Consider the following 141,446-nt stretch of genomic DNA (forward strand, 5'->3'; position numbering starts at 1 on the left):
CCTCTCACATGGTAAAAAACATAATATATCTTCTGGTTAGGAACTGCATCAGACACCTGGATGCTCGAGATCAAATGATCCCAGAAGCAGCTGAGTTAGACCAAGAAGTGCTGGTTCCTCGGGGTCTCAGTGAGACTGAGACAGACACAGCCACTGTCTCAGATGTCAATCACACCTTCTTCATTGTCGCTCATGCTATCAGAGATCTCCAGAGATAATGCTCTGTCCCCGTAGATGAGGAGAACCCTCGGCAGACACTTCAGGCAGGGCTCCAGCCATACACAGCAGTCATGCAGACCCCCATCAAAGAAAAGAAAGATTGCCCCCGTTTCAGTCATTCAAGCATTTTAAGACTTTCATGCAAGAAAGTGATTCTACTCCTCACTTCGGCTGTCACACTAAAAGAAGTTTGTAGGTAGAGCTCTTGCTCACATGTGGCTTTCTCTCTAGCAGCAAGTGGGTGCTGCCTGCAGGTTCCATGGTTCCAGTGAGCTGGCTGAGTTTCTCCTGCTGACTGGGGATTTTGTAGCACAACACAGCACAGCAAAGGCCTGTGCCTTTCCACATTAATTGGACTGTAGATCACTCAGTTCTCCAAGTACAATAGTCTTCTGCTCAGAATCAATACACCAGCCCTGGCTCTGGACTTATCTTTTTATGGGGTCCTTGCAGAAGGCACAGATCCAGTCCTCTGCACTTCCTGACAGCAAAGCCTCTTCCTGGCTGCAGTTTTCACCCACCAAATGCCCACCTCCTGATGACGCAAAAGGAAGATGTCTGTTGTCTTTGTGATATCCACAGCTTTCCACTACCATTAAGAAAGAAGCCTCTCAATTCAAAACAACGACAAGAGGAAACTCAATGGCTTGTTTCCAAGTTCATCTCCATGCTACCTTCTGACAAAATCCTTTGAAGCAATTCCTGGTGCTTCCTCACTCTCCACACAAAGACAACAAACATGTTTTCACAACTCTACACTTACAGCCAATGAACAGGCAACGCCACTGTGCCAAAAGCCAGTCAAGAGGGGCAGAAGTCAATCTGGGCCCTACAGGAATCTCATGGAGCTCAAGGTGGGAAATAAATTCTATCATCTCTGGAAGCAAGATCAGGCTTTGCAGGAAGATTGCAGACCTGTGGCTTGTGTATGCAGGGAGAACACATCATAGGCCAAAGCTCAGTTAGAGGCAAAACTGGCCAGTGCTGTGTCAGACACCAAGACAGACTTTTTCAATACGTTTATAGTAGAACGCGGTCTAAGAAAAATTGAATTGATGCTTGTTGAAGATGTTCGCATAACCCTGGGCTGTCCAGTCCACTGAGGTGGAGGACCATGAGGGTGGGAACAGCGACTTTTCCTTCATGGATGCTGAAATTGTCAGAGATCAGCTGTATCAGCTGAATATTCTCAAGTGCATTTGGCCTGATGGGGGCTCTCACAGATATATTTCACAGATATATTTCCAAGGAAATCCCAATTTAATCCCTTTAAATGCTGAGAACCATGAGTAGAATTGCTCCAGGCAGGACTGCAGCCATGCACAGCAGACACATGGATCTTGGTCATAAAAAAGGAACAGTGCCCCTCACCAGTGCCATCCCCAGACAGAGCAGTCAGGACAGTTGGGAATTTCACTGCAAAAGGTCACGTCTATGCAGAGCCCTTTGCACACCCAGGGCTCCTGTTAGGGGAAGGACAAGGTTCCCCTGACCTGGATCTAATGGGACCCTGTCACAGCCACAAGCTCAGTGCCCTGAAGACCCACAGAGCCTTGCCAACAAATCATTGCTCCACACAGGTTCCCTCAAGGCTCTATTGGGCATGTCTCCAAACAGAAGAAATGGACCCAATCAACTCTACATCAGCCAAGGGACAACAGGAGAAAACACTGCTCAGCCATTGAAAGACATTCGCAGAGCTTTCCCAGAAGGAACATCTCTACAAAGACCCCAGTCTCCATACAGGCATTCGGGTGTTCCCTTTATTTCACTTTTGCACACAACAATATCCTGGTTTACAATGGTACAGTTGATAACTGCAGCACAACACAGTGGGAGGGCTTCCAAGCACTCCGTGCCAGTTAAACTATCCATTATAATAGAGGGGTGAGAGTCCTTCTTCAGAGGAATCCACAAGACAATGGTCAAACACAGTTCAGAGAGTAGAAGGAGAAAGGGTAAAACCAAAAATACAAATGCTGTAACACAAATCCAGAAAAACAGACCAGGTCTGCTTCCAGCGGACAGCAGTGAAGCCAGTGAAAGCTCTGAAAGGAAGGTCCTGTAGAAGCATATAAGGACTTCAGCTTTGCCATTCCATCGATACCAAAACCACCATGATACATAGTTCCAAGGCAATCCCAAGGAGGCAGCCCACCCATGCTTCTCTTATGGCTCAAAGGAAGATCTCGTGCACTTTACTTCTGAAGATGAGACAGCACTACTCAGAGGCTCAACATGTCACTGTTGCCTGCTGCGCTGGAATTCTGTGCACCACAATGTGTGCATGGGAGCGCCCTCCTGCTTCCCTTGGCAGCCTTTATGCAGCTATGCAGTCACACAATGGCTGGACAGAAAGACAGAGACACCAGAAGGCAAAACACACAGATTCCATGCATCTCGGAGACAGAGGCATCCAGAACCCAGAGCAGAAACAGCTCCGTGCACGCATCACCTTGTAACACAATACTCACAAATTTCTTGCTTTTCTGACCCAGGATGAGGGCTACACGCATTTCAGCAAGGACCTTGCCAGTGCGTTACAGCACAGAAAGAGATTCATGACCTAGGCCTACGGTGGTAGCAATGGAATGAAGCCCAATCTGAAAGCATCTAAGAAATGCCTGTAATAGAGCTGAAATATTTTATCATCATAATTAAGGAGACTTTAGCTCCTTTGAGTTTTTTTCTGTCTTTTGGAGGAGAGAAACTTTTCTGTTGATATCAGCAACTACAGGGTGGGAAAAATTATGCCAACTGTAAAGGCAGATTAACTCTAGGAAAACCATTGCCACAGGTTATAGCCTGGAGTGCTTCCTATCACCAAGGCCTGAAGCCTCTGCCTGTGCTGACTCCATGCTAGTTAAAGGAAAGATTATTGATCTGTTCCACAGAGAGCATCCCTGCATTCTCTGGTGCCACATCCTCAGTGGTGAGAGGGTCTTCAGGAAAATCCTGTTCACCATCAGTGTCTCTGCCCAGGGCACAGTGCTGTGGTGGCAGGCTGGGCAGGATGGGCTTCAGGAACTTGAACTCGCTGTTGCCCGAGACGGTTGTGAGGTTGGTAGCAATAGGGATGGGGCAGGGTCCCTGCAGAGGCTGCATCAGCCAGGCTCCCTGGCAAGTTGCTGGCAGCATAAAGCACATGCCCATCCTTCAGCTCCTTTCTCTTGCACGCTTTGCAAGTGATGAAGGTTGCCATGGATGCGAGGAAGACCAAGGAAATGATTAAATAGACTGTCAGAGAGTCTTCATCCTCCATGTCCGGGCTGCTGTGTGGTAGTCACACATCTGAGAAGTCATTGAGCAGAAGTGCACTCAGTGCCGCTGTGGCTGACAGCGGTGGTCGCCCGTTGTCTCGCACCAGGATGATGAGCTTCTGCTTCACAGTGTCTCTCTCCGTCACTGGCCTCCTCAGACGTACCTCCCCACTTCCGGCACCCACCACAAACAGACCGGGGTCAGTGGCCTTCAGCAGGTGGTACGAGAGCCACGAGTTCTGCCCAGAGTCGGCATCAACAGCCACCACTTTGGTGACCAGGTACCCCGCCTCAGCCGACATGGGCACCAGCTCGCTGGATGCTGGGCTGCTGTCCTGGGCTGGATGCAGCACCAGTGGTGCATTGTCATTCTCATCCACCACAATGAAGAGGACAGTGACATTGGTACTGAGGGGAGGAGACCCTGCATCAGAGGCAATCACCAACACCTCAACCTGCTTCAGCTGCTCATAGTCCAGAGGTCGCAGCACAAACACGTGCCCATTCTCAGAGTTCACAGAAATGCAGGAACAGGGAGGCTGCTCTGTGAGGCGAGCGGGTGCCAGGGAATAAGTCACCTTGGCGTTGGGGCCTATGTCAGCATCTGAGGCATACACGGTTCCAACCAGCATGGTGGGAATATTGTTCTCATGCACATACATGACGTATGATGACTGGTTGAAAACGGGTGCATTGTCGTTGACATCAGAGATGTCCACTGTGAAGGTCTGGGTGGTGGTGAGAGGAGGTGAACCCGCGTCTGCTGCTGTGACAGTGACAATGCTCCGTGCCATTTCTTCCCGGTCCAGTGTGGTCACAGTCACCAGCTCATAGTAATTCTTATAGGCTGGCCGCAGGGAGAATGACAGCTGGTCCTCAAGGGCACAGGTGACCTTCCCATTGGCTCCTGCATCATGGTCCCTGACAGAGAAGAAGGCAACCACTGTCCCAGGTGACACGTTTTCAGGGAGGGGGCTGCTGAAGGAACTCACCACCAGCTCTGGAGCATTGTCATTGACATCTACCACCTCCACCAACACTTTACAGAGAGCTGAGAGGCCCCCACCGTCTGTTGCCCGAACACTGAGCTCGTGTTTCTGTGCTGCCTCGAAGTCCAGAGGCTTTTTCAATTTAATTTCACCGGTCTTGGCATCAATCAGAAACGCTGATTCGCTTTGGTCCACCTCTTCACTGAACTGGTAGGAGATGTCCCCATTAGAACATGCATCCAGATCAGATGCCACGACACTAAGAACCACGGTGCCCTCAGGGGCATTTTCCAAAACGTGGCCAATGTAGCGTTCCTGCATGAAGACTGGAGCATTGTCATTTACATCCTGAACAACAATGCGGATCTGAGTTGTCCCGCTCCTCGGTGGAGAGCCCCCGTCCACAGCAATGAGACTGAAACTCATCTCTGCCTGCTCCTCCCTGTCTAGAGGCTTTTCCAAAACAAGTTCCACATATTTGTCCCCCCCAGCACGACTCCCAAAGGAGACACTAAAGTACTCGTTCCCGGGAGAGATGCTGTAACCCTGAATACTGTTGCTGCCAATATCCAGGTCCCGAGCCCCCGCCAGAGGAAACTGGGACTGTTAATGGTTTCGGGGATCCTAAGCGTGATCTGCTCGTCCGGGAAGCGGGGCGAGTGGTCGTTGACGTCCCGCACGGCCACCTCGATGCGGAAGAACTGCAGCGGGTCGGCCAGCAGCAGCTCCAAGGGCAGCGTGCAGGCGGGCGCCTGGGCGCACAGCTCCTCCCGGTCGAGCCTCTCGGCCACGACGAGGCGGCCGGTGGCGCGGTCCAAGCGCAAGCGCTGCCGGCCGTCCTCCGAGGCCAGGCGGGCGCGGCGAGCCGAGAGCTGCGCCGGGGCCAGCCCCGCGTCCTCGGCCACGTCGGCTACGAGCGAGCCGCTCGGCGCCTCCTCGGCTACGGAGTAGCGCAGGGGCTGGGAGCGAGCGTGCGGCAGCGAGAGGAGAGCAGAGAGACAAAGCACTTGCCTTGCGATCGCCATGGCGGGGCGGCGGGCGGGCTCCGGCGGGCGGCTCGGGCGCGCGGTCCTCGGCGGCGAGCGGCGCCCGGCAGCGGCGAGGGCGGCGGCGAGGGCGGCGGCGAGGGCGGGCGGGCTCCCTGGGGCCGAGTGCGGCTGGCGGCCCGGCAGCGGCTGGCCCGGGGCCCCGCTCGCCGTCGCTCGCCGCCGCCCGGCTGCGCTGCGCTGGGCAGGGCCGGGCCGGGCTCGGGCGCCTCCCCGCCCGCAGCCGCTCGGCGCCGCCTTGGCCGGGAGCTCCCCCCTGCGGGCCGCGGCGGGACTGCGCCTCCCGCCACCGCCACCGCCACCGCGCTTCCCTCTCGCCGAGACACACGCTCCGCGCTCCGCTCGCCGCACCCGGCGGCCTTGCAAGGGCTCCAGAGGGCTTTGTGCTCAGCGACCGGGCGGAGCTCCTGCCCCGGGGGGAGGAGGCGGCGCCGCAGGGCTGGGAGATAAAAGGCAGCGAAGCACACAGGGAGGTCACTTATTAGAGCCCCGGATACACAAACGCTAACGGTCCGGAGCTAACGGAGACAGCAGCGAAGCCCAGGGATCTAAGGACACGCAGCGATGGCACATTAAAGGCACCATTCAAGTGTCTCCAGCCAGAGCTTCAAGCACAAATTTTGTAAAGGTGAATGTTCCACGGGGGAAATTTGTTCTGGATTGATGTAAAGTAAAGGGTGTGGAGAGTGAAGGGTCCAGAGCGCAGCCAGGCAGTGCGAGATAACAGGCAGAGAAACAAGCAGGAATGTCAGCAATTAGAGCCTCAGATAGAAAATCGCCAACCAGCACGAGCTAACGGAGAAAACAGCAAAGCTCAGGGATCTACGGACGCTCACCTGCGGGCCGTTATAGGCACCATTCATTTGGCAATGAAAAGAGGTTCGAACAAAAGCTCTGTAAACTAGAAGGTGGCATAAACATTGCTTTGGCTGAACAGAAAGGTTCTCATGGGAAAGAGCAACTTTTTTTATGGAATCGACCGAGGTTGTTCCCCCCGATTCCAAACACAGAGATACCATACGAAAGCGTTTTGAGCAGCATCTCTCGGTCCTCTCCTTCCCACAGAATATCGTCCTCCACCCTTCTCTGCCTTCTGACAATGTCCTGCTTCCAAGTCGCTCTGATTTCCTCTGTATAAAATCTACTCCATATTTCAAGGACTGATTTCCGAAATCCTGCTCTTTTTGTGGCTATTTCCTCGGCGACGACAGTGACAAGTGACCTTCCACACACCACACACACACGGTGGAGTTCCAACGGGGTTTTTATTGGGTTCATTGACATCAGGCATTTGATTGTTACTTATTAATGAATGGAGAAGAAAACAGCAAGCTACTCTACGCCCTGTCTTCTACAGTGCCTCAAGCTGAGTGTAAAAGCCTGTTTCACTGTAAAAACAGAAACAACACTTTCAATTCTCTACTACCTTATACTCAACAAGCCGGAAATGTTATGTTGGGCTTTGCGTTATAAACAAAACCGGATACATTACTCTTTACATCCACGCTTTACATTTTGATGAACCATTGAACTCCTGGCCAAAAGCACGGAGAGTGAAAGTGTCAGCAGAGAATGGAGACACGATTCCAGAACGCTCTCAGAAGAAACATAAACACAGAAAAGGTGACGTAGGAAAAATCTATCTTGAAGATATGCTTCTACGTTTCAGTATTACCCTTAACATTGAGAAGTAATAATGTTCTCATTGTCGTGCACCGAGTCCCGGGGTAATCAACATGCAACACAGTCCTCGTCCTCCATCTATGTCACAATTACAGAACACTTAAATGAAGAAAACCATGCTGAAGAGGAGAATGGGTTTGCTCTCTCACAGAGAAGCCTTGTTCTTCCCTGGTCCTTTTTTTTCTGTGTTTTCCCTGGGAGGACGCTGGCCAGGGACGACAGACACGCTCGCCTTTCCCCTCGTTTACTGAGTGGGGAGCCAAGGGTTTGCATCAGAATTGCCACGGAGCTCCTTCCCCCTGTTTGCAGTGCAAGCTGCTTCCGCACGTCTGCGAGCCGTGTCTGCGGAGATGGGAGCTCTGTCCTGCAAGAACGGAGAGCGCGGGTTGTCATTTGGGCGTTGGAGGGAGGCAAAAGCGAGGGACTGAGAGGACCCGTCAGTCACTGCTGTACGGAGAACGCTACTGTTCTCTTTCCAGAGACAGAGGAGGTGGAAACAGGAGGTCGAGACGTTAGTCCCCTCTCTTCCTTAACCTCGATGGTTTTGAGAACCTGGTCGAGGTGCAGCTGCCGTCCTCCTTTGCGCTGATACACTTGATCTAAGAGAAACCCTCAGAACTGGATGCCCAAGACCCCAATAAGTCAGTACTTGGGGAGCAGCTGAGCCTTAACAGATCCTCCTGGGACGCCCCCACCAGCAGCTCTCAGACCCTCTCCGCCCTCTCCTCCCGACCCTGGGGCTCCTCCACCCACAGAGCCACAACACCGAGACTCCCCACGTGAGCGACACCCCGAGCCCCCCGCGCTGCTCCCTCCCCGCTCCCCGCCTCGCCCCGGCCCGGGCAGGTCCCTCACCTCTGCAGCCCGGTCGCCGTCGTCGCCGAGGTTGGCCGCCTCCGTGGAGCAGAGCGAGCTCCGCTGCTCGGCCGGGCCGGGGGGCAGCCCGGCGGGGAAGCAGGGCAGGAGGGGCCCGAGGAAGCGCAAGTCGCCGTCGAGGCTGCCGGCGGCGAAGCAGACGTCGTAGACGGAGCTGCGGGGCAGGGAGCCCGCGCTGCTCGGCGGGGCGGACTGCGGGAAGGCGGGCAAGCTCTCGGCCGCGCTGCGCCGGGCCCGCCGCACCTTGGCCGCCACGGCGGCCCCCGCCGTGGCCAGGAAGAGGGCGGACACGCAGGCCAGGCAGACGGTGAGGGAGAGGGTGAGCGGCCCCTCGGGCTCGGCGGCCGGCGCCTCCTCGGCGCCCCGCAGATGGGCGTCGGAGAAGCCGCCGACCAGGGCGATGCCGAGGGTGGCGGTGGCGGAGCGCGGCGGCCGCCCGCGGTCTCGCACCAGCACGACGAGCCTGTGCCGGGGCGCGTCCCGCTCCGCCACGGCCCGCGCCGTGCGCACCTCGCCGCTGTGCGGCCCCACGCGGAACAGCCCCGGCTCCGTCGCCTTCCACAGCTCGTACGACAGCCACGCGTTCTGCCCCGCGTCCGCGTCCACCGCCACCACCTTGGCCACCAGGTACCCCGCCTCGGCCGAGCGCGGCACCAGCTCGCCCGCCGCCGCGCCGCTGCTCTCGGCGGGCGGGTGCAGCACCACGGGCGCGTTGTCGTTCTCGTCGCGCACCACCACGCGCAGCACCGCCTGGGCGCTCAGCGGCGGCGAGCCGCCGTCGGCAGCGCGCACCGCCACCTCCAAGGCGCGCACCTGCTCGTAGTCCAGCGGCCGCAGCAGGAAAACGGCGCCGCTCTCGGCGTTCACCGACACCGCGGGCTGCTCCGCGCCCTCCTGCCGCACCAGCGCGTATCTCACGCGCCCGTTCGCTCCCGCGTCGGCGTCCGTGGCGCTCACGCTGCCGATGCGGACCATGGGGCCCTCGTTCTCCGACACCGACGCCGTGTAAACCGCCTGCGTGAACTCGGGCGCGTTGTCGTTCACGTCCGACACCTGCACCCGCAGGCTCGCCCGGGAGCTCAGCCGCCTCCTGCCCCGGTCCGCGGCTCTCACCGTCACGTTATACTCTGCCGCCCGCTCCCTGTCCAGCGCCGCCGTCGTCCTTAGCTCGTAGTACTCATCCCCGCCGCCCGTCAGCATGAAGGGCGAGTCCCCGTCGATGGAGCACTCCGTCCTGCCGTTGTCGCCGGAGTCGCGGTCCCGCACGCTCAACAGGGCCACCACGGTGCGGGGCGGCGCGTCCTCGGGAACGGAAGCCGACTGGGAGGTGAGCGTTATCTCCGGGGCGTTGTCGTTCACGTCCAGCACCTCCACCCGCACTTTGCAGTGCGCAGACAGGCTCCCGCCGTCGGTGGCTCTCACAACCAACTCGTGGCGTTCCGCTTCCTCGAAATCCACGGTTCCCGCCACCCGGATCTCCCCGGTGTCAGGGTTCAGCTGGAAGAGCTCCTGGGACCTCTCTGACGTTTGGATGAAGCTGTATCGCACTTTCCCGTTGGACCCTTCGTCGGCATCCGCGGCCGCGACTCTGACCACCAGCTGCCCCGGGGGGCTGTTCTCGGCCAGTTGCACCTCGTAGACCTCCCGACTGAACACAGGGGTGTTGTCATTGGCATCCAGCACCACGATCCGCACCTGAGCCGTTCCCGACCTTGGTGGGGAACCCCCATCGGCAGCAGTGAGGAGTAAATTCATTTGCGGCTGCACTTCCCGGTCCAGGTGCTGTTCTAAGACCAGCTCCAAGTATTTCACGTCATCCTTTCCTGTTCCGAAATCGAGGGAGAAATGCGAATTTGTCCCGAGACTGTAGTTCTGCAATCCATTGCTACCCACGTCCTTGTCCCTGGCGCTTTGCAGAGGGAAACGGGACCCAGGAGACGTCGTTTCCAGAATCTCTAAAACCACCTCCTTCTCCGGGAAGACGGGGGAGTTGTCGTTCACGTCAAGAACCTCCAACTCCCCTCGGATCAGCTCCAAGGGATTTTCAAAGACTATCTTAAAGAAGACGGTGCAGGTGTCTCTCCTCGGACACATCTCCTCTCGGTCCAGAGACTCCTTTGCCGTCAGCGCTCCCGTGTTTCGGTTGAGGTGGAAAAGCCGCTCGTTCCCCTCGGACACAACGCGCGCCTTGCGAGCCGCCAGCTGGCTCGGAGAAAGCCCCAGGTCCTCTGCAATATTGCCCACAAACGACTCCCTCTCCATCTCCTCCGCCAGGGAATAGCGGAGGGGTTCGGCCCCGCTCTGACACACGCAAACGCACACAAGCAACAAGATCACTCGCCTCTGCCGCTCTCCGTTCCGTCTCCCACTCGCTCGCACTCGCCACAGAAGCCATTCCCCGTCCTCCGTCGTTCCCAGCATCGTCCAGCGGCGTCCGAGGCGGATTTGGTCAGCAATCCCGGGCTGAGGGGCCTGAAAGCCCCCGAGCTCCCCGACTCCGTGTGCCGCCGCCCCTCCCGAGCGGCTCCCGCGGCTCTTTCTCTCCGCCGCTGCCTGCAAAGCCGGGGCGGGCACAGGAACCCGCCGGTTCGCGGCCAACACCCCCACCCAGCGTCGCGCGGGGGAATATTTCCTCTGCTGCTCAGCCGCGGCAGAGCCGCCAGCCCGGCCTTTGCTGCTGGAGGCTGCGCTCCCCGTGCCCACCGGAGCCAAAAGGCGCAGTGGGAACGCTCTCTCTTTGCTAGGAAGCAGCTCCCTCCCCGCAGACAGAGCACGGCTCTGGGCAGCACTGCCCGGCTCCTAAACGCCAGCTCCTCATCCGCAGCTCGGGGTTTTCCTCTGGGTCGGCAGTGCAAAATCCTCCACTTCCACGGGACACTTTGAGGTCTTTTTCCTCCTCTTCTCCGCTTGTTCATCAGCACAGGACCCTTAGCGAGTCGGGCGGGTCCGAGCCGCACCTCTATAGGATGTGAGAGCTGGTGCTAGAGGGGAAAGGTTCCCTAAAAAATGCTTCCCCACCACCTTCGCTCAGCACCACTCGAGAATGACGCTGCTGCTCTAGGAGATCAAACCCGAAGTCCTGCACTTGGGGAAGGATTCACGGACACAGTGATTAACATAAAATTCAAGGAATCAAAGAGGAGATGTCACAAATTAAACCCACAGTTACACAAGCATTAACTTTCAGAAGGGGAGGGAGAAGACATTGTCCTTGATCTGTGATGATCTGTGATGATTATAGGGAGAGTTCAAGAGTGGATCTTGGAGGAACTACCATGGGGAAACCGAGGGGAGATGGGAGAGCAAGTGGTCCATTATGTCTTTGCCAATCGTTTTCTTTTTGGGATGACCAAATTGGCCCCTGAGTATACCCTCTGCATATCACACCATAACCACAGAACAAAGACTCGGAGGTGATACTCGAAGAAGTATACAGAAGATCTGTGAATAGAAATCCTTGTATGTTGTATTTGGATGGCTAATAAATGTAGTAACTATATGATCTGTGTGTCTGAAATGGCTAGATGTATGATTGTGGAGTTCTTTGGGTCTGTACATTTTGGTGAGGGTTTTCCCAGCAGAAGGGCTGGAGCAACACACCATGTCCCTTAACAGAGGTGCCACTGGTAAAAGGTGAAGAAGATAAGGAGCTGGATCGACTGATACCCCAGGTGTTATCCCTCCAGAAGGGACTACACGAGAATGAGAGGAGTGGGTCATAATCAGAGCTCCCTCTCAGCTGGTCTGAGATTCTGCACGTATCTTGACATCATACGAACACTGCAGCATCTGCAAAAACTTCACTCACAGCAACTTTGTGGAAACATCTATAAAGACTTTATCTCTGAGATGCAGACAGTCCCTCTCAGACTCTTAGAGGATATTAGGATTGGTCTAGATTTAAGGTTATACTCTTGACTTAGAATTGCAACATCATCAGTAATGCACTAACTGTTTAAGTGCAGCCCTGAGTCCTAATATGTCTCCATCGGGATGTGACAACAAAGACTGTGGTTTCATAGTTCTCTACACTTAGACTCTATTTGCAAGCAATGTCACTGTGTCAAAAGTCAAGCAAGCAGAGAAGATGAGCTGAGCCCAATACGGAACTCCTCCTGGACTTCAAGGGGAAATAAATATTGTGTCAACCCTGGAAGCAAGGTCAAGCTTTCTAGAAAGATCGCAGAGTCAGTGCCCCACACCTGCTAGTGTTTCAGAGCAATTTGGAAAATGCCCTTCATAATATTCTTTGACATTTGATCTGCCCTGAAGTGCTCAGGCAGTTGGATTAAGATGATTCATGTAGAACCCTCCCAACTAAAGTAGTCCTTTCCATTCCATTCCATTCCATTCCATTCCATTCCATTCCATTCTACTCCACCTCAACACGGTACTGCTGGCATATTTCCAAGGAAATCCCAAGGACACAGCTCCCACACAGCCTTCTAAATGACCAAGGAAAGTCTAGTGTGCTTTACTGCTTTCACCTACAGAAGATGAGACACATGCTGGTCCAGCCGCTCTCACAGGAGAGGGGGCCCTAAGAGCAGTCTCTCAGACAAGTCCTACCCACCACATTGCTTCCTGAATGGCACCTCTGACGAGCACCTTGGGAAAGTTCAGCAGCCTGTTGAGGCCCTCCAATACAGGAGACAACATTTCCCCTCTCACATGGTAAAAAATATAATAAACCGTCTGATTAGGAACTGCATCAGACAGCCGGAGCTGTCAGAAGAGTTGGAAATTTCACTCCTCAACCTTACTGATTTGCAGGGCCATTACACACCCAACATCACTCTTTGAGGAGGGACCAGGTTCCCCTGACCTGGATCTAACTCAGCCCTGTCACAGCCAGAAACTCAGTGCTCAGAAAAGCCACAGAGGCCTGACAGCAAATCCCTGTTCCCACAACTTTCCTGAATGCTCTAACGAATGTGTCTCCAAACTGAAGAAACGCCCCTGCTCAACCTTAATTCAGCCAAGGGACAATAGAAGGAGAAAGGTTTTTGAAAAATATTCACAGAGCTTTCCCAGAATGAACATCCCCACAGACTACTGTCTCCAGACAAGGCATACACGTGTTCTCTTTATTTCACTTTTACACACAAAGCCGTCCCAGATTACAACAGTACAGTTCATAACTGCAGCCCAACACTGTGAGAGGGTTTCCAAATACTCTCTGCCAGTCAAACATTTTCTTACTATACATGGGGTTACAGTCCTTCTTAAGAGGAATTGGCAAGACAATGCTCAAACACAGTTCACAAAGTAGAAAGAGAAAGGGCCAAAGGGAGAAAGCAAATGCTCTATACACAAACCCAGAAAATCATAGTGGGACAGCTTTCCACTTACTACAAGAAGCCTCTCTACTCAGAACAACAATGACAAGAGGAAACTCAATGGCCTGTTTCCAACTTCATCTCCATGCTACCTTCAGACAAAATCCTTTGAAGCAATTCCTGGTGCTTCCTCACTCTCCACACAAAGACAACAAACATGTTTTCACAACTCTACACTTACAGCCAATGAACAGGCAACGCCACTGTGCCAAAAGCCAAGCAAGAGGGGCAGAAGTCCATCTGGGCCCTACAGGGAACTTGTGGAGCTCAAGTGGAGAAATAAATTCTATCATCTCTGGAAGCAAGATCAGGCTTTGCAGGAAAATTGCAGACCTGTGGCTTGTGTATGCAGGGAGAACACACCATAGGCCAAAGCTCAGTTATAGGCAAAACTGGCCAGTGCTGTGTCAGACACCAAGACAGACTTTTTCAATATGTTTATAGTATAGCCATCAAGAATGGCTTCAGGGCCATTGGGAGAATGATGGAGGGCTCTGGGGCACAAGTAGTATTCTGCTCCATCCCAATGCTAAATAGAGAGGAGGGGGAAGCCAGGATGAGGAATTTGATTAATACCTGGCTCCGAGCCTGGTGCGAGGAGAGGGGCTTTGGCTTTTTTGATCATGGGGGGGCTCACGCACCCCCAGGCTTTCTCGCTAAGGGCGGGGCACATGGGTCTCCTAGGGGGGCTAAAGCCCTTGCCAGAAACCTAGCCAAGCTCATAAATCGAGCTTTAAACTACATGTGAAGGGGGAGGGGGTTGAGCCCAGGCTAGACAGGAACGAGCCTGGATGTGGGGAATTGGTGATTGGGAGAGGGTGCGTGGGCGAGGACCACCAGTACCTCACCGCACAAAAAGTGGGGGAGAACACACCTCGGGGTGCTAAGGGAGATGCAGGCACGCTGGTGTTAACTACTCCAGTTACCAGGCAGTTGGGAACGAACCCTGTTCCCTCTAGGAGGGCTGAAAGCTCGGCAGCTCAGCTGAAGTGCATTTACACCAATGGGGAATAAGAAGGAAGAACTGGAAGCTGTCGTAGGGCAAGGGGCCTATGATGTCGTTGCCATCACGGAAACGTGGTGGGACGACTCATATAACTGGAGTATGGCTATGGTGGGGTATAAGCCTTTCAGGCAGGACAGGAAGGGTAGGAGAGGAGGTGGGGTAGCCCTCTTTGTAAGGGAGGACTTGGACATCACTGAGATGGATTGTGGCGATCAGGAGGTTGAGTGCCTGTGGGTCAAAATCAGAGGAGCCCACCAGAAGGTAGATTTTGTGATGGGAGTCTGTTACAGACCACCCAACCAAGGAGAAGCAGCTGATGAGCTCTTCTATGAACAGCTGCGGTCAATCTCTAGATCGATGCCTCTCGTTCTGGTGGGAGACTTCAATCTGCCTGATATCTGCTGGGTGTACAACACAGCAGAAAGGAAGCAGTCTAGGAGGTTCCTGGAGTGCGTGGGAGACAACTTCCTTGCACAGTTGGTGAATGAACCAACAAGGGAAGGTGCCCTCCTGGACCTCCTGTTGGTGAACAGAGAAGGCCTTGTAGGGGATGTGGCGGTAGGTGGACGCCTAGGACTAAGTGATCATGAGATGATGGGGTTTTCTGTTCTAGGTGAAGTGAAGAGGGTGGTTAGCAAGACGGTAACATTAAATTTCCAGAGGGCAGACTTTGATCTCTTCAGCAGGCTGGTTGGTGAAGTCTCATGGGAGACAGTACTCAAGGGCAAGGGAGCCCAGGAGGGCTGGGAGCTCTTCTAAAGGGTGGTCCTAGCAGCTCAGGAGAAAGCCATCCCCGTGGTCTGGAAAAAAAGCCGGCAGGGGAGAAAGCCAGCTTGGTTGAATAGAGAGATCTTGAGGGATATCAAGAAGAGAAATGTTTATGGGCTCTGGAAGAAGGGACAGGCCTCTTGGGTGGACTACAGGAGGGAAGTGAGATTGTGTAGGGAAAAAATCAGAAGGGCTAAGGCTCAGCTAGAAATTGGATTGGCCAAGTCAGTGAAAGATAACAAAAAATCTTTCTACAAATATATAAATAATAAAAGGCGGACTAGGGAGACCATACAGTCCCTATTGGACACAGAAGGAACAACAGTAACAGGGGATGAGGAAAAGGCTGAGGTACTTAATGCCTTCTTTGCCTCAGTCTTTAGTCGTAAGGAGGGTCGTTCCGTCTGTGTACTAACCCAGGAGCTAGAGGAGCATAATGAGGCTCCCATGATCCAAGAGGAGGTGGTCAGAGCCTTGCTAGCCCGACTGGACAGCCACAAGTCTATGGGGCCGGACGGGATTCACTCAAGGGTACTGAAGGAGCTGGCGGATGTGCTGGCCAAACCCCTTTCCATCATCTTCCAACAGTCCTGGAAGACTGGGGAAGTCCCACTGGACTGGAGGCTGGCTGATGTGGTGCCCATCTACAAGATGGGTCGCAGGGAGGATCCAGGAAACTCCAGGCCTGTCAGTCTGACCTCAGTGCCAGGTAAAGTCATGGAGCAGGTGATCTTGAATGCTATCATGAAGGACATGCAAGAGAACTGGGTGATCAGGTCCAGTCAACATGGGTTCACAAAAGGCAGGTCTTGCCAAACTAACCTGATCGCCTTCTATGACAAAATGACTTGGCTGCTGGATGAGGGAAAGGCTGTGGATGTGGTCTTCCTGGACTTCAGCAAAGCCTTTGACACAGTTTCTCACAGCGTTCTGCTTGAGAAACTGTCAGCCTCTGGCCTGGACAGGTGCACACTCTCCTGGGTGGAAAACTGGTTGGATGGAGGGCCCAGAGAGTGGTGGTAAATGTTGTGAAATCCAGCTGGAGGTCAGTGACAAGTGGGGTTCCCCAGGGCTCAGTGCTGGGTCCAGCCCTGTTCAATGTCTTCATCAATGATCTGGATGAAGGCATCGAGTGCACCCTTAGCAAGTTTGCGGACGACACTAAGCTGGGTGGAAGTGTTGATCTGCTGGAGGGTCGGGAGGCTCTGCAAAGGGATCTGAACAGGCTGGACCGCTGGGCAGAGTCCAATGGCATGAGGTTTAACAAGGCCAAATGCCGGGTCCTGCACTTGGGGCACAACAACCCTATGCAGTGCTACAGACTAGGAGAAGTCTGTCTAGAAAGCTGCCTGGAGGAGAGGGACCTGGGGGTGTTGGTTGACAACCAACTGAATATGAGCCAGCAGTGTGCCCAGGTGGCCAAGAAGGCCAATGGCATCTTGGCTTGTATCAGAAACGGCGTGACCAGCAGGTCCAGGGAGGTTATCCTCCCTCTGTACTCGGCACTGGTGAGACCGCTCCTCGAATACTGTGTTCATTTCTGGGCCCCTCACCACAAGAAGGATGTTGAGGCTCTGGAATGAGTCCAGAGAAGAGCAACAAAGCTGGTGAAGGGGCTGGAGAACAGGCCTTATGAGGAGCGGCTGAGAGAGCTGGGGTTGTTTAGCCTGGAGAAGAGGAGGCTGAGGGGTGACCTCATTGCTCTCTACAACTACCTGAAAGGATGTTGTAGAGAGGAGGGTGCTGGCCTCTTCTCCCAGGTGACAGGGGACAGGACAAGAGGGAATGGCCTCAAGCTCCACCAGCGGAGGTTTAGGCTAGACGTTAGGAAAAAATTCTTTACAGAAAGAGTCATTGGGCACTGGAACAGGCTGCCCAGGGAGGTGGTTGAGTCACCTTCCCTGGAGGGGTTTAATGCACGGGTGGACAAGGTGCTAAGGGACATGGTTCAGTGTTTGATAGGGATGGTTGGACTTGATGATCCAGTGGGTCTCTTCCAGCCTGGTTATTCTATGATTCTATGATTCAAAGCTGTGTAGTTACTTGGGCTACATCTACCTGGTGACTGCTCAGCAGTGGTGTTCTCAGGGTTCAATTCTAGGGCCAGTTTGGTTAAATATATTTCATAATGACAGACAAAAGGGCAAACCACATCCTGGGAAGCATAAACGCAGAATAACCAGCCAGTCAAGAGAGTCTCCAGCTCAATTCAGTCTTGGTGCAGCCTCACCTTGAGTCCTGTGTGCAGTTCTGGGCCCCACCATTTATGAAGGATGTTAAGTTACTGGAATGCTTCCAGAGGGCAGCTACAAGGCTGGTGATGGGTCTGCAAGGAATGTTCTGTGAGGAGCACCTAAGGACTGAGGGTCTGCCTAGTTTGGAGAAAAGGAGTCTGAGAGAAGGAGGGGGTGATCTCTTCCCTCTCACATCAAACAAGAGGACATGGGGGAATGTTTCAAAGCTGCCTCAGGGGAGGTTCAAGCAGTTGGTCTAAGAGGATATTGGCAGGTCCCTTCCAACTAAAACATTCTATTCGGTCCCATCCCACTCCACCATCATTAATGATGGCATAATTCCAAGGAAATTCCAAGGATACAACTCTCTTACGAGACCAAGGAAGACCTCGTGCCCAATACAGCTCTCCCCCAGAGAAGATGAGACTTCTGTACACAAAGGCTCTAAGTGTCTATCTTGCGAGCTGAGCTGCAATGCTGTGCACCACAATGCCTGGAAATGATCAGCCCCCTGCTTCCTGGGCAGCCTTTGTGCAGTGTATACAGTCACACAAGGGCTGTACAGACAGACAGAGTGACCAGAAGGCAAAACACACACAACCCACATATCTCAGACAGAGACATCCTGAACCCAGAGAAGAAACAGCTCTATGCATGCACCATGTTGTAACGCAGTACTCACAATTCCCTTGATTTCATAGAATCATAGAACACTTTGGGTTGGAAGGGACCTTAAAGATCATCTAGTTCCAACTTCCCTGCCACAGGCAGGGACACGTCCCACTAGATCATGATGCCCATGGCCTCATCCAACCTGGCTTTGAATACCTCCATTTGTGGGGGAGCCACAACTTCCCTGTACAACCTGTTGCAGTGAATCACCATTCTTATAGTGAGGAAATTTCCTGACCAGAATGACCGCTACGTGCATTTCAGGGAGGATTTGATTTGTCGGCCCAACCTTCCCATTGCATTACAGCACAGAATAAGAGGCCCACAGCTATGAACAACAGCAAGTGACACAAGAACTAGGCTGGGAGAACTGGAATTAAATATGTTCTCGAAGGAGTCAGAAAAGGCTATAAAAGTCCTGAAACATTATTAAGTGACTGAGGGTGTCTTTTGTTTGGATTGGGTTTTTTGGAGGAGGAGACAAACTTTCTTGTGAGTTAGAAATTGAGGAAAATCACTGATGCCAGTTTTAAATGCAGATGAACTGTGCAGGAAAAATAGCAACAGATCCCTTCCTGTCACTAGGCCTGAAGCTTCTGGCTGTGCTGATTCCATCCTAGCTAAAGGAAAGACTATTGAACTCTTCTGCAGAGAGCATCCCTGTGTTGTCTGGTGTCACATCCTCGCTGCTGAGAGGGATATGGGGGAAAACCTTCTCCTCATCGGTGCCCCCATCCACAGCACAGTGCTGTGGTGGCAGGCTGGGCAGAATGGGCTTCAGGAACTTGAACTCGCTGTTGCCCGAGCCAGTTGTGAGGTTGATCTCGTAGCAATAGGGATGGGGCAGGGTCCCTGCAGAGGCTGCAGCAGCCAGGCTCCCTGGCAAGTTGCTGGCAGCATAAAGCACATGTCCATCCTTCAGCTCCTTTCTCTTGCACACCTTGCAAGTGATGAAGGCTGCCATGGATGCAAGGAAGAGCAGTGAGACAAAGACCAAGGAAATGATTAAATAAGTTGTCAAGGAGTCACTGTCATCCTCTGTGGCCAAGCTGCTGTGTGGCAGTCGCACATCTGAGAAGTCATTGAGCAGAAGTGCATTCAGTGCTGCTGTGGCCGACAGTGGTGGCCGCCCGTTGTCTCGCACCAGGATAACGAGCTTCTGCTTCATGGTGTCTCTCTCCGTCACTGGCCTCCTCAGATGCACCTCCCCACTTTGGGCACCCACCACAAACAGACCGGGGTCAGTGGCCTTCAGCAGGTGGTACGAAAGCCACGAGTTCTGCCCTGAGTCAGCATCAACAGCCACCACTTTGGTGACCAGGTACCCCGCCTCAGCCGACATGGGCACCAGCTCACTGGATGCTGGGCTGCTGTCCTGGGCTGGATGCAGCACCAGTGGAGCATTGTCATTCTCATCCACCACAACAAGGCGAACAGTGACGTTGGCATTGAGAGGAGGAGATCCTGCATCACAGGCAATCACCAACACCTCAACCTGCTTCAGCTCCTCGTAGTCCAGAGGTCGCAGCACAAATACGTGCCCGTTCTCAGAGTTCACAGAAATGCAGGAACAGGGAGGCTGCTCTGTGAGGTGAGCGGGTGCCAGGGAATAGGTCACCTTGGCATTGGGGCCTATGTCAGCATCTGAGGCATGGACGGTTCCAACAAGAACAGTGGGGACACTGTTCTCACGCACGTACATGGTGTATGATGTCTGGTTGAAGACAGGTGCATTGTCGTTGACATCAGAGATGTCCACTGTGAAGGTCTGGGTGGTGGTGAGAGGAGGTGACCCTGCGTCTGCTGCTGTGACAGTTACAATGTAGCCTGCGGTCTCCTCCCGGTCCAGTGTGGTCACAGTCACCAGCTCATAGTAATTCTTATAGGCTGGCCGCAGGGAGAATGACAACTGGTCCTCAAGGGCACAGGTGACCTTCCCGTTGGCTCCAGCATCACGGTCCCTGACAGTGAAGAAGGCAACCACTGTCCCAGGTGACACGTTCTCAGGGAGGGGGCTGCTGAAGGAACTCACCACCAGCTCTGGTGCATTGTCATTAACATCCAGAACTTCAACCCACACCTTGCAGATAGCGGAGAGGCCTCCCCCATCCGTGGCTTGCACACTGAGCTCGTATGACTCTGCTGTCTCAAAATCAAGAGGCTTTGTGAGCTTAATTTCACCACTCTTGGCATCAATCTCAAATGCCAAGTGTCTCTGGCCAACCTCTTCAATAAACTGGTAGGAGATGTCGCTATTAAGTCCTGTATCCAGATCTGATGCCACGACACTGAGAACCACAGAGCCCTCAGGGGCATTTTCCAAAATCTGGCCAATGTAGCGGTCCTGTGTGAAGACTGGAGCGTTGTCATTTACGTCCAGAACGACAATGCAGATTTGGGTGCTCCCACTCCTCGGGGGAAAGCCCCCATCCACAGCAGTGAGACTGAAATCCACTTCAGCCTGCTCTTCCCTGTCTAAAGGCTTTTCCAAAACAAGTTCCACATATTTGTCCCCCCCAGCACGACTCCCAAAGGAGACACTAAAGTACTCGTTCTCGGGAGAGATGCTGTAACCCTGGATACTGTTGCTACCAATATCCAGGTCCCGAGCCCCCACCAGAGGAAAACGAGAGCCAGGGTCGGTCCTCTCTGGGATTTTAAGCGTGATCTGCTCGTCCGGGAAGCGGGGCGAGTGGTCGTTGACGTCCCGCACGGCCACCTCGATGCGGAAGAACTGCAGCGGGTCGGCCAGCAGCAGCTCCAAGGGCAGCGTGCAGGCGGGCGCCTGGGCGCACAGCTCCTCCCGGTCGAGCCTCTCGGCCACGACGAGGCGGCCGGTGGCGCGGTCCAAGCGCAAGCGCTGCCGGCCGTCCTCCGAGGCCAGGCGGGCGCGGCGAGCCGAGAGCTGCGCCGGGGCCAGCCCCGCGTCCTCGGCCACGTCGGCTACGAGCGAGCCGCTCGGCGCCTCCTCGGCTACGGAGTAGCGCAGGGGCTGGGAGCGAGCGTGCGGCAGCGAGAGGAGAGCAGAGAGACAAAGCACTTGCCTTGCGATCGCCATGGCGGGGCGGCGGGCGGGCTCCGGCGGGCGGCTCGGGCGCGCGGTCCTCGGCGGCGAGCGGCGCCCGGCAGCGGCGAGGGCGGCGGCGAGGGCGGCGGCGAGGGCGGGCGGGCTCCCTGGGGCCGAGTGCGGCTGGCGGCCCGGCAGCGGCTGGCCCGGGGCTCCGCTCGCCGCCGCTCGCCGCCGCCCGACTGCGCTGCGCTCGGCAGGGCCGGGCCGGGCTCGGACGCCTCCCCGCCCGCAGCCGCTCGGCGCCGCCTTGGCCGGGAGCTCCCCCCTGCGGGCCGCGGCGGGACTGCGCCTCCCGCCACCGCCACCGCCACCGCGCTTCCCTCTCGCCGAGACACACGCTCCGCGCTCCGCTCGCCGCACCCGGCGGCCTTGCAAGGGCTCCAGAGGGCTTTGTGCTCAGCGACCGGGCTGAGCTCCTGCCCCGGGGGGAGGAGGCGGCGCCGCAGGGCTGGGAGATAAAAGGCAGCGAAGCACACCGGGAGGTCACTAATTAGAGCCCCGGATACACAAACGCTAACGGTCCGGAGCTAACGGAGACAGCAGCGAAGCCCAGGGATCTAAGGACACTCAGCGATGGGACATTAAAGGCACCATTCAAGTTTCAAGTGCAATACGTTCTTCCTGAAACTCTGTAAACGCGAGTGGGCCCAAAGAGATCATCCCACATTATGAGAAAGTGACTCAGTAGAAAGATCAAGGTGATTATAAGCCCTTTGACGGGGAGTCTAGGAATAGGCAAAGCCTATTGTGGGGTGAATAAAAACAGATCATTTTCATTCAAGGGAGTGTTCAAGAGTGTACTTGGAGAAGCTGCTGATGGGAAATGGAGGTGGAAGAGGAGAGCCAGAGGCCGCTAGCGCGACGCTTCCACCCTTCTCTGCCTTCAGAGGATGTCCAAGTCGCTCTGATTTCCCCTGCATAAAGTCTACTCCACAATGCACGCATTGAGTCTCGAAATTCTGCTCTTCGGCGCCCTTCCCTCTCGCGGAGTCTCGCGCCGCTCCTCTCATTGCACCGAGAGCTGTCCTCAGATCACGCTTTTCCCCCTGCATAAAACCCCCTCCAAATGCATCGACAGATTCCTGAAATCCTGCTTGGAGACTGACTAGTGATCGCACAGACACCACACACACACGAGGGAGTTGCAAGGTGGGTTTTATTGGGTTAATTGACTTCAGGCATTTGATTGCTTAAATGTGCGAGCGACGGGAAATATCACATACACTTTATAGCTCATTACGAATTAATGAAAGAAGAAAACAGAAAGCTGCTCTACGCTCTCTCTTCTACAGCTCGTCAAGCAGAGTGTAAAAGCCTGTTTCACTGTAAAACCACAAACAGCACTTTCAATTCTCTACTACTTTATACTCAACAAGCCAGAAATGCTACCTTGCACTTCACCTTATAAAAGAAAACGAATACATTGCTCAAAGACGACGCTTTACAGTTTGAGGAACCAGCGAATGTGCAGAGAGTGCCAGTGTCAGTCGTTTCTAATTTAATCGGTTTTAACGGAGTGCAGAGACTGGAGACACGATTCCAGAACGCTCTCAGAAGAAACACAAACACAGAAAACGTGATGTAGGAAAAAGCTATCTTGAAGATATGCTTCCAGATTTCAGTATTACCCTTAACATTGAGAAGTAATAATGCTCTCATAGACATGCACGGAGTCCCGGGGTAATCAACATGCAACACAGTCCTCGTCCTCCGTCCATGTCACAATTACACAATACTTATATGAAGAAAACAATGCTGAAGAGGAGAATGGGTCTGCTCTCTCACAGAGAAACCTTGCTCTTCCCTGTCCTTTTTTCGGTGTTTTCCTTGTGAGGACGCTGGCCAGGGACGACAGACACGCTCGCCTTTCCTCTCGTTTACTGAGTGGGGAGCCAAGGGTTTGGATCAGAATTGCCATGGAGCTCCTTCCCCCTGTTTGCAGTGCAAGCTGCTTCCGCACGTCTACGAGCCGTGTCTGCGGAGATGGGAGCTCTGTCCTGCAAGAACGGAGAGCGCAGGTTCTCATCTGGGCGTTGAAGGGAGGCAAGAAAGAGGGGCTGAAAGGACCCGTGGGACACTGCTGCATGGAGGATGTTACTCTCCTCTATCAAGAGACAGGAGGTGGAACCAGGAGGTGGGGACGTTAGTCCCCTCTCTTCCTTAACCTCGATGGCTTTGAGAACCTGGTCGAGGTGCAGCTGCCCTCCTCCTTTGCGCTGATACACTTGATCTAAGGGCAACCCTCAGAGCTGGATGCCCAAGACCCCGATAAGTCAGTACTTGGGGAGCAGCTGACCCTTAACGCCCCCACCAGCGGCTCTCAGACCCTCTCCGCCCTCTCCTCCCGACCCTGGGACACCTCCACCCCCAGAACCACAACACCGAGACTCCCCACGTGAGCGACACCCCGAGCCCCCCGCGCTGCTCCCTTCCCGCTCCCCGCCTCGCCCCGCCCGGGCAGGTCCCTCACCTCTGCAGCCCGGTCGCCGTCGTCGCCGAGGTTGGCCGCCTCCGTGGAGCAGAGCGAGCTCCGCTGCTCGGCCGGGCCGGGGGACAGCCCGGCGGGGAAGCAGGGCAGGAGGGGCCCGAGGAAGCGCAAGTCGCCGTCGAGGCTGCCGGCGGCGAAGCAGACGTCGTAGACGGAGCTGCGGGGCAGGGAGCCCGCGCTGCTCGGCGGGGCGGACTGCGGGAAGGCGGGCAAGCTCTCGGCCGCGCTGCGCCGGGCCCGCCGCACCTTGGCCGCCACGGCGGCCCCCGCCGTGGCCAGGAAGAGGGCGGACACGCAGGCCAGGCAGACGGTGAGGGAGAGGGTGAGCGGCCCCTCGGGCTCGGCGGCCGGCGCCTCCTCGGCGCCCCGCAGATGGGCGTCGGAGAAGCCGCCGACCAGCGCGATGCCGAGGGTGGCGGTGGCGGAGCGCGGCGGCCGCCCGCGGTCTCGCACCAGCACGACGAGCCTGTGCCGGGGCGCGTCCCGCTCCGCCACGGCCCGCGCCGTGCGCACCTCGCCGCTGTGCGGCCCCACGCGGAACAGCCCCGGCTCCGTCGCCTTCCACAGCTCGTACGACAGCCACGCGTTCTGCCCCGCGTCCGCGTCCACCGCCACCACCTTGGCCACCAGGTACCCCGCCTCGGCCGAGCGCGGCACCAGCTCGCCCGCCGCCGCGCCGCTGCTCTCGGCGGGCGGGTGCAGCACCACGGGCGCGTTGTCGTTCTCGTCGCGCACCACCACGCGCAGCACCGCCTGGGCGCTCAGCGGCGGCGAGCCGCCGTCGGCAGCGCGCACCGCCACCTCCAAGGCGCGCACCTGCTCGTAGTCCAGCGGCCGCAGCAGGAAAACGGCGCCGCTCTCGGCGTTCACCGACACCGCGGGCTGCTCCGCGCCCTCCTGCCGCACCAGCGCGTATCTCACGCGCCCGTTCGCTCCCGCGTCGGCGTCCGTGGCGCTCACGCTGCCGATGCGGACCATGGGGCCCTCGTTCTCCGACATCGACGCCGTGTAAACCGCCTGCGTGAACTCGGGCGCGTTGTCGTTCACGTCCGACACCTGCACCCGCAGGCTCGCCCGGGAGCTCAGCCGCCTCCTGCCCCGGTCCGCGGCTCTCACCGTCACGTTATACTCTGCCGCCCGCTCCCTGTCCAGCGCCGCCGTCGTCCTCAGCTCGTAGTACTCATCCCCGCCGCCCGTCAGCATGAAGGGCGAGTCCCCGTCGATGGAGCACTCCGTCCTGCCGTTGTCGCCGGAGTCGCGGTCCCGCACGCTCAACAGGGCCACCACGGTGCGGGGCGGCGCGTCCTCGGGAATGGAGACCGACTGGGAGGTGAGCGTTATCTCCGGGGCGTTGTCGTTCACGTCCAGCACCTCCACCTGCACTTTGCAGTGCGCAGACAGACCCCCGCCGTCGGTGGCTCTCACAACTAACTCGTGCTGCTCCGCTTCCTCGAAATCCACGGTTCCTGCCACCCGGATCTCCCCGGTGTCAGGGTTCAGCTGGAAGAGATCCTGGGACCTCTCTGACGTTTGGGTGAAGCTGTATCGCACTTTCCCGTAGGACCCTTCGTCGGGATCCGCGGCCGCGACTCTGACCACCAGCTGCCCCGGGGGGCTGTTCTCGGCCAGTTGCACCTCGTAGACCTCCCGACTGAAGATCGGGGTGTTGTCATTGGCATCTACGACCACGACCCGTACTTGGACTGTGCCCGACCTTGGTGGGAAGCCGCCGTCGATGGCAGTGAGGAGTAAATTCATTTGCGGCTGCACTTCCCGGTCCAGCTGACGCTCTAGGACGAGCTGTGCATATTTTGTCCCACCTATCCCGATTCCGATATCGAGGGAGAAATGCGAATTGGACCCGAGGCTGTAGTTCTGCAAACCGTTGCTGCCCACGTCCTTGTCCCTGGCACTTTGCAGAGGGAAACGGGATCCAGGAGATGTCGTTTCCAGAATCTCTAAAACCACCTCCTTCTTCGGGAAGACGGGGGAGTTGTCGTTGACGTCAAGAACTTCTACCTCCCCTCGGATCAGCTCCAAGGGATTTTCAAAGACTATCTTAAAGAAGACGGTGCAGGTATCGCTCTGCGGACACATCTCCTCTCGGTCCAGAGACTCCTTTGCCGTCAGCACTCCCGTGTTTCGATTGAGGTGGAAAAGCCGCTCGTTCCCCTCGGACACAACGCGCGCCTTGCGAGCCGCCAGCTGGCTCGGAGAAAGCCCCAGGTCCTCTGCAATATTGCCCACAAACGACTCCCTCTCCATCTCCTCCGCCAGGGAATAGCGGAGGGGTTCGGCCCCGCTCTGACACACGCAAACGCACACAAGCAACAAGATCACTCGCCTCTGCCACTCTCCGCTCCGTCTCCCACTCGCTCGCACTCGCCACAGAAGCCATTCCCCGTCCTCCGTCGTTCCCAGCATCGTCCAGCGGCGTCCGAGGCGGATTTGGTCAGCAATCCCGGGCTGAGGGGCCTGAAAGCCCCCGAGCTCCCCGACTCCGTGTGCCGCCGCCCTTCCCGAGCGGCTCCCGCGGCTCTTTCTCTCCGCCGGTGCCTGCAAAGCCGGGGCGGGCACAGGAACCCGCCGGTTCGCGGCCAACACCCCCACCCAGCGTCGCACGGGGGAATATTTCCTCTGCTGCTCAGCCGCGGCAGAGCCGCCAGCCCGGCCTTTGCTGCTGGAGGCTGCGCTCCCCGTGCCCAGCCGGAGCCAGAAGGCGCAGTGGGAACGCTCTCTCTTTGCTAGGAAGCAGCTCCCTCCCCGCAGACAGAGCGCGGCTCTGGGCAGCACTGCCCGGCTCCTAAACGCCAGCTCCTCATCCGCAGCTCGGGGTTTTCCTCTGGGTGGGCAGTGCAAGATCTGCTACTTCCAAAGGACACATTGAGGGCTTTTTCCTCCTCTTCTAAGCTTGTTCATCAGCACGGGACCCTTAGCGAGTCGGGCGGGTTCGAGCCGCACCGCTATGGAATAGGAGACCTGGTGCCAGAGGGGAAAGGTTCCCTAAGGAAATGCTTCCCCATCACCCTCCCTCACCACCAGCCCAGAATGACACTGCTGCTCTAGGACACAACATCCTCATTCTGTTTTCTTCGCATTGTGGATCACACCTCGCCCAAAGGACACAAAACTGCTTCTATAGGAGAACAAGCTCGAACTCCATCACCTGGGTAACGATTCATGAACACAGAGACTTAGCATAAAATGCAAGGAATCAAAATGGAGAGGTCACAAATTAAACGCCCAGATACTCAAACGCTAACGATCAGGAGCTAATGGAGGAAATAGCAAAGGTTAAATATCGAAGAACACTGAGTGATGGTCCATTAAAGGCACCATTCAAGACAATCTCAAGAGGTACAACCAGCAATTTGTAAATGAGAAGGGGAAGGAGAAGAGATTATACTTGATCATCACAAAGGATCTCACAGAAAAATGCAGACGGATTACGACCTGTTTTAGGGGGATTCCAGGAATGTGTAAAGTTCACTATGTGATCATTAGAGGCAGGATCAAACTCGGTAAAAGGGAGAGTTCAAGATTGCACCTGGGAGGCACTAACATGGGGAAACCGAGGGGAGATGGGAGAGTGAGGGGTCCATTAGGTCTCACCACCCATTTGCCAATCGGGATGATCAAACTGGCTCCTTAGTATCCCCCCTGCCCCGCATATCACATATAGCAGAGTTACACCATAACCACAGAACAAAGACTGGGACGCTATACTTAATGCAGAAGTACTAAGATTTGTGAATAGAAAACAACATATGTTGTATTTTGATGGAATAGAAATGTAGAAACTGTACGATTCGTGTGTTGGAAGTGGCCTGAGCTATGATTCTGCAGTTCTTTGAGTCCATACATGAGAGAGTCCGCAGAAGCTCCACTCGCAGGAACTTTGTGGAAACATCTATAAAGACTTAATCACTGAACTCTGGACAGGTCGTAGAGCCCCTCACAAACCTCTAGAGGATATTAATATTGGTCTAGACTTAAGCTCATACTCTTGACATAGAATTGTAGCATTATAGGTAATAAGCTAACTGTTTAAGTGCAGTCCTGAGTCCTACTCTGTCTCCATTGGGATGTGACAACCATGAAAGTGGTTTCACAGTTCTCTACATTCACAGTCTATGCTGCCGGTCATAACTCAAGCAAGCAGAGAAGACCAGCTGAGCCCAACAGGGAACTCCTGATAGACTTCAAAGGGAAAAAAGTATCGTGTCATCTCTGGAAGCTAGTCAGCTCCATCAACTTCCACAGCTCATACAACAGACAAGCTTTCTGACCTGCATCCACCCTCACCACCTTGGCCACCAGCGAGCCGGGCTCCCACGATGGTGATGCTAGATCCATGCCTGACACCGCCAAGCCTGTGCCCACCGATGGCAGGTACAGCACCTGTGGCATGTTGTAATTTTCATACACAATCTCCAGCTGCACCCACACATTGGACTCCCACTCCGTCTCCAGCTCCAATCCTCACCACGCTGCAGCAACTCTCAGATGGTCTCTCCAGCTGTAATAGGAGACTATCCCACAGCTCTCATTCAGGGTAGTCTCTCACACAAGTCCTACCCACCCACACATCCTACTCTGACGAGCACCTCGGGAAGCTCAGCAGTGTGTTGTTTCCTGTATTGGAGGGCCTCAACATTCCCCCTCTCACATGGTAAAAAACATAATAAACCATCTGGTTAGGAACTGCATCAGACACCTGGACCCTCCAGATGAAATGATCCCAGAAGCAGCTGACTTAGACCAAGAAGTGCTGGTTCCTCGGGGTCTCAGTGAGACTGAGAGAGACAGATGTCATTCATTCCTCATTCATTGTTGCTCATGCTATTGGAGATCTGCATAGATACTGCTCTGTCCCTGTAGATGAGGAAAACTCTGGGCAGTTACTTCAGGCAGGGCTCCAGCCATGCACAGCAGCCATGCAGAACCCCATCAAAGAAAAGAAAGCTTGGTCCTATTTGAGTCATTCAAGCCATTTTAAGACTTTCATGCAAGAAAGTGATTCTACTCCTCACTTCGGCTGTCATGCTAAAAGAAGTTTGTAGGTAGAGCTCTTGTTCACATGTGGCTTTCTCTCTAGCAGCAAGTGGGTGCTGCCTGCAGGTTCCATGGTTCCAGTGAGCTGGCTGAGTTTCTCCTGCTGACCAGGGATTTTCTAGCACAACACAGCACAGCAAAGGTCTGTGCCTTTCCACATTAATTGGATTGTGGATCACTCAGTTCTCCATGTACAATGGTCTTCTGCTCAGAATCAATACACCAGCCCTGGCTCAGGACTTATATTTTTATGGGGGCCTGGCAGAAGGCACAGATCCAGTCCTCTGTGTTTCCGGACAGCAAAGCCTCCTCCTGACTGCAGTTCTCACCCACCAAATGCCCACCTCCTGGCGATCCCCTAGCACCTCCTGGAAGGAAAATGTCTGTTGTGTTTGTGAAATCAATGGCTGAAAATATTTAGAATCAAAACACTTCGTGCTGAAAAAACAAACAGTTGTCATCCACAGCCAGAGCTGTCAGAAGAGTTGGAAATTTCACTCCTCAACCTTACTGATTTGCAGGGCCTTTGCATACCCAAGGCCACTCTTCGAGGAGCAACCAGGTTCCTCTGACCTGGATCTAACTAGGCCCCATCAGAAGCTCAGTGCTCAGAAGAGCCACAGAGGCCTGACAGCAAATCCCTCTTCCCCAACATTTTCCTGAATTATCTACTGGCTGTGTCTCCAAACTGAAGAAATGCCCCTGCTAAACCTTAATTCAGCCAAGAGATAACAGGAGAAAAAAGGTCCCAGCCTTTTGAAAAATATTCACAGACCTTTCCAAGAATGAACACTCCACAAAGACTGCTGTCTCCACACATGGCATTCATGTGTTCTGTTTATTTCACTTTTACACACAAAGCTCTTCCAGATTACAAGAGAACAGTTCAAAACTGCAGCACAACACTGTGGGAGCGTTCCCAAATATTCTCTGCCAGTCAAACATACCCTTATTATAGATGGGGGGACAGTCCTTCTTAAGAGGAATTGGCAAGATAATGCTCAAACACAGTCCACAAATTAGAAGGAGAAACAGTAAAAAGGAGAAAGCAAATGCTGCACCAAAAGACAATGAATGTGTTTTCACAACTCTACACTTACAGTCTATCAACAGGCAATGCCACTGTGCCAAAAGTCAAGCAAGAGGGGCAGAAGTCCATCTGGACTACAGGGAACTCCTTAAAGAGCTCAAGTCGGGAAATAAATGCTATCTTCTCTGGAAGCAAGATCAGTCTTTACAGGAAGATTGCAGACCTGTGGTTTGTTTATGCAGGGAGAACACACCATAGACCAAAGCTCAGTTAGAGGCAAAATTCACCAGTGCTGTGTCAGTCACCGAAAAAGACTTTTTCAATTTGTTTATAGCAGAAGGAGTTCTAAAGAAAAGAATGGATTGATACTTGTTGAAGACAGTCACCTGACCTTGGGCTGCCCAGTCCACTGTGTTGGAGGACCATGAGGGTGGGAACAGCGACTTTTCCTTCATGGACGCTGAAATTGTCAGAGAACAGCTGTATCCGCTGAATATTCACAAGTCCATTTGGCCTGGTGGGGGCCCTCACAGAGTACTGAAGGAGCTTGCGGATGTTACAGTAGGACCCCTCTAGATCATCTACTGAAGATTTTAAGGGATTTGATAGGTCCCTGCTGACTGGAAGCTGGCCAGAGCTATTCCACCTGTCCAACAAGGATTGAGTACTATTGAAAGTCATTTAACGAATAATGCACTTGTCAGGCACAATCAACATGTTCACCAGGGCAAAGTCTCTTTAAATCAATTCAATGTCCTTCTACATCACCTGGCTCGTGCATCTGGGATGGTCAGTGGATTTTGTATTTTTGGATTGTATTAACATTTGTTATACTGTTCCAGCAATCTTCTTGACATTGTGTCCAACTATGACATGAACTGCCTGAATTGCAGGGCTCCGCTTACGAGGAGCGGCTGAGAGAGCTGGAGTTGTTTAGCCTGGAGAAGAGGAGGCTGAGGGGAGACCTCATTGCGTTCTATAACTACCTGAAAGGAGGTGGTAGAGAGGAGGGTGCTGGCCTCTTCTCCCAAGTGACAGGGGACAGGACAAGAGGGAATGGCCTCAAGCTCCACCAGCGGAGGTTTAGGCTGGACATTAGGAAAAAATTCTTCACAGAAAGGGTCATTGGGCACTGGAACAGGCTGCCCAGGGAGGTGGTTGAGTCACCTTCCCTGGAGGGGTTTAATGCACGGGTGGACGAGGTGCTAATGGGAATGGTTTAGTGTTTGATAGGGATGGTTGGACTTGATGATCCAGTGGGTCTCTTCCAACCTGGTTATTCTATGATTCTATGATTCTATGATTCAAAGCTGTGTAGTTACTTGGGCTACATCTACCTGGTGACTGCTCAGCAGTGGTGTTCTCAGGGTTCAATTCTAGGGCCAGTTTGGTTAAATATATTTCAGAATGACAGACAAAAGGGCAAACCACATCCTGGGAAGCATAAACACAGAATAACCAGCCAGTCAAGAGAGTCTCCAGCTCAATTCAGTCTTGGTGCAGCCTCACCTTGAGTCCTGTGTGCAGATCTGGGCCTCACCATTTATGAAGGATGTTAAGTTACTGGAATGCTTCCAGAGGGCAGCTACAAGGCTGGTGGTGGGTCTGCAAGGAATGTTCTGTGAGGAGCACCTAAGGACTGAGGGTCTGCCTAGTTTGGAGAAAAGGAGTCTGAGAGAAGGAGGGGGTGATCTCTTCCCTCTCACATCAAACAAGAGGACATGGGGGAATGTTTCAAAGCTGCCTCAGGGGAGGTTCAAGCAGTTGGTCTAAGAGGATATTGGCAGGTCCCTTCCAGCTAAAACATTCTATTCAGTCCCATCCCATTCCACCATCATTAATGACGGCATAATTCCAAGGAAATTCCAAGGATACAACTCTCTTATGAGATAAAGGAAGACCTCGTGCCCAATACAGCTCTCCCCCAGAGAAGATGAGACTTCTGTACACAAAGGCTCTAAGTGTCTATCTTGCGAGCTGAGCTGCAATGCTGTGCACCACAATGCCTGGAAATGATCAGCCCCCTGCTTCCTGGGCAGCCTTTGTGCAGTGTATACAGTCACACAAGGGCTGTACAGACAGACAGAGTGACCAGAATGCAAAACACACACAACCTACATATCTCAGACAGAGACATCCTGAACCCAGAGAAGAAACAGCTCTATGCATGCACCATGTTGTAACGCAGTACTCACAATTCCCTTGATTTCATAGAATCATAGAATACTTTGGGTTGGAAGGGACCTTAAAGATCATCTAGTTCCAACTTCCCTGCCACAGGCAGGGACACGTCCCAGTAGATCACGCTGCCCAAGGCCCCATCCAACCTGGCTTTGAACACCTCCATTTGTGGGGAGCCACAACTTCCCTGTACAACCTGTTGCAGTGCCTCCCCACTCTCATAGTGAAGAAATTTCCTGACCAGAACGACCGCTACGTGCATTTCAGGGAGGATTTGATTTGTCGGCCCAACCTTCCAATTGCATTACAGCACAGAATAAGAGGCCCACAGCTTTGAACAACAGCAAGTGACACAAGAACTTGGCTGGGAGAACTGGAATTAAATATGTTCTCAAAGGAGTCAGAAAAGGCTATAAAAGTCCTGAAACATTATTAAGTGACTGAGAGTGTCTTTTGTTTGGACTGGGTTTTTTTGGAGGAGGAGACAAACTTTCTTGTGAGTTAGAAATTGAGGAAAATCACTGATGCCAGTTTTAAATGCAGATGAACTGTGCAGGAAAAATAGCCACAGATCCCTTCCTGTCAATAGGCCTGAAGCATCTGGCTGTGCTGATTCCATCCTAGCTAAAGGAAAGACTATTGAACTCTTCTGCAGAGAGCATCCCTGTGTTGTCTGGTGTCACATCCTCGCCGCTGAGAGGGATATGGGGGAAAACCTTCTCCTCATCGGTGTCCCCATCCACAGCACCGTGCTGTGGTGGCAGGCTGGGCAGGATGGGTTTCAGGAACTTGAACTCGCTGTTGCCCGAGCCAGTTGTGAGGTTGATCTCGTAGCAATAGGGATGGGGCAGGGTCACTACAGAGGCTGCATCAGCCAGGCTGCTTGGAAAGTTGCTGGCAGAGTAAATGACATGCTCATCCTTCAGCTCCTTTCTCTTGCACACCTTGCAAGTGATGAAGGCTGCCATAGATGTAAGGAAGAGCAGTGAGACGAAGACCAAGGAAATGATTAAATAGGTTGTCAAGGAGTCACTGTCATCCTCTGTGGCCAGGCTGCTGTGTGGTAGTCGCACATCTGAGAAGTCATTGAGCAGAAGTGCACTCAGTGCTGCTGTGGCCGACAGCGGTGGTCGCCCGTTGTCTCGCACCAGGATGATGAGCTTCTGCTTCACAGTGTCTCTCTCTGTCACTGGCCTCCTCAGACGCACTTCCCCACTTTGGGCACCCACCACAAACAGACCGGGGTCAGTGGCCTTCAGCAGGTGGTACGAGAGCCATGAGTTCTGCCCTGAGTCAGCATCAACAGCCACCACTTTGGTGACCAGGTACCCCGCTTCAGCTGACATGGGCACCAGCTCGCTGGATGCGGGGCTGCTGTCTTGGGCTGGATGCAGCACCAGTGGCGCATTGTCATTCTCATCCACCACAACAAGGCGGACAGTGACGTTAGCACTGAGGGGAGGAGACCCTGCATCAGAGGCAATCACCAACACCTCAACCTGCTTCAGCTGCTCATAGTCCAGAGGTTGCAGCACAAACACGTGCCCATTCTCAGAGTTCACAGAAATGCAGGAATAGGGAGGCCGTTCTGTTCGTTGAGATGGTATCAGGGAATAGGTCACCTTGGCATTGGGCCCTATGTCAGCATCTGAGGCATGGACAGCTCCGACAAGAACAGTGGGGACATTGTTCTCACGCACGTACATGGTGTATGATGTCTGGTTGAAAACAGGTGCATTGTCGTTGACATCAGAGATGTCCACTGTGAAGGTCTGGGTGGTGGTGAGAGGAGGTGACCCCGCATCTGCTGCTGTGACAGTCAGGATATACCATGCTGTCTCCTCCCGGTCCAGTGTGGTCACAGTCACCAGCTCATAGTAATTCTTATAGGCTGACCGAAGGGAGAATGACAACTGGTCATCAAGGGCACAGGTGACCTTCCCGTTGGCTCCAGCATCATGGTCCCTGACAGTGAAGAAGGCAACCACTGTCCCAGGTAACGCACTTTCAGGGAGGGGGCTGCTGAAGGAGCTCACCACCAGCTCTGGTGCATTATCATTCACATCCAGCACCTCCACCAACACCTTGCAGATTGCTGAAAGGCCCCCACCGTCTGTCACCCGAACTCTGAGCTCGTGTTTCTGTGCTGTCTCAAAGTCCAGAGACTTTCTGAGTTTAATTTCACCGCTCTTGGCATCAATCTCAAATGCTGATTCACTCTTGCCAGCCTCTTGGCTGAACCTGTAGAAAATTTCACCATTAGAACCTGCATCCTGATCAGTTGCCACGACACTCAGAACTACGGTGCCCTCCGGGGCATTTTCCAAAACCTGACCAACATACAGCTCCTGTGTGAAGATCGGTGCATTGTCATTTACATCTAGAATGATAATGTGAATTTGGGTGGTCCCACTCCTCGGGGGAGAGCCCCCGTCCACAGCAATGAGACTGAAACTCATCTCCGCCTGCTCCTCCCTGTCTAGAGGCTTTTCCAAAACTAGTTCAACATATTGATCGTCGTCATTCCGACTCCCAAAGGAGACACTAAAGTACTCGTTCTCGGGAGAGATGCTGTAACCTTGGACGCTGTTGCTACCAATATCCAGGTCCACAGCGCCCTCCACCGGGAAACGCGAGCCGGGGTTGCTGGTCTCAGGGATCCTAAGCGTGATCTGCTCGTCCGGGAAGCGGGGCGAGTGGTCGTTGACGTCCCGCACGGCCACCTCGATGCGGAAGAACTGCAGCGGGTCGGCCAGCAGCAGCTCCAAGGGCAGCGTGCAGGCGGGCGCCTGGGCGCACAGCTCCTCCCGGTCGAGCCTCTCGGCCACGACGAGGCGGCCGGTGGCGCGGTCCAAGCGCAAGCGCTGCCGGCCGTCCTCCGAGGCCAGGCGGGCGCGGCGAGCCGAGAGCTGCGCCGGGGCCAGCCCCGCGTCCTCGGCCACGTCGGCTACGAGCGAGCCGCTCGGCGCCTCCTCGGCTACGGAGTAGCGCAGGGGCTGGGAGCGAGCGTGCGGCAGCGAGAGGAGAGCAGAGAGACAAAGCACTTGCCTTGCGATCGCCATGGCGGGGCGGCGGGCGGGCTCCGGCGGGCGGCTCGGGCGCGCGGTCCTCGGCGGCGAGCGGCGCCCGGCAGCGGCGAGGGCGGCGGCGAGGGCGGCGGCGAGGGCGGGCGGGCTCCCTGGGGCCGAGTGCGGCTGGCGGCCCGGCAGCGGCTGGCCCGGGGCCCCGCTCGCCGCCGCTCGCCGCCGCCCGGCTGCGCTGCGCTCGGCAGGGCCGGGCCGGGCTCGGGCGCCTCCCCGCCCGCAGCCGCTCGGCGCCGCCTTGGCCGGGAGCTCCCCCCTGCGGGCCGCGGCGGGACTGCGCCTCCCGCCACCGCCACCGCCACCGCGCTTCCCTCTCGCCGAGACACACGCTCCGCTCGCCGCACCCGGCGGCCTTGCAAGGGCTCCAGAGGGCTTTGTGCTCAGCGACCGGGCTGAGCTCCTGCCCCGGGGGGAGGAGGCGGCGCCGCAGGGCTGGGAGATAAAAGGCAGCGAAGCACACCGGGAGGTCACCAATTAGAGCCCCGGATACACAAACGCTAACGGTCCGGTGCTAACGGAGACAGCAGCAAAGCCCAGGGATCTAAGGACACTCAGCGATGAGACATTAAAGGGACCATTCTAATAGACAATGGGAATAGGTTCAGACAAAATCTTTTTAAACTAGAAGGCGGCATAAACATTGCCTTGGATGAACAGAAAGGGTCTCATGGGAAAGGGGATTTTTTTTCTGAAATGCACCGGAATTGTTCTCCCCGATTCCAAACAGAGGGACCGCTTGAAGGCTCCTTAAGCAGCATCTCTCGGACCTCAGCTTCCCGCAGAAAATCGCCCTCCACCCTTCTCTGCCTTCTGAGAATGTCCTGCTTCCAAGTCGCACTGATTTCCCCTGCTTAAAAACTACTCCACAATGCACGGATTGGTTTCCGAAATTCTGCTCTTTGCACTCTTCCCTCTCGCGGAGCCTCGCTCTTCTCTCGGGGCACCGAGACCTGTCCTCAGATCGCGCTTTTTCCCCTGCATAAAATCCACTCCGAATGCTCCGTTTGATATCTGAAATCCTGCTTGGATTCTGACTAGTGATCTTCCACACACCACACACACCCAAAGGACTTCCAAGAGGGTTTTTATTGCGTTAATTGACATCAGGAATTTGATTGTTTAAATGTGCTAGTATAGGAAATATCACATACACTTCACAGCTCATTATCGATTAATGAAGGCAAAAGAAAACAGAAAGATACTCAACGCCCCGTCTTCTACAGTGCCTCAAGCCGAGTGTAAAAGCTTGTTTCACTGTAAAACTATAAACAGCACTTTTAGTTCCCTACGACTTTATACTCAACAATCCGCAAATGTTACCTTGCACTTTACATTATAAAAGAAAACGAATACAATTCTTAAAACCAAAGCTTTATCGTTTGAGGAACCTGTGAACTACCGGTTAAAAGTGCGAAGACTGCCAGTGTCACTCGTTTCTAATGAAATCGGTTTTAACAGAGTGCAGAAAATGGAGACTTGAATAGAGTACGGTCTCCAAAGAAAAATAAACACAAAAAAGATTATGTAATAAAAAAACTATCTTGAAGATGAGCTTCCAAGTTTCAGTATTTCCCTTCGTATTGAGAAGCAGTAACGCTCTCATAGTCATGCACGGAGTCTCAGAGCTATCAACATGCAACACAGTCCTCGTCCTCCGTCCATGTCACAATTACACAACACTTATATAAATAAAACAATGCGGAAGAGGAGAATGGGTTTGCTCTCTCACAGAGAAAACTTGTTCTTCCCTGGTCCTTTTTTCGGTGTTTTCCCTGGGAGGACGCTGGCCAGGGACGACAGACACGCTCGCCTTTCCCCTCGTTTACGGAGTGGGGAGCTAAGGATTTGGATCAGAATTGCCATGGAGCTCCTTCCCCCTGTTTGCAGTGCAAGCTGCTTCCGCACGTCTGCGAGCCGTGTCTGCGGAGATGGGAGCTCTGTCCTGCAAGAACGGACAGCGCAGGCTGTCATTTGGGCGTTGGAGGGAGGCAAGAAAGAGGGGCTGAAAGGACCCGTGGGACACTGCTGCATGGAGGATGTTACTCTCCTCTATCAAGAGACAGAGGAGGTGGAACCAGGAAGTGGGGACGTTAGTTCCCTCTCGTCCTTAACTTCGATGGTTTTGAGAACCTGGTCGAGGTGCAGCTGCCCTCCTCCTTTGCGCTGATACACTTGATCTAAGGGCAACACTGAGAACTGGGTGCCCAAGACCCCCATAAGTCAGTACTTGGGGAGCAGCTGAGCATTAACAGATCCTCCTGGGACGCCCCCACCAGCGGCTCTCAGACCGTCTCCGCCCTCTCCTCCCGACCCTGGGGCTCCTCCACCCACAGAACCACAACACCGAGACTCCCCACGTGAGCGACACCCCGAGCCCCCCGCGCTGCTCCCTCCCCGCTCCCCGCCTCGCCCCGGCCCGGGCAGGTCCCTCACCTCTGCAGCCCGGTCGCCGTCGTCGCCGAGGTTGGCCGCCTCCGTGGAGCAGAGCGAGCTCCGCTGCTCGGCCGGGCCGGGGGGCAGCCCGGCGGGGAAGCAGGGCAGGAGGGGCCCGAGGAAGCGCAAGTCGCCGTCGAGGCTGCCGGCGGCGAAGCAGACGTCGTAGACGGAGCTGCGGGGCAGGGAGCCCGCGCTGCTCGGCGGGGCGGACTGCGGGAAGGCGGGCAAGCTCTCGGCCGCGCTGCGCCGGGCCCGCCGCACCTTGGCCGCCACGGCGGCCCCCGCCGTGGCCAGGAAGAGGGCGGACACGCAGGCCAGGCAGACGGTGAGGGAGAGGGTGAGCGGCCCCTCGGGCTCGGCGGCCGGCGCCTCCTCGGCGCCCCGCAGATGGGCGTCGGAGAAGCCGCCGACCAGGGCGATGCCGAGGGTGGCGGTGGCGGAGCGCGGCGGCCGCCCGCGGTCTCGCACCAGCACGACGAGCCTGTGCCGGGGCGCGTCCCGCTCCGCCACGGCCCGCGCCGTGCGCACCTCGCCGCTGTGCGGCCCCACGCGGAACAGCCCCGGCTCCGTCGCCTTCCACAGCTCGTACGACAGCCACGCGTTCTGCCCCGCGTCCGCGTCCACCGCCACCACCTTGGCCACCAGGTACCCGGCCTCGGCCGAGCGCGGCACCAGCTCGCCCGCCGCCGCGCCGCTGCTCTCGGCGGGCGGGTGCAGCACCACGGGCGCGTTGTCGTTCTCGTCGCGCACCACCACGCGCAGCACCGCCTGGGCGCTCAGCGGCGGCGAGCCGCCGTCGGCAGCGCGCACCGCCACCTCCAAGGCGCGCACCTGCTCGTAGTCCAGCGGCCGCAGCAGGAAAACGGCGCCGCTCTCGGCGTTCACCGACACCGCGGGCTGCTCCGCGCCCTCCTGCCGCACCAGCGCGTATCTCACGCGCCCGTTCGCTCCCGCGTCGGCGTCCGTGGCGCTCACGCTGCCGATGCGGACCATGGGGCCCTCGTTCTCCGACACCGACGCCGTGTAAACCGCCTGCGTGAACTCGGGCGCGTTGTCGTTCACGTCCGACACCTGCACCCGCAGGCTCGCCCGGGAGCTCAGCCGCCTCCTGCCCCGGTCCGCGGCTCTCACCGTCACGTTATACTCTGCCGCCCGCTCCCTGTCCAGCGCCGCCGTCGTCCTCAGCTCGTAGTACTCATCCCCGCCGCCCGTCAGCATGAAGGGCGAGTCCCCGTCGATGGAGCACTCAGTCCTGCCGTTGTCGCTGGAGTCGCGGTCCCGCACGCTCAACAGGGCCACCACGGTGCGGGGCGGCGCGTCCTCGGGAATGGAGACCGACTGGGAGGTGAGCGTTATCTCCGGGGCGTTGTCGTTCACGTCCAGCACCTCCACCTGCACTTTGCAGTGCGCAGACAGACCCCCGCCGTCGGTGGCTCTCACCACCAAGTCGTGGTGCTTCCCTTCCTCGAAGTCGACGTTGCCCGCCACTCGGATCTCCCCGGTGTCAGGGTTCAGCTGGAAGAGCTGCCGGGACCTCTCCGATATCTGGGTGAATCTGTATCGCACTTTCCCGTTGGACCCTTCGTCGGGATCCGCGGCCGCGACTCTGACCACCAGCTGCCCCGGGGGGCTGTTCTCGGCCAGTTGCACCTCGTAGACCTCCCGACTGAAGACCGGGGTGTTGTCATTGGCATCCAGCACCACGATCCGCACCTGTGTGGTTCCCGACCTGGGCGGGGAGCCCCCATCGCTAGCGGTGAGGAGAAGATTCAGTTGAGGCTGTTCTTCCCGGTCCAGCTGACGCTCTAGGACGAGCTCTGCGTATTTTGTTCCACCTTTACCGATTCCGATATCGAGGGAGAAATGCGAATTGGACTCGAGGCTGTAGTTCTGCAAACCGTTCTGGCCCACGTCCTTGTCCCTGGCACTTTGCAGAGGGAAACGGGACCCAGGAGATGTCGTTTCCAGAATCTCTAAAACCACCTCCTTCTCCGGGAAGACGGGGGAGTTGTCGTTCACGTCAAGAACCTCCAACTCCCCTCGGATCAGCTCCAACGGATTTTCAAAGACTATCTTAAAGAAGACGGTGCAGGTATCGCTCTGCGGACACATCTGCTCTCGGTCCAGAGACTCCTTTGCCGTCAGCACTCCCGTGTTTCGATTGAGGTGGAAAAGCCGCTCGTTCCCCTCGGACACAACGCGCGCCTTGCGAGCCGCCAGCTGGCTCGGAGAAAGCCCCAGGTCCTCTGCAATATTGCCCACAAACGACTCCCTCTCCATCTCCTCCGCCAGGGAATAGCGGAGGGGTTCGGCCCTGCTCTGACACACGCAAACGCACACAAGCAACAAGATCACTCGCCTCTGCCGCTCTCCGCTCCGTCTCCCGCTCGCTCGCACTCGCCACAGAAGCCATTCCCCGTCCTCCGTCGTTCCCAGCATCGTCCAGCGGCGCCCGAGGCGGATTTGGTCAACAATCCCGGGCTGAGGGGCCTGAAAGCCCCCGAGCTCCCCGACTCCGTGTGCCGCCGCCCTTCCCGAGCGGCTCCCGCGGCTCTTTCTCTCCGCCGGTGCCTGCAAAGCCGGGGCGGGCACAGGAACCCGCCGGTTCGCGGCCAACACCCCCACCCAGCGTCGCACGGGGGAATATTTCCTCTGCTGCTCAGCCGCGGCAGAGCCGCCAGCCCGGCCTTTGCTGCTGGAGGCTGCGCTCCCCGTGCCCACCGGAGCCAAAAGGCGCAGTGGGAACGCTCTCTCTTTGCTAGGAAGCAGCTCCCTCCCCGCAGACAGAGCGCCGCTCTGGGCAGCACTGCCCGGCTCCTAAACGCCAGCTCCTCATCCGCAGCTCGAGCACTTTGAGGGCTTGTTCGTCCTCTTCTCCGCTTGTTCATCAGCACAGGACCCTTAGCGGGTGGGGCGGGTCCAAGCAGCACCTCTATAGGATGTGAGAGCTGGTGCCAGAGGAGAAAGGTTCCCTGAAAAATGCTTCCCCATCACTCTCGCTCAACACCACTCGAGAATGACGCTGCTGCTCTAGGAGATCAAACCCGAAGTCCTGCACTTGGGGAAGGATTCACGGACACAGCGATTATACATAAAATGCAAGGAATCAAAGAGGAAAGGTCACAAATTAAACCCCCAGGTACACTAACGATCAGGAGCTAGTGGTGAGAAGGGCAAAGCGCAGTGATATAAAGAACACTGAGCTGAGGGGACATCAAATGCGCCATTCCATCTCAAGAGGTTCAACCAGAAACTTTGTAAGAGAGAAGGCAAGGGGGGAAAATATTATCCTGGTTTATCAGAAAGGCTTTCACAGAAAAGTGCAAATGGATTGCGAGGTGTTCGAGCGCTATTATAGGAATAAGCAAAGCTTATTATGGGATGATTAAAGGTAGGATCAAATTCGGTAAAAGGGAAAGGTTAAGAGTGGACCTGGGATGAAATACCGTGGGGAAACCGAGGGGAGATGGCAGAGCGAGGCGTCCCGAGCCGGCCGGGAAGTGTGAGCCAAGATCCGTGCTGAGACTGGAGAAAAACCCCAAGGTCAGGCACCAACCGCCAGTCCTGCCGATCGACTTCGCCCGCGGCTTCTCTCGCCGACCCCGAGGCGAGATCCGGCAAGTGCACACGCAACGCACGGAGATGCACACAGCTGCCCCCACGAGCACTCTGCAGAACTCAAAGCCTCTTTAAAGGAACACCTGGAGTTTCCACGCAGACAATTAATCCCCCTCCTCCTGAAGCTGCTGAAGAAGGGCTACTGCTTTGCTGAGTCGCGGGGTGGAGGTGATCGAGACGAGGTCTGGTGGCCACTCCATATCAGCGGCCACATCAAAGACCATGTGTGCAGCGAGTATGAGTAGGGGAGAATGATCTAATCATTATGTCTTTGCCACCCGTTTGCCTGACGGGATGACCAAGCTGGCCCTGGGTCACTGCCTTCCACACATCACATATAGCAGAGTTACTCCATAGACACAGAACAAAGACTCGGAGGTGATCCTCAAAGCATATGTATTAAGAAGATTTGTGAATAAAAAAATCAATGTATTGTACTTGAATGGCTTATAAATGTAGAAACTATATGCTTTGTGTCTTGGAAATGGTCTGGTGTATGATTCTAGATTTTTTCAGGTCCCTACACGATGGTGGGGATTGCTCCGGCAGCGGGACTGGAGCAACCCACTGTGTCCCTTACTGGTGGTGCGACTGATGGAAAGTAAAGAAGATACGGAACAAGACCGAGTTATACCCCAGAAGTTCTCACTCCAGAACAGACTATAGTATAATGAGAGGAATGGGTCATAATAGGAGCTCCCTCTCAGCTGGTCTGAAACCCCCACAGACGTTGACGTCCTAGGAACACCGGAGCACCTGCAACTCGCAGCAACTTAGTGGAAACTGAACTCTTGACAAGCCATAAAGTCCCTCACAAACCCTTAGAGGATATTAATATTGGTCAAGAATTAAGCTTATAGTCATGATTTAGAATTGTAACATTACAGGTAATAAGCTAACTGTTTAAGTGCAGTTCTGAGTCCTACTCTGTCTCCGTCGGGATGTGACAACAATGAATGTGCTTTCACAGCTCTCTACACTTAAAGTCTACAAGCATGCAATGTCACTGTGTCAAAAGTCAAGCAAGCAGAGAAGACCAGGTGAGCCCAAAAGGGAACTCCTCATGGACTTCAAGGGGAGAAATGAATTGTGTCACCTCTGGAAACAAGGTCAGGCTTTGTAGGAAGATCACAGAGTTGATGCCCCACACCTGCAGGTATTTCAGAGCCATTTCATAGAATCATAGGATCACTAGGTTGGAAAAGACCCACTGGGTCATCGAGTCCAACCATTCCTATCAAACACTAAATCATGCCCCTCAGCACCTCATCCATCCATGCATTAAACACCTCCAGGGAAGGTGACTCAACCACCTCCCTGGGCAGCCTGTTCCAGCGCCCAATGACCCTTTCTGGGACAAATTTTTTCCTAACATCCAGCGTAAACCTCCCCTGACAGAACTTGAGGCCATTCACTCTTGTCCTGGCCCCTGTCACTTGGGAGAAGAGCCCAGCTCCCTCCTTTCTACAACCTCCCTTTAGGTAGTTGTAGAGAGCAATGAGGTCTCCCCTTAGCCTCCTCTTCTCCAGGCTAAACAACCCCAGCTCTCTCAGCCGCTCCTCATAAGGCCTGTTCTCCAGCCCCTTCACCAGCTTTGTGGCTCTTCTCTGGACTCACTCCAGAGCCTCAACATGCTTCTTCTGGTGAGGGGCCCAGAACTGAACACAGGATTCGAGGAGCGGTCTCACCAGTGCTGAGTACAGAGGGAGAAGAACCTCCCTGGACCTGCTCGTGTTGCTGTTTCTGATCCAAGCCAAGATGCCATTGGCCTTCTTGGCCACCTGGGCCACTGCTGGCTCATGTCCAGTCGCTGTCAACCAAGACCCCCAGGTCCTTCTCCTCCAGGCAGTTTCCAGCCAGATTTTTCCTTGTCTGGAGCTGCACAGGGTTGTTGTGCCCCAAGTGCAGGACCCGGCATTTGGCCTTGTTAAACCTCATGCCATTCGACTCTGCCCAGCGGTCCAGCCTGTTCAGATCCCTTTGGAGCCTCCCTACCCTCCAGCAGATCAACACTTCCACCCAGCTTAGTGGCATCCGCAAACTTGCTAAAGGAGCACTCAATGCCTTCATCCAGGTCATTGATAAAGACATTGAACAGGGCTGGACCCAGCACCGAGCCCTGGGGACACCACTTGTAACTGGCCTCCAGCTGGAGTTAACTCCATTTCCCACCACTCTCTGGGCCCGGACCTCCAACCAGTTTTCCAGGAGACTTTTTGCCTGTCCAGGCCAGAGGTGACAGTTTCCAAAGCAGAATGCTGTGAGAAACTGTGTCAAAGGCTTTACTGAAGTCCAGGAAGATACATCCACAGCCTTTCTTGTCCAGTAGTCGAGTCACTTTATCATAGAAGGCGATCAGGTTAGTTTGGCAAGACCTGCCTTTTGTGAACCCATGTTGACTGGGCCTCATCACCCGGTTCTCTTGCATGTGCTTCATGATAGCACTCAAGATCACCTGTTCCATGACTTTCCATGGCACTGAGGTCAGACTGACAGGCCTGTAGTTCCCTGGATCCTCCCTGTGACCCTTCTTGTAGATGGGCACAACATCAGCCAGCCTCCAGTCCAGTGGAACTTCCCCAGTCTTCCAGGACTGCTGGAAGATGATGGAAAGGGTTTCGGCCAGCACATCTGCCAGCTCCTTCAATACCCTTGGGTGGATCCCATCTGACCCCATAGACTTGTGCGTGTCTAGCTGGGCAAGCAAGGCTCTAACCACCTCCTCTTGGATCATGGGAGCTTTGTTCTGATCCTCTAACTCCTGGGTTTGTACACAGAGGGAACAACTTCCCTTACTATTAAAGACTGAGGCAAAGAAGTACCTCAGCCTTGTCCTCATCCACTGTCATTGTTATTCCTTCTGCATCCAATAGAGATTGTATATTCTCTCTAGTCTTCCTTTTATTGTTAATATATTTATAGAAAGATTTTTTATTATCTTTCACAGACTTGTCCAATCTGATTTCTAGGTGGGCCTTAGCCCTCTTGATTTTTTTCCTGCGTGATCTCACTTCCTTCCTGTAGTCCACCCAAGATGCCTGTCCCTTCTTCCAAAGCTCAGAGACATTTCTGTTCTTTTTGGTATCTCTCAAGATCTCCCTACTCAACCAAGCTGTTTCTTTCCCCCGGCTGACTCTTTTTCTGGAACACGGAGGTGGCTTTCTCCTGAGTTTCTAGGATTTCCTTTTGGAAGAGCGCCCAGCCTTCATGGGCTCCCTTGCCCTTAAGGACTGTCTCCCATGGGACTTTGCCAACCAGCCTTCTGAACAGTCTGAAGTCTACCCTTTGGAAGTTTAATGAGACTGTCCTGCTAATCCCCCTCCTCATCTCACCTAGAACTGAAAACCCTACCATCTCGTGATCGCTTTGACCCAGGCACATCCCCCACAAGGCCTTCTCTGTTTATGAACAGCAGGTCCAGGAGGGCACCTTCCCTTGTCGGTTCACTCACCAGTTGTGTGAGGAAGTTACCTTCCACACACTCCAGAAACCTCCTAGACTGCTTCCTTTCTGCTGTATTGTACTTCCAGCAGATATCTGGAAGACTGAAGTCTCCCACGAGGACAAGAGGCAGCGATCTAGAGATTAACCCCAGTTGTTTATAGAAGAGCTCATCAGCTGCTTCTTCTTGGCTGGGTGGTCTGTAACAGACTCCCAACACAATATCTACCTTCTTGTGGGCTTCTCTGATTTTAACACACAGGCACTAGATCTTGTCATCACCATACTCGACCTCGAGCGTATCAAAGCACTCTCTAACATAGAGGGCTACCCCACCTCCTCTCCTACCCTTCCTGTCCCACATGAAGAGTTTATACCCCAGCACAGCTGCACTCCAGTTATACGAGTCATACCACCACGCTTCCATGATGGCAACAACACCGTAGTCTCCTTGCCCTACGACAGCTTCCAACTCTTCCTTCTTATTACCCATGCTGCATGAATTGGTGAAAATGCACCTCAGCTGGGCTGGCAAACCTTCAGCCCTCATAAAGGGAATAGAGTTCATTCCCAATTGACTGGTCCTTGGAATAGTTAACGCCAGAGTGCCAGTTTCATCTTTTGAACAACGCCATTCGTAATATTTTTTAACATTTGGTCAGCCCTGAAGTGTTCAGGAAGTTGGACTAAGATGATCCTTGTAGATCCCTTACAACTAAAGTATTCCACTCTATTCTATTCCATTCCAACCTCTTCCATCTCAACACCGTTACTGCTGATGTATTTCCAAGGAAATCCCTATTTAATCCCTTTAAATACCAAGAATGATGAGTAGAATTGCTCCAGGCAGGACTACAGCCATACAGATCATGGTCATAGAAAAGAAACAGTGTCCCCACTTCAGTCATTCAAGCCCTTTTAGGACCTTCCTGCAAATAAACATTTTCTAGTGTCACAGTAAACGACATTCACATGCAGATTTCTTGCTCTTAGGTGACTTTCTCACCAGCAGCAGCAAGTCGGTGCTGCCTGCAGGCTCCACGGTTACAGTGAGTTGAGTTAACCCTTCTGCAAAGGATTTTGCAACACCAAAAGGGCTGTCAAGCATTGGCACAGGCTGCCCAGGGAAGTGGCTGAGGCACCGTCCCTGGACATGGCCCTGGGTGGACGTAAGGACATATGTAGTGGTGGAATTGGTCATGTTAGGTTAACGATTGGAATCTTTGCTTTCTAGGATCTTTTCCAACCTAAATGATTCTATGAATATACACAGGTTAAATGGACAATAAACTATTTACTATTCACTGTACAATGGTCTTCACTACAGCAGCCTGCCCTCAGGACTAAACGGTTTTCTCAGACCCTTGGCAGAAGGGATGGCTGTAGTCCTCTCATTTCCCTCTTCCTGGTAGCAGTTTTTCATCACCAAATACCCACATCCTGACACTCTCCCAAATACTGCCCCAAAGGAACAACTATGCTCCTTTTGTGCCATCCATCTTCTGAAACTCCTACGCCTTAAGCACCACAAACAATTTGTGCTCCAAAACCTCACCAGTGCCAATACAAAACAGAGCAGTCAGGAAAGTTGGGAATGTCACTCCAAAAGGTCATGGCTATGCAGAGCCCTTTGCACACCCAGGGCTTCTGTTGGGGAGGGACATGGTTCCCCTGACCTGGATCTAATGGGACCCTGTCACAGCCAGAAGCTCAGTGCCCTGAAGACCCAAAGAGGCTTGACAACAAATCATTGCTCCACACAGGTTCCCTCAATGCTCTCTCAGGCATGTCTCCAAATAGAAGAAATGGACCCAATCAACCTTACATCAGCCAAGGGACAACAGGAGAAAACGCTGCTCAGCCTTTGAAAAACATTCACAGAGCTTTCCCAGAAGGAACACCTCTACCAAGACCCCAGTCTCCATACAGGCATTCAGGTGTTCTCTTTATTTCACTTTTGCACACAACAATAACCTGGTTTACAATGGTGAAAATTATAACTGCAGCACAAAACAGTGGGAGGGCTTCTAAGCATTTCATGTCAGCTAAACTATCCATTATTAGAGAGGGGTGACAGTCCTTCTTCAAAGGAATCAGCAATACAGCGGTCAAACACAGTTCACAAATTAGAAGGAGAAAGGGCAAAACAAAAATGCAAATGCTATAACACAAATCCAGGAAAACAGATCAGATCTGCTTTCAGAGGACAGCAGTGAAGCTGGTGAAAGGTCTGAAAGGAATGTCCTGTAGAAGCATATAAGGACTTTAGCTTTACCATTCTGTTCCATACCTACAATGCCATGCTAGGTATTTCCAGGGCAATCCCAAGGAAGCAGCCCACGCACACCCCTCTTATGGGTCAAAGGAAGATCTCATGCACTTTACTGCTCTTCACTACATGAGATGAGACAGCATTACTTAGAGGCTTGACATCTCACTCTTGCCTGCAGAGCTGGAATCCTGTGCATGGCAATGTGTCCATGGGAGCACCCTCCTGCCTCCCTCAGCAGCCTTTGTGAGGCGTGTGCAGTCACACTATGGCTGGACAGAAAGACAGAGACACCAGAAGGCAAAATACACAGAGTCCATGCATCTCAGACAGAGGCATTGAGAACCCAGAGCAGAAACAGCTCCATGCATGCATCACCTTGTAACACAACACCTTGCCATTACATTACGGCACAGAAAGAGATCCATGAACTTGGCCAACAGCAAGTGATAGAAGAACTACGGTGGTAGCAAAGGAATGAAACCCACTCTGAAAGCATCTAAGATGCCTTTAATAGAGTTGAACAATTATATCATCATAATAAAGGAGACTTAAGTTTATTTTGGGGCTTTTTCTGGTGTTTTGGAGGAAGAGACAACTTTTCTTCTGGTTTCGGCAACTTCAGGGCAGGAAAAATGATGCTAAATGTAAAGGCAGATTAACTCTAGGGAAGCCATTGCCACAAGTTATAGCCTGGACCATTTCCTATCACAAGGCTCGAAGCCTCTGGCTGTGCTGACTCCATCCTAGTTAAAGGAAAGACTATTGAACTCTTCCCCAGAGAACATCCCTATGTTCTCTGGTAGCACATCCTCAGTGGTGAGAGGACCATGGGGAAAATCCTGTTCACCATCAGTGTCCCCGCCCAGGGCACAGTGCTGTGGTGGCAGACTGGGCAGGATGGGCTTCAGGAACTTGAACTCGCTGTTGCCCGAACCCGTTGTGAGGTTGATCTCATAGCAATAGGGATGGGGCAGGGTCCCTGCAGAGGCTGCATCAGCCAGGCTGCTCGGAAAGTTGCTGGCAGCATAAAGAACATGCCCATCCTTCAGCTCCTTTCTCTTGCACACTTTGCAAGCGATGAAGGTTACCATGGACACGAGGAAGAGCAATGAGACAAAGACCAGGGAAATGATTAAATAGAATGTCAGAGAGTCTTCTTCATCCTCCATGTCCAGGCTGCTGTGTGGTAGTTGGACATCTGAGAAGTCATTGAGTAGGAGTGCACTCAGTGCTGCTGTGGCCGACAGTGGTGGTCGCCCGTTGTCCCGCACCAGGATGATGAGCTTCTGCTTCACGGTGTCTCTCTCCGTCACTGGCCTCCTCAGATGCACCTCCCCACTATGGGCACCCACCACAAACAGACCGGGGTCAGTGGCCTTCAGCAGGTGGTATGAGAGCCATGAGTTCTGCCCAGAGTCGGCATCAACAGCCACCACTTTGGTGACCAGGTACCCCGCCTCAGCTGACATGGGCACCAGCTCGCTGGATGCTGGGCTGCTGTCCTGGGCTGGATGCAGCACCAGTGGGGCATTGTCATTCTCATCCACCACAACAACGCGGACAGTGACGTTGGCCCTGAGGGGAGGAGATCCTGCATCAGAGGCAATCACCAAGACCTCAATCTGCTTCAGCTGCTCATAGTCCAGAGGCCGCAGCACAAATACGTGCCCATTCTCAGAGTTCACAGAAATGCAGGAACAGGGTGGCTGCTCTGTGCGTTGAGCTGGTGCCAGGGAATAGGTCACCTTGGCGTTGGGTCCTACGTCAGCATCTGCGGCATGGATGGTTCCAACCAGCATGGTGGGAATATTATTCTCACGCACATACATGGTATATGATGTCTGGTTGAAGACAGGTGCATTGTCGTTGACATCAGAGATGTCCACCGTGAAGGTCTGGGTGGTGGTGAGAGAAGGTGAACCCGCGTCTGCTGCTGTGACAGTTACAATGTACCGTGCCATTTCCTCCCGGTCCAGTGAGCTCACAGTCACCAGCTCATAGTAATTCTTATAGGCTGGCCGCAGGGAGAATGACAGCTGGCCCTCGAGGGCACAGATGATCTTTCCGTTGGCTCCAGCATCACGGTCCCTGACAGTGAAGAAGGCAACCACTGTCCCAGGTAATGCGTTCTCAGGGAGGGGGCTGCTGAAGGAACTCACCACCAGCTCTGGTGCATTGTCATTCACATCCAGCACCTCCACCAATACCTTGCAGATTGCTGAGAGGCCCCCACCATCTGTAGCCTGCACTCTGAGCTCGTGTTTCTGTGCTGTCTCAAAGTCCAGAGGCTTTCTGAGTTTAATTTCACCGCTCTTGGCATCAATAACAAACAGTGTTTCACTCTGGCCAACCTCTTGGCGGAACTGGTAGAAAATTTCACCATTAGAACTTGCATCCAGATCAGTTGCCACCACGCTCAGAACCACCGTGCCCTCAGGGGCATTTTCCAAAACCTGACCGACATACAGCTCCTGTGTGAAGACGGGAGCGTTGTCATTTGCATCTAGTATGACAATGCGGATTTCGGTGGTCCCACTCCTCGGGGGAGAGCCCCCGTCCATAGCAATGAGACTGAAACTCATCTCTGCCTGCTCCTCCCTGTCTAGAGGCTTTTCCAAAACCAATTCCACATATTGATCGTCGTCATTCCGACTCCCAAAGGAGACACTAAAGTACTCGTTCTCGGGAGAGATGCTGTAACCCTGAATACTGTTGCTGCCAATATCCAGGTCTCGTGCCCCCATTAGAGGGAAACGCGAGCCGGGGTTGCTGGTCTCAGGGATCCTAAGCGTGATCTGCTCGTCCGGGAAGCGGGGCGAGTGGTCGTTGACGTCCCGCACGGCCACCTCGATGCGGAAGAACTGCAGCGGGTCGGCCAGCAGCAGCTCCAAGGGCAGCGTGCAGGCGGGCGCCTGGGCGCACAGCTCCTCCCGGTCGAGCCTCTCGGCCACGACGAGGCGGCCGGTGGCGCGGTCCAAGCGCAAGCGCTGCCGGCCGTCCTCCGAGGCCAGGCGGGCGCGGCGAGCCGAGAGCTGCGCCGGGGCCAGCCCCGCGTCCTCGGCCACGTCGGCTACGAGCGAGCCGCTCGGCGCCTCCTCGGCTACGGAGTAGCGCAGGGGCTGGGAGCGAGCGTGCGGCAGCGAGAGGAGAGCAGAGAGACAAAGCACTTGCCTTGCGATCGCCATGGCGGGGCGGCGGGCGGGCTCCGGCGGGCGGCTCGGGCGCGCGGTCCTCGGCGGCGAGCGGCGCCCGGCAGCGGCGAGGGCGGCGGCGAGGGCGGCGGCGAGGGCGGGCGGGCTCCCTGGGGCCGAGTGCGGCTGGCGGCCCGGCAGCGGCTGGCCCGGGGCCCCGCTCGCCGCCGCTCGCCGCCGCCCGGCTGCGCTGCGCTGGGCAGGGCCGGGCCGGGCTCGGGCGCCTCCCCGCCCGCAGCCGCTCGGCGCCGCCTTGGCCGGGAGCTCCCCCCTGCGGGCCGCGGCGGGACTGCGCCTCCCGCCACCGCCACCGCGCTTCCCTCTCGCCGAGACACACGCTCCGCGCTCCGCTCGCCGCACCCGGCGGCCTTGCAAGGGCTCCAGAGGGCTTTGTGCTCAGCGACCGGGCTGAGCTCCTGCCCCGGGGGGAGGAGGCGGCGCCGCAGGGCTGGGAGATAAAAGGCAGCGAAGCACACAGGGAGGTCACTAATTAGAGCCCCGGATACGCAAACGCTAACGGTCCGGAGCTAACGGAGACAGCAGCAAAGCCCAGGGATCTAAGGACACGCAGCGATGGGACATTAAAGGCACCATTCAAATGTCACCTGCAAGAGGTTCAAGCCCCAAATTTGTAAAGCAGTTCCGTGGGGGAAGTTTATCCTATATTGATGGAGAGGTGGAGGGTGTGGGGAGCGCGGCCAGGCAGTGAGAGATGATAGGCAGGAAAACACACAGCGAAGTTACTAATTAGAGCCCCAGATACACAAACACCGACCAGCAGGAGCTAACGGAGTCAGCAGCAAAGCCCAGGGATCTAAGGACATGCAGCGATGGGACATTAAAGTCACCATTCAAGTTTCAACTGCAAGATGTTCTTCCTGAAACTTTGTAAACGCGAATGGGCCCAAAGAGATCATCCCACATTATCAGAAAGTGACTCAGTAGAAAGATTAAATTGTTTACGAGCCCTTTGACAGGGAGTCTAGGAATAGGCAAAGCCTGTTGTGGGGTGAATAAAAACAGATCATTTTCATTCAAGGGAGGACACAAGAGAGTACTTGGAGATGCAGTTGTGGGGAAATGGAGGTAGAAGAGGAGAGCGAGAGGTCTAAGGACATTCAGCGATGGGACATTAAAGGCACCACCTTGAAGAGGTTCAAACAAAATCTTTGTAAACTAGAAGGTGGTACAATCATTGCATTGGATGAACAAAAAGGGTCTCATAGGAATAAGTAACTTTCTACAGGAATCGATTGAAATTGTTTCCTCCGATTCCAGCGAGACCGGTCGAAGGCGCTTTGAGCAGCATCTCTCGGTCCTCTACTTCCCACAGAAAATCGCCATTCACCTTGCTCCGCCTTCTAAGAATGTCCTGCTTCTAAGTCGCTCTGATTTTCCCTGCATCATATCAACTCCAAAATGCACGGGTTGATTCTCGAAATTCTGCTTGGACTAGTGATCTTCCACAAACCCGAGGGAATTGCAAGGATTTTTTTATTGCGTTCTTTTATATCAGGCATTTGATTGTTTAAATGTGCGAGCGACAGGAAATATCACATACACTTCACAGCTCATTATCGATTAAGTAAGGGAGAAGAAAACAGAAAGCTACGCTACACCCTGTCCTCTACAGTGCCTCAAGCTGAGTGTAAAAGCCTGTTTCACTGTAAAACCACAAACAGCACTTTCAATTCTCTACTACTTCATACTCAACAAGGCCGAAATGCTACCTTGCACTTTTCCTTATAAGAGAAAACGAATACATTGCTCAGAACCAGCGAACTCTTGGTCAAATGTGCGCAGAGTGCCAGTGTCAGTCCTTTCTAATTAAATCGGTTTTAACGGAGTGCAGAGACTGGAGACACGATTACAGAACGCTCTCAGAAGAAACATAAATACAGAAAAGGTGATGTAGGAAAAAGCTATCTTGAAGATATGCTTCCAGGTTTCAGGATTTCCCTTAATATTTCGAACGCTCTCACAGTCATGCACGGAGTCTCGAATTTATCAACATGCAACACAGTCCTCGCCCTCCGTCCATGTCACAATTACACAACACTTATATAAATAAAACAATGCGGAAGAGGAGAATGGGTTTGCTCTCTCACAGAGAAACCTTGTTCTTCCCTGGTCCTTTTTTCGGTGTTTTCCCTGGGAGGACGCTGGCCAGGGACGACAGACACTCTCGCCTTTCCTCTCGTTTACTGAGTGGGGAGCCAAGGGTTTGGATCAGAATTGCCATGGAGCTCTTTCCCCCTCTTTGCAGTGCAAGCTGCTTCCGCACGTCTGCGAGCAGTGTCTGCGGAGATGGGAGCTCTGTCCTGCAAGAACGGAGAGCGCGGGTTGTCATTTGGCCGTGAAGTTAATCAGGCATCAGCGAGGGACTGAAAGGACCCGTCGGACACCGCTGTACGGAGAATGTTACTGTTCTCTTTCCAGAGACAGAGGAGGGTGAACCAGGAGGTGGGGACGTTAGTCCCCTCTCTTCCTTAACCTCGATGGTTTTGAGAACCTGGTCGAGGTGCAGCTGCCCTCCTCCTTTGCGCTGATACACTTGATCTAAGGGAAACCCTCAGAGCTGGATGCCCAAGACCCCCATAAGTCAGTACTTGGGGAGCAGCTGAGCCTTAACAGATCCTCCTGGGACGCCCACACCAGCAGCTCTCAGACCCTCTCCGCCCTCTCCTCCCGACCCTGGGGCTCCTCCACCCACAGAGCCACAACAACGAGACTCCCCACGTGAGCGACACCCCGAGCCCCCCGCGCTGCTCCCTCCCCGCTCCCCGCCTCGCCCCGGCCCGGGCAGGTCCCTCACCTCTGCAGCCCGGTCGCCGTCGTCGCCGAGGTTGGCCGCCTCCGTGGAGCAGAGCGAGCTCCGCTGCTCGGCCGGGCCGGGGGGCAGCCCGGCGGGGAAGCAGGGCAGGAGGGGCCCGAGGAAGCGCAAGTCGCCGTCGAGGCTGCCGGCGGCGAAGCAGACGTCGTAGACGGAGCTGCGGGGCAGGGAGCCCGCGCTGCTCGGCGGGGCGGACTGCGGGAAGGCGGGCAAGCTCTCGGCCGCGCTGCGCCGGGCCCGCCGCACCTTGGCCGCCACGGCGGCCCCCGCCGTGGCCAGGAAGAGGGCGGACACGCAGGCCAGGCAGACGGTGAGGGAGAGGGTGAGCGGCCCCTCGGGCTCGGCGGCCGGCGCCTCCTCGGCGCCCCGCAGATGGGCGTCGGAGAAGCCGCCGACCAGGGCGATGCCGAGGGTGGCGGTGGCGGAGCGCGGCGGCCGCCCGCGGTCTCGCACCAGCACGACGAGCCTGTGCCGGGGCGCGTCCCGCTCCGCCACGGCCCGCGCCGTGCGCACCTCGCCGCTGTGCGGCCCCACGCGGAACAGCCCCGGCTCCGTCGCCTTCCACAGCTCGTACGACAGCCACGCGTTCTGCCCCGCGTCCGCGTCCACCGCCACCACCTTGGCCACCAGGTACCCCGCCTCGGCCGAGCGCGGCACCAGCTCGCCCGCCGCCGCGCCGCTGCTCTCGGCGGGCGGGTGCAGCACCACGGGCGCGTTGTCGTTCTCGTCGCGCACCACCACGCGCAGCACCGCCTGGGCGCTCAGCGGCGGCGAGCCGCCGTCGGCAGCGCGCACCGCCACCTCCAAGGCGCGCACCTGCTCGTAGTCCAGCGGCCGCAGCAGGAAAACGGCGCCGCTCTCGGCGTTCACCGACACCGCGGGCTGCTCCGCGCCCTCCTGCCGCACCAGCGCGTATCTCACGCGCCCGTTCGCTCCCGCGTCGGCGTCCGTGGCGCTCACGCTGCCGATGCGGACCATGGGGCCCTCGTTCTCCGACACCGACGCCGTGTAAACCGCCTGCGTGAACTCGGGCGCGTTGTCGTTCACGTCCGACACCTGCACCCGCAGGCTCGCCCGGGAGCTCAGCCGCCTCCTGCCCCGGTCCGCGGCTCTCACCGTCACGTTATACTCTGCCGCCCGCTCCCTGTCCAGCGCCGCCGTCGTCCTCAGCTCGTAATACTCATCCCCGCCGCCCGTCAGCATGAAGGGCGAGTCCCCGTCGATGAAGCACTCCGTCCTGCCGTTGTCGCCGGAGTCGCGGTCCCGCACGCTCAACAGGGCCACCACGGTGCGGGGCGGCGCGTCCTCGGGAATGGAGACCGACTGGGAGGTGAGCGTTATCTCCGGGGCGTTGTCGTTCACGTCCAGCACCTCCACCTGCACTTTGCAGTGCGCAGACAGACCCCCGCCGTCGGTGGCTCTCACCGCCAACTCGTGATGCTTCCCTTCCTCGAAGTCGACGTTTCCCGCCACCCGGATCTCGCCGGTGTCAGGGTTCAGCTGGAAGAGCTGCCGGGACCTCTCCGATATCTGGGTGAATCTGTATCGCACTTTCCCGTAGGACCCTTCGTCGGAATCCGCGGCCGCGACTCTGACCACCAGCTGCCCCGGGGGGCTGTTCTCGGCCAGTTGCACCTCGTAGACCTCCCGACTGAAAACCGGGATGTTGTCATTGGCGTCTAGGACCACGATCCGCACCTGGACTGTGCCCGACCTTGGTGGTGAGCCCCCATCGCTAGCAGAGAGGAGTAAATTCAGTTGCGGCTTGTCTTCACGATCCAGTTGCTGTTCTAGGACAAGCTCCGCGTAATTTGCTCCACCTATCCTTTTTCCGATATCGAGGGAAAAATGCGAATTAGACTCGAGGCTGTAGTTCTGCAAACCGTTCTGGCCCACGTCCTTGTCCCTGGCGCTTTGCAAAGGGAAACGGGACCCAGGAGGTGTTGTTTCCACAATCTCTATAACCACCTCCTTCTCCGGGAAGACGGGGGAGTTGTCGTTCACGTCAAGAACCTCCAACTCCCCTCGGATGAGCTCCAAGGGATTTTCAAAGAATATCTTAAAGAAGACGGTGCAGGTATCGCTCTGCGGACACATCTCCTCTCGGTCCAGAGACTCCTTTGCCGTCAGCGCTCCCGTGTTTCGATTGAGGTGGAAAAGCCGCTCGTTCCCCTCGGACACAACGCGCGCCTTGCGAGCCGCCAGCTGGCTCGGAGAAAGCCCCAGGTCCTCTGCAATATTGCCCACAAACGACTCCCTCTCCATCTCCTCCGCCAGGGAATAGCGGAGGGGTTCGGCCCCGCTCTGACACACGCAAACGCACACAAGCAACAAGATCACTCGCCTCTGCCGCTCTCCGCTCCGTCTCCCACTCGCTCGCACTCGCCACAAAAGCCATTCCCCGTCCTCCGTCGTTCCCAGCATCGTCCAGCGGCGTCCGAGGCGGATTTGGTCAGCAATCCCGGGCTGAGGGGCCTGAAAGCCCCCGAGCTCCCCGACTCCGTGTGCCGCCGCCCTTCCCGAGCGGCTCCCGCGGCTCTTTCTCTCCGCCGGTGCCTGCAAAGCCGGGGCGGGCACAGGAACCCGCCAGTTCGCGGCCAACACCCCCACCCAGCGTCGCACGGGGGAATATTTCCTCTGCTGCTCAGCCGCGGCAGAGCCGCCAGCCCGGCCTTTGCTGCTGGAGGCTGCGCTCCCCGTGCCCACCGGAGCCAAAAGGCGCAGTGGGAACGCTCTCTCTTTGCTAGGAAGCAGCTCCCTCCCCGCAGACAGAGCGCCGCTCTGGGCAGCACTGCCCGGCTCCTAAACGCCAGCTCCTCATCCGCAGCTCGGGGTTTTCCTCTGAGTGGGCAGTGCAAGATCTGCCAGTTCCACGGGACACTTTGAGGGCTTGTTCCTCCTTTTCTCCGCTTGTTCATCAGCCCAGGACCCTTAGCGAGTCGGGCGGGTCCGAGAAGACCCTCTATGGGATATGAGACCTGATGCTAGAGGGGAAAGGTTCCCTAAAAAATGCTTCCCCATCACCTTCGCTCAACACCACTCGAGAATGACACTGCTGCTCTAGGAGATCAAACCCGAAGTCCTGCACTTGGGGAAGGATTCACGGACACAGCGATTAACATAAAATGCAAGGAATCAAAGAGGAGAGGTCACAAATTAAACCCCCAGTTACACAAACAATAACGGTCAGAAGGCGAGGTAGAAGACATTGTCCTTGATCTGTGATGATTATAGTGGATAATAGTGGTTCAGGAGTGGATCTGGGAGGCACCACCATGGGGAAACCGAGGGGAGGTGGGAGAGCAAGGGGTCCATTATGGTTTTGCTACTCAGAGGTGATCCTCAAAGAAGTATTAAGAAGATGTGTGAATAGAAATCATTGTATGTTGTATTTGGATGGCTTTTAAATGTAGTAACTATATGTTTTGTATGTTGGAAATGGCCAGATGTGTGATTTTGGAGTTCTTTGGGTCCGTACATTTTGGTGAGGGTTGCCCCTCACCACTGGTCCAGCTGCTCTCAAACAGACCACCCTCTCACACAAGTCCTACCCACCACATTGCTTCCTGGACGGCACCTCTGATGAGCACGTCAGGAAAGTCCGGCAGTGTGTTGAGGTCCTCCAATACAGGAGACAACATTTCCCCTCTCACATGGTAAAAACCATAATAAATCGTCTGGTTAGGAACTGCATCAGACACCTGGATGATCGAGATCAAATGATCCCAGAACAGCTGAGTTAGACCAAGAGGTGCTGGTTCCTCGGGGTCTCAGTGAGACTGAGAGAGACACAGACACTGTTTCAGATGTCAATCACACCTTCTTCATTGTCGCTCATGCTATCAGAGATCTCCAGAGATAATGCTCTGTCCCTGTAGATGAGGAGAACCCTGGGCAGACACTTCAGGCAGGGCTCCAGCCATGCACAGCAGCCATGCAGACCCCCGTCAAAGAAAAGAAAGATTGACCCCGTTTCAGTCATTCAAGCCATTTTAAGACTTCCATGCAAGAAAGTGATTCTACTCCTCACTTTGGCTGTCACATTAAAAGAAGTTTGTAGGTAGAGCTCTTGTTCACATGTGGCTTTCTCTCTAGCAGCAAGTGGGTGCTGCCTGCAGGTTCCATGGTTCCAGTGAGCTGCTGGCTGAGTTTCTCCTGCTGACCAGGGATTTTGGAGCACAACACAGCACAGCAAAGGCCTGTGCCTTTCCACATTAATTGGATAGTAGATCACTCAGTTCTCCATGTACAGTGGTCTTCTGCTCAGAATCACTTCATCAGACCAGGCTCAGGACTTATCTTCTTACGGGGGCCTTGCAGAAGGCACAGCTCCAGTCCTCTGCATTTCCTGACAGCAAAGCCTCCTCCTGGCTACAGTTTTCACCCACCAAATGCCCACCACCTGATGACGCAAAAGGAAGATGTCTGTTGTCTTTGTGATATCCACACCTCAAAACATTTAGCATCAAAACATTTGGTGTTGAAAAAAACAAACAGTTAACATCCACAACCAGAGGGGTCAGAAAAGTTGGAAATTTCACTCCTCAACCTTACTGATTTCCAGGGCCTTTGCACACCCAACACCACTGTTCGAGGAGGGACCAGGTCCCCCTGACCTGGATCTAACTTAGCCCTGTTACAGCCAGAAGCTCAGTGCTCGGATGAGCCACAGAGGCCTGACAACAAATCCCTGTTCCCACAACTTTCCTGAATGCTCTACCAAATGTGTCTCCAAACTGAAGAAATGCCCAGGCTCAACCTTAATTCAGCCAAGGGACAATAGAAGGAAAAAGGTTTTTGAAAAATATTGACAGAGCTTTCCCAGAATGAACATCCCCACAGACTACTGTCTCCACACAAGGCATTCACGTGTTCTCTTTATTTCACTTTTACACACAAAGCCGTCCCAGATTACAACAGTACAGTTCATAACTGCAGCACAACACTGTGAGAGGGTTTCCAAATACTCTCTGCCAGTCAAACATTTTCTTACTATACATGGGGTTACAGTCCTTCTTAAGAGGAATTGGCAAGACAATGCTCAAACACAGTTCACAAAGTAGAAAGAGAAAGGGCCAAAGGGAGAAAGCAAATGCTGTAACACAAACCCAGAAAATCATAGTGGGACAGCTTTCCACTACCATTAAGAAAGAAGCCTCTCTATTCAAAACAACAACGACAAGAGGAAACTCAATGGCCTGTTTCCAAGTTCATCTCCATGCTACTTTCATACAAAATCCTTTGAAGCAATTCCTGGTGCTTCCTCACTCTCCACACAAAGACAACTAACATGTTTTCACAACTCTACACTTACAGCCAACGAACAGGCAACGCCACTGTGGCAAAATCCAGTCAAGAGGGGCAGAAGTCCATCTGGGCCCTACAGGAATCTCATGGAGCTCAAGGTGGGAAATAAATTCTATCATCTCTGGAAGCAAGATCAGGCTTTGCAGGAAGATTGCAGACCTGTGGCTTGTGTATGCAGGGAGAACACATCATAGGCCAAAATTCAGTTAGAGGCAAAACAGGCCAGTGCTGTGTCGGACACCAAGATAAACTTTTTCAATATGTTTATAGTAGAACGCGGTCTAAGAAAAATTGGATTGATGCTTGTTGAAGATGTTCGCATAACCCTGGGCTGTCCAGTCCACTGAGGTGGAGGACCATGAGGGTGGGAACAGTGACTTTTCCTTCATGGATGCTGAAATTGTCAGAGATCAGCTGTATCAGCTGAATATTCTCAGGTGCATTTGCCCTGATGGGGGCCCTCACAGATATATTTCACAGATATATTTCCAAGGAAATCCCAATTTAATCCCTTTAAATGCTGAGAACGATGAGTAGAATTGCTCCAGGCAAGACTGCAGCCATACACAGCCTTCACACGGATCTTGGTCATAGAAAAGGAAGAGTGCCCCTGCTTCAGCCATTCAAGCGCTTCTAGGACCTTCCTGCAAATAAACAATTCTATTCCTCATTTCTGGTGCCATAGTAAAAGATGTTCACACACAGACTTCTTGCTATTAGGTGACATTCTCACCACCAGCAGCAAGCTGGTGTTGCCCCCAGGCACTGCGGTTACAGTGAGTTAAGTTAACCCTTCTGCAAAGGATTTTGCAACACTGAAAGGGCTGTCAAGCATTGGCACAGGCTGCCCAGGGAAGTGGCTGAGGCAACGTCCCTGGACATGGCCCTGGGTGGACATAAGGACATATGTAGTGGTGGAATTGGTTGTGTTAGGTTAATGGCCGGAATCTTTGCTCTCTAGGATCTTTTCCAACCTAAATGATTCTATGAATCTACACAGGTTAAATGGACAAGAAATCATTTACTATTCACTGTACAATGGTCTTCACTACAGCAGCCGGCCCTCAGGGCTAAACAGTTTTCTCAGACCATTGGCAGAAGGGATGGCTGTAGTCCTCTCATTTCCCTCTTCCTGGTAGCAGTTTTTCACCACAAAATGCCCATATCCTGACACTCTCCCAAATACTGCCCCAAGGGAACAACTATGCTCTTTTTGTGCCATCCATCTTCTGAAACCCCTACACCTTTAGTGCCACAGACAAACTGTGCTCCAACACCTCACCAGTGCCATCCCCAGACAGAGCAGACAGGACAGTTGGGAATTTCACTCACAAAGGTCACGGCTATGCAGAGTCCTTTGCACACCCAGGGCTTCTGTTAGGGGAGGGACAAGGTTCCCCTGACCTGGATATAATAGGGCCCTGTCACAGACAGAAACTCAGTGCCTTGAAGTCCCACAGAGGCTTTCCAACAAATCATTGCTCCACACAGGTTCCCTCAAGGCTCTATCGGGCATGTCTCCAAACAGAAGAAATGGACCCAATCAACCTTACATCAGCCAAGGGACAACAGGAGAAAACACTGCTCAGCCTTTGAAAAACATTCACAGAGCTTTCCCAGAAGGAACATCTCTACAAAGACCCCAGTCCCCATACAGGCATTCAGGTGTTCTCTCTTTTTCACTTTTGCACACAACAATATCCTGGTTTACAATGGTACAGTTGATAACTGCAGCACAACACAGTGGGAGGGCTTCCAAGCATTCCGTACCACTTAAACTATCCATTACAATAGAGGGGTAAGAGTCCTTCTTGGAGGAATCCATAAGACAATGGTCAAACACAGTTCAGAGAGTAGAAGGAGAAAGGGTAAAACCAAAAATACAAATGCTGTAACACAAATCCAGAAAAACAGACCAGGTCTGCTTCCAGCAGACAGCAGTGAAACTGGTGAAAGCTCTGAAAGGAATGTCCTGTAGAAGCATATAAGGACTTCAGCTTTGCCATTCCATCGATACCAAAACCACTATGATACATAGTTCCAAGGCAATCCCAAGGAGGCAGCCCACCCACACTTTGACTATGGGTCAAAGGAAGATCTTGTACACTTTACTACTGAAGATGAGACAGCAGTACTCAGACGCTCAACATGTCACTCTTGCCTGCTGAGCTGGAATTCTGTGCACCACAATGTGTGCATGGGAGCGCCCTCCTGCTTCCCTTGGCAGCCTTTATGCAGCTATGCAGTCACACGATGTCTGGACAGAAAGACAGAGACACCAGAAGGCAAAACACAGATTTCATGCATCTCAGAGGCAGAGGCATCCAGAACCCAGAGCAGAAACAGCTCCGTGCACGCATCACCTTGTGACACAATACTCACAAATTCCTTGCTTTTCTGACCCAGAATGAGGGCTACACGCATTTCAGTAAGGACCTTGCCAGTGCGTTACAGCACAGAAAGAGATTGATGACCTTGGCCTACAGTGGTAGCAATGGAATGAAGCCCACTCTGAAAGCATCTGAGAAACGCCTGTAATAGAGCTGAAATATTTTACCACCATAATTAAGGAGACTTTAGCTCCTTTGAGTTTTTTCTGTCTTTTGGAGGAGGGACACCTTTTCTGCTGATATCAGTAACTACAGGGTGGGAAAAATGATGCCAACTGTAAAGGCAGATTAACTCTAGGAAAACCATTGCCACAGGTTATAGCCTGGAGCGCGTCCTATCACCAAGGCCTGAAGCCTCTGCCTGTCCTGACTCCATGCTAGTTAAGGGAAAGACTATTGAACTGTCCTGCAGAGAGCATCCCTGCGTTCTCTGGTGCCACATCCGCAGTGGTGAGAGGACCATGTGGAAAATCCTGTTCACCATCAGTGTCTCTGCCCAGGGCACAGTGCTGTGGTGGCAGGCTGGGCAGGATGGGCTTCAGGAACTTGAACTCGCTGTTGTCCGAGCCGGTTGTGAGGTTGATCTCGTAGCGATAGGGATGGGGCAGGGTCCCTGCAGAGGCTGCATCAGCCAGGCTGCTCGGAAAGTTGCTGGCAGCATAAAGCACATGTCCATCCTTCAGCTCCTTTCTCTTGCACACTTTGCAAGCAATGAAGGTTGCCATGGATGCGAGGAAGAGCAGTGAGACGAAGACCAAGGAAATGATTAAACAGATTGTCAGAGAGTCTTCTTCATCCTCCATGTCCAGGCTGCTGTGTGGTAGTCGCACATCTGAGAAGTCATTGAGCAGAAGTGCATTCAGTGCTGCTGTGGCCGACAGCGGTTGTCGCCCATTGTCCCGCACCAGGATGATGAGCTTCTGCTTCACGGTGTCTCTCTCCATCACTTGTCTCCTCAGACACACCTCCCCATTTTGGGCACCCACCACAAACAGACTGGGGTCGGTGGCCTTCAGCAGGTGGTACGAGAGCCACGAGTTCTGCCCAGAGTCAGCATCAACAGCCACCACTTTGGTGACCAGGTACCCCGCCTCAGCTGACATGGGAACCAGCTCGCTGGATGCTGGGCTGCTGTCCTGGGCTGGATGCAGCACCAGTGGCGCATTGTCATTCTCATCCACCACAACAAGGTGGACAGTGACGTTGGCCCTGAGGGGAGGAGATCCTGCATCACAGGCAATCACCAAGACCTCGATCTGTTTCAGCTGCTCATAGTCCAGAGGTCGCAGCACAAATACATGCCCATTCTCAGAGTTCACAGAAATGCAGGAACAGGGAGACTGCTCTGTGGTGAGAGGTGGTGCCAGGGAATAAGTCACCTTGGCATATGTCACCATCTGAGGCATACACGGTTCCAACCAGCATCATCGGAATATTGTTCTCATGGACATACATAGTGTATGATGTCTGGTTGAAGACAGGTGCATTGTCGTTAACATCAGAGATGTCCACCGTGAAGGTCTGGGTGGTGGTGAGAGGAGGTGACCCCGCATCTGCTGCTGTGACAGTCAGGATGTAACGTGCCATCTCCTCCCGGTCCAGTGTGGTCACAGTCACCAGCTCATAGTAATTCTTATAGGCTGGCCGCAGGGAGAATGACAACTGGTCCTCAAGGGCACAGGTGACCTTCCCGTTGGCTCCAGCATCACGGTCCCTGACAGTGAAGAAGGCAACCACTGTCCCAGGTGACACGTTCTCAGGGAGGGGCTGCTGAAGGAGCTCACCACCAGCTCTGGAGCATTGTCATTCACATCCAGAACCTCCACCAACACCTTGCATATTGCTGAGAGGCCCCCACCATCTGTCGCTTGCACTCTCAGCTCATGTTTCTCAGCTTCTTCGAAGTCCAGAGGCTTTGTCAGTTTAATTTCACCACTCATGGGGTCTATTGCAAATGCTGATTCACGCTGTCCCACCTCTTGGCTGAACTGGTAGAAGATGTCCCCATTAGTACCCACATCGAGATCAGTTGCCATTACCCTCAGAACCACGGTGCCCTCGGGGGCATCTTCCAAAATCTGACCGACATAGAGCTTCTGTGTGAAGACGGGAGCATTGTCATTTACATCTAGAATGACAATGTGGATTTGGGTTGTCCCACTCCTTGGTGGAGAGCCCCCGTCCACAGCAATGAGACTGAAACTCATCTCTGCCTGCTCCTCTCTGTCTAGAGGCTTTTCCAAAACAAGTTCAACATATTGATCGTCGTCATTCCGACTCCCAAAGGAGACACTAAAGTACTCGTTCTCGGGAGAGATGCTGTAACCTTGGACGCTGTTGCTACCAATATCCAGGTCCACAGCCCCCACCACTGGGAAACGCGAGCCGGGGTCGCTCCTTTCTAAGATCCTAAGCGTGATCTGCTCGTCCGGGAAGCGGGGCGAGTGGTCGTTGACGTCCCGCACGGCCACCTCGATGCGGAAGAACTGCAGCGGGTCGGCCAGCAGCAGCTCCAAGGGCAGCGTGCAGGCGGGCGCCTGGGCGCACAGCTCCTCCCGGTCGAGCCTCTCGGCCACGACGAGGCGGCCGGTGGCGCGGTCCAAGCGCAAGCGCTGCCGGCCGTCCTCCGAGGCCAGGCGGGCGCGGCGAGCCGAGAGCTGCGCCGGGGCCAGCCCCGCGTCCTCGGCCACGTCGGCTACGAGCGAGCCGCTCGGCGCCTCCTCGGCTACGGAGTAGCGCAGGGGCTGGGAGCGAGCGTGCGGCAGCGAGAGGAGAGCAGAGAGACAAAGCACTTGCCTTGCGATCGCCATGGCGGGGCGGCGGGCGGGCTCCGGCGGGCGGCTCGGGCGCGCGGTCCTCGGCGGCGAGCGGCGCCCGGCAGCGGCGAGGGCGGCGGCGAGGGCGGCGGCGAGGGCGGGCGGGCTCCCTGGGGCCGAGTGCGGCTGGCGGCCCGGCAGCGGCTGGCCCGGGGCCCCGCTCGCCGCCGCTCGCCGCCGCCCGGCTGCGCTGCGCTGGGCAGGGCCGGGCCGGGCTCGGGCGCCTCCCCGCCCGCAGCCGCTCGGCGCCGCCTTGGCCGGGAGCTCCCCCCTGCGGGCCGCGGCGGGACTGCGCCTCCCGCCACCGCCACCGCCACCGCGCTTCCCTCTCGCCGAGAGACACGCTCCGCGCTCCGCTCGCCACACCCGGCGGCCTTGCAAGGGCTCCAGAGGGCTTTGTGCTCAGCGACCGGGCTGAGCTCCTGCCCCGAGGGGAGGAGGCGGTGCCGCAGGGCTGGGAGATAAAAGGCAGGGAAGCACACCGGGAGGTCACTAATTAGAGCCCCGGATACACAAACGCTAACGGTCCGGAGCTAACGGAGACAGCAGCAAAGCCCAGGGATCGAAGCACACGCAGCGTTGGGACCTTGAAGGCACCATTTAAGAAAAATAAACACAGAAAAGGTGATGTAGGAAAAAGCTATCTTAAAGATGAGCATCCAGGTTTCAGTATTTCCCTTAATATTTAGAAGTAATTGAGGGGATTGATACCACGGACTTCGAACTGATGGATCGAAGACATTTTATTGACTTAGCTGTTTCTTTATATACTCTTTTTGGTTACATAACCGGGTGCCCACGAGGGTATCTACAGTGTATTATTAGCCAAAGGTAACTGGCCACAAACCTATATTATTGGCTAAACTACCGCGCATGCTAAAAAAACAAGTTACACAAAAATTGACTAAGTTGATAGTTCTCATACGTCGTTTTTCTGTCAGTTGTTACTCGATCCAGCCGAACTAGCTCTTGTGTTCCTTTCAGCTGGCTTTTCTTTATCAGAAGTCTGTCTCTATTTCAGGGACTTCTCAGGGTTGCTCGGTATCAACTAGGCGCATAGCAGCAAGGCCTTCTTCTCTGTAAAATGTCTCCACAAGTAATAACGCTCTCACAGTCGTGCACGGAATTTCTGAGTTATCAACATGCAACACAGCCCTCGCCCTCCGTCCATGCCACAATTACAGAACGCTTATATGAAGAAGACCAGGCGGTGGGGCCGTTACTCCCCTCTGTTCCTTAGCCTCTACAGTTTTGAGAACCAGGTCGAGGTCCAGCTGCCCTCCTCCTTTACATTGATAGGCTTGATCTAAGGGCAACGCTCAGAGCTGGATGCAGAGGAGCGCGAGAAGTGAGGACTTGGAGGGCAGCTGAGACGAGCCTGATCCTCCTAGGAGGCCCGCAGCAGCAGCTCTCAGACACTCTCTAAACTAGAAGCTGGCATATACATTGCCTTGGATGGACAGAAAGTGTCCCATGGCAAAGGGCAATTTTTTTCTGAAATGCACCGGGATTGTTCCTCCCGATTCCAAAGACAGAGACTGCTCGAAGGCGCTTTAAGCAGCATCTCTCGGACCTCTGCTTCCCACAGAAAATCGCCCTCCACCCTTCTCTGCCTTCAGAGGATGTCCAAGTCGCTCTGATTTCCCCTGCATAAAGTCTACTCCACAATGCACGCATTGAGTCTCGAAATTCTGCTCTTCGGCACCCTTCCCTCTCGCGAAGCGTCGCGCTGCTCCTCTCTTTGCACCGAGAGCTGACCTCAGATCACGCTTTTTCCCTTGCATAAAACCCCCTCCAAATGCATCGACAGATTCCTGAAATCCTGCTTGGAGACTGACTAGTGATCGCACAGACACCACACACACACGAGGGAGTTGCAAGGTGGGTTTTATTGGGTTAATTGACTTCAGGCATTTGATTGCTTAAATGTGCGAGCGACGGGAAATATCACATGCACTTTATAGCTCATTACCGATTAATGAAAGGAGAAGAAAACAGAAAGCTGCTCTACGCTCTGCCTTCTACAGTTCGTCAAGCATTGTGTAAAAGCCTGTTTCACTGTAAAATCACAAACAGCACTTTTAATTCTCTACTACTTTATACTCAACAATCCGGAAACGTTACCTTGCACTTTACCTTATAAGAGAAAACGAATACATTGCTCAAAGACCACGCTTTACAGTTTGAGGAACCAGTGAACTCCTGGTCAAATGTGCAGAGAGTGCCAGTGTCAGTCGTTTCTAATTTAATCGGTTTTAACGGAGTGCAGAGACTGGAGACACGATTCCAGAACGCTCTCAGAAGAAACATAAACACAGAAAAGGTGATGTAGGAAAAAGCTATCTTGAAGATAGGCTTCTAGATTTCAGTATTACCCTTAACATTGAGAAGTAATAATGCTCTCATAGTCATGCACGGAGTCCTTGGATAATCAACATGCAACACAGTCCTCGTCCTCCGTCCATGTCACAATTACACAACACTTATATGAAGAAAACAATGCTGAAGAGGAGAATGGGTTTGCTCTCTCACAGAGAAACCTTGTTCTTCCCTGGTCCTTTTTTCGGTGTTTTCCCTGGGAGGACGCTGGCCAGGGATGACAGACACTCTCGCCTTTCCCCTCGTTTACTGAGTGGGGAGCCAAGGGTTTGGATCAGAATTGCCATGGAGCTCCTTCCCCCTGTTTGCAGTGCAAGCTGCTTCCGCACGTCTGCGAGCCGTGTCTGCGGAGATGGGAGCTCTGTCCTGCAAGAACGGAGAGCGCGGGTTGTCATTCGGACTTTGAAGGGAGGCAAGAGCGAGGGGCTGAAAGGACCCGTCGGACACTGCTGTACGGAGAACGCTACTGTTCTCTTTCCAGAGACAGAGGAGGTGGAACCAGGAGATGTCTCATGTCCCCTCTCTTCCTTAACCTCGATGGTTTTGAGAACCTGGTCGAGGTGCAGCTGCCCTCCTCCTTTGCGCTGATACACTTGATCTAAGGGCAACACTCAGAGCTGGATGCCCAAGACCCCGGTAAGTCAGTACTTGGGGAGCAGCTGAGCCTTAACAGATCCTCCTGGGACGCCGCCACCAGCGGCTCTCAGACCCTCTCCGCCCTCTCCTCCCGACCCTGGGGCTCCTCCACCCACAGAGCCACAACAACGAGACTCCCCACGTGAGCGACACCCCGAGCCCCCCGCGCTGCTCCCTCCCCGCTCCCCGCCTCGCCCCGGCCCGGGCAGGTCCCTCACCTCTGCAGCCCGGTCGCCGTCGTCGCCGAGGTTGGCCGCCTCCGTGGAGCAGAGCGAGCTCCGCTGCTCGGCCGGGCCGGGGGGCAGCCCGGCGGGGAAGCAGGGCAGGAGGGGCCCGAGGAAGCGCAAGTCGCCGTCGAGGCTGCCGGCGGCGAAGCAGACGTCGTAGACGGAGCTGCGGGGCAGGGAGCCCGCGCTGCTCGGCGGGGCGGACTGCGGGAAGGCGGGCAAGCTCTCGGCCGCGCTGCGCCGGGCCCGCCGCACCTTGGCCGCCACGGCGGCCCCCGCCGTGGCCAGGAAGAGGGCGGACACGCAGGCCAGGCAGACGGTGAGGGAGAGGGTGAGCGGCCCCTCGGGCTCGGCGGCCGGCGCCTCCTCGGCGCCCCGCAGATGGGCGTCGGAGAAGCCGCCGACCAGGGCGATGCCGAGGGTGGCGGTGGCGGAGCGCGGCGGCCGCCCGCGGTCTCGCACCAGCACGACGAGCCTGTGCCGGGGCGCGTCCCGCTCCGCCACGGCCCGCGCCGTGCGCACCTCGCCGCTGTGCGGCCCCACGCGGAACAGCCCCGGCTCCGTCGCCTTCCACAGCTCGTACGACAGCCACGCGTTCTGCCCCGCGTCCGCGTCCACCGCCACCACCTTGGCCACCAGGTACCCGGCCTCGGCCGAGCGCGGCACCAGCTCGCCCGCCGCCGCGCCGCTGCTCTCGGCGGGCGGGTGCAGCACCACGGGCGCGTTGTCGTTCTCGTCGCGCACCACCACGCGCAGCACCGCCTGGGCGCGCAGCGGCGGCGAGCCGCCGTCGGCAGCGCGCACCGCCACCTCCAAGGCGCGCACCTGCTCGTAGTCCAGCGGCCGCAGCAGGAAAACGGCGCCGCTCTCGGCGTTCACCGACACCGCGGGCTGCTCCGCGCCCTCCTGCCGCACCAGCGCGTATCTCACGCGCCCGTTCGCTCCCGCGTCGGCGTCCGTGGCGCTCACGCTGCCGATGCGGACCATGGGGCCCTCGTTCTCCGACACCGACGCCGTGTAAACCGCCTGCGTGAACTCGGGCGCGTTGTCGTTCACGTCCGACACCTGCACCCGCAGGCTCGCCCGGGAGCTCAGCCGCCTCCTGCCCCGGTCCGCGGCTCTCACCGTCACGTTATACTCTGTCGCCCGCTCCCTGTCCAGCGCCGCCGTCGTCCTCAGCTCGTAGTACTCATCCCCGCCGCCCGTCAGCATGAAGGGCGAGTCCCCGTCGATGGAGCACTCCGTCCTGCCGTTGTCGCCGGAGTCGCGGTCCCGCACGCTCAACAGGGCCACCACGGTGCGGGGCGGTGCGTCCTCGGAAATGGAAGCCGACTGAGAGGTGAGCGTTATCTCCGGGGCGTTGTCGTTCACGTCCAGCACCTCCACCCGCACTTTGCAATGCGCAGACAGACCCCCGCCGTCGGTGGCTGTCACCACCATCTTGTGATGCTTCTCTTCCTCGAAATCTACGTTTCCGGCCACCCGGATCTCCCCGGTGTCAGGGTTCAGCTCGAAAAGCTGCTGGGACGGCTCCGATATGTGGCTGAAACTGTATCGCACCTTCCCGTTGGACCCTTCGTCGGGATCCGCGGCCGCGACTCTGACCACCAGCTGCCCCGGGGGGCTGTTCTCGGCCAATTGCACCTCGTAGACCTCCCGACTGAACACCGGGGTGTTGTCATTAGCATCCACCACGATAATCCGCACCTGAGCAGTTCCCGACCTGGGTGGGGAGCCCCCATCTGTGGCGATAAGGAGTAAATTCAGTCGTGGCTGTTCTTCCCGATCCAGTTGCCGTTCTAGGACAAGGTCCACATAAGCTACTTCACCTTTCTCTGTTCCCGCATCGAGGGAGAAATGTGAATTAGACTCGAGGCTGTAGGTCTGCAATCCGTTCTGGCCCACGTCCTTGTCCCGGGCGCTTTGCAGAGGGAAACGGGATCCAGGAGCTGTCGTTTCCAGAACTTCTAAAACCACCTCCTTCTTCGGGAAGACGGGGGAGTTGTCGTTCACGTCAAGAACCTCCAACTCCCCTCGGATCAGCTCCAAGGGATTTTCAAAGAATATCTTAAAGAAGACAGTGCAGGTATCGCTCTGCGGACACATCTCCTCTCGGTCCAGAGACTCCTTTGCCGTCAGCGCTCCCGTGTTTCGATTGAGGTGGAAAAGCCGCTCGTTCCCCTCGGACACAACGCGCGCCTTGCGAGCCGCCAGCTGGCTCGGAGAAAGCCCCAGGTCCTCTGCAATATTGCCCACAAACGACTCCCTCTCCATCTCCTCCGCCAGGGAATAGCGGAGGGGTTCGGCCCCGCTCTGACACACGCAAACGCACACAAGCAACAAGATCACTCGCCTCTGCCGCTCTCCGCTCCGTCTCCCACTCGCTCGCACTCGCCACAAAAGCCATTCCCCGTCCTCCGTCGTTCCCAGCATCGTCCAGCGGCGTCCGAGGCGGATTTGGTCAGCAATCCCGGGTTGAGGGGCCTGAAAGCCCCCGAGCTCCCCGACTCCGTGTGCCGCCGCCCTTCCCGAGCGGCTCCCGCGGCTCTTTCTCTCCGCCGCTGCCTGCAAAGCCGGGGCGGGCACAGGAACCCGCCGGTTCGCGGCCAACACCCCCACCCAGCGTCGCACGGGGGAATATTTCCTCTGCTGCTCAGCCGCGGCAGAGCCGCCAGCCCGGCCTTTGCTGCTGGAGGCTGCGCTCCCCGTGCCCACCGGAGCCAGAAGGCGCAGTGGGAACGCTCTCTCTTTGCTAGGAAGCAGCTCCCTCCCCGCAGACAGAGCGCGGCTCTGGGCAGCACTGCCCGGCTCCTAAACGCCAGCTCTTCATCCGCAGCTCGGGGTTTTCCTCTGGGTGGGCATTGCAAGATCCTCCACTTCCACAGGACGCTTTGAGGGCTTTTACCAACTCTTCTCCGCTTGTTCATCAGCACGGGACCCTTAGCGAGTGGGGCGGGTCCGAGAAGAACTTCTAGGGAATAGGGGAGGAAATCAAATAGGAGGAGGTCACAAATTCGACCCCCAGATACACAAACAGTAACGGTCAGAAGGGGCGGGAGAACAGATTGTCCTTAATCTGTTTGAGGGGATTCCAGGAATGTGAGAAGTTAATTATGTGATGATTAGAGGGAGAGTTCAAGAGTGGATCTGGGAGGAACTACCACGGGGAAAGCGAGGGGAGATGGGAGAGCAAGGGGTCCGTTATATCTTTGCCACTCGCTTGCCTATCGGGATGACTAAATTGGCCCCTGAGTATCCCCTCCACATATCACACCATAACCACAGAACAAAGACTCGGAGGTGATCCTCAAAGCAGAAGTATTAGGAAGATCTGTGAATAGAAATCATTGTATGTTGTATTTGGATGGCTTATAAATGTAGTAACTATATGATTTGTGTGTTGGAAATGGCCAGATGTATGATTTTGGAGTTCTTTGGGTCTGTACATTTTGGTGAGGGTTTTCCCAGCAGCAGGGCTGGAGTAACACACCATGTCCCTTACTAGAGGCACCACTGATAAAAGGCGAAGAATTGAAGGAGCTGGATCGAGTGATACCCCAGATGGTATCCCTCCGGAATGGACTACATGAGAATGAGAGGAGTGGGTCATAATTGGAGCTTCCTCTCAGCTGGTCTGAGATTCTGCACTGATGTTGACATCATACGAATACCGCAAAAACTTCTGCAAACAGAACTTCTGCAAAAACATCTGCAAAAACTTAATTCACAGCAACTTTGTGGAAACATCTATAAAGACTTTATCACTGAGCTGCGGACAGGGCATAGAGTCTCTCCCAAACCCTTAGAGGATATTAATATTGGTCTAGACTTAAGGTTATACTCCTGATTTAGAACTGTAACATTATAGGCACTACATTAACTGTTTAAGTACAGTCCTAAGTCCTACTATGTCTCCATCGGGGTGTGGTTTCACAGTTCTCTACACTCACAGTCTATGAGCAGGCAATGCCACTGTGTCAAAAATCAAGCAAGCAGAGAAGATCAGTTAAGCCAAACAGGGGACTCCTCGTGGACTTCAAGGGGAAGAATGTATTGTGTCAACCCTGGAAGCAAGGTCAAGCTTTCTAGAAAGACTGCAAAATCAGTGCCCTACTGTAGGACAGGACGTGCTGGAACTTGTCAGTCGGAGACCCTGGGAGGAGTGAGGTAAGGCTTTTGTTTAGAAAGAAATAGAGACTACTGGCTCCTTGCAGATGAGCATGGGTGTCTGTGGTTGCGAAACAGTGGCTTTGATGAGAGGAGCTGCTGCTGTTGCTAAAAGCAAGTAGATGCTTAAAAAAGGCTCATTTGTATTAACCAATCTGTGATTGCCTAGTTTAGTGTAAAAACCAATCAGTTTGAAATGTGCCTCTTGTAACTACTATAAGAATGTCCTTTAAACGCAATAAATCGGACACTTTGCTTGTATCAGGCTATGTCCCGTCTCTTAATCATGGCAAATTGGTGACCCCGACGTGATACGGATGAGATTACCAAAGGGTCGGAGAACCACCTGGCTGAGTGGCATGCTGAGAGTCCCACGGAATATTGAATAAATTGCTGAAACGAAGCAGGAACCGACCGGTCAAAAATCCCTCTGGAACATAGAGGTGAGTTGTGGGAAAAATGGGGAATCAGTTTTCTTCCCCTGAAAGAGATGTATATGAACTTATGAAAGCCCTTCTTCAAAAGCATGGGAAAAATATTTCTGGACATGATCTTAAAGTAATACTTAAATGGGTACAGGGAAAAATACCCACTGTAACTGCATCCACTATCTTTACGCGGAAATTCTGGGATGAAGTGGAGGTGAAACTGTGGGATGCTACGACAGAGAAAAAAAAAGAGCGAAAAAGCTGGGGGCTCCCAGCTTTCCAGGATCCCAGGATCGTCAACAACTATACTAACCCCTCACCTCCCTAAACTGGCTGTGCTTGTCTCTGCACACCCCGATGGGGGGGGCTGACGATCCCTTTGATCCAGGACCGGTGGATCCTGAAAAGGAACCAGACCTCTACCCCCCCGATCCACATGATGTGTGGATTAACGTAAGGTGCCAAGCCTTAAAAGAAGGGGAATTAGAAATTGCAAAAACCATAGTGGCCCCTGTTATCTATCAAGGTCGGGAGGCTCAGTGGGAGGTTCTTTCTTTCCCAGTTGTTAAGGAATTGTGCCGTACGGTAACCGAACATGGACTTTCTTCTCCGTATTTTGCGAGTTTATTATCTTCTGTTTTTGATACCCATGTCATGACTCCACATGATTTAAAATCTCTGGCACAATTGTTACTGACGCCTACACAATATTCTTTATGGGAAGCTCACGGGAGGAGGGGACTACAGGCACTTCTTTTGACTTATGAGGGTCACAGTAATGCTGATATAGCCGCGCTAACCATAGAACATCTCACAGGCACAGGCCAACATATTAACCCCGTGGATCAGGTTCGAATCCCACGGGAGGCCCTTGAGGCGACCCATGAAAAGGCTTAAAAGGCTTTTTTGAAAGTCACTGACTTTCAAAACCCGCAAAAAGCATTTACTACTATTACCTAGGAACCCCAAGAGCCTTATATGCAATTTATAGACAGATTAAAACAGGCTTTGGAACGACAAGTAGATAACGTACAGGCCCAGGAAATTTTATTGTTGAAATTAGCCATTGAAAATGCTAATGCGGATTGTAAGAAACTGTTAAAATCTCTCCCGAACCCGAATCCTACATTAATTGAAATGGTAGAGGCTTGTAATAGAATTGGCACTATAGATCATAAATTTGAAACTATGGCTGCGGCTTTCGCAGCTGCTGCTTTCGCAGCCATGCGTGCCCCAACGAATCAAACAGGACTGGGGAATTGTTATGGTTGTGGTAAACCTGGTCATTTGAAAAGAAATTGTCTAAGTACTAACACTGGAACTCAATTCCAAACACCTGGAATTTGTCCCAAATGTCGGAGAGGGCGTCATTACGCTAATCAATGTCGCTCCAAGTATGATTTTCAGGAACAACCGATACAGGGAAACTGACCATGGAGCGCGGGGCAGCGACGCGTGCGGACACAAATACCGCAGCCAACTTTTCAAAACCTCCGGAGGGAAACAGCACCACCTCAAGTCTTTGCCCAGCAACAGCAGGTAGTGCCAGATTGGACCTGGCAACCTCACACACAGTAACATTATTAGATTCCTCGGTTCACTTATTATCGACAAATGTTTCGGGACCTTTACCCCCCAGGACACAGGCGCTATTGCTAGGAAGGTCATCTACTACCTTGTCGGGACTTTTTGTATTGCCGGGGGTCATTGACTCTGACAGCGTTAATGAAATTAAAATCATGGCATGGACCCCACTTCCTCCCTGTACGGTACCGAAAGGTAGCTGTATAGCGCAATTGGTGTTGATTCCCATGGGAACAGATCCCCCTGACTCTCGCCAACCCTATCAAAGGAAGGGAGGGTTTGGGTCTACAGGAGACCCACAAATTTTGTGGGTGCAGTCTATCTCTCAAAAATGACCCCTATGTCAATGTACCCTCATTCGTGGGAAACAACAAATAGTACTCAGTGGGATTATTGACACGGGAGCTAATGCTACTGTAATATCACAGGCCAAATGGCCACCACAATGGCCTTTAGCCAATGTTTCCCAAACATTAGCTGGAATTGGTGGGACTGGTAGCAGCCACCAGAGTCTAGAATTAATCCAAATTCAAGGTCCAGAGGGACACATAGCCTCCATTAAGACTTTTGTATTGCCAGTTCCCATGATTTTGTGGGGGCGTGATGTGTTGTCCCAGTGGGGAATGTCTATTCGGACCCATTTTTAGATGGGGCCATTGAAGTGTGTGACACCCTGAAAATGACTTGGAGAACTGATACCCCTGTTTGGGTTGATCAATGGCCCCTTCCACTGGAAAAGCCTTGCGCCCTTCAAGAATTAGTTGATGAACAATTGCTGAAAGGACATATTGTGCCTTCTACCAGTCCTTGGAATTCACCTATTTTTGTCATCAAAAAACAGTCTGGCAAATGGCGCTTGCTCCATGATCTTAGAAAAATTAATGACGCTATGGAAGACATGGGAGCCCTACAACCCGGCCTTCCGTTCCCTACTATGATACCTCGGGATTGGCATTTGACTGTTATCAATCTCAAAGATTGTTTTTTCAATGTCCCCCTGCATCCAAATGATGCTCCTAAATTCGCTTTTTCCGTTCCTAGCGTTAACATGCAAGCTCCGTTGCAAAGATATCAGTGGGTTGTGCTACCACAAGGTATGAAAAGTAGTCCTACAATCTGTCAGTGGTATGTGGCTAAAGTGCTTAGCCCTGTCAGGGCCGCTGTGCCCAATGCTTTACTATATCATTATATGGATGATATTCTAGTGGCTGCACAATGCCACGAAGTCATGGAGGAAGCCGTAGCCCTTGTCATGACCGCCGTCGATTCGGCAGGCCTTTGTATTGCGCCGGAAAAAATTCAAAAAACACCACCATGGAAATACTTGGGCTGGCGTATAAGGGCTCAATCCGTAATTCTGCAACCTTTACAGATATGAACAGATGTAAAAAATTTACATGATGTACAGAAACTATTAGGCACAATCAATTGGGTCTGGCCGCTGTTGAGAATTTCTAACACGGATTTAGGCCCCTTGTTCAAACTGCTCAAGGGTGATACTGACTTGTGTTCCCACCACAGTCTTGGCCCTGAGGCCATTAACTCCTTACAGAAGGTTGCTACGGCAATCAGCTTTAAACAAGCACATCGGTGGGCTCCTGAGTTACCTTTTTACCTGATCATTTTAAATCCCGCTCGACAGCCTCATGCCCTGATATTTCAATGGGATTTTGAAAAATCAGACCCACTGTTAATTATTGAATGGATTTTTTTGCCAAATCAATCATCAAAAACTATTTTGACTCAGCATGAAATGTTTGCCTGTATGATAATTAAGGCCAGGCAAAGTTTGCTAGCATTATCAGGAGTAGATTTTACTTGTATTTGCTTACCTGTAACAAATATGTATTTACAGCGGCTCTATCAACAATCAGATGCCTTTGTTATGGCACTAGCTGACTATGCATGTCAACTTACATCCCATCCACCTTCACCTAAGTTACTTAATGCAGACTTTCATTTAATGCCTAAGCCGAAAAGGAGTGATCAGCCATTACAGGCCCTTACCGTATTTACAGATGGGTCTGGAAAAATGCATAAGTCAGTTATTCTACGGTGGGATGACCAACATGAACGATGGAACTCGGACATAGACACCGTTCTTGGATCCCCCCAAATAGTGGAACTGACTGCAGTAGTTCGAGTTTTCTGGAAGTGGACCACACCACTTAATCTTGTTACTGATTCTGCTTATGTTGCAGGGATTGTAGAGAGAGCCAAAGCATCTTTATTGCGTGACCTCTCACATCCTAACTTATTTGCCTTGTTACAGGAGCTTATTTTTCTTTTGGACTCTCGCCCTCACCCCTATTTTGTTATGCATGTTAGGTCACACACTTCTCTACCTGGCTTTATTGCAGAAGTGAATCGATGGGCCGATTTATTGACATTACCAGTACAGGTATTGCCCGATCGCATAGCACAGGCTAGACTTAGCCATTCCTTTTTTCACCAGAATGCTGGAGGTCTCAAACGACAGTTTGGCCTCACCTCTCAGCAAGCATCTAATATCGTTGCTGTATGCCCTGACTGCCAAAGACATTCTTTTCCGTCGATAGCAGGAGGAGTTAATCCCAGAGGACTACAAAATTTACAGCTATGGCAAACGGATGTAACTCACTTTCTGGAATTTGGCAAACTGAAATATATTCACTCTTCTATAGACACCTTTTCCGGCGCCTTATTTGCTTCTTGTCACACAGGAGAAAAAGCACGTGACGTCCGTAAATATTTGATGCGTGCCTTTGCCACTTTGGGTATACCCTCTCAAATAAAAACGGATAATGGACTTACTGCACTGTTAATTGCATCATCATCTGTTACAAAGATTGCTTGTTTTACCAGAATTGACCAATGCCAACTTTACGAGAGCGATGCAAGGAATAGTTTGGATGCCTATGCCTTCTGACTTTATATCAAAGGGCACTAGGATCACTGATCTGATTTGTTTTTCAGCAATTGTACCCCATGAAGAGACAGAGGCTGTGGTTCAACTGACCAGTCCGTGATTCTATCAATGCAGAAACTACAAAAGTCTACCATAAGTGAAATATTTGTTAGACAATTGATATAAGCCTTACTAGATAAAGCATGTACATATCTTAAGTGTTGTATGTTCCCAGTACCGTATGTAGTTTAAATATCCCTAACATGGAAAAATTGTGGATCCAATAGTGATAACCAACATTGTATGAATGTATTCGGCTAGCTGAGAAATGAGTGGTCGTGTGCATATGTGTGTGTGTGTTTGAAGCGCTTCAGACGTTTGTAAGACTTAAAAATTGGTTTTGATTAACCTTGAAAATATATTTCTGGGACCTTTCAATCTCAAATGTCCACTAAGCCGGCAAACAGGTAGATTTACCTGGGGATCTTTGGAATGAAAGGCTTCAGAAGGAAAAGTTTTAAAACACCTAGCAAAACATGCAGCTGTATGTGTGTGAGTGCCCCCCGCCCCCCTTCTCCTTCCTTTCTAAGTTTTTTCTTTTCTCTCAGCCTTGAAGAAGTCCAAAGGAGTTAACGGTGTTATCTCTCCAGGAAAATGTTGTGAGAACACTCTGCATTCCAATGTTACTGTCAGAAACTGCTGGGTCTTAGTGCAGACAACCTTTAGGGATAATTGAGGCAATGATAGAGGAAAATTCAAAAGATACATTACAAATTATTGAGTGGATATTTTACCACACTAACCTCCAAAACCATACTCACTAAATTTGAAATGATTACAACGATAATCACCGAGGGAAGAAAAAGAAGTGTTCAGTTATTAGGCCAAGGCTTGACAATCATTTATATCCCAATGACAAAAGAATGTGCTAAGTGGTGCATGGTAAATATTTTGAAGTTATAAGTAGATCTAATAGATTATTCAGAAAGTATTGATATCCATTTACCGAGTCATGTCATTATTGAACGTACCCATCAAGTAATAAAAACATTGTTAGCAAAACAGAAAAAGGGGGGAATCAGGAGAAACGCCAAGGAGCAATGGAGCAATATGTAATGATTTTTTTGCGATTAGCAGGAGATAATCAAATTGTGCCAAAGTTGAAGCATGTACAAACCATGTCATCAAAATTAGAGCAAACATAAGACAATGTGAAAGTGCTATTGAAAAACAGTTATTATGGGCAATGGACAGGTCTGTATAAGCTGCTAACATGGAGACGAGGTTAAGCTTGTATTTTAACAGATACAGGACCACTTTGGGCACCTGTGAGGTGGATCAAGCCCGCATTGCTGTGTGACAACTGTTGAGCCCCAGCCACGAAAGCAGTTGACAAGAATGAGGAGGACGTTAACATTACGGATGCTCTTAATCTTATGGGTGGTAGTTAAAGGATGTCCCTGGGTGATCGATTCTCCAAAGAATGGGTGGATAAGATTCTTGTTGTGCAACAGGAAGGGGGAGATATAGGACAGGACGTGCTGGAACTTGTCAGTCAGAGACCCTGGGAGGAGTGAGGTAAGGCTTTTGTTTAGAAAGAAATAGAGACTACTGGCTCCGTGCGGATGAGCACAGGTGTCTGTGGTTGCGAAACAGTGGCCTTGATGAGAGGAGCTGCTGCTGTTGCTAAAAGCAAGTAGATGCTTAAAAAAGGCTCATTTGTATTAACCAATCTGTGATTGCCTAGTTTAGTGTAAAAACCAATCAGTTTGAAACACGCCTCTTGTAACTACTATAAGAATGTCCTTTAAACGCAATAAATCGGACACTTTGATTGTATCAGGCTATGTCCCGTCTCTTAATCGTGGCACCGTACACCTGCTGGTGTTGCAGAGCCATTTGGACAATGCCCTTCGTAATATTCTTTGATGTCTGACCTGTCCTGAAGTGCCCAGGCAGTTGGACTAAGAAGATTCAGGTAGAGTCCTGCCAACTAAAATATTCCATTCCATTCCACCTCAACACGGTACTGCTGGCATATTTCCAAGGAAATCCCAAGGACACAGCTTCCACACAGCCATCTAAATGCCCAAGGAAAGTCTAGTGTGCTTTACTGTTTTCCCCTACAGAAGATGAGACATATGCTGGTCCAGCCGCTCTCACAGGGGAGGGGCCCACAGACCTCACACAAGTCCTACCCACCACATTGCTTCCTGAACAGCACCTCTGATGAGCACCTCAGGAAAGTCCGGCACTATGTTGAGGCCCTCCAATACAGGAGGCAACATTTCCCCTCTCACATGGTAAAAACCATAATAAATCGTCTGGTTAGGAACTGCATCAGACACCTGGATGCTCGAGATCAAATGATCCCAGAAGCAGCTGAGTTAGACCAAGAGGTGCTGGTTCCTCGGGGTCTCAGTGAGACTGAGAGAGACACAGCCACTGTCTCAGATGTCAAGCACACCTTCTTCATTGTCGCTCATGCTATCAGAGATCTCCAGAGATAATGCTCTGTCCCTGTAGATAAGGAGAACCCTGGGCAGACACTTCAGACAGGGCTCCAGCCATGCACAGCAGTCATGCAGACCCCCATCAAAGAAAAGATAGATTGCCCCCGTTTCAGTCATTCAAGCCATTTTAAGACTTTCATGCAAGAAAGTGATTCTACTCCTCACTTCGGCTGTCACACTAAAAGAAGTTTGGAGGTAGACCTCTTGTTCAAATGTGGCTTTCTCTCTAGCAGCAAGTGGGTGCTGCCTGCAGGTTCCATGGTTCCAGTGAGCTGGCTGAGTTTCTCCTGCTGACCAGGGATTTTGTAGCACAACACAGCACAGCAAAGGCCTGTGCCTTTCCACATTAATTGGATGGTAGATCACTCAGTTCTACATGTACAATGGTTTTCTGCTCAGAATCACTTCATCAGACCAGGCTCAGGACTTATCTTTTTATGGGGGCCTTGCAGAAGGCACAGCTCCAGTCCTCTGCATTTCCTGACAGCAAAGCCTCTTCCTGGCTACAGTTTTCACCCACCAAATGCCCACCTCCTGATGACGCAAAAGGAAGATGTCTGTTGTCTTTGTGATATCCACACCTCAAAACATTTAGCATCAAAACATTTGGTGTTGAAAAAACAAACAGTTGATATCCACAAACCAGAGCTGTCAGAAGAGTTGGAAATTTCACTCCTCAACCTTACTGATTTGCAGGGCCTTTGCACACCCAACACCACTGTTCGAGGAGGGACCAGGTCCCCTGACCTGGATCTAACTTAGCCCTGTTACAGCCAGAAGCTCAGTGCTCAGAAGAGCCACAGAGGCCTGACAACAAATCCCTGTTCCCACAACTTTCCTGAATGCTCTACCAAATGTGTCTCCAAACTGAAGAAATGCCCAGGCTCAACCTTAATTCAGCCAAGGGAGAAATAGAAGGAAAAATGTTATTGAAAAATATTCTCAGAGCTTTCCCAGAACATCTCCACAAAGACTGCTGTCTCCACACAAGGCATTCACGTGTTCTCTTTATTTCACTTTTACACACAAAGCCGTCCCAGATTACAACAGTACAGTTCATAACTTCGGCACAACGCTGTGGGAGGGTTTCCAAATACTCTCTGCCAGTCAAACATTTTCTTACTATACATGAGGTTACAGTCCTTCTTAAGAAGAATTGGCAAGACAATGCTCAAACACAGTTCACAAAGTAGAAAGGGCCAAATGGACAAAGCAAATGCTCTAACATGAACATAGAAAATCATAGTGGGACAGCTTTCCACTACCATCAAGAAGCCTCTCTACTCAGAACAACAATGACAAGACGAAACCCAATGGCCTGTTTCCAACTTCATCTCCATGCTACCTTCAGACAAAGTCCTTTGAAGCAATTCCTGGTGCTTCCTCATTCTCCACACAAAGACAACAAACATGTTTTCACAAATCTACACTTACAGCCAATGAACATGCAACGCCACTGTGCCAAAAGCCAAGCAAGAGGGGCAGAAGTCCATCTGGGCCCTACAGGGAACTTGTGGAGTTCAAGTGAAGAAATAAATTCTATCATCTCTGGAAGCAAGATCAGGCTTTGCAGGAAGATTGCAGACCTGTGGCTTGTGTATACAGGGAGAACACATCATAGGTCAAAGCTCAGTTAGAGGCAAAATTCACCAGTGCTGTGTCAGACACCAAGACAGACTTTTTCAATATGTTTATAGTAGAACGCGGTCTAAGAAAATTTGGACTGATGCTTGTTGAAGATGGTCACCTAACCCTGGGCTGCCCAGTCCACTGAGGTGGAGGACCATGAGGGTGGGAACAGTGACTTTTCCTTCATGGATGTTGAAATTGTCAGAGATCAGCTGTATCAGCTGAATATTCTCAGGTGCATTTAGCCTGATGGGGGCCCTCAAAGTGTAATGAAGGAGCTTGCAAATGTTACAGCAGGGCCCTTCTAGATCATCTACTGAAGCTGTCCAGAGGTATTCCAGCTGTCCAACAAGGACAATATTGTTTAACATTTTGTCAGCCCTGAAGTGCTCAGGCAGTTGGACTTAGATGATCCTTGTAGATCCCTTCCAACTAAAGTATTCTACTCCATTCTATTCCATTCCATCCTCTTCCATCTCAACACCATTACTGCCGATATATTTCCAAGGAAATCCCTATTTAATCCCTTTAAATGCTGAGAACGATGAGTAGAATCACTCCAGGAAGGACTGCAGCCATGCAGATCTTGGTCATAGAAAAGAAAGAGTCCCACCTGCTTCAGTCATTCAAGCCCTTTTAGGACCTTCCTGCAAATAAACAATTCTATTCCTCATTTCTGTTGCCATAGTAAACGATGTTCACACACAGCCTTCTTGCTCTTAGGTGACTTTCTCAACAGCAGCAGCAAGCTGGTGCTGCCAGCAGGCTCTGCAGTTACAGTGAGTTGAGTTAATCCTTCTGCAAAGGATTTTGCAACACCGAAAGGGCTGTCAAGCATTGGCACAGGCTGCCCAGGGAAGTGGCCGAGGCAACGTCCCTGGACATGGCCCTGGGTGGATATAGGGACATACATAGTGGCTAGGTGTTAGGTTCACAGTTAGGCTCGTGGTGCTCAAGGATCTTTTCCAACCTAAATGATTCTATGAATTTACACAGGTTAAATGGACAATAAATCACTTACTATTCACTGCACAATGGTCTTCACTACAGCAGCCGGCCCTCAGGACTAAACGGTTTTCTCAGACCCTTGGCAGAAGGGATGCCTGTAGTCCTCCAATTTCCCTCTTCCTGGTAGCAGTTTTCATCACCAAATACCCACATCCTGACACTTCCCCAAATTCTGCCCCAAAGGAACAACTATGCTCTTTTTGTGCCACCCATCTTCGGAAACTTCTACACCTTTAGTGCCACAGACAATTTGTCCTCCAACACCTCACCAGTGCCATCCCCAGAAAGAGCAGTCAGGACAGTTGGGAATTTCACTCACAAAGGTCATGGCTACGTGGAGGCCTTTGCACACTCAGGGATCCTGTTAGGGGAGGGACATGGCTCCTCTGGCTTGGATATAATGGGGCCCTGTCACAGCCAGAAGCTCAGTGCCCTGAAGACCCAAAGAGGCTTGACAACAAATCATTGTTCCACACAGGTTCCCTCAATGCTCTCTCAGGCATGTCTCCAAACAGGAGAAATGGACCCAATTAACCTTACATCAGCCAAGGGGCAACAGGAGAAATCACTGCTCAGCCTTTGAAAAACATTCACAGAGCTTTCCCAGAAGGAACATCTCTACAAAGACCCCAGTCTCCATATAGGCATTCAGGTGTTCTCTTTATTTCACTTTTGCACACAACAATATCCTGGTTTACAATGGTACAGTTTATAACTGCAGCACAACACAGTGGGAGGGTTTCCAGTCATTCCGTGCCAGTTCAACTACCCATTATTATAAAGGAGTGACAGTCCTTCCTCAGAGGAATTGGAAAGACAGTGGTTAAACACAGTTCAGAGAGTAGAAGGAGAAAGGGCAAAACCAAAAATACAAATGCTATAACAGGAACCCACAAAATCAGATCAGGTCTACTTTAAAGGACAGCAAAGAACCTGGTGAAAGCTCTGAAAGGAAGGTCCTGTAGAAGCATATAAGGACTTTAGCTTTGCCATTCCGTTCCATACCAACAAGGCCATGCTACATATTTCCAAGGCAATCCCAAGGAGGCAGCCCACCCACATCCCCCATATGGGTCAAAGGAATATCTTGTACCCCTTACTGTTCTTCACTACACAAGATGAGACAGCATTACTCAGAGGCTCAACAGGTCAGTCTTGCCTGCTGAGCTGGAATGGTGGGCACCACAATGCGTACATGGAGCATCCTCCTGCTTCCCTGGGCAGCCTTTGTGCAGCATGTGCAGTCACACAATGGCTGGACAGAAAGACAGAGACACCAGAAGGCAAAACACATGGAGTACATGCATCTCAGAGACAGAGGCATTACCTTCTAACACAATACTCACAAATTTCTTGCATTTCTGACCCAGAATAAGGGCTACACACATTTCAGCAAGGACCTTGCTACTGAATTACAGCACAAAATAAGAGATCCATTCCCCTGGCCAATAGCAAGTGATATAAGAATTATGGTGGTAGGAATGGAATGGAGCCCACGCTGAAAGCATTTGAGAAATGCCTGTAATAGAGCTGAAATATATTATCATCATACTTAAGGAGACTCTAGTTTCTTTTGGTCTTTTCTTCTGGTGTTTTGGAGGAAGAGACAACTTTTCTTCTAATATCGGTAACTTTAGAGGGGGAAAATGATGCCAAATGTAAAGTCAGATGAACTCTAGGGAAACCATTGCCACAGGTTATACCCTGGAGCATTTCCTGTCACAAGGCCCAAAGGGTCTGGCTGTGCTGACTCCATCCTAGTTAAAAGATAGACTATTGAACTCTTCCCCAGAAAGCATCCCTGTGTTCTCTGGTGCCACATCCTCAGCAGTGAGAGGGCCTTGGGGAAAAACTTGTACATCACCAGCGTCCCCGCCCAGGGCACAGTGCTGTGGTGGCAGGCTGGGCAGGATGGGCTTCAGGAACTTGAACTCGCTGTTGCCCGAGGCGGTTGTGAGGTTAATCTCATAGCAATAGGGATGGGGCAGGGTCCCTGCAGAGGCTGCATCAGCCAGGCTGCTCGGAAAGTTGCTGGCACCATAAAGCACAAGCCCATCCTTCAGCTCCTTTCTCTTGCATATCTTGCAAGTGATGAATGCTGCCATGGATGCGAGGAAGAGCAGTGAGACAAAGACCAGGGAAATGATTAGATAGGTTGTCAAGGAGTCATTGTCGTCCACTATGTCCGGGATGCTGTGTGGTAGACGCACATCTGAGAAGTCATTGAGCAGAAGTGCACTCAGTGCTGCTGTGGCCGACAGCGGTGGTCGCCCATTGTCTCGCACCAGGATGATGAGCTTCTGCTTCACGGTGTCTCTCTCAGTCACCGGCCTCCTCAGACACACCTCCCCACTTTGGGCACCCACCACAAACAGACCGGGGTCAGTGGCCTTCAGCAGGTGGTACGAGAGCCATGAGTTCTGCCCAGAGTCGGCATCAACAGCCACCACTTTGGTGACCAGGTACCCCGCCTCAGCCGACATGGGCACCAGCTCGCTGGATGCTGGGCTGCTGTCCTGGGCTGGATGCAGCACCAGTGGGGCATTGTCATTCTCATCCACCACAACAAGACGGACAGTGACGTTGGCACTGAGGGAAGGAGATCCTGCATCAGAGGCAATCACCAACACCTCAACCTGCTTCAGCTGCTCATAGTCCAGAGGTCGCAGCACAAACACGTGTCCATTCTCAGAGTTCACAGAGATGCAGGAACAGGGAGGCTGCTCTGTGCGTTGAGCTGGTGCCAGGGAATAAGTCACCTTGGCATTGGGGCCTATGTCAGCATCTGAGGCATACACGGTTCCAACCAGCATTGTCGGAATATTGTTCTCACGGACATACATTGTGTATGATGTCTGGTTGAAGACAGGTGCATTGTCGTTGACATCAGAGATGTCCACCGTGAAGGTCTGGGTGGTGGTGAGAGGAGGTGACCCCGCATCTGCTGCTGTGACAGTTACAATGTAGCCTGCGGTCTCCTCCCGGTCCAGTGTGGTCACAGTCACCAGCTCATAGTAATTCTTATAGGCTGGCCGCAGCGAGAATGACAGCTGGTCCTCAAGGGCACAGGTGATCTTCCCACTAGCACCAGAATCACGATCTTTAACATTAAAGAAGGCAACAACTGTCCCAGGTAATGCGTTTTCAGGGAGGGGGCTGCTGAAGGAACTCACCACCAGCTCTGGTGCGTTATCATTCACATCGAGCACCTCCACCAATACCTTGCAGATTGCTGAAAGGCCTCCCCCATCTGTGGCTTGCACATTGAGCTCGTGTTTCTGTGCTGCCTCAAAGTCCAGAGGCTTTGAGAGTTTGATTTCACCGCTCTTGGCATCAATCACAAACGCTGATTCTCCCTGGTCCACCTCTTGCCTGAACTGGTAGGAGATGTCCCCATTAGAACCTGCATCCAGATCAGTTGCCACCACACTCAGAACCACGGTGCCCTCGGGGGCATTTTCCAAAACCTGACCGACATACATCTTCTGTGTGAAGATGGGAGCGTTGTCATTTGCATCTAAAACAACAACGTCGATTAGAGCTGTTCCACTTCTCGGTGGAGAGCCCCCGTCCACAGCAATGAGGCTGAAACTCATCTCCGCCTGCTCCTCCCTGTCTAGAGGCTTTTCCAATACCAGTTCCACATATTTCTCTTCCTCACTCTGACTCCTAAAGGACACGCTAAAGTATTCATTCTCGGGAGAGATGCTGTAAGACTGGACACTGTTGCTACCAATATCCAGGTCTCGTGCCCCCATCAGCGGGAAACGCGAGCCGGGGTTGCTGGTTTCGGGGATCCTAAGCGTGATCTGCTCGTCCGGGAAGCGGGGCGAGTGGTCGTTGACGTCCCGCACGGCCACCTCGATGCGGAAGAACTGCAGCGGGTCGGCCAGCAGCAGCTCCAAGGGCAGCGTGCAGGCGGGCGCCTGGGCGCACAGCTCCTCCCGGTCGAGCCTCTCGGCCACGACGAGGCGGCCGGTGGCGCGGTCCAAGCGCAAGCGCTGCCGGCCGTCCTCCGAGGCCAGGCGGGCGCGGCGAGCCGAGAGCTGCGCCGGGGCCAGCCCCGCGTCCTCGGCCACGTCGGCTACGAGCGAGCCGCTCGGCGCCTCCTCGGCTACGGAGTAGCGCAGGGGCTGGGAGCGAGCGTGCGGCAGCGAGAGGAGAGCAGAGAGACAAAGCACTTGCCTTGCGATCGCCATGGCGGGGCGGCGGGCGGGCTCCGGCGGGCGGCTCGGGCGCGCGGTCCTCGGCGGCGAGCGGCGCCCGGCAGCGGCGAGGGCGGCGGCGAGGGCGGCGGCGAGGGCGGGCGGGCTCCCTGGGGCCGAGTGCGGCTGGCGGCCCGGCAGCGGCTGGCCCGGGGCCCCGCTCGCCGCCGCTCGCCGCCGCCCGGCTGCGCTGCGCTGGGCAGGGCCGGGCCGGGCTCGGGCGCCTCCCCGCCCGCAGCCGCTCGGCGCCGCCTTGGCCGGGAGCTCCCCCCTGCGGGCCGCGGCGGGACTGCGCCTCCCGCCACCGCCACCGCCACCGCGCTTCCCTCTCGCCGAGAGACACGCTCCGCGCTCCGCTCGCCACACCCGGCGGCCTTGCAAGGGCTCCAGAGGGCTTTGTGCTCAGCGACCGGGCTGAGCTCCTGCCCCGAGGGGAGGAGGCGGTGCCGCAGGGCTGGGAGATAAAAGGCAGGGAAGCACACCGGGAGGTCACTAATTAGAGCCCCGGATACACAAACGCTAACGGTCCGGAGCTAACGGAGACAGCAGCAAAGCCCAGGGATCGAAGCACACGCAGCGTTGGGACCTTGAAGGCACCATTTAAGAAAAATAAACACAGAAAAGGTGATGTAGGAAAAAGCTATCTTAAAGATGAGCATCCAGGTTTCAGTATTTCCCTTAATATTTAGAAGTAATTGAGGGGATTGATACCACGGACTTCGAACTGATGGATCGAAGACATTTTATTGACTTAGCTGTTTCTTTATATACTCTTTTTGGTTACATAACCGGGTGCCCACGAGGGTATCTACAGTGTATTATTAGCCAAAGGTAACTGGCCACAAACCTATATTATTGGCTAAACTACCGCGCATGCTAAAAAAACAAGTTACACAAAAATTGACTAAGTTGATAGTTCTCATACGTCGTTTTTCTGTCAGTTGTTACTCGATCCAGCCGAACTAGCTCTTGTGTTCCTTTCAGCTGGCTTTTCTTTATCAGAAGTCTGTCTCTATTTCAGGGACTTCTCAGGGTTGCTCGGTATCAACTAGGCGCATAGCAGCAAGGCCTTCTTCTCTGTAAAATGTCTCCACAAGTAATAACGCTCTCACAGTCGTGCACGGAATTTCTGAGTTATCAACATGCAACACAGCCCTCGCCCTCCGTCCATGCCACAATTACAGAACGCTTATATGAAGAAGACCAGGCGGTGGGGCCGTTACTCCCCTCTGTTCCTTAGCCTCTACAGTTTTGAGAACCAGGTCGAGGTCCAGCTGCCCTCCTCCTTTACATTGATAGGCTTGATCTAAGGGCAACGCTCAGAGCTGGATGCAGAGGAGCGCGAGAAGTGAGGACTTGGAGGGCAGCTGAGACGAGCCTGATCCTCCTAGGAGGCCCGCAGCAGCAGCTCTCAGACACTCTCTAAACTAGAAGCTGGCATATACATTGCCTTGGATGGACAGAAAGTGTCCCATGGCAAAGGGCAATTTTTTTCTGAAATGCACCGGGATTGTTCCTCCCGATTCCAAAGACAGAGACTGCTCGAAGGCGCTTTAAGCAGCATCTCTCGGACCTCTGCTTCCCACAGAAAATCGCCCTCCACCCTTCTCTGCCTTCAGAGGATGTCCAAGTCGCTCTGATTTCCCCTGCATAAAGTCTACTCCACAATGCACGCATTGAGTCTCGAAATTCTGCTCTTCGGCACCCTTCCCTCTCGCGAAGCGTCGCGCTGCTCCTCTCTTTGCACCGAGAGCTGACCTCAGATCACGCTTTTTCCCTTGCATAAAACCCCCTCCAAATGCATCGACAGATTCCTGAAATCCTGCTTGGAGACTGACTAGTGATCGCACAGACACCACACACACACGAGGGAGTTGCAAGGTGGGTTTTATTGGGTTAATTGACTTCAGGCATTTGATTGCTTAAATGTGCGAGCGACGGGAAATATCACATGCACTTTATAGCTCATTACCGATTAATGAAAGGAGAAGAAAACAGAAAGCTGCTCTACGCTCTGCCTTCTACAGTTCGTCAAGCATTGTGTAAAAGCCTGTTTCACTGTAAAATCACAAACAGCACTTTTAATTCTCTACTACTTTATACTCAACAATCCGGAAACGTTACCTTGCACTTTACCTTATAAGAGAAAACGAATACATTGCTCAAAGACCACGCTTTACAGTTTGAGGAACCAGTGAACTCCTGGTCAAATGTGCAGAGAGTGCCAGTGTCAGTCGTTTCTAATTTAATCGGTTTTAACGGAGTGCAGAGACTGGAGACACGATTCCAGAACGCTCTCAGAAGAAACATAAACACAGAAAAGGTGATGTAGGAAAAAGCTATCTTGAAGATAGGCTTCTAGATTTCAGTATTACCCTTAACATTGAGAAGTAATAATGCTCTCATAGTCATGCACGGAGTCCTTGGATAATCAACATGCAACACAGTCCTCGTCCTCCGTCCATGTCACAATTACACAACACTTATATGAAGAAAACAATGCTGAAGAGGAGAATGGGTTTGCTCTCTCACAGAGAAACCTTGTTCTTCCCTGGTCCTTTTTTCGGTGTTTTCCCTGGGAGGACGCTGGCCAGGGATGACAGACACTCTCGCCTTTCCCCTCGTTTACTGAGTGGGGAGCCAAGGGTTTGGATCAGAATTGCCATGGAGCTCCTTCCCCCTGTTTGCAGTGCAAGCTGCTTCCGCACGTCTGCGAGCCGTGTCTGCGGAGATGGGAGCTCTGTCCTGCAAGAACGGAGAGCGCGGGTTGTCATTCGGACTTTGAAGGGAGGCAAGAGCGAGGGGCTGAAAGGACCCGTCGGACACTGCTGTACGGAGAACGCTACTGTTCTCTTTCCAGAGACAGAGGAGGTGGAACCAGGAGATGTCTCATGTCCCCTCTCTTCCTTAACCTCGATGGTTTTGAGAACCTGGTCGAGGTGCAGCTGCCCTCCTCCTTTGCGCTGATACACTTGATCTAAGGGCAACACTCAGAGCTGGATGCCCAAGACCCCGGTAAGTCAGTACTTGGGGAGCAGCTGAGCCTTAACAGATCCTCCTGGGACGCCCCCACCAGCGGCTCTCAGACCCTCTCCGCCCTCTCCTCCCGACCCTGGGGCTCCTCCACCCACAGAGCCACAACAACGAGACTCCCCACGTGAGCGACACCCCGAGCCCCCCGCGCTGCTCCCTCCCCGCTCCCCGCCTCGCCCCGGCCCGGGCAGGTCCCTCACCTCTGCAGCCCGGTCGCCGTCGTCGCCGAGGTTGGCCGCCTCCGTGGAGCAGAGCGAGCTCCGCTGCTCGGCCGGGCCGGGGGGCAGCCCGGCGGGGAAGCAGGGCAGGAGGGGCCCGAGGAAGCGCAAGTCGCCGTCGAGGCTGCCGGCGGCGAAGCAGACGTCGTAGACGGAGCTGCGGGGCAGGGAGCCCGCGCTGCTCGGCGGGGCGGACTGCGGGAAGGCGGGCAAGCTCTCGGCCGCGCTGCGCCGGGCCCGCCGCACCTTGGCCGCCACGGCGGCCCCCGCCGTGGCCAGGAAGAGGGCGGACACGCAGGCCAGGCAGACGGTGAGGGAGAGGGTGAGCGGCCCCTCGGGCTCGGCGGCCGGCGCCTCCTCGGCGCCCCGCAGATGGGCGTCGGAGAAGCCGCCGACCAGGGCGATGCCGAGGGTGGCGGTGGCGGAGCGCGGCGGCCGCCCGCGGTCTCGCACCAGCACGACGAGCCTGTGCCGGGGCGCGTCCCGCTCCGCCACGGCCCGCGCCGTGCGCACCTCGCCGCTGTGCGGCCCCACGCGGAACAGCCCCGGCTCCGTCGCCTTCCACAGCTCGTACGACAGCCACGCGTTCTGCCCCGCGTCCGCGTCCACCGCCACCACCTTGGCCACCAGGTACCCGGCCTCGGCCGAGCGCGGCACCAGCTCGCCCGCCGCCGCGCCGCTGCTCTCGGCGGGCGGGTGCAGCACCACGGGCGCGTTGTCGTTCTCGTCGCGCACCACCACGCGCAGCACCGCCTGGGCGCGCAGCGGCGGCGAGCCGCCGTCGGCAGCGCGCACCGCCACCTCCAAGGCGCGCACCTGCTCGTAGTCCAGCGGCCGCAGCAGGAAAACGGCGCCGCTCTCGGCGTTCACCGACACCGCGGGCTGCTCCGCGCCCTCCTGCCGCACCAGCGCGTATCTCACGCGCCCGTTCGCTCCCGCGTCGGCGTCCGTGGCGCTCACGCTGCCGATGCGGACCATGGGGCCCTCGTTCTCCGACACCGACGCCGTGTAAACCGCCTGCGTGAACTCGGGCGCGTTGTCGTTCACGTCCGACACCTGCACCCGCAGGCTCGCCCGGGAGCTCAGCCGCCTCCTGCCCCGGTCCGCGGCTCTCACCGTCACGTTATACTCTGCCGCCCGCTCCCTGTCCAGCGCCGCCGTCGTCCTCAGCTCGTAGTACTCATCCCCGCCGCCCGTCAGCATGAAGGGCGAGTCCCCGTCGATGGAGCACTCCGTCCTGCCGTTGTCGCCGGAGTCGCGGTCCCGCACGCTCAACAGGGCCACCACGGTGCGGGGCGGCGCGTCCTCGGGAATGGAAGCCGACTGGGAGGTGAGCGTTATCTCCGGGGCGTTGTCGTTCACGTCCAGCACCTCCACCTGCACTTTGCAGTGCGCAGACAGACCCCCGCCGTCGGTGGCTCTCACCACCAAGTCGTGGTGCTTCCCTTCCTCGAAGTCGACGTTGCCCGCCACTCGGATCTCCCCGGTGTCAGGGTTCAGCTGGAAGAGCTGCCGGGACCTCTCCGATATCTGGGTGAATCTGTATCGCACTTTCCCGTTGGACCCTTCGTCGGGATCCGCGGCCGCGACTCTGACCACCAGCTGCCCCGGGGGGCTGTTCTCGGCCAGTTGCACCTCGTAGACCTCCCGGCGGAACACCGGGGTGTTGTCATTGGCATCCACCACCACGACCCGCACTTGGACTGTGCCCGACCTGGGTGGTGAGCCCCCATCGCTAGCGGTGAGGAGAAGATTCAGTTGAGGCTGTTCTTCCCGGTCCAGCTGACGCTCTAGGACGAGCTCTGCGTATTTTGTTCCACCTTTACCGATTCCGATATCGAGGGAGAAATGCGAATTGGACTCGAGGCTGTAGTTCTGCAAACCGTTGCTGCCCACGTCCTTGTCCCTGGCACTTTGCAGAGGGAAACGGGACCCAGGAGATGTCGTTTCCAGAATCTCTAAAACCACCTCCTTCTCCGGGAAGACGGGGGAGTTGTCGTTCACGTCAAGAACCTCCAACTCCCCTCGGATCAGCTCCAAGGGATTTTCAAAGACTATCTTAAAGAAGACGGTGCAGGTATCGCTCTGCGGACACATCTGCTCTCGGTCCAGAGACTCCTTTGCCGTCAGCACTCCCGTGTTTCGATTGAGGTGGAAAAGCCGCTCGTTCCCCTCGGACACAACGCGCGCCTTGCGAGCCGCCAGCTGGCTCGGAGAAAGCCCCAGGTCCTCTGCAATATTGCCCACAAACGACTCCCTCTCCATCTCCTCCGCCAGGGAATAGCGGAGGGGTTCGGCCCCGCTCTGACACACGCAAACGCACACAAGCAACAAGATCACTCGCCTTTGCCGCTCTCCGCTCCGTCTCCCGCTCGCTCGCACTCGCCACAGAAGCCATTCCCCGTCCTCCGTCGTTCCCAGCATCGTCCAGCGGCGCCCGAGGCGGATTTGGTCAGCAATCCCGGGCTGAGGGGCCTGAAAGCCCCCGAGCTCCCCGACTCCGTGTGCCGCCGCCCTTCCCGAGCGGCTCCCGCGGCTCTTTCTCTCCGCCGGTGCCTGCAAAGCCGGGGCGGGCACAGGAACCCGCCGGTTCGCGGCCAACACCCCCACCCAGCGTCGCACGGGGGAATATTTCCTCTGCTGCTCAGCCGCGGCAGAGCCGCCAGCCCGGCCTTTGCTGCTGGAGGCTGCGCTCCCCGTGCCCACCGGAGCCAAAAGGCGCAGTGGAAACGCTCTCTCTTTGCTAGGAAGCAGCGCCCTCCCCGCAGACAGAGCGCGGCTCTGGGCAGCACTGCCCGGCTCCTAAACGCCAGCTCCTCATCCGCAGCTCGAGCACTTTGAGGGCTTGTTCGTCCTCTTCTCCGCTTGTTCATCAGCACAGGACCCTTAGCGGGTGGGGCGGGTCCAAGCAGCACCTCTATAGGATGTGAGAGCTGGTGCCAGAGGAGAAAGGTTCCCTAAAAAATGCTTCCCCACCACCCTCGCTCAACACCACTCGAGAATGACGCTGCTGCTCTAGGAGATCAAACCCGAAGTCCTGCACTTGGGGAAGGATTCACGGACACAGCGATTATACATAAAATGCCAGGAATCAAAGAGGAAAGGTCACAAATTAAACCCCAAGTACACTAACGATCAGGAGCTAGTGGTGAGAAGGGCAAAGCGCAGTGATATAAAGAACACTGAGCTGAGGGGACATCAAATGCGCCATTCCATCTCAAGAGGTTCAACCAGAAACTTTGTAAGAGAGAAGGCAAGGGGGGAAAATATTATCCTGGTTTATCAGAAAGGCTTTCACAGAAAAGTGCAAATGGATTGCGAGGTGTTCGAGCGCTATTATAGGAATAAGCAAAGCTTATTATGGGATGATTAAAGGTAGGATCAAATTCGGTAAAAGGGAAAGGTTAAGAGTGGACCTGGGATGAAATACCGTGGGGAAACCGAGGGGAGATGGCAGAGCGAGGCGTCCCGAGCCGGCCGGGAAGTGTGAGCCAAGATCCGTGCTGAGACTGGAGAAAAACCCCAAGGTCAGGCACCAACCGCCAGTCCTGCCGATCGACTTCACCCGCGGCTTCTCTCGCCGACCCCGAGGCGAGATCCGGCAAGTGCACACGCAACGCACGGAGATGCACACAGCTGCCCCCACGAGCACTCTGCAGAACTCAAAGCCTCTTTAAAGGAACACCTGGAGTTTCCACGCAGACAATTAATCCCCCTCCTCCTGAAGCTGCTGAAGAAGGGCTACTGCTTTGCTGAGTCGCGGGGTGGAGGTGATCGAGACGGAGGTCTGGTGGCCACTCCATATCAGCGGCCACATCAAAGACCATGTGTGCAGCGAGTATGAGTAGGGGAGAATGATCTAATCATTATGTCTTTGCCACCCGTTTGCCTGACGGGATGACCAAGCTGGCCCTGGGTCACTGCCTTCCACACATCACATATAGCAGAGTTACTCCATAGACACAGAACAAAGACTCGGAGGTGATCCTCAAAGCATATGTATTAAGAAGATTTGTGAATAAAAAAATCAATGTATTGTACTTGAATGGCTTATAAATGTAGAAACTATATGCTTTGTGTCTTGGAAATGGTCTGGTGTATGATTCTAGATTTTTTCAGGTCCCTACACGATGGTGGGGATTGCTCCGGCAGCGGGACTGGAGCAACCCACTGTGTCCCTTACTGGTGGTGCGACTGATGGAAAGTAAAGAAGATACGGAACAAGACCGAGTTATACCCCAGAAGTTCTCACTCCAGAACAGACTATAGTATAATGAGAGGAATGGGTCATAATAGGAGCTCCCTCTCAGCTGGTCTGAAACCCCCACAGACGTTGACGTCCTAGGAACACCGGAGCACCTGCAACTCGCAGCAACTTAGTGGAAACTGAACTCTTGACAAGCCATAAAGTCCCTCACAAACCCTTAGAGGATATTAATATTGGTCAAGAATTAAGCTTATAGTCATGATTTAGAATTGTAACATTACAGGTAATAAGCTAACTGTTTAAGTGCAGTTCTGAGTCCTACTCTGTCTCCGTCGGGATGTGACAACAATGAATGTGCTTTCACAGCTCTCTACACTTAAAGTCTACAAGCATGCAATGTCACTGTGTCAAAAGTCAAGCAAGCAGAGAAGACCAGGTGAGCCCAAAAGGGAACTCCTCATGGACTTCAAGGGGAGAAATGAATTGTGTCACCTCTGGAAACAAGGTCAGGCTTTGTAGGAAGATCACAGAGTTGATGCCCCACACCTGCAGGTATTTCAGAGCCATTTCATAGAATCATAGGATCACTAGGTTGGAAAAGACCCACTGGGTCATCGAGTCCAACCATTCCTATCAAACACTAAATCATGCCCCTCAGCACCTCATCCATCCATGCATTAAACACCTCCAGGGAAGGTGACTCAACCACCTCCCTGGGCAGCCTGTTCCAGCGCCCAATGACCCTTTCTGGGACAAATTTTTTCCTAACATCCAGCGTAAACCTCCCCTGACAGAACTTGAGGCCATTCACTCTTGTCCTGGCCCCTGTCACTTGGGAGAAGAGCCCAGCTCCCTCCTTTCTACAACCTCCCTTTAGGTAGTTGTAGAGAGCAATGAGGTCTCCCCTTAGCCTCCTCTTCTCCAGGCTAAACAACCCCAGCTCTCTCAGCCGCTCCTCATAAGGCCTGTTCTCCAGCCCCTTCACCAGCTTTGTGGCTCTTCTCTGGACTCACTCCAGAGCCTCAACATGCTTCTTCTGGTGAGGGGCCCAGAACTGAACACAGGATTCGAGGAGCGGTCTCACCAGTGCTGAGTACAGAGGGAGAAGAACCTCCCTGGACCTGCTCGTGTTGCTGTTTCTGATACAAGCCAAGATGCCATTGGCCTTCTTGGCCACCTGGGCCACTGCTGGCTCATGTCCAGTCGCTGTCAACCAAGACCCCCAGGTCCTTCTCCTCCAGGCAGTTTCCAGCCAGATTTTTCCTAGTCTGGAGCTGCACAGGGTTGTTGTGCCCCAAGTGCAGGACCCGGCATTTGGCCTTGTTAAACCTCATGCCATTCGACTCTGCCCAGCAGTCCAGCCTGTTCAGATCCCTTTGGAGCCTCCCTACCCTCCAGCAGATCAACACTTCCACCCAGCTTAGTGGCATCCGCAAACTTGCTAACGGAGCACTCAATGCCTTCATCCAGGTCATTGATAAAGACATTGAACAGGGCTGGACCCAGCACCGAGCCCTGGGGACACCACTTGTAACTGGCCTCCAGCTGGAGTTAACTCCATTTCCCACCACTCTCTGGGCCCGGACATCCAACCAGTTTTCCAGGAGACTTTTTGCCTGTCCAGGCCAGAGGTGACAGTTTCCAAAGCAGAATGCTGTGAGAAACTGTGTCAAAGGCTTTACTGAAGTCCAGGAAGATACATCCACAGCCTTTCTTGTCCAGTAGTCGAGTCACTTTATCATAGAAGGCGATCAGGTTAGTTTGGCAAGACCTGCCTTTTGTGAACCCATGTTGACTGGGCCTCATCACCCGGTTCTCTTGCATGTGCTTCATGATAGCACTCAAGATCACCTGTTCCATGACTTTCCATGGCACTGAGGTCAGACTGACAGGCCTGTAGTTCCCTGGATCCTCCCTGTGACCCTTCTTGTAGATGGGCACAACATCAGCCAGCCTCCAGTCCAGTGGAACTTCCCCAGTCTTCCAGGACTGCTGGAAGATGATGGAAAGGGTTTCGGCCAGCACATCTGCCAGCTCCTTCAATACCCTTGGGTGGATCCCATCTGACCCCATAGACTTGTGCGTGTCTAGCTGGGCAAGCAAGGCTCTAACCACCTCCTCTTGGATCATGGGAGCTTTGTTCTGATCCTCTAACTCCTGGGTTTGTACACAGAGGGAACAACTTCCCTTACTATTAAAGACTGAGGCAAAGAAGTACCTCAGCCTTGTCCTCATCCACTGTCATTGTTATTCCTTCTGCATCCAATAGAGATTGTATATTCTCTCTAGTCTTCCTTTTATTGTTAATATATTTATAGAAAGATTTTTTATTATCTTTCACAGACTTGTCCAATCTGATTTCTAGGTGGGCCTTAGCCCTCTTGATTTTTTTCCTGCGTGATCTCACTTCCTTCCTGTAGTCCACCCAAGATGCCTGTCCCTTCTTCCAAAGCTCAGAGACATTTCTGTTCTTTTTGGTATCTCTCAAGATCTCCCTACTCAACCAAGCTGTTTCTTTCCCCCGGCTGACTCTTTTTCTGGAACACAGGGGTGGCTTTCTCCTGAGTTTCTAGGATTTCCTTTTGGAAGAGCGCCCAGCCTTCATGGGCTCCCTTGCCCTTAAGGACTGTCTCCCATGGGACTTTGCCAACCAGCCTTCTGAACAGTCTGAAGTCTACCCTTTGGAAGTTTAATGAGACTGTCCTGCTAACCCCCCTCCTCATCTCACCTAGAACTGAAAACCCTACCATCTCGTGATCGCTTTGACCCAGGCACATCCCCCACAAGGCCTTCTCTGTTTATGAACAGCAGGTCCAGGAGGGCACCTTCCCTTGTCGGTTCACTCACCAGTTGTGTGAGGAAGTTACCTTCCACACACTCCAGAAACCTCCTAGACTGCTTCCTTTCTGCTGTATTGTACTTCCAGCAGATATCTGGAAGACTGAAGTCTCCCACGAGGACAAGAGGCAGCGATCTAGAGATTAACCCCAGTTGTTTATAGAAGAGCTCATCAGCTGCTTCTTCTTGGCTGGGTGGTCTGTAACAGACTCCCAACACAATATCTACCTTCTTGTGGGCTTCTCTGATTTTAACACACAGGCACTAGATCTTGTCATCACCATACTCGACCTCGAGCGTATCAAAGCACTCTCTAACATAGAGGGCTACCCCACCTCCTCTCCTACTCTTCCTGTCCCACATGAAGAGTTTATACCCCAGCATAGCTGCACTCCAGTTATACGAGTCATACCACCACGCTTCCATGATGGCAACAACACCGTAGTCTCCTTGCCCTACGACAGCTTCCAACTCTTCCTTCTTATTACCCATGCTGCGTGCATTGGTGAAAATGCACCTCAGCTGGGCTGGCAAACCTTCAGCCCTCATAAAGGGAATAGAGTTCATTCCCAATTGACTGGTCCTTGGAATAGTTAACGCCAGAGTGCCAGTTTCATCTTTTGAACAACGCCATTCGTAATATTTTTTAACATTTGGTCAGCCCTGAAGTGTTCAGGAAGTTGGACTAAGATGATCCTTGTAGATCCCTTACAACTAAAGTATTCTACTCTATTCTATTCCATTCCAACACCGTTACTGCTGATGTATTTCCAAGGAAATCCCTATTTAATCCCTTTAAATACCAAGAATGATGAGTAGAATTGCTCCAGGCAGGACTACAGCCATACAGATCATGGTCATAGAAAAGAAACAGTGTCCCCACTTCAGTCATTCAAGCCCTTTTAGGACCTTCCTGCAAATAAACATTTTCTAGTGTCACAGTAAAAGACATTCACATGCAGATTTCTTGCTCTTAGGTGACTTTCTCACCAGCAGCAGCAAGTTGGTGCTGCCTGCAGGCTCCACGGTTACAGTGAGTTGAGTTAACCCTTCTGCAAAGGATTTTGCAACACCAAAAGGGCTGTCAAGCATTGGCACAGGCTGCCCAGGGAAGTGGCTGAGGCACCGTCCCTGGACATGGCCCTGGGTGGACGTAAGGACATATGTAGTGGTGGAATTGGTCATGTTAGGTTAACGATTGGAATCTTTGCTCTCTAGGATCTTTTCCAACCTAAATGATTCTATGAATATACACAGGTTAAATGGACAATAAACTATTTACTATTCACTGTACAATGGTCTTCACTACAGCAGCCTGTCCTCAGGACTAAACGGTTTTCTCAGACCCTTGGCAGAAGGGATGGCTGTAGTCCTCTCATTTCCCTCTTCCTGGTAGCAGTTTTTCATCACCAAATACCCACATCCTGACACTCTCCCAAATACTGCCCCAAAGGAACAAGTATGCTCCTTTTGTGCCATCCATCTTCTGAAACTCCTACGCCTTAAGCACCACAAACAATTTGTGCTCCAAAACCTCACCAGTGCCAATACAAAACAGAGCAGTCAGGAAAGTTGGGAATGTCACTCCAAAAGGTCATGGCTATGCAGAGCCCTTTGCACACCCAGGGCTTCTGTTGGGGAGGGACATGGTTCCCCTGACCTGGATCTAATGGGACCCTGTCACAGCCAGAAGCTCAGTGCCCTGATGACCCAAAGAGCCTTGCCAACAAATCATTGCTCCACACAGGTTCCCTCAATGCTCTATCAGGCATGTCTCCAAATAGAAGAAATGGACCCAATCAACCTTACATCAGCCAAGGGACAACAGGAGAAAACGCTGCTCAGCCTTTGAAAAACATTCACAGAGCTTTCCCAGAAGGAACACCTCTACCAAGACCCCAGTCTCCATACAGGCATTCAGGTGTTCTCTTTATTTCACTTTTGCACACAACAATAACCTGGTTTACAATGGTGAAAATTATAACTGCAGCACAAAACAGTGGGAGGGCTTCTAAGCATTTCATGTCAGTTAAACTATCCATTATTAGAGAGGGGTGACAGTCCTTCTTCAAAGGAATCAGCAATACAGCAGTCAAACACAGTTCACAAATTAGAAGGAGAAAGGGCAAAACAAAAATGCAAATGCTATAACACAAATCCAGGAAAACAGATCAGATCTGCTTTCAGAGGACAGCAGTGAAGCTGGTGAAAGGTCTGAAAGGAATGTCCTGTAGAAGCATATAAGGACTTTAGCTTTACCATTCTGTTCCATACCTACAATGCCATGCTAGGTATTTCCAGGGCAATCCCAAGGAAGCAGCCCACGCACACCCCTCTTATGGGTCAAAGGAAGATCTCATGCACTTTACTGCTCTTCACTACATGAGATGAGACAGCATTACTTAGAGGCTTGACATCTCACTCTTGCCTGCAGAGCTGGAATCCTGTGCATGGCAATGTGTCCATGGGAGCACCCTCCTGCCTCCCTCAGCAGCCTTTGTGAGGCGTGTGCAGTCACACTATGGCTGGACAGAAAGACAGAGACACCAGAAGGCAAAATACACAGAGTCCATGCATCTCAGACAGAGGCATTGAGAACCCAGAGCAGAAACAGCTCCATGCATGCATCACCTTGTAACACAATACCTTGCCATTGCATTACGGCACAGAAAGAGATCCATGAACTTGGCCAACAGCAAGTGATAGAAGAACTACGGTGGTAGCAACGGAATGAAACCCACTCTGAAAGCATCTAAGATGCCTTTAATAGAGTTGAACAATTATATCATCATAATTAAGGAGACTTAAGTTTATTTTGGGGCTTTTTCTGGTGTTTTGGAGGAAGAGACAACTTTTCTTCTGGTTTCGGCAACTTCAGGGCAGGAAAAATGATGCTAAATGTAAAGGCAGATTAACTCTAGGGAAGCCATTGCCACAAGTTATAGCCTGGACCATTTCCTATCACAAGGCTCGAAGCCTCTGGCTGTGCTGACTCCATCCTAGTTAAAGGAAAGACTATTGAACTCTTCCCCAGAGAACATCCCTATGTTCTCTGGTAGCACATCCTCAGTGGTGAGAGGACCATGGGGAAAATCCTGTTCACCATCAGTGTCCCCGCCCAGGGCACAGTGCTGTGGTGGCAGGCTGGGCAGGATGGGCTTCAGGAACTTGAACTCGCTGTTGCCCGAACCCGTTGTGAGGTTGATCTCATAGCAATAGGGATGGGGCAGGGTCCCTGCAGAGGCTGCATCAGCCAGGCTGCTTGGCAAGTTGCTGGCAGCATAAACCACATGCCCATCCTTCAGCTCCTTTCTCTTGCACACTTTGCAAGCGATGAAGGTTGCCATGGACACGAGGAAGAGCAATGAGACAAAGACCAGGGAAATGATTAAATAGAATGTCAGAGAGTCTTCTTCATCCTCCATGTCCAGGCTGCTGCGTGGTAGTTGGACATCTGAGAAGTCATTGAGTAGGAGTGCACTCAGTGCTGCTGTGGCCGACAGTGGTGGTCGCCCGTTGTCCCGCACCAGGATGATGAGCTTCTGCTTCACGGTGTCTCTCTCCGTCACTGGCCTCCTCAGATGCACCTCCCCACTTTGGGCACCCACCACAAACAGACCGGGGTCAGTGGCCTTCAGCAGGTGGTATGAGAGCCATGAGTTCTGCCCAGAGTCAGCATCAACAGCCACCACTTTGGTGACCAGGTACCCCACCTCAGCCGACATGGGCACCAGCTCGCTGGATGCTGGGCTGCTGTCCTGGGCTGGATGCAGCACCAGTGGGGCATTGTCATTCTCATCCACCACAACAACGCGGACAGTGACGTTGGCACTGAGGGGAGGAGATCCTGCATCAGAGGCAATCACCAAGACCTCAATCTGCTTCAGCTGCTCATAGTCCAGAGGCCGCAGCACAAACACGTGCCCATTCTCAGAGTTCACAGAAATGCAGGAACAGGGAGGCTGCCCTGTGGGGTGAGCTGGTGCCAGGGAATAGGTCACCTTGGCATTGGGTCCTACGTCAGCATCTGCCCCATACACGGTTCCAACCAGCATGGTGGGAATATTATTCTCACGCACATACATGGTATATGATGTCTGGTTGAAGACAGGTGCATTGTCGTTGACATCAGAGATGTCCACCGTGAAGGTCTGGGTGGTGGTGAGAGAAGGTGAACCCGCGTCTGCTGCTGTGACAGTTACAATGTACCGTGCCATTTCCTCCCGGTCCAGTGAGCTCACAGTCACCAGCTCATAGTAATTCTTATAGGCTGGCCGCAGGGAGAATGACAGCTGGCCCTCGAGGGCACAGATGATCTTTCCGTTGGCTCCAGCATCACGGTCCCTGACAGTGAAGAAGGCAACCACTGTCCCAGGTAATGCGTTCTCAGGGAGGGGGCTGCTGAAGGAACTCACCACCAGCTCTGGTGCATTGTCATTCACATCCAGCACCTCCACCAATACCTTGCAGATCGCTGAGAGGCCCCCACCATCTGTAGCCTGCACTCTGAGCTCGTGTTTCTGTGCTGTCTCAAAGTCCAGAGGCTTTCTGAGTTTAATTTCACCGCTCCTGGCATCAATAACAAACATTGTTTCACTCTGGCCAACCTCTTGGCGGAACTGGTAGAAAATTTCACCATTAGAACCTGCATCCAGATCAGTTGCCACCACGCTCAGAACCACCGTGCCCTCAGGGGCATTTTCCAAAACCTGACCGACATACAGCTCCTGTGTGAAGACGGGAGCGTTGTCATTTGCATCTAGTATGACAATGCGGATTTCGGTGGTCCCACTCCTCGGGGGAGAGCCCCCGTCCACAGCAATGAGACTGAAACTCATCTCTGCCTGCTCCTCCCTGTCTAGAGGCTTTTCCAAAACCAATTCCACATATTGATCGTCGTCATTCCGACTCCCAAAGGAGACACTAAAGTACTCGTTCTCGGGAGAGATGCTGTAACCCTGAATACTGTTGCTGCCAATATCCAGGTCTCGTGCCCCCATTAGCGGGAAACGCGAGCCGGGGTTGCTGGTCTCAGGGATCCTAAGCGTGATCTGCTCGTCCGGGAAGCGGGGCGAGTGGTCGTTGACGTCCCGCACGGCCACCTCGATGCGGAAGAACTGCAGCGGGTCGGCCAGCAGCAGCTCCAAGGGCAGCGTGCAGGCGGGCGCCTGGGCGCACAGCTCCTCCCGGTCGAGCCTCTCGGCCACGACGAGGCGGCCGGTGGCGCGGTCCAAGCGCAAGCGCTGCCGGCCGTCCTCCGAGGCCAGGCGGGCGCGGCGAGCCGAGAGCTGCGCCGGGGCCAGCCCCGCGTCCTCGGCCACGTCGGCTACGAGCGAGCCGCTCGGCGCCTCCTCGGCTACGGAGTAGCGCAGGGGCTGGGAGCGAGCGTGCGGCAGCGAGAGGAGAGCAGAGAGACAAAGCACTTGCCTTGCGATCGCCATGGCGGGGCGGCGGGCGGGCTCCGGCGGGCGGCTCGGGCGCGCGGTCCTCGGCGGCGAGCGGCGCCCGGCAGCGGCGAGGGCGGCGGCGAGGGCGGCGGCGAGGGCGGGCGGGCTCCCTGGGGCCGAGTGCGGCTGGCGGCCCGGCAGCGGCTGGCCCGGGGCCCCGCTCGCCGCCGCTCGCCGCCGCCCGGCTGCGCTGCGCTCGGCAGGGCCGGGCCGGGCTCGGGCGCCTCCCCGCCCGCAGCCGCTCGGCGCCGCCTTGGCCGGGAGCTCCCCCCTGCGGGCCGCGGCGGGACTGCGCCTCCCGCCACCGCCACCGCCACCGCGCTTCCCTCTCGCCGAGACACACGCTCCGCGCTCCGCTCGCCGCACCCGGCGGCCTTGCAAGGGCTCCAGAGGGCTTTGTGCTCAGCGACCGGGCTGAGCTCCTGCCCCGGGGGGAGGAGGCGGCGCCGCAGGGCTGGGAGATAAAAGGCAGCGAAGCACACCGGGAGGTCACTAATTAGAGTCCCGGATACACAAACGCTAACGGTCCGGAGCTAACGGAGAGAGCAGCAAAGCCCAGGGATCTAAGGACACGCAGCGATGGGACATTAAAGGCACCATTCAAATGTCACCTGCAAGAGGTCCAAGCCCCAAATTTGTAAAGCAGTTCCGTGGGGGAAGTTTATCCTATATTGACGGAGAGGTGGAGGGTGTGGGGAGCGCGGCCAGGCAGTGAGAGATGATAGGCAGGAAAACACACAGCGAAGTCACTAATTAGAGCCCCAGATACACAAACACCGACCAGCAGGAGCTAACGGAGACAACAGCAAAGCCCAGCAGGAGCTATCGGAGAAAGCAACAATGCCCAGGGATCTAAGGACATGCAGCGATGGGACATTAAAGTCACCATTCAAGTTTCAACTGCAAGATGTTCTTCCTGAAACTTTGTAACGCGAATGGGCCAAAAGAGATCATCCCACATTATCAGAAAGTGACTCAGTAGAAAGATCAAAGTGTTTACGAGCCCTTTGACAGGGAGTCTAGGAATAGGCAAAGCCTGTTGTGGGGTGAACAAAAAGGGTCTCATAGGAAAGAGCAACCTGCTACAAGAATCGATCGAGTTTGTTCCCTCCGATTCCAAACAGGGAGACCGCTCGACGGCGCTTTGAGCAGCATCTCTCGGTCCTCTGCTTCCCACAGAAAATCGCCCTCCATCTTGCTCCGCCTTCTGAGAATGTCCTGCTTCTAAGTCGCTTTGATTTTCCCTGCATCATATCTACTGCAAAATGCACGGGTTGATTCTCGAAATTCTGCTTGGACTAGTGATCTTCCACAAACCCGAGGGAGTTGCAAGGGTTTTTTTATTGCGTTCATTTACATCAGGCATTTGATTGTTTAAATGTGCGACAGATAGGAAATATGACATACACTTCATAGCTCATTATCGATTAAGTAAGGGAGAAGAAAACAGAAAGCTACTCTATGTCCTGTCCTCTACAGTGCCTCAAGCTGAGTGTAAAAGCCTGTTTCACTGTAAAAAAACAAACAGCACTTTCAATTCTCTATTACTTTATACTCAACAATCCGGAAATGTTATCTTGCACTTTACCTTATAAAAGAAAACGAATACATTGCTCAAAGCCCACGCTTTACAGTTTGAGGAATCAGTGAACTCCTGCTCAAATGTGCGGAGTGCCGCTGGCAGTCGTTTCTAATTAAATCGGTTTTAACGGAGTAAAGAGAATGGAGACATGATTACAGAACGCTCTCAAAACAAAAATAAACTCAGAAAAGGTGATGTAGGAAAAAGCTATCTTGAAGATACGCTTCCAGGTTTCAAGATTTCCCTTAACATTTAGAAGGAAGAAGGCTCTCACAGTCATGCACGGAGTCTCGGATTTATCAACATGCAACACAGTCCTCGTCCTCCGTCCATGTCACAATTACACAACACTTATATGAAGAAAACAATGCTGAAGAGGAGAATGGGTTTGCTCTCTCACAGAGAAACCTTGCTCTTCCCTGGTCCTTTTTTCGGTGTTTTCCTTGTGAGGACGCTGGCCAGGGACGACAGACACGCTCTCCTTTCCCCTCGTTTACTGAGTGGGGAGCCAAGGGTTTGCATCAGAATTGCCATGGAGCTCCTTCCCCCTCTTTGCAGTGCAAGCTGCTTCCGCACGTCTGCGAGCCGTGTCTGCGGAGATGGGAGCTCTGTCCTGCAAGAACGGAGAGCGCCGGTTGTCATTTGGGCGTTGGAGGGAGACAAAAGCGAGGGGCTGAAAGGACCCGTCGGACACTGCTGTACGGAGAACGCTACTGTTCTCTTTCCAGAGACAGAGGAGGTGGAACCAGGAGGTGGGGACACTCTCTTCCTCAACCTCGATGGTTTTGAGAACCTGGTCGAGGTGCAGCTGCCCTCTTCCTTTGCGCTGATACACTTGATCTAAGGGCAACCCTCAGAGCTGGATGCCCAAGACCCCCATAAGTCAGTACTTGGGGAGCAGCTGAGCATTAACAGATCCTCCTGGGACCTCCACCAGCGGCTCTCAGACCCTCTCCGCCCTCTCCTCCCGACCCTGGGGCTCCTCCACCCACAGAGCCACAACACCGAGACTCCCCAGGTGAGCGACACCCCGAGCCCCCCGCGCTGCTCCCTCCCCGCTCCCTTTACAGTTTGAGGAACCAGCGAACTCCTGGCCAAAAGCGTGGAGAGTGAAAGTGTCAGTAGAGAATGGAGACACGATTCCAGAACGCTCTCAGAAGAAACATAAATACAGAAAAGGTGATGTAGGAAAAAGCTGTCTTGAAGATATGCTTCCAGGTTTCAGTATTACCCTTAATATTTAGAAGTAATAGCGCTCTCATTGTCGTGCACGGGGTCCCGGGGTAATCAACATGCAACACAGTCCTCGTCTGCCGTCCGTGTCACAGTTACAGAACACTTAGATGAAGAAAAAAATACTGAAGAGGAGAACGGGTTTACTCTCTCACAGAGAAACCTTGTTCTTCCCTGGTCCTTTTTTCCGTGTTTTCCCTGGGAGGACGCTGGCCAGGGACGACAGACACGCTCGCCTTTCCCCTCGTTTACTGAGTGGGGAGCCAAGGGTTTGCATCAGAATTGCCATGGAGCTCCTTCCCCATCTTTGCAGTGCAAGCTGCTTCCACACGTCTGCGAGCCGTGTCTGCGGAGATGGGAGCTCTGTCCTGCAAGAACGGAGAGCGCAGGTTGTCATTTGGGCGTTGAAGGGAGGCAAGAGCGAGGGGCTGAGAGGACCCGTCGGACAATGCTGCATGGAGGATGTTACTCTCCTCTGTCCAGAGACAGAGAAGTTGGGACAAAGCAGTGGGGCTCTGACCTCAGCTGGGACAACCTAAAGCTGAATCGAAGGACAAAGTTCAGAGATGGATGCAGAGGAGCCCGATAAGTCAGCGCTTGAAGAGCATCTAAGCCTCGACGGATCCTCCTGGGACGCCCCCACCAGCGGCTCTCAGACCCTCTCCGCCCTCTCCTCCCGACCCTGGGGCTCCTCCACCCACAGAGCCACAACACCGAGACTCCCCACGTGAGCGACACCCCGAGCCCCCCGCGCTGCTCCCTCCCCGCTCCCCGCCTCGCCCCGGCCCGGGCAGGTCCCTCACCTCTGCAGCCCGGTCGCCGTCGTCGCCGAGGTTGGCCGCCTCCGTGGAGCAGAGCGAGCTCCGCTGCTCGGCCGGGCCGGGGGGCAGCCCGGCGGGGAAGCAGGGCAGGAGGGGCCCGAGGAAGCGCAAGTCGCCGTCGAGGCTGCCGGCGGCGAAGCAGACGTCGTAGACGGAGCTGCGGGGCAGGGAGCCCGCGCTGCTCGGCGGGGCGGACTGCGGGAAGGCGGGCAAGCTCTCGGCCGCGCTGCGCCGGGCCCGCCGCACCTTGGCCGCCACGGCGGCCCCCGCCGTGGCCAGGAAGAGGGCGGACACGCAGGCCAGGCAGACGGTGAGGGAGAGGGTGAGCGGCCCCTCGGGCTCGGCGGCCGGCGCCTCCTCGGCGCCCCGCAGATGGGCGTCGGAGAAGCCGCCGACCAGGGCGATGCCGAGGGTGGCGGTGGCGGAGCGCGGCGGCCGCCCGCGGTCTCGCACCAGCACGACGAGCCTGTGCCGGGGCGCGTCCCGCTCCGCCACGGCCCGCGCCGTGCGCACCTCGCCGCTGTGCGGCCCCACGCGGAACAGCCCCGGCTCCGTCGCCTTCCACAGCTCGTACGACAGCCACGCGTTCTGCCCCGCGTCCGCGTCCACCGCCACCACCTTGGCCACCAGGTACCCGGCCTCGGCCGAGCGCGGCACCAGCTCGCCCGCCGCCGCGCCGCTGCTCTCGGCGGGCGGGTGCAGCACCACGGGCGCGTTGTCGTTCTCGTCGCGCACCACCACGCGCAGCACCGCCTGGGCGCTCAGCGGCGGCGAGCCGCCGTCGGCAGCGCGCACCGCCACCTCCAAGGCGCGCACCTGCTCGTAGTCCAGCGGCCGCAGCAGGAAAACGGCGCCGCTCTCGGCGTTCACCGACACCGCGGGCTGCTCCGCGCCCTCCTGCCGCACCAGCGCGTATCTCACGCGCCCGTTCGCTCCCGCGTCGGCGTCCGTGGCGCTCACGCTGCCGATGCGGACCATGGGGCCCTCGTTCTCCGACACCGACGCCGTGTAAACCGCCTGCGTGAACTCGGGCGCGTTGTCGTTCACGTCCGACACCTGCACCCGCAGGCTCGCCCGGGAGCTCAGCCGCCTCCTGCCCCGGTCCGCGGCTCTCACCGTCACGTTATACTCTGCCGCCCGCTCCCTGTCCAGCGCCGCCGTCGTCCTCAGCTCGTAGTACTCATCCCCGCCGCCCGTCAGCATGAAGGGCGAGTCCCCGTCGATGGAGCACTCCGTCCTGCCGTTGTCGCCGGAGTCGCGGTCCCGCACGCTCAACAGGGCCACCACGGTGCGGGGCGGCGCGTCCTCGGGAACGGAGACCGACTGGGAGGTGAGCGTTATCTCCGGGGCGTTGTCGTTCACATCCAGCACCTCCACCCGCACTTTGCAGTGCGCAGACAGACCCCCGCCGTCGGTGGCTCTCACTGCCATCTCATGGTGCTTCTCTTCCTCGAAATCCACAGTTCCCGCCACCCGGATCTCCCCGGTGTCAGGGTTCAGCTCGAAGAGCTGCTGGGACCGCTCCGATATCTGGGTGAATCTGTATCGCACTTTCCCGTTGGACCCTTCGTCGGGATCCGCGGCCGAGACTCTGACCACCAGCTGCCCCGGGGGGCTGTTCTCGGCCAGTTGCACCTCGTAGACCTCCCGACTGAACACCGGGGTGTTGTCATTGGAATCCAGCACCACGATCTGCACGTGAGCTGTTCCCGACCTTGGTGGGGAGCCCCCATCGCTAGCAGTGAGGATTAAATTCAGCTGCGGCTGTTCTTCCCGGTCCAGTTGACGCTCCAGGACGAGCTCCACACCTTTCTCTGTTCCAACATTGAGGGAGAAATGCGAATTGGACCCGAGGCTGTAATTCTGCAAGCCATTGATACCCACGTCCTTATCCCGGGCGCTTTGCAGGAGGAAACGGGACCCAGGAGATGTCGTTTCCAGAATCTCTAAAACCACCTCCTTCTCCGGGAAGACGGGGGAGTTGTCGTTGACGTCAAGAACCTCCAACTCCCCTCGGATCAGCTCCAAGGGATTTTCAAAGACTATCTTAAAGAAGACGGTGCAGGTATCGCTCTGCGGACACATCTCCTCTCGGTCCAGAGACTCCTTTGCCGTCAGCACTCCCGTGTTTCGATTGAGGTGGAAAAGCCGCTCGTTCCCCTCGGACACAACGCGCGCCTTGCGAGCCGCCAGCTGGCTCGGAGAAAGCCCCAGGTCCTCTGCAATATTGCCCACAAACGACTCCCTCTCCATCTCCTCCGCCAGGGAATAGCGGAGGGGTTCGGCCCCGCTCTGACACACGCAAACGCACACAAGCAACAAGATCACTCGCCTCTGCCGCTCTCCGCTCCGTCTCCCACTCGCTCGCACTCGCCACAGAAGCCATTCCCCGTCCTCCGTCGTTCCCAGCATCGTCCAGCCGCGTCCGAGGCGGATTTGGTCAGCAATCCCGGGCTGAGGGGCCTGAAAGCCCCCGAGCTCCCCGACTCCGTGTGCCGCCGCCCTTCCCGAGCGGCTCCCGCGGCTCTTTCTCTCCGCCGGTGCCTGCAAAGCCGGGGCGGGCACAGGAACCCGCCGGTTCGCGGCCAACACCCCCACCCAGCGTCGCACGGGGGAATATTTCCTCTGCTGCTCAGCCGCGGCAGAGCCGCCAGCCCGGCCTTTGCTGCTGGAGGCTGCGCTCCCCGTGCCCACCGGAGCCAAAAGGCGCAGTGGGAACGCTCTCTCTTTGCTAGGAAGCAGCTCCCTCCCCGCAGACAGAGCGCGGCTCTGGGCAGCACTGCCCGGCTCCTAAACGCCAGCTCCTCATCCGCAGCTCGAGCACTTTGAGGACTTGTTCCTCCTCTTCTCCGCTTGCTCATCAGCACAGGACCCTTAGGGAGTCGGGTGGGTCCGAGAAGAACCTCTATAGGATGTGAGAGCTGGTGCCAGAGGGGAAAGGTTCCCTAGAAAATGCTTCCCCACCACCTTCGCTCAACACCACTCGAGAATGACGCTGCTGCTCTAGGAGATCAAACCCGAAGTCCTGCACTTGGGGAAGGATTCACGGACACAGCGATTAACATAAAATGCAAGGAATCAAAGAGGAGAGGTCACAAATTAAACCCACAGTTACACAAACAATAACGATCAGAAGGGGAGGGAGAAGACATTTTCCTTGATCTGTGGTGATTATAGGGAGAGTTCTAGAGTGGATCTGGGAGGCACCACCATGGGGAAACCGAAGGGAGATGGTAGAGCAAGGGGTCCATTATGTCTTTGCCACTCGTTTGCCTATCGGGATGACCAAATTGGCCCCTGAGTATCCCCTCCGCATATCACAACATAACCACAGAACAAAGACTCAGAGGTGATCCTCAAAGAAGTATTAAGAAGATCTGTGAATAGAAATCCTTCTATGCTGTATTTGGATGGTTTATAAATTTAGTAACTATAAGTTTTGTGTGTCAGAAATGGCCAGATGTATGATTCTGGAGTTCTTTGGTTCTGTACATTTTGGTGAGGGTTTTTCCCACAGCAGGGCTGGAGCAACACACCATGTCCCTTACTAGAGGCGCCACTGATAAAAGGTGAAGAAGATAAGGAGCCGGATCGAGTGATACCCCAGATGGTATCCCTCCAGAACGGACTACATGAGAATGAGAGGAGTGGGTCATAATCAGAACTCCCTCTCAGCTGGTCAGAGATTCCGCACCGATGTTGTTATCATACGAACACTGAAACATCTGCAAAATTTCACTCACAGCAACTTTGTGGAAACATCTATAAAGACTCTATCACTGAGATGCAGACAGGTCATAGAGTCCATCCCAAACCCTTAGAGGGTATTAATATTGGTCTAGACTTTAGCTTATACTCTTGACTTGGAATTGCAACATCACAGGTAATACACTAACTGTTTAAGTGCAGCCCGGAGTCCTACTATGTCTCCATTGGGATGTGACAACAATGACTGTGGTTTCATAGTTCTCTACACTTACTCTCTATTTGCAAGCAAAGTCACTGTGTCAAAAGTCAAGCAAGCAGAGAAGATGAGCTGAGCCCAACAGGGAACTCCCTGTGGATTTCAAGGGGAAAAATGTATTGTGTCAACCCTGGAAGCAAGGTCAAACTTTCTAGAAAGATCGCAGAGTCAGTGCCCTACACCTGCTAGTGTTTCAGAGCAATTTGGAAAATGCCCTTCATAATATTCTTTGATATTTGACCTGCCCTTAATTGCTCAGGCCGTTGGATCAAGAAGATTCATGTAGAACCCTCCCAACTAAAGTAGTCCATTCCATTCCATTCCATTCCACCTCAACACAGTACTGCTGACATATTTCCAAGGAAATCCCAAGGACACAGCTCCCACACAGACTTCTAAGTGGCCAAGGAAAGTCTAGTGTGCTTTACTGCGTTCCCCTACAGAAGATGAGACACACGCTGGTCCAGCTGCTCAACACAGGGGAAGGGGCCCTAAAAGCAGTCTCTCAGACAAGTCCTACCCACCACGTTGCTTCCTGAATGGCACCTCTGACGAGCACCTTGGGAAAGTTCAGCAGCCTGTTGAGGCCCTCCAATACAGGAGACAACATTTCCCCTCTCACATGGTAAACAATATAATAAACCGTCTGATTAGGAACTGCACCAGACAACCGGAACTGTCAGAAGAGTTGGAAATTTCACTCCCCAACCTTACTGATTTGCAGGGCCTTTGCACACCCAAGGCCACTCTTCGAGGAGGGACCAGGTTCCCCTGACCTGGATCTAACTTAGCCCTGTCACAGCCAGAAGCTCAGTGCTCAGAAGAGCCACAGAGGCCTGACAGCAAATGCCTGTTCCCACAACTTTCCTGAATGCTCTACCGAATGTGACTCCAAACTGAAGAAATGCCCCTGCTCAACCTTAATTCAGCCAAGGGAGAAATAGAAGGAAAAAGGTTTTTGAAAAATATTCACAGAGCTTTCCCAGAATGAACATCCCCACAGACTACTGTCTCCAGACAAGGCATACACGTGTTCTCTTTATTTCACTTTTACACACAAAGCCGTCCCAGATTACAACAGTACAGTTCATAACTGCGGCACAACGCTGTGAGAGGGTTTCCAAATACTCTCTGCCAGTCAAACATTTTCTTACTATACATGAGGTTACAGTCCTTCTTAAGAGGAATTGGCAAGACAATGCTCAAACACAGTTCACAAAGTAGAAAGAGAAAGGGCCAAAGGGAGAAAGCAAATGCTCTAACACAAACCCGGAATATCATAGTGGGACAGCTTTCCACTTACTACAAGAAGCCTCTCAATTCAAAACAACAATGACAAGACGAAACCCAATGGCCTGTTTCCAAGTTCATCTCCATGCTACCTGCAGACAAAACCCTTTGAAACAATTCCTGGTGCTTCCTCACTCTCCACACAAAGACAACAAACATGTTTTCACAACTCTACACTTTCAGCCAATGAACAGGCAACGCCACTGTGCCAAAAGCCAAGCAAGAGGGGCAGAAGTCCATCTGGGCCCTACAGGAATCTTGTGGAGCTCAAGTGGAGAACTAAATTCTATCATCTCTGGAAACAAGATCAGGCTTTGCAGGAAGATTGCAGACCTGTGGCTTGTGTATGCAGGGAGAACACATCATAGGCCAAAGCTCATTTAGAGGCAAAACTGGCCAGTGCTGTGTCAGACACCAAGACAGACTTTTTCAATATGTTTATAGTAGAACACTGTCTAAGAAAATTTGGATTGATGCTTGTTGAAGATGGTCACCTAAGCCTGGGCTGCCCAGTCCACTGAGGTGGAGGACCATGAGAGTGCGAACAGTGACTTTTCCTTCATGGATGCTGACATTGTCAGAGATCAGCTGTATCAGCTGAATATTCTCAGGTGCATTTGGCCTGATGGGGGCCCTCACAGAGTACTGAAGGAGCCTGCAAATGTTAAAGCAGGACCCCTCTAGATCACCTACTGAAGCTGGCCAGAGTTATTCCAGCTGTCCAACAAGGGAAATATTGTTTAACATTTTGTCAGCCCTGAAGTGCTCAGGCAGTTGGATTTGGCAGATGATCCTTGTAGATCCCTTCCAACTAAAGTATTCTACTCTATTCTATTCCATTCCATCCTCTTCCATCTCAACACCATTACTGCTGATATATTTCCAAGGAAATCCCTATTTAATCCCTTCAAATGCTGAGAGCGATGAGTAGAATCGCTCCAGGCAGGACTGCAGCCATGCACAGCAGCCACACGGATCTTGGTCATAGAAAAGGAAGAGTGCCCCTGCTTCAGCCATTCAAGCCTATTTAGGACATTCCTGCAAATAAACAATTCTATTCCTCATTTCTGGTGCCATAGTAAACGATGTTCACACACAGCCTTCTTGCTATTAGGTGACTTTCTCACCACCAGCAGCAAGCTGGTGTTGCCTACAGGCTCTGCGGTTACAGTGAGTTAAGTTAACCCTTCTGCAAAGGATTTTGCGACACCGAAAGGGCTGTCAAGTATTGGCACAGGCTTCCCAGGGAAGTGGCTGTGGCACCGTCCCTGGACATGGCCCTGAGTGGACATAAGGACATATGTAGTGGTGGAATTGGTCGTGTTAGGTTAACGGTTGGAATCTTTGCTCTCTAGGATCTTTTCCAACCTTAATGATTCTATGAATCTACACAGGTTAAATGGACAAGAAATCATTTACTATTCACTGTACAATGGTCTTCACTACAGCAGCCTGCCCTCAGGACTTAGGTTTTCTCAGAACCTTGGCAGAAGGGATGGCTGTAGTCCTCTCATTTCCCTCTTCCTGGGAGCAGTTTTTCATCACCAAATGCCCACATCCTGACACTCTCCCAAATACTGCCCCAAAGGAACAAGTATGCTCCTTTTGTGCCATCCATCTTCTGAAACTCCTACGCCTTAAGCGCCACAAACAATTTGTGCTCCAACATCTCACCAGTGCCATCACCAGACACAGCAGTCAGGACAGTTGGGAATTTCATTCATAAAGGTCACAGCTATGAAGAGGCCTTTGCACACCCCGGGCTCCTGTTAGGGGAGGGTCAAGGTTCCCCTGACCTGGATATAATGGGGCCCTGTCACAGCCAGAAGCTCAGTGCCCTGAAGACCCACAGAGCCTTTCCAACAAATCATTGCTCCACACAGGTTCCCTCAAGGCTCTATCAGGCACATCTCCAAACAGAAGAAATGGACCGAATCAACTCTATATCAGCCAAGGGACAACAGGAGAAAACAGTGCTCAGCCTTTGAAAAACATTCACAGAGCTTTCCCAGAAGGAACATCTCTACAAAGACCCCAGTCTCCATACAGGCATTCGGGTGTTCCCTTTATTTCACTTTTGCACACAACAATATCCTGGTTTACAATGGTACAGTTGATAACTGCAGTACAAGCAGTTCTTCCAAGCATTCCGTGCCAGCTAAACTATCCATTATAATAGAGGGGTGAGAGTCCTTCTTCAGAGGAATCCACAAGACAATGGTCAAACACAGTTCAGAGAGTAGAAGGAGAAAGGGTAAAACCAAAAATACAAATGCTGTAACACAAATCCAGAAAAACAGACCAGGTCTGCTTCCAGCGGACAGCAGTGAAACTGGTGAAAGCTCTGAAAGGAATGTCCTGTAGAAGCATATAAGGACTTCAGCTTTGCCATTCCATCAATACCAAAACCACTATGATACATATTTCTAAGGCAATCCCAAGGAGGCAGCCCACCCACACTTTGACTATGGGTCAAAGGAAGATCTCGTGCACTTTACTACTGAAGATGAGACAGCACTACTCAGAGGCTCAACATGTCACTCTTGCCTGCTGCGCTGGAATTCTGTGCACCACAATGTGTGCATGGGAGCACCCTCCTGCTTCCCTTGGCAGCCTTTATGCAGCTATGCAGTCACACAATGGCTGGACAGAAAGACAGAGACACCAGAAGGCAAAACACAGATTCCATGCATCTCAGAGGCAGAGGCATCCAGAACCCAGAGCAGAAACAGCTCCATGCACGCATCACCTTGTAACACAATACTCACAAATTTCTTGCTTTCCTGACTCAGAATGAGGGCTACACGCATTTCAGCAAGGACCTTGCCAGTACGTTACAGCACAGAAAGAGATTGATGACCTTGACCTACAGTGGTAGCAATGGAATGAAGCCCAATCTGAAAGCATCTAGGAAACGCCTGTAATAGAGCTGAAATATTTTATCATCATAATTAAGGAGATTTTAGCTTTTTGAGGTTTTTTTGAGTTTTGGAGGAGAGGCAATTTTTCTGCTAATATCAGTAACTACAGGGTGGGAAAAATGATGCCAACTGTAAAGGCAGATTAACTCTAGGGAAACCATTGCCACAGGTTATAGCCTGGAGTGCTTCCTATCACCAGGGCCTGAAGCCTCTGCCTGTGCTGACTCCATGCTAGTTAAGGGAAAGACTATTGAACTGTTCCCCAGAGAGCATCCCTGCATTCTCTGGTGCCACATCCGCAGTGGTGAGAGGACCATGTGGAAAATCCTGTTCACCATCAGTGTCTCCGCCCAGGGCACAGTGCTGTGGTGGCAGGCTGGGCAGGATGGGCTTCAGGAACTTGAACTCACTGTTGCCCGAACCCGTTGTGAGGTTGACCTCGTAGCAATAGGGATGGGGCAAGGTCCCTGTAGAGGCTGCATCAGCCAGGCTGCTTGGAAAGTTGCTGGCAGCATAAAGCACACGTCTATCCTTCAGCTCCTTTCTCTTGCACACTTTGCAAGCGATGAAGGTTACCATGGATGCGAGGAAGAGCAACGAGACAAAGACCAAGGAAATGATTAAATAGACTGTCAGAGAGTCTTCTTCATCCTCCATGTCCGGGCTGCCATGTGGTAGACGCACATCTGAGAAGTCATTGAGCAGAAGTGCACTCAGTGTTGCTGTGGCCGACAGCGGTGGTCGCCCATTGTCTCGCACCAGGATGATGAGCTTCTGCTTCACAGTGTCTCTCTCCGTCACTGGCCTCCTCAGACGCACTTCCCCATTTTGGGCACCCACCACAAACAGACCGGGGTCAGTGGCCTTCAGCAGGTGGTACGAGAGCCATGAGTTCTGCCCAGAGTCGGCATCAACAGCCACCACTTTGGTGAGCAGGTACCCCGCCTCAGCCGACATGGGCACCAGCTCGCTGGATGCTGGGCTGCTGTCCTGGGCTGGATGCAGCACCAGTGGAGCATTGTCATTCTCATCCACCACAAGGAGGTGGACAGTGACGTTGGCACTGAGGGGAGGAGATCCTGCATCAGAGGCAATCACCAAGACCTCAACCTGCTTCAGCTGCTCGTAGTCCAGAGGTCGCAGCACAAACACGTGCCCATTCTCAGAATTCACAGAAATGCAGGAACAGGGAGGCTGCCCTGTGGGGTGAGCTGGTGCCATGGAATAGGTCACCTTGGCATTGGGTCCTATGTCAGCATCTGAGGCATACACGGTTCCAACAAGAACAGTGGGGACATTGTTTTCATGCACGTACATGGTGTATGATGTCTGGTTGAAGACAGGTGCATTGTCGTTGACATCAGAGATGTCCACGGTGAAGGTCTGGGTGGTGGTGAGAGGAGGTGACCCCGCATCTGCTGCTGTGACAGTCAGGATGTACCGTGAGGTCTCCTCCCTGTCCACTGTGGTCACAGTCACCAGCTCATAGTAATTCTTATAGGCTGGCCGCAGGGAGAATGACAGCTGGTCCTCAAGGGCACAGGTGACCTTCCCGTTGGCTCCAGAATCACGGTCCCTGACAGAGAAGAAGGCAACCACTGTCCCAGGTAACGCATTCTCAGGGAGGGGGCTGCTGAAGGAACTCACCACCAGCTCTGGTGCATTGTCATTCACATCCAGAACCTCCACCAATACCTTGCAGATTGCTGAGAGGCCCCCACCATCTGTTGCCCGAACACTGAGCTCATATCTCTGAGCCACCTCAAAGTCCAGAGGCTTTGCGAGTTTAATTTCACCACTCACGGGGTCAATCTCTAAAACTGATTCGCTCTGGTCCACCTCTTGCCTAAACTGGTAGGAGATGTCCGCATTAGAACCTGCATCCTGATCAGTTGCCAGCACACTCAGAACCACGGTGCCCTCGGGGGCATTTTCCAAAACCTGACCGACATAGAGCTTCTGTGTGAAGATGGGAGCATTATCATTTACATCTAAAACAACGACGTGGATCTGAGATGTTCCACTCCTCGGGGGAGAGCCCCCGTCCACAGCAATGAGACTGAAACTCATCTCTGCCTGCTCCTCTCTGTCTAGAGGCTTTTCCAAAACCAAATCCACATGTTTCTCTTCCTCACTCTGACTCCCAAAGGAGACAGAAAAGTACTCGTTCTCGGGAGAGATGCTGTAAGACTGGACACTGTTGCTACCAATATCCAGGTCCCGAGCCCCCATTAAAGGGAAACGCGAGCCGGGGTCGGTCCTCTCTGGGATTCTAAGCGTGATCTGCTCGTCCGGGAAGCGGGGCGAGTGGTCGTTGACGTCCCGCACGGCCACCTCGATGCGGAAGAACTGCAGCGGGTCGGCCAGCAGCAGCTCCAAGGGCAGCGTGCAGGCGGGCGCCTGGGCGCACAGCTCCTCCCGGTCGAGCCTCTCGGCCACGACGAGGCGGCCGGTGGCGCGGTCCAAGCGCAAGCGCTGCCGGCCGTCCTCCGAGGCCAGGCGGGCGCGGCGAGCCGAGAGCTGCGCCGGGGCCAGCCCCGCGTCCTCGGCCACGTCGGCTACGAGCGAGCCGCTCGGCGCCTCCTCGGCTACGGAGTAGCGCAGGGGCTGGGAGCGAGCGTGCGGCAGCGAGAGGAGAGCAGAGAGACAAAGCACTTGCCTTGCGATCGCCATGGCGGGGCGGCGGGCGGGCTCCGGCGGGCGGCTCGGGCGCGCGGTCCTCGGCGGCGAGCGGCGCCCGGCAGCGGCGAGGGCGGCGGCGAGGGCGGCGGCGAGGGCGGGCGGGCTCCCTGGGGCCGAGTGCGGCTGGCGGCCCGGCAGCGGCTGGCCCGGGGCCCCGCTCGCCGCCGCTCGCCGCCGCCCGGCTGCGCTGCGCTGGGCAGGGCCGGGCCGGGCTCGGGCGCCTCCCCGCCCGCAGCCGCTCGGCGCCGCCTTGGCCGGGAGCTCCCCCCTGCGGGCCGCGGCGGGACTGCGCCTCCCGCCACCGCCACCGCCACCGCGCTTCCCTCTCGCCGAGACACACGCTCCGCGCTCCGCTCGCCGCACCCGGCGGCCTTGCAAGGGCTCCAGAGGGCTTTGTGCTCAGCGACCGGGCGGAGCTCCTGCCCCGGGGGGAGGAGGCGGCGCCGCAGGGCTGGGAGATAAAAGGCAGCGAAGCACACAGGGAGGTCACTTATTAGAGCCCCGGATACACAAACGCTAACGGTCCGGAGCTAACGGAGACAGCAGCAAAGCCCAGGGATCTAAGGACACGCAGCGATGGCACATTAAAGGCACCATTCAAGTGTCTCCAGCCAGAGCTTCAAGCACAAATTTTGTAAAGGTGAATGTTCCACGGGGGAAATTTGTTCTGGATTGATGTAAAGTAAAGGGTGTGGAGAGTGAAGGGTCCAGAGCGCAGCCAGGCAGTGCGAGATAACAGGCAGAGAAACAAGCAGGAATGTCAGCAATTAGAGCCTCAGATAGAAAATCGCCAACCAGCACGAGCTAACGGAGAAAACAGCAAAGCCCAGGGATCTACGGACGCTCACCTGCGGGCCGTTATAGGCACCATTCATTTGGCAATGAAAAGAGGTTCGAACAAAAGCTCTGTAAACTAGAAGGTGGCATAAACATTGCTTTGGCTGAACAGAAAGGTTCTCATGGGAAAGAGCAACTTTTTTTATGGAATCGACCGAGGTTGTTCCCCCCGATTCCAAACACAGAGATACCATACGAAGGCGTTTTGAGCAGCATCTCTCGGTCCTCTCCTTCCCACAGAATATCGCCCTCCACCCTTCTCTGCCTTCTGACAATGTCCTGCTTCCAAGTCGCTCTGATTTCCTCTGTATAAAATCTACTCCATATTTCAAGGACTGATTTCCGAAATCCTGCTCTTTTTGTGGCTATTTCCTCGGCGACGACAGTGACAAGTGACCTTCCACACACCACACACACACGGTGGAGTTCCAACGGGGTTTTTATTGGGTTCATTGACATCAGGCATTTGATTGTTACTTATTAATGAAGGGAGAAGAAAACAGCAAGCTACTCTACGCCCTGTCTTCTACAGTGCCTCAAGCTGAGTGTAAAAGCCTGTTTCACTGTAAAACCAGAAACAACACTTTCAATTCTCTACTACCTTATACTCAACAAGCCGGAAATGTTATGTTGGGCTTTGCGTTATAAACAAAACCGGATACATTACTCTTTACATCCACGCTTTACATTTTGATGAACCATTGAACTCCTGGCCAAAAGCGCGGAGAGTGAAAGTGTCAGCAGAGAATGGAGACACGATTCCAGAACGCTCTCAGAAGAAACATAAACACAGAAAAGGTGACGTAGGAAAAATCTATCTTGAAGATATGCTTCTACGTTTCAGTATTACCCTTAACATTGAGAAGTAATAATGTTCTCATTGTCGTGCACCGAGTCCCGGGGTAATCAACATGCAACACAGTCCTCGTCCTCCATCTATGTCACAATTACAGAACACTTAAATGAAGAAAACCATGCTGAAGAGGAGAATGGGTTTGCTCTCTCACAGAGAAGCCTTGTTCTTCCCTGGTCCTTTTTTTTCGGTGTTTTCCCTGGGAGGACGCTGGCCAGGGACGACAGACACGCTCGCCTTTCCCCTCGTTTACTGAGTGGGGAGCCAAGGGTTTGCATCAGAATTGCCATGGATCTCCTTCCCCATCTTTGCAGCGCAAGCTGCTTCCGCACGTCTGCGAGCCGTGTCTGCGGAGATGGGAGCTCTGTCCTGCAAGAACGGAGAGCGCGGGTTGTCATTTGGGCGTTGGAGGGAGGCAAAAGCGAGGGACTGAGAGGACCCGTCAGTCACTGCTGTACGGAGAACGCTACTGTTCTCTTTCCAGAGACAGAGGAGGTGGAAACAGGAGGTCGAGACGTTAGTCCCCTCTCTTCCTTAACCTCGATGGTTTTGAGAACCTGGTCGAGGTGCAGCTGCCCTCCTCCTTTGCGCTGATACACTTGATCTAAGAGAAACCCTCAGAACTGGATGCCCAAGACCCCAATAAGTCAGTACTTGGGGAGCAGCTGAGCCTTAACAGATCCTCCTGGGACGCCCCCACCAGCAGCTCTCAGACCCTCTCCGCCCTCTCCTCCCGACCCTGGGGCTCCTCCACCCACAGAGCCACAACACCGAGACTCCCCAGGTGAGCGACACCCCGAGCCCCCCGCGCTGCTCCCTCCCCGCTCCCCGCCTCGCCCCGGCCCGGGCAGGTCCCTCACCTCTGCAGCCCGGTCGCCGTCGTCGCCGAGGTTGGCCGCCTCCGTGGAGCAGAGCGAGCTCCGCTGCTCGGCCGGGCCGGGGGGCAGCCCGGCGGGGAAGCAGGGCAGGAGGGGCCCGAGGAAGCGCAAGTCGCCGTCGAGGCTGCCGGCGGCGAAGCAGACGTCGTAGACGGAGCTGCGGGGCAGGGAGCCCGCGCTGCTCGGCGGGGCGGACTGCGGGAAGGCGGGCAAGCTCTCGGCCGCGCTGCGCCGGGCCCGCCGCACCTTGGCCGCCACGGCGGCCCCCGCCGTGGCCAGGAAGAGGGCGGACACGCAGGCCAGGCAGACGGTGAGGGAGAGGGTGAGCGGCCCCTCGGGCTCGGCGGCCGGCGCCTCCTCGGCGCCCCGCAGATGGGCGTCGGAGAAGCCGCCGACCAGGGCGATGCCGAGGGTGGCGGTGGCGGAGCGCGGCGGCCGCCCGCGGTCTCGCACCAGCACGACGAGCCTGTGCCGGGGCGCGTCCCGCTCCGCCACGGCCCGCGCCGTGCGCACCTCGCCGCTGTGCGGCCCCACGCGGAACAGCCCCGGCTCCGTCGCCTTCCACAGCTCGTACGACAGCCACGCGTTCTGCCCCGCGTCCGCGTCCACCGCCACCACCTTGGCCACCAGGTACCCGGCCTCGGCCGAGCGCGGCACCAGCTCGCCCGCCGCCGCGCCGCTGCTCTCGGCGGGCGGGTGCAGCACCACGGGCGCGTTGTCGTTCTCGTCGCGCACCACCACGCGCAGCACCGCCTGGGCGCTCAGCGGCGGCGAGCCGCCGTCGGCAGCGCGCACCGCCACCTCCAAGGCGCGCACCTGCTCGTAGTCCAGCGGCCGCAGCAGGAAAACGGCGCCGCTCTCGGCGTTCACCGACACCGCGGGCTGCTCCGCGCCCTCCTGCCGCACCAGCGCGTATCTCACGCGCCCGTTCGCTCCCGCGTCGGCGTCCGTGGCGCTCACGCTGCCGATGCGGACCATGGGGCCCTCGTTCTCCGACACCGACGCCGTGTAAACCGCCTGCGTGAACTCGGGCGCGTTGTCGTTCACGTCCGACACCTGCACCCGCAGGCTCGCCCGGGAGCTCAGCCGCCTCCTGCCCCGGTCCGCGGCTCTCACCGTCACGTTATACTCTGCCGTCCGCTCCCTGTCCAGCGCCGCCGTCGTCCTCAGCTCGTAGTACTCATCCCCGCCGCCCGTCAGCATGAAGGGCGAGTCCCCGTCGATGAAGCACTCCGTCCTGCCGTTGTCGCCGGAGTCGCGGTCCCGCACGCTCAACAGGGCCACCACGGTGCGGGGCGGCGCGTCCTCGGGAATGGAGGCCGACTGGGAGGTGAGCGTTATCTCCGGGGCGTTGTCGTTCACGTCCAGCACCTCCACCCGCACTTTGCAGTGCGCAGACAGACCCCCGCCGTCGGTGGCTCTCACCGCCAACTCGTGGTGCTCCGCTTCCTCGAAGTCGACGTTTCCCGCCACCCGGATCTCGCCGGTGTCAGGGTTCAGCTGGAAGAGCTGCCGGGACCTCTCTGACGTTTGGATGAAGCTGTATCGCACTTTCCCGTAGGACCCTTCGTCGGGATCCGCGGCCGCGACTCTGACCACCAACTGCCCCGGGAGGCTGTTCTCGGCCACTTGCACCTCGTAGACCTCCCGACTGAAGACCGGGATGTTGTCATTGGCATCCAGCACCAAGATCCGCACCTGAGCCGTTCCTGACCTGGGCGGGGAGCCCCCATCGGTGGCGGTGAGGACTAAATTGTGTTGCGGCTGCTCTTCCCGGTCCAGGTGCCGTTCTAAGACCAGTTCCAAGTATTTAATTTCATCTTTCTCTTTTTGGAGAGCGAGGGAGAAATATGAAGTTGTCCCGAGACTGTAGTTCTGCAAACCGTTGCTGCCCACGTCCCTGTCCCTGGCGCTTTGCAGGAGGAAACGGAACCCAGGTGGTGTCGTTTCCAGAATCTCTAAAACCACCTCCTTCTCCGGGAAAACGGGAGAGTTGTCGTTCACGTCAAGAACCTCCAACTCCCCTCGGATCAGCTCCAAGGGATTTTCAAAGACTGTCTTAAAGAAGACGGTGCAGGTATCGCTCTGCGGACACATCTCCTCTCGGTCCAGAGACTCCTTTGCCGTCAGCACTCCCGTGTTTCGATTGAGGTGGAAAAGCCGCTCGTTCCCCTCGGACACAACGCGCGCCTTGCGAGCCGCCAGCTGGCTCGGAGAAAGCCCCAGGTCCTCTGCAATATTGCCCACAAACGACTCCCTCTCCATCTCCTCCGCCAGGGAATAGCGGAGGGGTTCGGCCCCGCTCTGACACACGCAAACGCACACAAGCAACAAGATCACTCGCCTCTGCCGCTCTCCGCTCCGTCTCCCACTCGCTCGCACTCGCCACAAAAGCAATTCCCCGTCCTCCATCGTTCCCAGCATCGTCCAGCCGCGTCCGAGGCGGATTTGGTCAGCAATCCCGGGCTGAGGGGCCTGAAAGCCCCCGAGCTCCCCGACTCCGTGTGCCGCCGCCCTTCCCGAGCGGCTCCCGCGGCTCTTTCTCTCCGCCGGTGCCTGCAAAGCCGGGGCGGGCACAGGAACCCGCCGGTTCGCGGCCAACACCCCCACCCAGCGTCGCACGGGGGAATATTTCCTCTGCTGCTCAGCCGCGGCAGAGCCGCCAGCCCGGCCTTTGCTGCTGGAGGCTGCGCTCCCCGTGCCCAGCCGGAGCCAGAAGGCGCAGTGGGAACGCTCTCTCTTTGCTAGGAAGCAGCTCCCTCCCCGCAGACAGAGCGCGGCTCTGGGCAGCACTGCCCGGCTCCTAAACGCCAGCTCCTCATCCGCAGCTCGGACACTTTGAGGACTTGTTCCTCCTCTTCTCCGCTTGCTCATCAGCACAGGACCCTTAGGGAGTCGGGTGGGTCCGAGAAGAACCTCTATAGGATGTGAGAGCTGGTGCCAGAGGGGAAAGGTTCCCTAGAAAATGCTTCCCCACCACCTTCGCTCAACACCACTCGAGAATGACGCTGCTGCTCTAGGAGATCAAACCCGAAGTCCTGCACTTGGGGAAGGATTCACGGACACAGCGATTAACATAAAATGCAAGGAATCAAAGAGGAGAGGTCACAAATTAAACCCACAGTTACACAAACAATAACGATCAGAAGGGGAGGGAGAAGACATTTTCCTTGATCTGTGGTGATTATAGGGAGAGTTCTAGAGTGGATCTGGGAGGCACCACCATGGGGAAACCGAAGGGAGATGGTAGAGCAAGGGGTCCATTATGTCTTTGCCACTCGTTTGCCTATCGGGATGACCAAATTGGCCCCTGAGTATCCCCTCCGCATATCACAACATAACCACAGAACAAAGACTCAGAGGTGATCCTCAAAGAAGTATTAAGAAGATCTGTGAATAGAAATCCTTCTATGCTGTATTTGGATGGTTTATAAATTTAGTAACTATAAGTTTTGTGTGTCAGAAATGGCCAGATGTATGATTCTGGAGTTCTTTGGTTCTGTACATTTTGGTGAGGGTTTTTCCCACAGCAGGGCTGGAGCAACACACCATGTCCCTTACTAGAGGCGCCACTGATAAAAGGTGAAGAAGATAAGGAGCCGGATCGAGTGATACCCCAGATGGTATCCCTCCAGAACGGACTACATGAGAATGAGAGGAGTGGGTCATAATCAGAACTCCCTCTCAGCTGGTCAGAGATTCCGCACCGATGTTGTTATCATACGAACACTGAAACATCTGCAAAATTTCACTCACAGCAACTTTGTGGAAACATCTATAAAGACTCTATCACTGAGATGCAGACAGGTCATAGAGTCCATCCCAAACCCTTAGAGGGTATTAATATTGGTCTAGACTTTAGCTTATACTCTTGACTTGGAATTGCAACATCACAGGTAATACACTAACTGTTTAAGTGCAGCCCGGAGTCCTACTATGTCTCCATTGGGATGTGACAACAATGACTGTGGTTTCATAGTTCTCTACACTTACTCTCTATTTGCAAGCAAAGTCACTGTGTCAAAAGTCAAGCAAGCAGAGAAGATGAGCTGAGCCCAACAGGGAACTCCCTGTGGATTTCAAGGGGAAAAATGTATTGTGTCAACCCTGGAAGCAAGGTCAAACTTTCTAGAAAGATCGCAGAGTCAGTGCCCCACACCTGCTAGTGTTTCAGAGCAATTTGGAAAATGCCCTTCATAATATTCTTTGATATTTGACCTGCCCTTAATTGCTCAGGCCGTTGGATCAAGAAGATTCATGTAGAACCCTCCCAACTAAAGTAGTCCATTCCATTCCATTCCATTCCATTCCATTCCATTCCATTCCATTCCATTCCATTCCATTCCATTCCACCTCAACACAGTACTGCTGACATATTTCCAAGGAAATCCCAAGGACACAGCTCCCACACAGACTTCTAAGTGGCCAAGGAAAGTCTAGTGTGCTTTACTGCGTTCCCCTACAGAAGATGAGACACACGCTGGTCCAGCTGCTCAACACAGGGGAAGGGGCCCTAAAAGCAGTCTCTCAGACAAGTCCTACCCACCACATTGCTTCCTGAATGGCACCTCTGACGAGCACCTTGGGAAAGTTCAGCAGCCTGTTGAGGCCCTCCAATACAGGAGACAACATTTCCCCTCTCACATGGTAAACAATATAATAAACCGTCTGATTAGGAACTGCACCAGACAACCGGAACTGTCAGAAGAGTTGGAAATTTCACTCCCCAACCTTACTGATTTGCAGGGCCTTTGCACACCCAAGGCCACTCTTCGAGGAGGGACCAGGTTCCCCTGACCTGGATCTAACTTAGCCCTGTCACAGCCAGAAGCTCAGTGCTCAGAAGAGCCACAGAGGCCTGACAACAAATCCCTGTTCCCACAACTTTCCTGAATGCTCTACCGAATGTGACTCCAAACTGAAGAAATGCCCCTGCTCAACCTTAATTCAGCCAAGGGAGAAATAGAAGGAAAAAGGTTTTTGAAAAATATTCACAGAGCTTTCCCAGAATGAACATCCCCACAGACTACTGTCTCCACACAAGGCATACATGTGTTCTCTTTATTTCACTTTTACACACAAAGCCGTCCCAGATTACAACAGTACAGTTCATAACTGCGGCACAACGCTGTGAGAGGGTTTCCAAATACTCTCTGCCAGTCAAACATTTTCTTACTATACATGAGGTTACAGTCCTTCTTAAGAGGAATTGGCAAGACAATGCTCAAACACAGTTCACAAAGTAGAAAGAGAAAGGGCCAAAGGGAGAAAGCAAATGCTCTAACACAAACCCGGAATATCATAGTGGGACAGCTTTCCACTTACTACAAGAAGCCTCTCAATTCAAAACAACAATGACAAGACGAAACCCAATGGCCTGTTTCCAAGTTCATCTCCATGCTACCTGCAGACAAAACCCTTTGAAACAATTCCTGGTGCTTCCTCACTCTCCACACAAAGACAACAAACATGTTTTCACAACTCTACACTTTCAGCCAATGAACAGGCAACGCCACTGTGCCAAAAGCCAAGCAAGAGGGGCAGAAGTCCATCTGGGCCCTACAGGAATCTTGTGGAGCTCAAGTGGAGAAATAAATTCTATCATCTCTGGAAACAGGATCAGGCTTTGCAGGAAGATTGCAGACCTGTGGCTTGTGTATGCAGGGAGAACACATCATAGGCCAAAGCTCATTTAGAGGCAAAACTGGCCAGTGCTGTGTCAGACACCAAGACAGACTTTTTCAATATGTTTATAGTAGAACGCTGTCTAAGAAAATTTGGATTGATGCTTGTTGAAGATGGTCACCTAAGCCTGGGCTGCCCAGTCCACTGAGGTAGAGGACCATGAGAGTGGGAACAGTGACTTTTCCTTCATGGATGCTGACATTGTCAGAGATCAGCTGTATCAGCTGAATATTCTCAGGTGCATTTGGCCTGATGGGGGCCCTCACAGAGTACTGAAGGAGCCTGCAAATGTTAAAGCAGGACCCCTCTAGATCACCTACTGAAGCTGGCCAGAGTTATTCCAGCTGTCCAACAAGGGAAATATTGTTTAACATTTTGTCAGCCCTGAAGTGCTCAGGCAGTTGGATTTGGCAGATGATCCTTGTAGATCCCTTCCAACTAAAGTATTCTACTCTATTCTATTCCATTCCATCCTCTTCCATCTCAACACCATTACTGCTGATATATTTCCAAGGAAATCCCTATTTAATCCCTTTAAATGCTGAGAGCGATGAGTAGAATCGCTCCAGGCAGGACTGCAGCCATGCACAGCAGCCACACGGATCTTGGTCATAGAAAAGGAAGAGTGCCCCTGCTTCAGCCATTCAAGCCTTTTTAGGACATTCCTGCAAATAAACAATTCTATTCCTCATTTCTGGTGCCATAGTAAACGATGTTCACACACAGCCTTCTTGCTATTAGGTGACTTTCTCACCACCAGCAGCAAGTTGGTGTTGCCTACAGGCTCTGCGGTTACAGTGAGTTGAGTTAACCCTTCTGCAAAGGATTTTGCGACACCGAAAGGGCTGTCAAGTATTGGCACAGGCTTCCCAGGGAAGTGGCTGTGGCACCGTCCCTGGACATGGCCCTGAGTGGACATAAGGACATATGTAGTGGTGGAATTGGTCGTGTTAGGTTAACGGTTGGAATCTTTGCTCTCTAGGATCTTTTCCAACCTTAATGATTCTATGAATCTACACAGGTTAAATGGACAAGAAATCATTTACTATTCACTGTACAATGGTCTTCACTACAGCAGCCTGCCCTCAGGACTTAGGTTTTCTCAGAACCTTGGCAGAAGGGATGGCTGTAGTCCTCTCATTTCCCTCTTCCTGGTAGCAGTTTTTCATCACCAAATGCCCACATCCTGACACTCTCCCAAATACTGCCCCAAAGGAACAAGTATGCTCCTTTTGTGCCATCCATCTTCTGAAACTCCTACGCCTTAAGCGCCACAAACAATTTGTGCTCCAACATCTCACCAGTGCCATCACCAGACACAGCAGTCAGGACAGTTGGGAATTTCATTCATAAAGGTCACAGCTATGAAGAGGCCTTTGCACACCCCGGGCTCCTGTTAGGGGAGGGTCAAGGTTCCCCTGACCTGGATATAATGGGGCCCTGTCACAGCCAGAAGCTCAGTGCCCTGAAGACCCACAGAGCCTTGCCAACAAATCATTGCTCCACACAGGTTCCCTCAAGGCTCTATCAGGCACATCTCCAAACAGAAGAAATGGACCGAATCAACTCTATATCAGCCAAGGGACAACAGGAGAAAACAGTGCTCAGCCTTTGAAAAACATTCACAGACCTTTCCCAGAAGGAACATCTCTACAAAGACCCCAGTCTCCATACAGGCATTCGGGTGTTCCCTTTATTTCACTTTTGCACACAACAATATCCTGGTTTACAATGGTACAGTTGATAACTGCAGTACAAGCAGTTCTTCCAAGCATTCCATGCCAGCTAAACTATCCATTATAATAGAGGGGTGAGAGTCCTTCTTCAGAGGAATCCACAAGACAATGGTCAAACACAGTTCAGAGAGTAGAAGGAGAAAGGGTAAAACCAAAAATACAAATGCTGTAACACAAATCCAGAAAAACAGACCAGGTCTGCTTCCAGCGGACAGCAGTGAAACTGGTGAAAGCTCTGAAAGGAATGTCCTGTAGAAGCATATAAGGACTTCAGCTTTGCCATTCCATCAATACCAAAACCACTATGATACATATTTCTAAGGCAATCCCAAGGAGGCAGCCCACCCACACTTTGACTATGGGTCAAAGGAAGATCTCGTGCACTTTACTACTGAAGATGAGACAGCACTACTCAACATGTAGTTGAGCTCAACATGTCACTCTTGCCTGCTGCGCTGGAATTCTGTGCACCACAATGTGTGCATGGGAGCACCCTCCTGCTTCCCTTGGCAGCCTTTATGCAGCTATGCAGTCACACAATGGCTGGACAGAAAGACAGAGACACCAGAAGGCAAAACACAGATTTCATGCATCTCAGAGGCAGAGGCATCCAGAACCCAGAGCAGAAACAGCTCCATGCACGCATCACCTTGTAACACAATACTCACAAATTTCTTGCTTTCCTGACTCAGAATGAGGGCTACACGCATTTCAGCAAGGACCTTGCCAGTACGTTACAGCACAGAAAGAGATTGATGACCTTGACCTACAGTGGTAGCAATGGAATGAAGCCCAATCTGAAAGCATCTAGGAAACGCCTGTAATAGAGCTGAAATATTTTATCATCATAATTAAGGAGATTTTAGCTTTTTGAGGTTTTTTTGAGTTTTGGAGGAGAGGCAATTTTTCTGCTAATATCAGTAACTACAGGGTGGGAAAAATGATGCCAACTGTAAAGGCAGATTAACTCTAGGGAAACCATTGCCACAGGTTATAGCCTGGAGTGCTTCCTATCACCAGGGCCTGAAGCCTCTGCCTGTGCTGACTCCGTGCTAGTTAAGGGAAAGACTATTGAACTGTTCCCCAGAGAGCATCCCTGCATTCTCTGGTGCCACATCCGCAGTGGTGAGAGGACCATGTGGAAAATCCTGTTCACCATCAGTGTCTCTGCCCAGGGCACAGTGCTGTGGTGGCAGGCTGGGCAGGATGGGCTTCAGGAACTTGAACTCACTGTTGCCCGAGCCGGTTGTGAGGTTGATCTCGTAGCAATAGGGATGGGGCAGGGTCCCTGTAGAGGCTGCATCAGCCAGGCTGCTTGGAAAGTTGCTGGCAGCATAAAGCACACGTCTATCCTTCAGCTCCTTTCTCTTGCACACTTTGCAAGCGATGAAGGTTACCATGGATGCGAGAAAGAGCAACGAGACAAAGACCAAGGAAATGATTAAATAGACTGTCAGAGAGTCTTCTTCATCCTCCATGTCCGGGCTGCCATGTGGTAGACGCACATCTGAGAAGTCATTGAGCAGAAGTGCACTCAGTGTTGCTGTGGCCGACAGCGGTGGTCGCCCATTGTCTCGCACCAGGATGATGAGCTTCTGCTTCACAGTGTCTCTCTCCGTCACTGGCCTCCTCAGACGCACTTCCCCACTTTGGGCACCCACCACAAACAGACCGGGGTCACTGGCCTTCAGCAGGTGGTACGAGAGCCATGAGTTCTGCCCAGAGTCGGCATCAACAGCCACCACTTTGGTGAGCAGGTACCCCGCCTCAGCCGACATGGGCACCAGCTCGCTGGATGCTGGGCTGCTGTCCTGGGCTGGATGCAGCACCAGTGGAGCATTGTCATTCTCATCCACCACAAGGAGGTGGACAGTGACGTTGGCACTGAGGGGAGGAGATCCTGCATCAGAGGCAATCACCAAGACCTCAACCTGCTTCAGCTGCTCGTAGTCCAGAGGTCGCAGCACAAACACGTGCCCATTCTCAGAATTCACAGAAATGCAGGAACAGGGAGGCTGCCCTGTGGGGTGAGCTGGTGCCATGGAATAGGTCACCTTGGCATTGGGTCCTATGTCAGCATCTGAGGCATACACGGTTCCAACAAGAACAGTGGGGACATTGTTTTCATGCACGTACATGGTGTATGATGTCTGGTTGAAGACAGGTGCATTGTCGTTGACATCAGAGATGTCCACGGTGAAGGTCTGGGTGGTGGTGAGAGGAGGTGACCCCGCATCTGCTGCTGTGACAGTCAGGATGTACCGTGAGGTCTCCTCCCTGTCCACTGTGGTCACAGTCACCAGCTCATAGTAATTCTTATAGGCTGGCCGCAGGGAGAATGACAGCTGGTCCTCAAGGGCACAGGTGACCTTCCCGTTGGCTCCAGAATCACGGTCCCTGACAGAGAAGAAGGCAACCACTGTCCCAGGTAACGCATTCTCAGGGAGGGGGCTGCTGAAGGAACTCACCACCAGCTCTGGTGCATTGTCATTCACATCCAGAACCTCCACCAATACCTTGCAGATTGCTGAGAGGCCCCCACCATCTGTTGCCCGAACACTGAGCTCATATCTCTGAGCCACCTCAAAGTCCAGAGGCTTTGCGAGTTTAATTTCACCACTCACGGGGTCAATCTCTAAAACTGATTCGCTCTGGTCCACCTCTTGCCTAAACTGGTAGGAGATGTCCGCATTAGAACCTGCATCCTGATCAGTTGCCAGCACACTCAGAACCACGGTGCCCTCGGGGGCATTTTCCAAAACCTGACCGACATAGAGCTTCTGTGTGAAGATGGGAGCATTATCATTTACATCTAAAACAACGACGTGGATCTGAGATGTTCCACTCCTCGGGGGAGAGCCCCCGTCCACAGCAATGAGACTGAAACTCATCTCTGCCTGCTCCTCTCTGTCTAGAGGCTTTTCCAAAACCAAATCCACATGTTTCTCTTCCTCACTCTGACTCCCAAAGGAGACAGAAAAGTACTCGTTCTCGGGAGAGATGCTGTAAGACTGGACACTGTTGCTACCAATATCCAGGTCCCGAGCCCCCATTAAAGGGAAACGCGAGCCGGGGTTGCTGGTCTCAGGGATCCTAAGCGTGATCTGCTCGTCCGGGAAGCGGGGCGAGTGGTCGTTGACGTCCCGCACGGCCACCTCGATGCGGAAGAACTGCAGCGGGTCGGCCAGCAGCAGCTCCAAGGGCAGCGTGCAGGCGGGCGCCTGGGCGCACAGCTCCTCCCGGTCGAGCCTCTCGGCCACGACGAGGCGGCCGGTGGCGCGGTCCAAGCGCAAGCGCTGCCGGCCGTCCTCCGAGGCCAGGCGGGCGCGGCGAGCCGAGAGCTGCGCCGGGGCCAGCCCCGCGTCCTCGGCCACGTCGGCTACGAGCGAGCCGCTCGGCGCCTCCTCGGCTACGGAGTAGCGCAGGGGCTGGGAGCGAGCGTGCGGCAGCGAGAGGAGAGCAGAGAGACAAAGCACTTGCCTTGCGATCGCCATGGCGGGGCGGCGGGCGGGCTCCGGCGGGCGGCTCGGGCGCGCGGTCCTCGGCGGCGAGCGGCGCCCGGCAGCGGCGAGGGCGGCGGCGAGGGCGGCGGCGAGGGCGGGCGGGCTCCCTGGGGCCGAGTGCGGCTGGCGGCCCGGCAGCGGCTGGCCCGGGGCCCCGCTCGCCGCCGCTCGCCGCCGCCCGGCTGCGCTGCGCTGGGCAGGGCCGGGCCGGGCTCGGGCGCCTCCCCGCCCGCAGCCGCTCGGCGCCGCCTTGGCCGGGAGCTCCCCCCTGCGGGCCGCGGCGGGACTGCGCCTCCCGCCACCGCCACCGCGCTTCCCTCTCGCCGAGACACACGCTCCGCGCTCCGCTCGCCGCACCCGGCGGCCTTGCAAGGGCTCCAGAGGGCTTTGTGCTCAGCGACCGGGCTGAGCTCCTGCCCCGGGGGGAGGAGGCGGCGCCGCAGGGCTGGGAGATAAAAGGCAGCGAAGCGCACAGGGAGGTCACTAATTAGAGCCCCGGATACACAAACGCTAACGGTCCGGAGCTAACGGAGACAGCAGCAAAGCCCAGGGATCTAAGGACACTCAGCGATGTGTATTCAAGGTATCATTCAAGAAAAGGTACCATTCAAGGTACCACTGAAGAAAAATAAACACAGAAAAGGTGATGTAGGAAAAAGCTATCTTAAAGATGAGCATCCAGGTTTCAGTATTTCCCTTAATATTTAGAAGTAATTGAGGGGATTGAAGCCACGGACTTCAACCAGATGTATTGAAGACATTTTATTGACTTAGATGTTTCTTTATAGCCCTTTTTGGTTACATAACCGGGTGCCCACGGGGGTATCCACAGTGTATTATTAGCTAAAGGTAAGTGGCCACAAACCTATATTATTGGCTAAACTACCGCGCATGCTAAAAAAAACAAGTTAGACAAAAACTGACTAAGTTGATAGTTCTCATACGTTGTTTTTCTGTCAGTTCGTACCTGATTCCACCGAACTAGCTCTTGTATTCCTTTCAGCTGGCTTTTCTTTATCAGAAGACTGTCTCTGTTTCAGGGACTTCTCGGGGTTGCTCGGTATCAACTAGGCCCACAGCAGCAAGGCCTTCTTCTCTGTAAAATGTCTCCACAAGTAATAACGCTCTCACAGTCATGCACGGAATCTATGAGGTATCAACATGCAACACAGTCCTCGCCCTCCATCCATGTCACAATTATAGAACACCTATATGAAGAAAACCAGGCGGTGGGGCCGTTACTCCCCACTGTTCCTTAACCTCTACGGTTTTGAGAACCAGGTCGAGGTCCAGCTGCCCTCCTCCTTTACATTGATAGGCTTGATCTAAGGGAAACGCTCAGAGCTGGATGCAGAGGAGCGCGAGAAGTGAGGACTTGGAGGGCAGCTGAGACGAGCCTGATCCTCCTAGGAGGCCCGCAGCAGCAGCTCTCAGACACTCTCTAAACTAGAAGCTGGCATAAACATTGCCAGAAATGTGTCCCATGGCAAAGGGCAATTTTTTTCTGAAATGCACCGGGATTGTTCCTCCCGATTCCAAAGAGAGAGACTGCTCGGAGGCGCTTTAAGCAGCATGTCTCGGACCTCTGCTTCCCACAGAAAATCGCCCTCCACCCTTCTCTGCCTTCAGAGGATGTCCAAGTCGCTCTGATTTCCCCTGCATAAAGTCTACTCCACAATGCACGCCCTGAGTCTCGAAATTCTGCTCTTCGGTGCCCTTCCCTCTCGCGGAGACTCGCGCTGCTCCTCTCATTGCACCGAGAGCTGACCTCAGATCACGCTTTTTCCCCTGCATAAAATCCCCTCCAAATGCATCGACAGATTCCTGAAATCCTGCTTGGAGACTGACTAGTGATCACACACACAACACACACACACGAGGGAGTTGCAAGGTGGGTTTTATTGGGTTAATTGACTTCAGGCATTTGATTGCTTAAATGTGCGAGCGACAGGAAATATCACATACACTTTATAGCCCATTACCGATTAATGAAAGAAGAAAACAGAAAGCTGCTCTACGCTCTGTCTTCTAGAGTTCGTCAAGCAGAGTGTAAAAGCCTGTTTCACTGTAAAATGACAAACAGCACTTTCAATTCTCTACTACTTTATACTCAACAAGCCGGAAATGTTATCTTGCACTTTACCTAATAAAAGAAAACAAATACATTGCTCAAAGCCCACGCTTTACAGTTTGAGGAACCAGCGAACTCCTGGTCAAATGTGCGGAGAGTGCCGGTGTCAGTAGTTTCTAATTAAATCGGTTATAACGGAGTGCAGTGACTGGAGACACGATTCCAGAATGCTCTCAGAAGAAAAATAAACTCAGAAAAGGTGATGTAGGAAAAAGCTATCTTGAAGATATGCTTCCAGGTTTCAGTATTACACTTAACATTGAGAAGTAATAATGCTCTCATAGTCATGCACTGAGTCTCGGGGTAGTCAACATGCAACACAGTCCTCGTCCTCCGTCCATGTCACAATTACACAACATTTATATGAAGAAAACAATACTGAAGAGGAGAATGGGTTTGCTCTCTCACAGAGAAACCTTGCTCTTCCCTGTCCTTTTTTCGGTGTTTTCCCTGGGAGGACGCTGTCCAGGGACGACAGACACGCTCGCCTTTCCCCTCGTTTACTGAGTGGGGAGCCAAGGGTTTGCATCAGAATTGCCATGGAGCTCCTTCCCCCTGTTTGCAGTGCAAGCTGCTTCCGCACGTCTGCGAGCCGTGTCTGCGGAGATGGGAGCTCTGTCCTGCAAGAACGGAGAGCGCAGGCTGTCATTTGGGCGTTGAAGGGAGGCAAGAAGAGCGAGGGGCTGAGAGGACCCGTGGGACACTGCTGCATGGAGGATGTTACTCTCCTCTGTCCAGAGACAGAGAATTTGGGACAAATCGGTGGGGCTCTGACCTCAGCTGGGACAAACTAAAGCTGACTCTAAGGACAACTCTACAACACCGAGAGGAGCCACAACACCGAGAATCCCCACGTGAGCGACACCCCGCGCCCCCCGCGCTGCTCCCTCCCCGCTCCCCGCCTCGCCCCGGCCCGGGCAGGTCCCTCACCTCTGCAGCCCGGTCGCCGTCGTCGCCGAGGTTGGCCGCCTCCGTGGAGCAGAGCGAGCTCCGCTGCTCGGCCGGGCCGGGGGGCAGCCCGGCGGGGAAGCAGGGCAGGAGGGGCCCGAGGAAGCGCAAGTCGCCGTCGAGGCTGCCGGCGGCGAAGCAGACGTCGTAGACGGAGCTGCGGGGCAGGGAGCCCGCGCTGCTCGGCGGGGCGGACTGCGGGAAGGCGGGCAAGCTCTCGGCCGCGCTGCGCCGGGCCCGCCGCACCTTGGCCGCCACGGCGGCCCCCGCCGTGGCCAGGAAGAGGGCGGACACGCAGGCCAGGCAGACGGTGAGGGAGAGGGTGAGCGGCCCCTCGGGCTCGGCGGCCGGCGCCTCCTCGGCGCCCCGCAGATGGGCGTCGGAGAAGCCGCCGACCAGGGCGATGCCGAGGGTGGCGGTGGCGGAGCGCGGCGGCCGCCCGCGGTCTCGCACCAGCACGACGAGCCTGTGCCGGGGCGCGTCCCGCTCCGCCACGGCCCGCGCCGTGCGCACCTCGCCGCTGTGCGGCCCCACGCGGAACAGCCCCGGCTCCGTCGCCTTCCACAGCTCGTACGACAGCCACGCGTTCTGCCCCGCGTCCACCGCCACCACCTTGGCCACCAGGTACCCCGCCTCGGCCGAGCGCGGCACCAGCTCGCCCGCCGCCGCGCCGCTGCTCTCGGCGGGCGGGTGCAGCACCACGGGCGCGTTGTCGTTCTCGTCGCGCACCACCACGCGCAGCACCGCCTGGGCGCTCAGCGGCGGCGAGCCGCCGTCGGCAGCGCGCACCGCCACCTCCAAGGCGCGCACCTGCTCGTAGTCCAGCGGCCGCAGCAGGAAAACGGCGCCGCTCTCGGCGTTCACCGACACCGCGGGCTGCTCCGCGCCCTCCTGCCGCACCAGCGCGTATCTCACGCGCCCGTTCGCTCCCGCGTCGGCGTCCGTGGCGCTCACGCTGCCGATGCGGACCATGGGGCCCTCGTTCTCCGACACCGACGCCGTGTAAACCGCCTGCGTGAACTCGGGCGCGTTGTCGTTCACGTCCGACACCTGCACCCGCAGGCTCGCCCGGGAGCTCAGCCGCCTCCTGCCCCGGTCCGCGGCTCTCACCGTCACGTTATACTCTGCCGCCCTCTCCCTGTCCAGCGCCGCCGTCGTCCTCAGCTCGTAGTACTCATCCCCGCCGCCCGTCAGCATGAAGGGCGAGTCCCCGTCGATGGAGCACTCCGTCCTGCCGTTGTCGCCGGAGTCGCGGTCCCGCACGCTCAACAGGGCCACCACGGTGCGGGGCGGCGCGTCCTCGGGAATGGAGACCGACTGGGAGGTGAGCGTTATCTCCGGGGCGTTGTCGTTCACGTCCAGCACCTCCACCCGCACTTTGCAATGCGCAGACAGGCTCCCGCCGTCGGTGGCTCTCACCGCCAACTCGTGGCGTTCCGCTTCCTCGAAGTCGACGTTTCCCGCCACCCGGATCTCCCCGGTGTCAGGGTTCAGCTGGAAGAGCTGCCGGGACCCCTCTGATGTTTCGGTGAAGCTGTATCGCACTTTCCCGTTGGACCCTTCGTCGGGATCCGCGGCCGCGACTCTGAGCACCAGCTGCCCCGGGGGGCTGTTCTCGGCCAGTTGCACCTCGTAGACCTCCCGACTGAAGACCGGGGTGTTGTCATTAGCATCCACCACGATAATCCGCACCTGAGCAGTTCCCGACCTCGGTGGGGAGCCACCATCTGTGGCGATGAGGAGTAGACTCAGCTGCGGCTGCTCTTCCCGGTCCAGGTGCCGTTCTAAGACCAGTTCCAGGTATCTAACTTCATCATTCCCTGTTCCGAAATCGAGGGAGAAATGCGAATTTGTCCCGAGACTGTAGTTCTGCAATCCGTTGCTGCCCACGTCCCTGTCCCTGGCACTTTGCAGAGGGAAACGGGACCCAGGAGATGTCGTTTCGGGAATCTCTAAAACCACCTCCTTCTCCGGGAAGACGGGAGAGTTGTCGTTCACGTCAAGAACCTCCAACTCCCCTCGGATCAGCTCCAAGGGATTTTCAAAGACTATCTTAAAGAAGACGGTGCAGGTGTCTCTCCTCGGACACATCTCCTCTCGGTCCAGAGACTCCTTTGCCGTCAGCGCTCCCGTGTTTCGATTGAGGTGGAAAAGCCGCTCGTTCCCCTCGGACACAACGCGCGCCTTGCGAGCCGCCAGCTGGCTCGGAGAAAGCCCCAGGTCCTCTGCAATATTGCCCACAAACGACTCCCTCTCCATCTCCTCCGCCAGGGAATAGCGGAGGGGTTCGGCCCCGCTCTGACACACGCAAACGCACACAAGCAACAAGATCACTCGCCTCTGCTGCTCTCCGCTCCGTCTCCCACTCGCTCGCACTCGCCACAAAAGCCATTCCCCGTCCTCCGTCGTTCCCAGCATCGTCCAGCCGCGTCCGAGGCGGATTTGGTCAGCAATCCCGGGCTGAGGGGCCTGAAAGCCCCCGAGCTCCCCGACTCCGTGTGCCGCCGCCCTTCCCGAGCGGCTCCCGCGGCTCTTTCTCTCCGCCGGTGCCTGCAAAGCCGGGGCGGGCACAGGAACCCGCCGGTTCGCGGCCAACACCCCCACCCAGCGTCGCACGGGGGAATATTTCCTCTGCTGCTCAGCCGCGGCAGAGCCGCCAGCCCGGCCTTTGCTGCTGGAGGCTGCGCTCCCCGTGCCCACCGGAGCCAAAAGGCGCAGTGGGAACGCTCTCTCTTTGCTAGGAAGCAGCTCCCTCCCCGCAGACAGAGCGCGGCTCTGGGCAGCACTGCCCGGCTCCTAAACGCCAGCTCCTCATCCGCAGCTCGGGGTTTTCCTCTGAGTGGGCAGTGCAAGATCCTCCACTTCCACGGGACACATTGAGGGCTTGTTCCTCCTCTTCTAAGCTTGTTCATCAGCACAGGACCCTTAGCGAGTGGGGCGGGTCCGAGAAGAACCTCTATAGGATGTGAGAGCTGGTGCCAGAGGGGAAAGTTTCTATAAGGAAATGCTTCCCCATCACCTTCGCTCACCACCAGCCCAGAATGACACTGCTGCTCTAGGACACAACATCCTCATTCTGTTTTCTTCGCATTGTGGATCACACCTCGCCCAAAGGACACAAAACTGCTTCTATAGGAGAACAAGCTCGAACTCCATCACCTGGGTAACGATTCATGAACACAGAGACTTAGCATAAAATGCAAGGAATCAAAGAGGAGAGGTCACAAATTAAACGCCCAGATACTCAAACGCTAACGATCAGGAGCTAACGGAGGAAACAGCAAAGGCTAAATATCGAAGAACACTGAGTGATGGTCCATTAAAGGCACCATTCAAGACAATCTCAAGAGGTACAACCAGCAATTTGTAAATGAGAAAGGGAAGGAGAAGAGATTATACTTGATCATCACAAAGGATCTCACAGAAAAATGCAGATGGATTATGACCTGTTTTAGGGGGATTGAAGGAATGTGTAAAGTTCACTATGTGATCATTAGAGGCAGGATCAAACTCGGTAAAAGGGAGAGTTCAAGATTGCACCTGGGAGGCACTAACATGGGGAAACCGAGGGGATATGGGAGAGTGAGGGGTCCATTAGGTCTCACCACCCATTTGCCGATCAGGATGACCAAACTGGCTCCTGAGTATCCCCCGCCCCCGCATATCACATATAGCAGAGTTACACCATAAGCACAGAACAAAGTCTGGGACGCCATCCTTAATGCAGAAGTACTAAGATTTGTGAATAGAAAACAACATATGTTGTATTTTGATGGAATATAAATGTAGAAACTATACGTTTTGTGTGTTGGAAGTGGCCTGAGCTATGATTCTGCAGTTCTTTGAGTCCATACATGAGAGAGTCTGCAGAAGCTCCACTCGCAGGAACTTTGTGGAAACATCTATAAAGACTTTATCACTGAACTCTGGACAGGTCGTAGAGCCTCTCACAAACCTCTAGAGGATATTAATATTGGTCTAGACTTGAGCTCATACTCTTGACATAGAATTGTAGCATTATAGGTAATAAGCTGTTTAAGTGCAGTCCTGAGTCCTACTCTGTCTCCATTGGGATGTGACAACCATGAAAGTGGTTTCACTGTTCTCTACACTCACAGTCTATGCTGCTGTGTCATAACTCAAGCAAGCAGAGAAGACCAGCTGAGCCCAACAGGGAACTCCTGATAGACTTCAAAGAGAAAAAAGTATCATGTCATCTCTGGAAGCTAGTCAGCTCCATCAACTTCCACAGCTCATACAACAGACAAGTGTTCTGACCTGCATCCACCGTCACCACCTTGGCCACCAGCGAGCCGGGCTCCCATGATGGTGATGCTAGATCCATGCCTGACACCGCCAAGCCTGTGCCCACCGATGGCGGGTGCAGCACCTGTGGCATGTTGTAATTTTCATACACAATCTCCAGCTGCACCCACACATTGGACTCCCACACCGTCTCCAGCTCCAATCCTCACCACACTGCATCAACTCTCAGATGATCTCTCCAGCTGTAACAGGAGACTATCCCACAGCACTCATTCAGGGTAGTCTCTCACACAAGTCCTACCCACCCACACATCCTACTCTGACGAGCACCTCGGGAAGCTCAGCAGTGTGTTGTTTCCTGTATTGGAGGGCCTCAACATTCCCCCTCTCACATGGTAATAAACATAATAAACCATCTGGTTAGGAACTGCATCAGACACCTGGACCCTCCAGATGAAATGATCCCAGAAGCAGCTGACTTAGACCAAGAAGTGCTGGTTCCTCGGGGTCTCAGTGAGACTGAGAGAGACAGATGTCATTCACTCCTCATTCATTGTTGCTCATGCTATTGGAGATCTGCATAGATACCACTCTGTCCCTGTAGATGAGGAAAACTCTGGGCAGTTACTTCAGACAGGGCTCCAGCCATACACAGCAGCCATGCAGACCCCCATCAAAGAAAAGATAGATTGCCCCCGTTTCAGTCATTCAAGCCATTTTAAGACTTTCATGCAGGAAAGTGATTCTACTCCTCACTTCGGCTGTCATGCTAAAAGAAGTTTGGAGGTAGACCTCTTGTTCAAATGTGGCCTTCTCTTCAGCAGCAAGTGGGTGCTGCCTGCAGGTTCCATGGTTCCAGTGAGCTGGCTGAGTTTCTCCTGCTGACCAGGGATTTTCTAGCACAACACAGCACAGCAAAGGTCTGTGCCTTTCCACATTAATTGGATTGTGGATCACTCAGTTCTCCATGTACAATGGTCTTCTGCTCAGAATCAATACACCAGCCCTGGCTCAGGACCTATATTTTTATGGGGGCCTTGCAGAAGGCACAGATCCAGTCCTCTGCACTTCCTGACAGCAAAGCCTCCTCCTGACTGCAGTTTTCACCCACCAAATGCCCACCTCCTGGTGACCCCCAAGCACCTCCTGAAAGGAAAATGTCTGTTGTCTTTGTGAAATCAATGGCTGAAAATATTTAGAATCAAAACACTTTGTGCTGAAAAAACAAACAGTTGTCATCCACAGCCAGAGCTGTCAGAAGAGTTGGAAATTTCACTCCTCAACCTTACTGATTTGCGGGGCCTTTGCACACCCAAGGCCACTCTTTGAGGAGCAACCAGGTTCCCCTGACCTGGATCTAACTAGGCCCCATCAGAAGCTCAGTGCTCAGAAGAGCCACAGAGGCCTGACAGCAAATCCCTGTTCCCCAACATTTTCCTGAATTATCTACTGGCTGTGTCTCCAAACTGAAGAAATGCCCCTGCTAAACCTTAATTCAGCCAAGGGTAACAGGAGAAAAAAGGTCCCAGCCTTTTGAAAAATATTCACAGACCTTTCCAAGAATGAACACTCCACAAATACTGCTGTCTCCACACGCGGCATTCATGTGTTCTGTTTATTTCACTTTTACACACAAAGCTGTTCCAGATTACAAGAGTACAGTTCAAAACTGCAGCACAACACTGTGGGAGTGTTCCCAAATATTCTCTGCCACTCAAACATTCCCTTATTATAGATGGGGGGACAGTCCTTCTTAAGAGGAATTGGCAAGACAATGCTCAAACACAGTCCACAAATTAGAAGGAGAAACAGTAAAAAGGAGAAAGCAATTGCTGCACCAAAAGACAATGAATGTGTTTTCACAACTCTACACTTACAGTCTATGAACAGGCAATGCCACTGTGCCAAAAGCCAAGCAAGAGGAGCAGAAGTCCATCTGGACTACAGGGAACTCCTTAAAGAGCTCAAGTCGGGAAATAAATGCTATCTTCTCTAGAAGCAAGATCAGGCTTTGCAGGAAGATTGCAGACCTGTGGCTTGTGTATGCAGGGAGAACACACCATAGACCAAAGCTCAGTTAGAGGCAAAATTCACCAGTGCTGTGTCAGTCACCGAGAAAGACTTTTTCAATTTGTTTATAGCAGAAGGAGTTCTAAAGAAAAGAATGGATTGATACTTGTTGAAGACAGTCACCTGACCTTAGGCTGCCCAGTCCACTGTGTTGGAGGACCATGAGGGTGGGAACAGCGACTTTTCCTTCATGGACGCTGAAATTGTCAGAGAACAGCTGTATCCGCTGAATATTCACAAGTCCATTTGGCCTGATGGGGGCCCTCACAGAGTACTGAAGGAGCTTGCGGATGTTACAGTAGGACCCCTCTAGATCATCTACTGAAGATTTTAAGGGATTTGATAGGTCCCTGCTGACTGGAAGCTGGCCAGAGCTATTCCACCTGTCCAACAAGGACTGAGTACTATTGAAAGTCATTTAACGAATAATGCACTTGTCAGGCACAATCAACTTGTTCACCAGGGCAAAGTCTCTTTAAATCAATTCAATGTCCTTCTACATCACCTGGCTCGTGCATCTGGGATGGTCAGTGGATTTTGTATTTTTGGATTGTATTAACATTTGTTATACTGTTCCAGCAATCTTCTTGAAATTGTGTCCAACTATGACATGAACTGCCTGAATTGCAGGGCTCCGCTTACGAGGAGCGGCTGAGAGAGCTGGAGTTGTTTAGCCTGGAGAAGAGGAGGCTGAGGGGAGACTTCATTGCTCTCAAACTACCTGAAAGGAGGTGGTAGAGAGGAGGGTGCTGGCCTCTTCTCCGAAGTGACAGGGGACAGGACAAGAGGGAATGGCCTCAAGCTCCACCAGCGGAGGTTTAGGCTGGACATTAGGAAAAAATTCTTCACAGAAAGGGTCATTGGGCACTGGAACAGGCTGCCCAGGGAGGTGGTTGAGTCACCTTCCCTGGAGGGGTTTAATGCACGGGTGGACAAGGTGCTAAGGGACATGGTTCAGTGTTTGATAGGAATGGTTGGACTCGATGATCCAGTGGGTCTCTTCCAGCCTGGTTATTCTATGATTCTATGATTCAAAGCTGTGTAGTTACTTGGGCTACATCTACCTGGTGACTGCTCAGCAGTGGTGTTCTCAGGGTTCAATTCTAGGGCCAGTTTGGTTAAATATATTTCATAATGACAGACAAAAGGGCAAACCACATCCTGGGAAGCATAAACACAGAATAACCAGCCAGTCAAGAGAGTCTCCAGCTCAATTCAGTCTTGGTGCAGCCTCACCTTGAGTCCTGTGTGCAGTTCTGGGCCCCACCATTTATGAAGGATGTTAAGTTACTGGAATGCTTCCAGAGGGCAGCTACAAGGCTGGTGATGGGTCTGCAAGGAATGTTCTGTGAGGAGCACCTAAGGACTGAGGGTCTGCCTAGTTTGGAGAAAAGGAGTCTGAGAGAAGGAGGGGGTGATCTCTTCCCTCTCACATCAAACAACAGGACATGGGGGAATGTTTCAAAGCTGCCTCAGGGGAGGTTCAAGCAGTTGGTCTAAGAGGATATTGGCAGGTCCCCTCCAACTAAAACATTCTATTCGGTCCCATCCCATTCCACCATCATTAATGATGGCATATTTCCAAGGAAATTCCAAGGATACAACTCTCTTACGAGACCAAGGAAGACCTCGTGCCAAATACAGCCCTCCCCCAGAGAAGATGAGACTTCTGTACACAAAGGCTCTAAGTGTCTATCTTGCGAGCTGAGCTGCAATGCTGTGCACCACAATGCCTGGAAATGATCAGCCCCCTGCTTCCTGGGCAGCCTTTGTGCAGTGTATACAGTCACACAAGGGCTGTACAGACAGACAGAGTGACCAGAATGCAAAACACACACAACCCACATATCTCAGACAGAGACATCCTGAACCCAGAGAAGAAACAGCTCTATGCACGAACCATGTTGTAACACAGTACTCACAACTCCCTTGATTTCATAGAATCATAGAATACTTTGGGTTGGAAGGGACCTTAAAGATCATCTAGTTCCAACTTCCCTACCATGGGCAGGGACATGTCCCAGTAGATCACGCTGCCCAAGGCCCCATTCAACCTGTTCAAAGCACATCCAGGGATGGGGGAGCCACAATTTCCCTGGGCAACCTGTTGCTGTGCCTCATCACTCTCATAGTGAAGAAATTTCCTGACCAGAATGACCACTACATGCATTTCAGTGAGGATTTAATTTGTCAGCCCGACCTTCCCATTGTATTACAACACAGAATAAGAGGCCCACAACTTTGAACAACAGCAAGTGACACAAGAACTAGGCTGGGAGCACTGGAAGTAAATATATTTTTGGAGGAGTCACACATGGGTATAAAACCTCTGAAACATTATTAAGTGACTGAGGGTGCCTTTTGTTTCGATTGTTGTTTTGAGGAGGAGAAAATATTTTTTCTGAGATAGAATTTGAGGAGAACCAATGAAGGCAGTTTCCAATGCAGATGAACTGTGCAGGAAAAATAGCCAGAGATCCCATCCTGTCAATAAGCCTGAAGCTTTTGGCTGTGCGGATTCCATCCTAGTTAAAGGAAAGACTATTGAAGTCTTCCCCAGAGAGCATCCCTGTGTTCTCTGGTAGCACATCCTCAGCAGTGAGAGGGCCTTGGGGAAAATCCTGTTCACCATCAGCGTCTCCGCCCAGGGCACAGTGCCGTGGTGGCAGGTGCACAGCAGCCATGCAGACCCCCATCAAAGAAAAGAAAGATTGACCCCGTTTCAGTCATTCAAGCCATTTTAAGACTTTCATGCAAGAACTTGATTCTACTCCTCACTTCAGCTGTCACACTAAAAGAAGTTTGGAGGTAGAGCTCTTGTTCACATGTGGCTTTCTCTCTAGCAGCAAGTGGGTGCTGCCTGCAGGTTCCATGGTTCCAGTGAGCTGGCTGAGTTTCTGCTGCTGACCGGGGATTTTGGAGCACAACACAGCACAGCAAAGGTCTGTGCCTTTCCACATTAATTGGACTGTAGATCACTCAGTTCTCCACATACAATGGTCTTCTGCTCAGAATCACTTCATCAGACCAGGTTCAGGACTTATCTTTTTATGGGGGCCTTGCAGAAGGCACAGCTCCAGTCCTCTACATTTCCTGACAGCAAAGCCTCTTCCTGGCTACAGTTTTCACCCACCAAATGCCCACCTCCTGATGACGCAAAAGGAAGATGTCTGTTGTCTTTGTGATATCCACACCTCTAAATATTTAGCATCAAAACATTTGGTGTTGAAAAAACAAACAGTTACATCCACAACCAGAGCTGTCAAAAGAGTTGGAAATTTCACTCCTCAACCTTACTGATTTGCAGGGCCTTTGCACACCCAAGGCCACTCTTCGA

The 141,446-nt window shown here is 53.9% G+C and overlaps 8 protein-coding genes across 8 annotated transcripts in view; all 8 read right to left on the reverse strand.

Annotated features, from left to right (window-relative positions):
• Nucleotides 1-3,078: 3,078 nt before the first annotated feature.
• Nucleotides 3,079-12,732, reverse strand: LOC138727002 (uncharacterized). The gene is given in 8 exon segments (XM_069869119.1): nt 3,079-3,280; nt 3,282-5,067; nt 5,070-5,770; nt 5,833-5,953; nt 7,525-7,561; nt 7,663-7,796; nt 7,977-10,828; nt 12,647-12,732. Coding segments are annotated over 8 exon segments (5,919 nt in total).
• A 5,976-nt stretch (nt 12,733-18,708) lies between these two features.
• On the reverse strand, nt 18,709-21,150 carry LOC138727003 (protocadherin beta-15-like). The gene has a single exon (XM_069869120.1). The coding sequence runs from the start codon at nt 21,148-21,150 to the stop codon at nt 18,709-18,711; it is 2,442 nt and encodes an 813-aa protein (XP_069725221.1).
• A 2,332-nt stretch (nt 21,151-23,482) lies between these two features.
• On the reverse strand, nt 23,483-28,060 carry LOC138727004 (protocadherin beta-15-like). Its single transcript, XM_069869121.1, has 2 exons — nt 27,940-28,060; nt 23,483-26,394 (listed from the first exon to the last, which is right to left on the reverse strand). The coding sequence occupies exons 1-2, from the start codon at nt 28,058-28,060 to the stop codon at nt 23,483-23,485; spliced, it is 3,033 nt and encodes a 1,010-aa protein (XP_069725222.1).
• Nucleotides 28,061-32,536: 4,476 nt separating this feature from the next.
• Nucleotides 32,537-84,960, reverse strand: LOC138727006 (protocadherin beta-15-like). The gene is made up of 2 exons (XM_069869122.1): nt 83,983-84,960; nt 32,537-34,000 (listed from the first exon to the last, which is right to left on the reverse strand). Exons 1-2 carry the CDS (start codon nt 84,958-84,960, stop codon nt 32,537-32,539), a joined length of 2,442 nt encoding a protein of 813 aa, XP_069725223.1.
• Nucleotides 47,510-49,951, reverse strand: LOC138727213 (protocadherin beta-15-like). Its single transcript, XM_069869502.1, has one exon. The coding sequence runs from the start codon at nt 49,949-49,951 to the stop codon at nt 47,510-47,512; it is 2,442 nt and encodes an 813-aa protein (XP_069725603.1).
• Nucleotides 84,961-87,591: 2,631 nt separating the features above from the next.
• On the reverse strand, nt 87,592-92,044 carry LOC138727007 (protocadherin beta-15-like). Its single transcript, XM_069869123.1, has 4 exons — nt 91,963-92,044; nt 91,648-91,726; nt 88,200-90,960; nt 87,592-87,711 (listed from the first exon to the last, which is right to left on the reverse strand). The coding sequence occupies exons 1-4, from the start codon at nt 92,042-92,044 to the stop codon at nt 87,592-87,594; spliced, it is 3,042 nt and encodes a 1,013-aa protein (XP_069725224.1).
• Nucleotides 92,045-98,261: 6,217 nt separating this feature from the next.
• On the reverse strand, nt 98,262-100,703 carry LOC138727214 (protocadherin beta-15-like). Its single transcript, XM_069869503.1, has one exon. It carries the CDS (start codon nt 100,701-100,703, stop codon nt 98,262-98,264), a length of 2,442 nt encoding a protein of 813 aa, XP_069725604.1.
• Nucleotides 100,704-126,243: 25,540 nt separating this feature from the next.
• The window catches only part of LOC138727215 (protocadherin beta-15-like), a 20,474-nt gene continuing 5,271 nt past the window's right edge, over nt 126,244-141,446 (reverse strand). The window contains exon 2 of the mRNA XM_069869504.1: nt 126,244-127,695. Coding sequence (XP_069725605.1) covers nt 126,244-127,695 — 1,452 coding nt within the window. The remainder of the gene's footprint in view (nt 127,696-141,446) is intronic.

Source organism: Phaenicophaeus curvirostris, chromosome 15 (assembly GCF_032191515.1).
Source record: "Phaenicophaeus curvirostris isolate KB17595 chromosome 15, BPBGC_Pcur_1.0, whole genome shotgun sequence".
NCBI lineage: Eukaryota > Metazoa > Chordata > Aves > Cuculiformes > Cuculidae > Phaenicophaeus > Phaenicophaeus curvirostris.

Coding starts and splice junctions, on each gene's coding strand:
- LOC138727214 (XM_069869503.1), bottom strand. CDS start 100,703: ATGGCGATCGCAAGGCAAGTGCTTTGTCTCTCTGCTCTCCTCTCGCTG.
- LOC138727004 (XM_069869121.1), bottom strand. CDS start 28,060: ATGCCACAGGTGCTGTACCTGCCATCGGTGGGCACAGGCTTGGCGGTG. Junction 26,395..27,939: donor GGTGGTGAGGGTGGATGCAG/GTCAGAAAGCTT, acceptor GCTGCTTCCTAG/CAAAGAGAGAGCGTTCCCAC.
- LOC138727213 (XM_069869502.1), bottom strand. CDS start 49,951: ATGGCGATCGCAAGGCAAGTGCTTTGTCTCTCTGCTCTCCTCTCGCTG.
- LOC138727003 (XM_069869120.1), bottom strand. CDS start 21,150: ATGGCGATCGCAAGGCAAGTGCTTTGTCTCTCTGCTCTCCTCTCGCTG.
- LOC138727006 (XM_069869122.1), bottom strand. CDS start 84,960: ATGGCGATCGCAAGGCAAGTGCTTTGTCTCTCTGCTCTCCTCTCGCTG. Junction 34,001..83,982: donor GCCTTTCAGCAATCTGCAAG/GTATTGGTGGAG, acceptor GCAATCTGCAAG/GTGTTGGTGGAGGTGCTGGA.
- LOC138727007 (XM_069869123.1), bottom strand. CDS start 92,044: ATGGTCTTTGATGTGGCCGCTGATATGGAGTGGCCACCAGACCTCCGT. Junction 91,727..91,962: donor CCCCGCGACTCAGCAAAGCA/GTAGCCCTTCTT, acceptor GTTTTTCTCCAG/TCTCAGCACGGATCTTGGCT. Junction 90,961..91,647: donor CTCCCCTCGGTTTCCCCACG/GTATTTCATCCC, acceptor GCTGCTTCCTAG/CAAAGAGAGAGCGTTTCCAC.